The sequence below is a fragment of the Pteronotus mesoamericanus genome, unplaced genomic scaffold (genome assembly GCF_021234165.1).
Source record: "Pteronotus mesoamericanus isolate MK-2021 breed Mesoamerican mustached bat unplaced genomic scaffold, CSHL_Meso_final scaffold_85, whole genome shotgun sequence".
In the NCBI taxonomy this organism is placed as follows: Eukaryota; Metazoa; Chordata; class Mammalia; order Chiroptera; family Mormoopidae; genus Pteronotus; species Pteronotus mesoamericanus.
Window position 1 is genome coordinate 55,017,106 of NW_026555329.1, and position 140,716 is coordinate 55,157,821.

General features: G+C 35.9%; 1 protein-coding gene across 2 annotated transcripts; it reads right to left on the reverse strand.

Moving 5' to 3' along the window:
• Positions 1–4,084: 4,084 nt before the first annotated feature.
• Positions 4,085–81,130, reverse strand: ASZ1 (ankyrin repeat, SAM and basic leucine zipper domain containing 1). Of its 2 annotated transcripts, none has more exons than XM_054564599.1 (13): positions 81,026–81,130; positions 80,525–80,624; positions 75,645–75,767; positions 73,663–73,774; positions 33,020–33,131; positions 32,338–32,472; positions 24,718–24,842; positions 23,865–23,940; positions 22,790–22,846; positions 21,698–21,807; positions 10,994–11,099; positions 7,423–7,536; positions 4,085–4,237 (listed from the first exon to the last, which is right to left on the reverse strand). In XM_054564599.1, exons 1-13 carry the CDS (start codon positions 81,128–81,130, stop codon positions 4,085–4,087), a joined length of 1,428 nt encoding a protein of 475 aa, XP_054420574.1. The 2 variants fall into 2 exon arrangements, with proteins under 2 accessions (XP_054420574.1, XP_054420575.1); XM_054564600.1 differs by having other exon boundaries at positions 7,423–7,496; positions 10,981–11,099.
• Positions 81,131–140,716: the final 59,586 nt, after the last annotated feature.

The window sequence follows — 140,716 nt, forward strand, 5'->3', positions numbered from 1 at the left end:
ATAACAGCACGAAGGAGGTGGGTGGGAGTAGAGTTGTTGTAGAGTATGGACATAACCCCAGGTGGTAATTTGAACCCACAGGAACAAATGAAGAGAATTAGAAATGGTAAGTAAGAATGTAAATATAACACTCTCTAAGTATAAACCTGTTTGTTTTTTGTTTTTTTAATAGACATAACCTCATCTAAATTAAAAATTATAACACTGTATTGTTTGATTTGTAACATAATGTGCATATCACTATGCAAAATATGTAATTTGCATAACAACAGTGCAGAAAGATAGAAGACAGAATAGAGCTATATAGGAGTAAAGTTTCTATATCTCACTGGAATTAAGTTAATATAAATCTAAATTAGATTCTTGTAAGTTGAGATGTATATGCTAAGCCCTAACACAACCACTAAGAAAATAACTCAAAAATTATGAGGAAGAAAATTAAGAGATTTTTCTATACAAGCCTATAGAAAATAGAAGTAAAACGACAGTTATTTCTGTCTAATATACCAATCATAACAATGAATGTGAGTGGATTAAACAATTCCATCAAAAGGCAGAGTCTGTCAAACAGGATAAAAATTAAAAAATAATTCATTTTTAACTTTGTGACATTAGATTAGGTGCTGACTCTGGACAACTACTCTTTTATAAATAAACTTTATTGTACCACAGCTACATCTATTAATTTGTGTATTGTCTATAGGTGCTTTTGTACAACAATGACAGTGTTGGAAGTTGCAACACAGACTATATGCCCTACAAAGCCTACAATATTTACTATCCAGCCCTTCACACACACATAACTTTGCTGACTTAACTGAAACAATCCCACTGTGGACGTTCTTCAAAGGATTCTGTTTCCCAGGGCAATAAAAGGTAAAGTCATCATTTAAGAGTGAGATGAGGAGAAGGTCTTAGAAGTTTGAGGACAAAGAAGCATACATAGTCATCCACTGAAAAGGTTAGTGAATGTGCCAGGGAAATGTAACAGATGCCAGAGAGCACTAAACATACCACTTAAGAATAGTGGCAAGCAGATCTGGATTGCTTTTGACATGCAAATATATTAAGAACTCTTGAGAAAGTGAAGAGAAACCCAGCCACTGTAAAAGACTGTAAGATTTGCCCCTTTCAGTTGTCCCCTTATGGTCAGTAGCATTTAAATACCTGCTATCCTACAATTTCTAGAATTTCCATACATGGTTGGTTCTTGCCAAAACAGCAATTAGAAAGCCCCTCATGTGAGAACCTATCAAAGTCTGATGCTTCTCTCTCTTACTTCACAGTGGCTGTAAGAATTTTTCTCCAGTTCTCTCTTCATTGGGTGTTCATAAATTCAGTCTACTCTCCTGGCCATACCTCATAACTACTACTTTGGGTTGTCTATTAGCCTTATAAATATAATTCCTATTAGCAATTATTCTCTTGACTAAACTCAGAAATTCTCCTGGTGTCTCCTCCTAATGAGAGTACTGTCAAGTCATAAAAAAATTCTTGCAACATTTTCTATAAAAAACAAAATAAAACAGTAGTGGTAAGTGAGCAGGCTTCTCTTTCAAAGATACTTGCATCCCAACAGGTTCTTTTCATGGATTTGAGTTCCCAAGTTGGTTCCAAAGCTCTAAGAACATTTCTGATACCAACCAATTAAAAATTAAATACCAATTAATAAAAATTTTTTTACTACTTTCAAGTGCATAAAATTGGAACATAGTTTACAGTATTTCTTTCTGTGGTTTTAGGGAGGTTTCTTGTGGAACTTGTTTTGAGAAAAGAAGGAAAATATTTTGCCCTGAGCAATCTTGTAAAAGAATGACTGTTCTAGGAGTGATACCCTCCTCATAGTAAACTTCTGTAATCAAGTCAAATAATCAGAGTGGAAAGAGACTTACATGCTAGATGAAATAACCAATATCAAACCATTTGGATAATCTTATTTACTCTATTGGTACTTTACCGATGAAGAAAAAATTTAATCACAATAAATGTTGCCCTACTTATTTTCAATCTGTAACCTGACAAGTATACTGTCTGAAGGGAATAAAAATATACTCAAAATATGCAGATGCAATGGACTTTACAGTATTTCTTTCCCCTAAGTAGCTAATTATATTGGAAGTACGTTAGGGCAGGTCACTTTTTAAGGAATTCTGTGATAAATCCTTTCAGAAAGCAAATACCTTGTTAATTTTCTTTTTAACAGTTTACCCTAGTATTTGAGAGATGCATAGTTTGGTTTGATTAGAGGAAAAAAATAGTGACCCATCCAGCCAATAGAAGAAATATGATCATCCTTAAGATGAACTGAAGTGAAAGACTATTATAACTAGACAATCAGGTAGCATGTCTGTCATTTACCTATAGTTTTTTTTAAAATAAGATTTTATTTATTTATTTTTAGAGAGAGGGGAGGGGAGGGAGAAAGAGAGGGAAAGAAATATCGATGTGAGAGAAACACTGACTGGTTACCTCTCTCATGCCCCCAAATGGGGACCAGGCCTGCAACCTAGGCATGTGCCCTGACTGGGCATCAAACTGGCAACCTTTTGGTTCGTAAGCCGGCATTCAATCCACTGAGTCACACTAGCCAGGGCTTCCTACAGCCTTTTTAAGGAAACTAAAATCAACATTTATTTTTTAAAATTAATTAATTTTTCCAAATACATTTGTCTCTGCCTTCCTCCCACCACTTTCCCCTGCTCCCTCCCCCGCTCCCTCCCTCAATCCTTCCCCACTTTGGTTTTGTCCATGAGTCCTTGCCATATGTTCCTTGACTTGCCCCTTCCCTTCATTTTCCCCTGCCCACCCCTCCCTCCTACCTAAGTACTATGCTAGCAGTGAAATGCGTGTTAAAAGAAGTAACTATTCTATTCATATTCCAGTTTAGTATTAACTCTTGAACCCATTTAAATGAGGGATGTCAGAAAAAGTATGTCTTGCTATGGCACTTAGGTTAAAATGTCAAATACCAATTCTTTACAATGATATATGATTGAGTATATTCTCAGAAACAGAATGATGATTCAAGTCTTGCTGCTTTGTTATAACCAAGAGCAGAAATGGTTACTAATTGTAGTTCCTCATACTGTTTGCTTTTCTTTTCCACAATTTTTTCCCTTTGCTTGATGTTTACCTGTGATTGTAGATCAATTGCATCTTTTCTAAGTATGATATTAAGTCAAACAAGATTTAACTATTATAGCCCCTGCTAAATTGGTCCTGTCCTTTGATTAACATCACTATTAATATCTGAATATTTTGATTTTGAGAAAAAAAGTTGTTTATTACTTAGATTGATATGAGAAATTATATGCCAAATGCCATTCATTTTCATAACATCCTCAAGAATGTCACACACAGCACATGTCATATGTTCCCGTTAAGTACATTACATAAATTTTCTTTTTTTTTACTTTACATTTAAAATGCTTTCTCTATATTTTTAATCTATGATTAAAAAATTTCACATTTTATCTTTATCCTTTAAATTCTATGGAATAGTTTCAAAGTTAGTAATTTCTTAATAATGTTATGCAACTATAAAACTAAGGAAGAAATTCCTTGTTACATAATAATGAGAGGGAAAAATAAGGACTAAAAGAAAGCTATTGATTAATGAACACTACAGGTTTTGAAACATCCACTGTGACAAATGAACACATTTTTCTAAATGTCAAAGAATATCAGATAAAACTTTTATTTTGAATATGATTTAGAGTTATGGAATCAAACTTAAGAATCACTTATAACTTACTGCTTGATCAAAATTAACATAAAATAACACAAAGTATCACAATATAGATCATGTATCATAGAAATGCATGCCTGGAACCTATGACCCTGTGAACCAATGTCACCCCTATAAATTTAATTAAAAATTAACATAAAATATAACAAATTAACATTTTAACTCAAATTGACAAACCAGTTTCTAAAGAAAAACTTCCTACTCTATGCTATCATAACTTTTCCTGTGGAGTATTGGCAAAGCATGTAGTTATACTGGGCCACAAATGGTTAAAAGTAACATTTTTAAGGTAATCTGAATAAAATACACATACATTTCTTAAAACAAATATTAGGATTATTTTCTCTGGAAAGTTAGCTTGCAAATGAAAAGAAGAAATCCAAATCCACACACTGTAATAGCGGTCCTCTTCAAAATTCTACTATTCCATGTAGATACTTCTTCTATTAATGGCATATGAGTTGGATCATTTCCTCTTTCATTTTGCAACTAATATTTTATATGAGAAAAAAAGTTAATGTACAGTGCTCTAAAATAGAAATATATTTGATTAAAAAATAAATATCACAATATATCTATGTTAATGCATGATTTAGACACAGCCAATGCAAGATTCTTATGGAAGATTAAAAGTGACCACATGTGTCTTTAAATAGTCTTTCTTTCACCAGGATCCCATTATAATAAATCATTAGTTTCACATTAAAAATAATTGCTCTAAAGTTACTATATTTTAATATCATATTTTTATATCATGAAATAATGTTAAAGTTTCTATTACTACCTAAGAAATGACAATTGTAATTTTTTCCTTCTGTATTAAGTATCAATTGATTTTTTACAAAAATGTTAACCATTCTAATACCTACAACATGTAAAATTTAACAAAATTTGTAAGGTTTGATGCTAACACTAGAAATTTAATCCTTTATTTAAACATAATTGCAGGAACAAACATCAATAAAAGCCTAAGTGGTTCTTCTAGTACTTTTCTGCAATAAAAGTACATGGCCCAGTCAGTTTCTCAACTTCTAGACACCGACATTTCTTGCTAAAGAAGGTCCCCCAACTCTTGTGTGTGCGTGCCTGTGAGACAGTGTGAAAGAGAAGGGCAGGGGAGGGGGGAGAGAGACAGAGACAGGAGGCAGTTGTTGAGCAAGGGTAAAAGAGGGAGAATGAACAGAAACCAAAAGATCCTTGAAAGATAAAAACAATCAGGCACATTTATAGAGTGATATTTACTAGAAGCATCCTGTGCTGGAGTGGTGACAAATACTTTCATCATTAGCAAGAACAACTACTTCTAAAATCTACAGTGTAAATATTTAATTTAAAAAGCCTGCAAAATTAATTTTAAATTTATAGTAGAAATGGACTTCAGTGCCAATCTCATTAATACTGTATTCTTGGTCTAACTTCCAAATGGCTTCATTCAGCAACAGATTCCTTTTTGACACTGATGCTCCATTTACTGAATCCCGAAACAGTCATTCCTTTTATTAACCAATTACTTAGAATGACCCTTTCTGACAGGAGCCTGTCAGTGTGTTGGTTTGAAAGAGAGTGATGTGGTGCTAAAGTCCAGCCTTGACCTCTCCCACCCTCTCTCTCTGTTACCTCCTTCATATACTTATGACAACTCATATGGTTCTTTTTAAAAATTCCCTTGTTATTATTGGTAAACTTGGAAATATCATAAACAGGCATGATAGCATATTTCCAAATTTGGAAGCCTTCATAGCTTTTAAAATCAAATCTCACTATGGTGATTACTACTTGTGTAAGATTAATCCAGAAAAACCAATGCTCTAGTTTGCTCCAAAATTAATACTTTCCTGCCGAAAGAACTGTATTTGCTATTATTATAAACCAATAAATGTGTTTTCAAGGCTAGTCCTCACATAGAAATGTACAGATTTCAGGTAAAGAAGGTCACAGAAAAATGACTTCCATTTAGCTAAAGAAAGCTAAAATTTCTGTTTATAATACACATTATTAAAATAAATATGGTGCCTGATTTATTTATGTTTGATAGTCAAAATCACCTGTTAAAGCAGTGTTTCTTAAATTCATTCCTTTAAGAAAAATCTGGTCTCATTTCATTTCAATCCTCCAGTACCAGCCCCAACATGTTTTTAGTTCATCTTGAAGGAACCAAATAATTATTAATCTGAGGCAAAGATGTTGGGGAATTCCCCACACTAAACATTAAAGGTTGATGCTTTGCAGGAAGTATTTTTTATAAAAATCTTTCCCAATTTCTCTTGGATTCCCATAAAAATACTACAGTAAGTAAAAACCAATACCATTTTCCTTAAATCCTTCTATGTGATGCAGGGAGTGAAGATGAAGAGTACTCTAATTTTCATGTTTTCAGCAAGTCAGGCTCTCCCTAGCTTGTGTAGCACAATTTGCCTGACATAGAGAAAGCATTCTTACATTTGTCGAAAGGACAAATGTGAGAGATAATACACTTTCTAAGATGCCTCTTTCTCTGGAATGGGGCTATCATCTACAATAATTTTGAATTATATTGCTCATTTGCTCCATTCGAAATAACTTTCTCTATTTTTTTGGGTAAAATTTGCTCCATAATTTTCTACTCACTTTTTAAAAAGACTCCTTTTGATGAGAACATCTGTTAATAGCTAGAATGACAAATTACCTGGAACATGTATAAAATTTATTTTGAGGAAAATTTTTGATGAAAATAATGAAATATTAAATAATTTATGGGTTGATGCTATAAAAATTTAATGCATAATCTAATGTTCACATCACATATTTTAAAAACTACGTATATTAAACTTATTTATAAACAGACTTGGAGGACTCAGAAGTGAGTTCTTTAGTCAGGTGAAAGTGTTCTTGTTTCTTATCTATCTTCAAAAGAGTACCCTATTTCAGGAGCTTAGATTTTGTTAGAGCCTATTTTCTTAAAGAGGGAAAAACCACCTGTCTTTGAAGCCAGATATATACTTGTATGTGCATATGGAAACAAGAATTAAAAAAACCCATACTTTTTTAAAAAAGGTGTATTACAAAAGATATAGAAATTCTAAAAAACAGAATATTTTATCCACAATCCTACCTCATTAACTCAGCTAATAAACTCTAATTTTGGTAATATTTTTATCTGCATATTTACATATAAGTAAAACCTATGAATATAACTGTATCTTTAACAAGCTGATACTTGATTTTCATTATTTTCTCAACTGGCTGCATATCATTATGGCAAAAAAGTGTGCCTAATTTATTTAGTCATTCTGCTAGTATAGCATACTTATGGTACATACACTTTTGAAATCATTTAGCTACTATTGAAAGATACAAATATTTTTATGGTTCTTGGCACATCTTGTCAAATTGTTTCTGAAAGGGGTTGTGACATCTGTCTCAAATGAGAATATCAGTTTGTTAAACTCTAATCAGAAATGGGTAGAGATACATTTATCCCTGCTAATTTAAAATATAAAAGTGATATATCGTTCTTTTTACATGCATTTCTTCAATGACTGACAAAGTTTGTTTCCCATGTATATTTCTTCCATGGGAAACCGTACTCTTTCCAATAGTTTAGTGGGAGCTTAAGCTGCTCTTTTCAGAGTTACCTCACTGTCTAACATACTATGCTGCAAATCATTTCCCCCCTTTTTATGTTAAATACGTACCTTCTGAATTAAGTCTTTTAGCTTGCAGACCTCTTCACTCAAATCTTCAACATTACTAACCAGTTCCTCACAAACTGAAGCAAAATTCCGAGGAGAAGCCCATTCAAGTACGATCTGTTAACATTTTCAAAAGTTGCAACTTAGAGAATGGGAAACAACTTTCAAACTTTAAGTCCACAAAAATTATACATAAATTTAACTCAAAAGCATTTTTTGTTCAGGATAAATCCTGCCACCAAAAAGAAGTCAGTATATTTATATAAATAGTCAAAAGTTTCCTGAATGCACTTAGTAAATATACATAGTATATATAACTTTATGAAGATTGATATTAGTAATAATATTTATAGTGAAAATAAATTCATGAAAGTTTAAGAATGACATGATCCGCATGTCAGTGTTAAATAAAAATCACAGGAAAACAAGTACATTAACATTTTTTTCACTAGAAACACATAACTAAAGCCAAATCACACGAAAAACTCTCCAAAATAAGACTGCATTTATGAGTTACTTATATTTTCTCTATTTAAAATTTCTGGCCTCCTCCCACAACCACATCAAAATTACAACTAACCTACAGAATAACCATCTTTCAGAGCAACCTGAAATCTGGCAGAATGGAAGTCCTACAACTAGGGAATTAAAGAAGCCACATCCAAACTGGCAGGAGAGGTGGAGATGCAGAATGAACTGGTCCCTCAGCTGCAGAGGTCCCTCCTGAGGAGCAAGGCATCCTAGCCCACCAGGCCCCCTACCCAGGGTCTAATGCCAGAAAGAGAAGTAAGTCCCCATAACTTCTGGCTGTAAAAACCGGTAGAGATCGAGGCTTACAGAGATGGGGGGCTTCTGGAGCCCCAGGCAGTTCCTCTTAAAGGGCCTGTTTACAGACTTACTCAGACTCATGTCGTTTGAGCTCCAGTGCAGGGGTACTAGCTTGAAAAGCACCAGAGCTATGTGAGGAGGAAGTGAATTGTCTGGCATAAGGATGAAAACTGTAGGGGCAGCTTTCTCCCAGGCAGAAGTGCTGGTAGATGCCATTGTTCCTTTAATAAGCCTTCCCCCACATGGAGACAAGTAGGTGCCATATCTGAGACTCCATCAACCTGGGTAACACTGTTTGCTCTGCCCTGGTGATTCCCTGAGGCCCTGCCCCACCTAAATTTGGGGCCCACCCAAGCTGTATCCAGGGCTTTTCCACATGAATGGCCTGTCTTGGCTTATGCTTCAGACTTTCCTAAAACCTGTCAAATAACCAGCTTCTGGCCTCAGCATGCCCTGTACCTCTCCCTAAGTGGTCCCAGGCCTAGGAATAGCATTAGCTGGTCTGGTTGACTACCTGGCCTCACCTTGGCACCTCTTAAGTCCTGCACAAGTAGCAGCCATCTGCAGATTGCTTTGTAGCTCATGCCAGGTGGCCTAGACCAGACACAGGCAGAGGCTGACCTTGGCCTGCACCTCCTAGGAGTCCTCAGAGCCAGCTCACTTGGTGGACAGCTTTGGACCACATCAAAGCACTACCACCCTGACACCTCCACAAGCAATACACTCAAGGGGTGTACTCAGTAGGCACCAGAGCCTTGCTGAAGTAAGTCCTGCTCTGTGGGGTGGGCCTCTGTACAGCTGATTCTCCATGGCAGTTGGAGGTTGGTGGTTGCAGCTTGTCCCTGCAGATGATTGGCCTGGGGGTAAATCTCTCCCATTGATGTGCAAACAGCAATCAAGGCTCAGCTAACAAGAGGAAGGTGTACACAGCCCACACAGAGGGTGCAACTTGAGTAACCAGATTGGGTGATGGGGAAGGCTATGCCACCGGCCCCTATAGAACACCTACTACATTGAGCCATGCTACCAAGCCTTGGAGATAGAGCAGCTCTACCTAAGAAACAAACACAGGGAGGCTACAAAATCAAGGAGACAAAGAACCATGTCCCAAATGAAAGAACAGAACAAAACTCCAGAGAAAGAACTAAACAAAATGGAGACAAGCAATCTAATAGATGCAGAGATCAAAACACTGGTTATAAGGGTGTTCAATGAACTTAGCGAAAGCTTCAACAGCATAAAAAAAGGCCAATCAGATACCAAGGATATACTAACTGAAATGAAGAATAATTTACAGGGAGTCAACAGTAGAGTAGTAGATGAAGTTGAGAATCAAATCCGCAATTTGTAATATAAGGAAGCAAGGAACACTCAATCAGAACAGCAAAAGAAAAAGCAATCCAAAAAATGTGGGCTAGTGTAAGGGGCCTTTGGGACAACTGTAAGCACACTAACATTCACATCATGGGGGTGCCAGAACGAGAAGAAAGAGAGGAAGACATTGAAAATCTATTTGAAAAAATAATGACAGAAAACTCTCCTAACTTGGTGAAGAAAATAGGCATTCAAGTCCAGGAATTGCAGACAGTTACAAACAAGATGAACTCAAAGAGGCCCACATCAAGACACACCATAATTAAATTCCAAAAGTTAAAGATAAAGATAGAAGCTGAAAACCAGCAAGACAAAAGCAGCTAGTTACCTACAAGGGAGATCCCATAAGACTTCAGCTGATTTATCAACAGAAACTTTGCAGGCCAGAAGGGACTGGCAAAAAATATTCAAAGTGATAAAAAGCAAAGACCTACAGCCAAGATTAGAGAAACCCAGCAAAGCTACTGTTTAGAACTAAAGGACATATAAAGATCTTCCCAGATAAGAAAGAGCTAAAGGACTTCATCACCACCAAACCATCATTAATGAAATGTTAAAGGGTTTTCTTTAAGAAGAAAGATAAAAAATATGAACAATAAAATGGCAATAAATATATACCTATCAACAACTGAATCTAAAAAAAAAAATGAACATGCAGAACAGAAACAGACTCATAGATAAAGAGAACATTTTGACAATTACCAGATGGAATGGGTGTTGTGGCGATGGTTATATGGTGAAGGGATTAAGACGTACAAATTTGTTGTTACAAACAGTCATGGGGATGTAAAGTGCAGCATAGGGATAATAGTCAACAATATTCTAATAACTATGTATGAAGTCAGGTGGGTGTGAGATTTATATAGGTGATCACTTAGTAAGTTATGCAATGTCTGATCACTGGGGTGTACACCTGCAACTAATAAAATAATGTATGTCAAATGTAATTGAAAAATAAAAAATGATTTGAAAACTAAAATAAAATTTTCTTCATTAAAAAACCTTATATTGATAGGGTTTTTAATAACATACAACCCTCTGGTTTGTTTCAACTTTCACTTGGGTTTCCTGTCACTTTTTATTCTAAACAATTAATTTCCCTTAAGAACAAATGGTAAGTTCAATACATTGATCAATTTAATTTTTCATCTGACTCATTTTCCTCTTCTTGAGGGCTAGAAGACAATTGTTTTCAATTAATTAGTATGTAAAGGAGTAATATTAAATATATTTAGCTATTTAGAGTTTATATGATTTTGTAAAGAAAAATACAATTTTACCAGAACATTACTGTTTACTGAATTATCACTGACTTATCTGGAATGTTCTGCAGGATACATACTTTTCTTCACTTAGAACTTTTGTAGAATACCTTGTGAGAATTTACAGGCAGCTCAGTAATGATATTCTGTACCGCTGTTATTAAATGGCCACATTGTTTGTTCAATTTCAGAAGAAAGTTGAGGAATTCATCACCACTAAATAGAGGAAACAAACAGGAATCACTCATAGGAGCCATTGACTTCATTCTACTTGGCTACTCAATGCCTAGTCATAACATTTATTAGAGTCTCTAAAATGTATTCATAGGATAGCTAATATGTATCAGCAAGTATACAAAGTAAACAAAATCTCTCATCTGAGGATCTCCAAGTTCATAATGTGGGGCAAATACACAACTGTATTGTAACATCATTATTCACAGAGTCATTTGAGGAAGAAATATAAAACTACTGATTCTGAGTATTTTCTTAATTAATTTTTTCCATCACTATTTATGCCCCCAAACCCTCTTCCACCTCCACCCGTCTTCTGGCCCCCCTGCAATGACCACCCTGCCGTCTGTGTTCATGAGTTCTTTCTTTTTCCTTTTTTGCTCAATCCCTGTAAAGGCACAGCACTAGTTATTTTGAATTTATTATTCTTTTAATTACTCCTAACAACTCCTTTAAGATAGATGCTGATAACCTAACTTTACAGTTGAGGCATCAAAAACTCAGAAATAATGGGCTTATTTAGTATAATGGGACTAGGACTTCATAGTGCTTCATAGAGGTAATAACTTAGGAACCGAGTCTGGAGCTTTAGTAAGTTTGCAAGATAGCTAAGGAAAAGGAGGAATTCTGAATGGAAAGAATAACAGGTACAAAAGTATGGAACTAGGAGGTCACTAAGATATAACTGAAGCAAAATTATGGGGAAGTAGTAAGAAAGGATGATTGATATTACCATTAATTTAAGGAACTTTTGTGACATAATATGGAACTGAATTTTATCTTTTTGATAATGTAACATTATTCAAGGAATTTAAACAGAAAGTTGAATATCAGATTTTTTTTTTGTATAAGAAAGCTTGTTTGAGGAGTAGCATGGATTAAAGGAACACAAAAACGAAAGCAGAGAGAATAATTAGGAGACCAATGGAAACATCCATCTAAGACAGTGATCAGCAGTTTTCAATCGGTGTGCTGCAAAAACGTTTAAAACATGTAATACCTGACTATTTAGTCAGGGACTCACCTCTTTTCTCTTAGATTGTCAAATACAAAAATGAGATCAACACAATAATAGCCATCCAGTGCAAATAAATCAAAATTATATTTTTTGTGAGATTGGCAAAACATATATTTTTTGATACGCTGCAGAATTTTAGTAATTAGTTTATGTATGCCATGAGATGAAAATGGTTGAAAATTGCTCATCTAAGATATGATGAAGAAAAACTTAAACTAAGTATATGGTAGTGGTAGTTTGATTAGGGGAAGGTGTAGAATGTTGGTTTAAGAAACATTCTGAAAATAAGCTGAAAAACTTGGTGATGGGTTGCATGTAATGGAAGAGAAAGAGTCTAGGATGATCCTATTGTTTGGTTTCAATGGAAGATGGTACACCAGCAGAGAACAAAAACTTGGTGTGGGTGGCAGGGGAAAAAGTAGGGTAAAGATAAAACATAATGACATAATAATTAAGAACAAAGACTCTAGAGTCAAGAAGACCTAATCTGAATTCAGCTTCCACATTCATGATCTTGGGCAAGCCTAATCTTTAGCCAAATGTTTCCATATCTCTAAAATTGAGATATTAGGGCAGTAAGGAAGACTGAAGGAGATATATATAATGCATGAAAAGCAGCTAGCATTTTGTCTAGTATATAGGTAGCATTCAAATAAACTTAATTACGATGATAATGTCAATGATATGATATATGCAGGTGGAAACAACCAGTAAGCAATAGAAAATGTCAGTCTTGTAGCAGTAATTCCCCTAAAATCCACAAATTCATAAGGCTAGATAGAACTCAGGGAGCTGGTAAACTTAGATGGGAAAAATTACATCTTTATTTTCATTCGTCTCCAATAGAAATTCAGTCTTTCCTTCAATTGTGAACAGAGGCACAAACTGCAGTAGTATAGGAGGCACCTGTAATTTGGTCACCAATAGGAATCAAAACTATGATCATGGGGAGGATATAAAAAAAAAAATACATATTGTGAAGAGGGGTTCACTGACAAGAGTAGAAGAAAAAACTATCAAAAGAGAAGTAGCCCAAGAAGAAGAAAATCAGGAATTAAGGTCTATTATGAATATGAATTTAAGAATGAGGAAAAGGTCAAGCATGTTAAATAATTAAGATAAATCCACTGATTCGGGCAATGAAGAGATAGTGTGACTAGATTTGTTTCAGTGACAGAATCCAATTTACAGTAAAAACTACACAAAAACTTACGCAACCGAATACCAAAGTGTACCATGGGTATGAATAGGTAGTTCAAAGGAAAAGAAAAAGTAAAATTTAAATGTATAATAAATAAGGGATTACAACAAAGTAAGATGTTACCTTCTAGTGGACTGACAAAAATTAAGATTATTAATATCAAGAGTTGACAACTACCTTCCTGCAGAGTCATTTAGCAGTATCTACTACAATAAAAATGCACACAAAAACTATTACTATGGGACCAAAAGGTATTTTTGAGTCCAAACAAAATTCTTATAAAGTAGAAGTTTTAACTAAACACTATACAAAGTTTCATTAATGCTGTTTCAAGGAAAAAAGGTTATAAAAAGCAAGCAAGGTCTGCCTCCAATGAAACTTAACAAACTCTTCTCTAAGACACATTGCTAAAATTTACATAGTATTTTAATTTACAACAAGTCTTTTCTTCTTAACTATTAGATTGAAAAATAGTTTATATAAAGTACTTTAAACTCTATGAGCAAAATAACACACTCAATCAGATGGATTTAATTGATATGTTCAGAGCATTCCATCCGAAACCAGCAGAATATACACTGTTTTCGAGGGCATATGGAAAAATATTTTCTACGACAAGACCACATGTTAGGACACAAAATTAGTCTCAATAAATTTATGAAGACTGATATCATATCAAGCATCATCTCTGACTACAACGGTATGAAACTAGGAATCAATGAGAAGAAAAAAACTGAGTAACACACAAAAACATGGAAGCTAAATAACATGTTACTAAACAATGAATGGGTTAACAATAAGATCAAGGAAGAAATCAGAAGTTACCTTGACACAAACTGAGTCTGATAATGAAAACAACACAACCCCAAATTTATGGGACACAGCAGGAGCATTCCCAAGAAAGAAATTCATATCATTACATCTCAAGAAGAAAGAAAACTCTCAAATAACCAATCTAATCTGACACTCAAAGGAACCAGGAAAAAAACAACAAACAAAGCTCAAAGTGAGAAAAAAAAGGAAATAATAACAATTAGAGCAGACACATACAAAATAGTTAAAAAAATACAGAAGATCAATGAAACCAAGAGCTGTAATTTTTTTGAAAAGATAAACAAGACAGGTAAATCTTCGGACTCATCAAGGAAAAAAGAGAGGGCCAAAATCAATAAAATAAGAAATGAGAGAGAAGTAACAACTGACATCTCAGAAATACAAAGGATTATAAGAAAATGTTACAAACAACTGTAAGCTAACAAATCGGACAGTTTCAAAGAAATAAATAAACTTCCAGTAATATACAGTCTCCCCAAACTGAAAAAAAAGAAACAGAAAATCTGAATAGACTGATTTCAAGAAATTGAAGCAGTAATCTAAAACTTCCAAAAAAACAAAAGCCCTGGGCCCAGATGGCTTCACAGGTAAATTTTACCAAACCTTCAAAGAACAGCTAACACCTATCCCTCTCAAACTATTCCAAAAAATTCAAGAAGAGCTGATTCCCCAACTCATTTTACAAGGTCAGTATTATATTAATTCCAAAACCAGTAAATACTACAACAGAAAAAATTATAGACCAATATCTCTGCTGAACAAAGATACAAAGTTGCAAAAATCCTCACCAAAATATTAGCAAACTGGATCCAGCAATACATTAAAAAGATCACAGGCCATGACTGAGTGGGATTTAGGCTGGTACACATTATCGAAATCAATTTTCGTGATGCACCACATAAACAAAATGAAGAGTAAAAATCATGATCATATCAATAGATACGGAAAAACCATTTAACAAAATCTAGCACTATTCATGGTAAAAAACGTGCAGCAAGGTGGGCACAGATGGAACATACATCAAAATAATAAAGATCATATAAGACAAATCCACAGCTAACATCATATTCAATGGGGGGAAACTAAAGGCATTTCCTATAAGATCAGGAAAAAGAAAGGGATGTTGCACTTTCACTACTCTTATTCAACATAGTACTGGAAGTCGTAGACACAGCAATCAAACTAGAAAAAGAAATAAAAGGCATCCAAATTGGAAAGGAAGAGGTAAAACTGTCATTTGTAGATGACATGATACTGTATATAAAGAATCCTAAAGATTCCATCAAATAACTATACAAATAAATGACAAGTGAATTCAGTAAAGTAGCAGGATACAAAACAAATATTCAATAGTCAGTTGTATTTTTATACACTAATAATAAACTATCAGAAAGGGAAACTGAGAAAACAATCCCATTTACAACTGTATCAAAAAGTTAAATAAACTACCTAGAAGGTGAAAGACTTGTACTCTGAAAATTGTAAGACATTGAAGAAAGAAATTGAAGGAGCTCCAGATAAGTGAAAGCATATACCGTGCTTATGGACAGGAAGAATTAACATTGTTAAAATGTTCATACTACCCAAAGCAATCTATAGATTCAACACAATTCCTATCAAAATACCAATGGAATATTTCATAGAACTAGAACAAATAATCCTGAAGTTTATATGGATAGCTATAGTAAAATTGAAAAAGAAGAGTAAAGTTGCAGAAATCATACTACCTGACATCAAAGTATACTACAAGGTCATAATAATCAAACCATCATGGTACTGGCATAAAAACAGACACAGAGATCAATGGAAAAGAATACAGAGCCCATACCTATACGGTCAATTACTATTTGGCAAAAAAGGCAAGAACATACAATGGGACAAAACAGTCTATTCAATAAGTGATGTTGGAAAATTAGGTAACATGCAAAAAAAATAAAACCAGTTTGATGTAGTCCCAATTATTTATATTTTCTTTTGTTTCCCTTACCTGAAGAGATATATCAGATAAAATATTGCTGTGAGTAATGTCCTAAATTTTACTGCCTATGTTTTCTTCTAGGATTTTTATGGTTTTAGGTCTAACACATAAGTCTTTAATCCATTTCGAATTTATTTTCGTGTGTGGCATAAGAACTAATTTCATTTTTCTGCACGTATCTGTCTAATTTCCCAAACACCATTTTTTTAGCCCATTGAATGTGCTTGTTTCCTCTTCAAATATTGACTATAAAATTATGGGTTTATTTTGGGCTCTCTATTCCGTTCCATTAATTTATGTTTCTGTTTTTATGGAAGTACCATGCTGTTTTGATTACTATGGCCTTACAGTATAGTTTGGTATTAGGTAGGACGAGTCCTCCAACTTTGTTCTTTTTTTCTCAGGATCACTGTTGCCATGCAGGGCCTTTTGTGGTTCCATATAAATTTTTTAATTAGTTATGTGAAATATGTTATTGGTATCTTTATAAGAATTGTGTTGAATCTACAGAATGCTTTGGTAAAGGAAACCATCAACAAAATAAACAGACAACCCACTAAATAGGAAAATATAATGACTGATACATCTGATAAGGGGTTAATACCAAAAATATATAGAGAACTTACAAAACTATATGCCAAAAGAACAAAAAATCCAATTAAAAAATGAGCAAAGGGCCTGAATAGACACTTCTCCAAAGAGGATATGCAAATGGCCAATAGACATATGCAAAGATGCTCAATGTCACTGATCATCAGAGAAACACAAATTAAAACCACAATGAGATTTCACCTCACACCAGTCAGAATGGCTATCATCAATATACCAACAGCCAGTGCTGGTGAGGATGTGGAGAAACCCTTTTACATCACTGGTGGGAGTGCAGTTTGGTGCAGCAACTATGGAAAGCAGTATGGAGGTTCCTCAAAAAAATTAAAAATGGAACTGGTTTATGACCCAGCAATTTCACTTCTGCATGTATTAACTGAAGAAACCCAAAACACTAATTAATGTTCACTGTAGCAATATTTATAACAGCTAAATTATGGAAGCAACACTAGTGCCCATCAATGGATAAAAAAGTTGTAGTATGTATATACAATAGAATAGAATATTACTCTGCCATAAAAAGGAATGAAATCTTAACATTTTTGACAGCATGGATGGACCTAGAGGGCATCATTCTAAGTCAGTCAGAGAAAGACAAATACTACATGATTTTACTTATGTGTGAAATCTAAAGAACAATATAAATCAACAAGAGTAGAACAGAAACAGGCTCATAGGTACAGAGAACAGGTATGTTTGCCAGAGGGCAGGGAGACTGGGAAACTGAGTGAAAAGTTGAAGGGACTGAGAAGTACAGATTGGTAGTTACAAAACAGTCATGGGGACATAAAGTACAGCATAAAAAATATAGTCAATAATATTGTAATAACAATGTATACTGCCAAGTAGGTACTGGAAAAATCACAGGGAACACTTTGTAAAGTACATGACTGTCTAACCATTATGCTGTACACCTGAAACTAATATAAAATAATATTGACTATAAACTTTAATTGAAAAATATAAAAATTAATAAAATTTTTTAACGTGATGAACATACTCTATGTATTCAAGTCACCAACAATCAAAAGCGTCTGATGCCTACTTTATAAAAGCAAATTAATATAATGTAAGCCAATTAAAATTTAAAAATTTAAATAAGATATTGTTCTATTTAGCAAAAGTGGTGTTTATAAAGGCATTTTCAAAACAAATATAATTCTTCTTCATTTTCCTTCTGATCTTTACTCAAAACAGTAGTCATTACCAACTGCTTCCATGTAATGTTTACATAAGGTACACTTAGTGCTCTTTAAATACTCAAATTTTATTTATTATCAATGAAAAGAATGAGTAATTACTCAAAGATAATTCATTAATATCTTGTGTATTTTTAATTTAATGAGCTCAAGGAAATTAAGATCTGTTGAGAACTGTCATTCAAAATATCAACTGAGCCCTGGCTGGGTGGCACAAGGGGTTGGAGCATCGTCCCATACACCAAAAAGGTTGCGGGTTTGGTCCCCTGTCAAGGCACATGCCTAGGTTGGATGTTTGATCCCTGGTCAGAGTGCATACGGGGGGCAATGATCAGTGTTTCTCACATTGACGCTTCTTTCTCTCTCCCTTCCTCTCTCTCTAAAATCAATAAACATATCCTCAGGTGAAGATTTAAAAAAAATAAACTGAGAGCAGTTATATAATTCTAGATCGGCACTTTACACATATATATGGAATAGAAACTTACAAGCTCTTATTCAGAAGAAAGAATGGTAAGAACTCAGTTCAAACAAGCAAATATTATGAACAAAATTATAGTCTTAATATGTGAAAGGAAAATATATACCATTCTTATGATGCATAATGTTCAGAGCCACTGAATATGGATAATATGAATAATTAAGTTTAAAAAAACACAACTTTATAGTGATCCATCATACATTATGTAAATGACTACCCATCCCTACCCCAGAGCTGTATAGGATTCCCCCTATATACACCTATGTGGCAACAGTGGTAATTCAGTATCTATTCAAAGAATTAAAAATACGCAGATATGGCATAGGTATTGTAGACTGTATTACTTGATGAAATTATCATGCTGTTTCTACTTAGCCAAATACTGTAAGGCTTCTCTCTGCCAGAGGATTATATTTCATGCCCCAGTGACATGGCATTGACCATGTGACTTGCTTTGGCAAATAAAATATGACTGAAAGTGACAGTTTTGAACAGAAGCTTTAAGAGCAACTGACTGGTTCTGCTAGCCCTTTCCCCTTTGATACAAGAGCAGCATGTCTTGGGTGGAGCTGTTTCTCTAGCCCGTTCTCAGAATAACAAAGGGGAGGGCCACTGGCAGCTGGCACATGATATAGGTGATTAAGAAATAAAATTTGTTCTACTATTAATTTAAATTTAGGAGCTATTTGATACTGCAGCATAACAGAGTGTAAGCTGACTAAAACAACAGGCCGTATTTTAAAAACGTGAAGTCAAGTATTAGGATAAAATTTATACTTTAAATAAAGGCACTCCAAATAAATGTATTGTGTGCTCATTATAGAATATCTAAAAAAATTAAAATTACCAATACTCTTACCATCCAACCATAATGACTGATACTATATTATTTCAGAGTATTTTCTTATAGTGCACATTTTCTTCCAGTATTTTTCTTATGCATATACGCAACTGGCATTATACCTCACATTCCATTTTATATTGTGCCTTTCATACTCACTGTATTTTCCCATGACATTAAGTCTCACAATAAAATAATTATATTGATGTAATACACTTCAATAATTTCTCTAATGTTAAATATCTAGTTTCTGATTTTAGAATATTTATAAATAATAGATGTGAACAATATACATTTTCCATAAAATTTTGTATCTATACAGACTTTTGGAGGAGAGTTTCCTTAGTGGACATAACTTTGAGATGTCTTTGATACATTCAAGTAGATGTCAGGAAAAGGTCTGGGCAGAAACTGTTGAAAATGTCAAGACATGAATGAAAACAACTACTGATGTCCAAAGTATCTCAGAGTAGTAATAGAATGGTTATTAATACTTGTAAAGGGCATTCTATAAATCTATAAACATACTAAGGCTAAAAGTAGAAAAAAGTAAATGTACTGTGCATGTAGTCCTGTAGAGGAGACTATTTTAGAAAATTTAACACATAGAAGAAAAGTATCTCAAAATAAATCATTAGCTAAATTGTTAAAATCATATTACCCAAAGATTATAATCAATCAGCTCAACTTCTCTTGCTGTTAGTTTTCTTATGACTTAATGACTAATTTCTTCTTTAAAGAATGACTTTGAACAAATGGAAAGTTAAAGCCTTTTCCATAACAGCATGTAAACAAAGTCTGTGATTTAATACAAGGTCAAATTCCTGAAATATATGTCTGCCAGTTTTACTTTTTAAAAAATTTAGTAGTTTTAATAAGTGAAGGACTTCAGGATTCTGCACACTCTTTAAGTGTATTAAATCCACAAAATAAATTCATACAAGGAATTCTGTATGAATTTATACAATTAAGTTATATTAAAAGATTTAGTTTGCAAGTCAGTAAGTAAAACAATATTCCTTCACAGAAGCAATAAAGTAAACAAGAAAATGAACAAAGTAACCAAGGTTCATTGATTTTAAGTCATTGCAACAGAAATCTTCACAGTCAAATATTTAAGAGCTCTAATGTTATTTCAAAACAATTATGAGGCATTATTTTGAAAATAGATCATCTTGCTATAAGCAGATGTATTAAGAAAATGGCAAATAACTGAACTTTATAATAAAGTTTTGTAAAAAGTCTGGATCATCTAATATACTATTTTAAAATAGTGTGGAAATCTATTATTCATGTGTTTAATGTTTACCATAATCGCATCGCTAGTTTTAGGCAGGCTAACTAGTGATGGTACTGCTGCATTTGTAAGTATTACACTTTGTAGGATACAACTTGGATGAACCTCAAGGAAATCAGCCTGACTGAAAAAAGTCAATAAAAAACACATCCTGTATGATTCCATCTACAAAACATTCATAACAACATTATAAAAATGGATAACAAATTATTGGTTGCTAGCAGTTAGGGATGGGGGGCAGGAGAGATGCGGCCATAAAGAGGTAGTAAGAGGAAACATTGTGGTAATTGTGACAGTGTTTACATGAAGCTACGCAGGTAATAAAATTTCATAGAGCTATACACATACACACAAATGCGTACATGTAAAAATCATGAAATATGAATGAACTATGTGGGCTGTACCAATATCAGTTTTCTGGTTCTGATATTTTGATACTGTAATATCTTGTTAAGCAAGATAGTAACACTGGGTGAGACTGGGTGAAGGATGCATGGAACCTCCTGGTGTATCCTCCTGTAATATTTCCTATGACCCTATAATCACGTCAAATAAAACATTAAAAGTCTTTACTGCTCCATTATATATCAATAAAATCAAATATTCTTTTCAAAATAGATTTTAAATTACTATTACTAATAATCAGTACTTGACAAGTTTATAATATTGAAAATGAACTTTGTCTTTTGGTAATGTAATTTCTTACAGAATAAAGCTGAAGATAGAGCTGAGTTACATGAGAAAGACTTTCTTGTTGCCCTCAGTGAAAATATCACTTCGAATTTTCAATTTGACATTTAAAATTATTTAAAGAGAAAAAGAGTTATATTATGAAAAACATGGAATCTCTTATATAGTTAATTTAACAAAATGCAACTGAAAATAAAACATGTTTTTATGTGAGTTAACATGAAGATGCATTGTTTTGCTTCTTGGTAAAATAACTTTTTCAAATTGACTTTATAAAGTATCTCCCATTTTAGAATATGGTATTGCAAAATGAACTGTTTCCCTGGGGAAATGATGGTGTCAAGTAAAGTAACTGAGATATAATCAAAATTAAACTTAAAAAGAACAGCTGGCTTTAAACAGTATTAATGTAAACCAATACATTAATTTTACCTGATTTCCAACTTTGCCACTTCAGGTAATTCTCCAAATTTTATCTCTTCTACATCTAGTTCTTTAAGAGCAGCTAGAATTTTCTGCTGATCTCTAGTGGTAATTCCATTCTAAACAGAAATAATTTCAAGGTGCAATAATATATTCATACTTGAATAATATTCAAATCACTAAAAAAATTTTCTACTTGATTAATTCACATCTTGAAAAAAGGTAAATATTGGAAAAAAAACACTGAAAAATATATGATTTGTTTGTAACTGTGACTGAGAAGTTCACATCATTAAAATATTTAGATATGTAGTAACTTTAAGTAAATTTTTTACAATACGTAAGTCGTGATACATTATAAAAATAAATGACTAGATTATCACCTACAGACTTTCTAAAAAACCACAGTAACCAATTTTTCATTTAAAATATTATTTAAAGTACCAGTGATTAAGGGTGAACTGTCTTCTTTTTCTATGTATCCACACTTAGTATTAACTAAATTTTCTACCCAGGGTTTAGATAATTGGTATGTTTATTTTGATTTTTAGTGGTACTAAAGGTTTTAAGTTTCCAACGTGTTTATGCCAACTTGTCCCAATGTGTTTGGAAAAATCATTACTTTTTAAGTGTTCAATTTATTAAAATATGTCTCCTGTTTCCCATAGTATTTTCAAATTGTTGCTTACTAACAATAAATGATAAAATAACAGGTCTTGATCATTGTGAGAATCCAGCAAAAAGGCAGTATTTGGATGACACATGTTCATACCCACATATTTAAAAAAACCACCTCTTATTTCTAAGTAACCTGTTGTACAAATTTAATTTATATTTAGAAATGAAACATGAGTTTTAGTTGAAATGTCATGGCCAAATCTAAAGAAAAAAACAACTCTTGAGACCTTAAATGTTCCTAAAGAAACTTAACACTGTAAGAGAAGATTTCAGATATGGTTATCTATAATCATATCTAATCAAGAACCTAGCAGAAGATCACTTACAGCCTATAGCCCTAGGATTTTCAAAATAGAAAATAAAGGGCTCCGCAATTTTAAAAATATGAAAGATAATATCTGGAGTTTCTGAAATTAATACTACCTTTGCAAACTCTTCTTTTCTCATGGTCAAAAGATGTCTTAAAGTTATATCCCTTTCCTGTAGAAAAGGAAAAAAAACACCTTTCAATATAAGTAAAAGAGTAGAAGAGGAAGTAGCAATGTATACATAAATTAGTCAGCTACATGCTGTCCTCTTACACAACTTAGAAGGTTCTAGAGAGAACAGGATATGAAGATACAGAATTATACTACTAGGTACAAAGTAATCAATATCATAATATGTATAATTACCTTAAAAAGTATAAACACACCTAATTTTCCAGATTCAGAGAAAATGATTACAATTTATATTCTTCCATAAAAAGAAAAATAGCTCTATAAAATTGAATAGAAATTGTTTTATGAATATTTAAAATTTCTATTTTTATCACATTAAACCATCATTAATATTTAGTTTTACTCAATATATGTCAAGTAAGAAGTTTCCAGATTGTAAAATGAAGTCTAATTCTAAGCTAGAGAAACAAAATGTGCACATTCTTAAGGACAGCCTATCTTAAACAGTAAGAGCTAATTGTCTGATAACTGTCATCTACTCAAATCCCATCATGTATGCCTAAAGTACCAGTAACTGTGCTTGGCATATGAGTTTAATCTTTATGACAACCCTACACTAGGCATCATCATTCTTATGGAAAAAAAGTCAGAGATTTAAGTAACAAATTTTAGTTAACAACCATTAAAGCAAGAATCTGATACCAGATTTGTTTGGTTTAAAATCATGCATTTTCTAGTATTCTATACAGTAAGGTCAGCAATTGTGAAAACAAAGGTGATGGACAAGCAGGAATTCTGTGAAGCCTTAGGTGGTAGGTAAACTCTGCTTAATCCAGCTAAATTCTAATTTATGTAAATTTCTAGAATAATACATTTTCAAAATACTTACAAATACAAATTTTTGAAACATAAGTACAAGTTTACAAAATGCTTATAATTACAAATTATAGAGAAAAGTGCATTTGGGACTCTCTCATAAACATGTCTATGGATATTTAATGTTATGTTAGCAAACAAATATACATACACAATTCACTATAGCTTATACAATATCTTACCTTTAATAAGTCTGTCATATGTTCAAGTCCAAGACCATGTAAAAATACTTCCAGGTCTCCAAATGCTGTATATGAACTATATATATATTTATAGCAATGTCAATTTCAGAAGACTACAAATGCACAAGTATGTATTTATAACACAGAGAGAGAATGAGTAAAAATAAATATATGTAAAATATATCTACATATTTACATACCAGATCTATGTTACATCAGGAATAAGAAAGGTTTCTGGAGTGAAGATGTAAGTAAACGTGTAATAGTAAATGGTGATAGTAAAATGTAGCTCATCTTTCCTAAGAATGAAAATAGCTGCCAATATGTAAATTCTTTGTGAGATGTACATGAAAATCTCTAATTGAAGGAAGTAAGAATTTAGTAATAATTTTAAATGCGGATAAATAGAGAATAATTGTGTGGTCTGTACTGAACAGTGTTCAGAGTTCCATATTTTTAATTTTACAAAAAATTTACAAATTTGTAAATTTACCAAAAATTACATACTTTTAACTTTAGCTTATAAAATTGGAAACCTGCTAAAAATATTAATGTTCACAAAAACTGAACACTAACAAAAATATAATCTTAGAATCTTTTAGAAATAAATTTTATTGTGGATAATTTACTTAAAGTCAAAAATTCTCATTATTTTTAGTACACATATATAAAATTTTTCTAAAATTCTTGAGAACAAAGCACTTACTATACAGACATTTCTAAGTGATATTTAAAACTACGTTAAATTTAAAATATCATATATTTTAAGTGTCATCACATTTACTAGAAGTAATAAAAATATCAATAATTTACACTAATTTATAGGTGTTTTGTTGAGCAAAAAAAATGTTACCTAAATATATGATCTTTTTCTTTATCAGAATCTGTTGCCAGTAGTTTAAAAATAGTCTCTTCTTTAGTTAGCTGCTGAAGCTTTCCTTTCAATGGATTTAAACTCAGAGATAGCAAGCTGAAGATCTGAAAAAGTTGAGCCATTTAAATAGAGTAAACAATGTTATATAATATCACTTACACTTAAAATAAACTAAACGTGATTATTTTTATATCTAGAAGGAAAAAATTTCCAAGGTGAGAGGGACAGAACTTTCACAGCTTATTACTCAAAATGATTTTTAAAAAATCAAGTAAATATTTACTTGATTAAAATACTAATCAGGAAAGAAAAAAGTACATATAATTAATTACAGTAAAAATTAAAGAAGTACAGTAATTGATAATATTTTCTATATGATATAAAACAAAACTAAAAATCCCATTTTGGTAAGTGACTCAGATTAAGTACTAAGGTAGTACTTCAAACACATTGTTAAGAAGGGAGCAAGAAGCATGACTAAATGTATACACATCCCAACCCTACACCTCAAAGATATAAGGAAACATGCCATAGTTTTAAAATCTACCCTTTTAGTAAGTCAAGGTTGTGCTACATAATCAGCCAAAATACAAAATTAAATCTCACTTTAAGAAACAATTTATAACGAAAAATAATCTTTGATCATAAATTTTTTAAAAATGTTTTTTTTTTTTTTGCCACTACCATTTATCTCCCTTACACCTCCCTCCACCCTGCAATCACCACACTGTTGTCCATGTCCATTAGCCCTTTCTCCTTTTTGTTTGATCCCTCCACTCCCTAACCATCCCCCACTGGAGCGGTCAGCCTGCTCTCTATGAGCCTGTCACTATTTTGTTTCTTAGTTCAGTTTGTTCATTGTATTCCACATATAAGTGAAATCATATGGTATTTGTCTTTCTCTGACTGACTCATTTCACTAAGCATAACATTCTCCAGGTACATCTGTGCTGTCTCAAAAGGTAAAATTTTCTTTTTTTTAAGGTCTAGTATTATTACACTGTGTAAATGCCTCATACTTGTATAATCGATTCATCTGCTGATGGACACTGGGGCTGCTTCCATATCTTGCTCATTGTAAATAACACTGCAATGAACATGGGGGTGCTTACATTCTTTCAAATTAGTGTTTTGGGTTCCTTTGGGTATATTTCCAGAAGTGGGACTGCTGGATGAAAAGGTAGTGTCATTTTTAATTTTTTGAGGTATCTCCATACTGCTTTCCACAGTGCCTGCACCAATCTGCAGTCTCACTAGCAGTGCATGATGGTTCCTTTTTTTTCCACATCCACGCCAACAATTGTAGTTTGTTGATTTATTGATGATAGCCATTCTGACCAGTGTGAGGTAGTTCTCATTGTGGTTTTAATCAGCATTTCTCTGATGATTACTGACATTGGGTATCTTTGCATATATGTTTATTGACCATTTGTATGTCCTCTTTGGAGAAGTGTCTGTTCAGGTCCTTTGCTCATTTTTTTAACTGGATTTTTTTTTTTTTTTTTGAGTTGAGCTTTGTAAGTTCTTTATGTGTTTTGGACATTAACCCCTTATCAGATGTATCAGTGAATATGTTCTCCCATTTATGGGTTGTCTGTTTATTTTGTTGATGGTTTCCTTTACTGTGCTAAACCTTTTTAGTTTGATGTTGTCCCATTTGTTCATTTTTTCTTTTGTTTTCCTGGCCTGAGGAAATATATCCAATAAAATATTGTTACAAGCAATGTCTGAGACTTTACTGGCTATTTTTTTCTTCTCATTTTTTTATGGTTTTAAGTCTAACATTTAAGTTTTTAATCCATTTTGAATTTATTCTTCTGTGTGGCCTAGGAAGGTGATATACACTCATTTTTCTGCACATGTCTAATTTTCCCAATGCTTTGTACTGTATGTGCTTGCAACCTCTGACAGTTATTGATTGGCTATAAAGGTATGGGTTTATTTCTGGGTCCTCTATTCTTTTCCATTGACCTATGTATCTGTTTTTATGCCAGTACCATGCTGTTTTAACTACTATAGCCTTATAGTGTAGTTTGATATTAGATAGTGTGATTCCTCCAACTTTGTTCTTCTTTCTCAGGATCACTGTTGCTATGTGGGGCATTTTGTGGTTCCATATAAATTTTTGAGATATTTGTTCTAGTTCTGTGAAATACATCATTGGAATCTTGACAGGAATTACACTGAATCTATAGATTGCTTTGGGTAGTATGGCCATTTTAATGTCAATTTTTCCTATTCATGAACAGGCTATCTTCTTGCATCTTCTTCCACTTGTATCTTCTTCAATTTCTTTCTTCAGTGTCTTATAATTTTCTGAGTACAGGTCTTTTACATGCCTGGTTAGATTTATTCCAATGTGTTTTGTTTTTTTTTTAAAGTATTTTATTTATTTATTTGTAGGGAGAGGGGAAGGGAGGGAAAAAGAGAGAGAAACATCGAAGTGTGGTTGCCTGTAGGGTGACCCCAACTGTGGACATGGCCTGTAACCCAGGCATATGCCCTGACTGGGAATTGACCCAGTGACCCTTTGGTTCACAGGCTGGCACTCAATCCACTTAGCCACACCAGCCAGGGCTATTTTATTCTTTTTGAAGCAATCTGAAAGGGACTGTTTTCTCAATTTCCCATTCTGATTATTATAGTAATATAAAAATGCAATGGATTTCTGAATATTAATTTCATATCCTGCTACTTTTTTTGAATTCATTTATCAGTTCTAGTAGTTTCTTGGTGGAATCATTAGGGTTCCCTATGTACAGTATCACATAATCTCCCAATAAATATGGCCTTACTTCTTCCTTTCCAATTTGGATGCCTTTTATTTCTTCTTTGTCTGACTGGCATGGCTAGGAAGTCCATTACTATGTAGAATAAGAGAGGAGAAAGTGGATATCCCAGGCTTGTTCCTGATCTTTAGGGAAATGCTTGTGTTTTTTGCCTGTTGGGTATGATGCTGGCAGTGGGTTTGTAATACATGGCCTTTTATGTTTAGTTATGTTCCTTTTATTTCCACTTTACTAAGATTTTTTATCATAAATATGTGCTGGATTTTATCAAATGCTTGTTCTGCATCTATTGATGTGATCATATAGTTTTTATCCTTCATTTTGTTTATGTGGTATATCATATATATTGATTTGTGAATGTCATACCAACCCTGCATTCCTGGAATCTCACTTGATTGTGGTGTATGATCTTTTTGATGTATTGCTGTATTCGGATTCCTAATATTTTGTTGAGTTTTTTAGCATTTATGTTCATCAGGGAACTTGGCCTGTAATTTCCTTTTTTGTACTGTCTTTATCTAGTTTTCGAATCAGGATAACGATGGCCTCATAAAATGAGTTTGGGTGTCTTCCCTCATCTTGAATTTTTTTAAATAGTTTGAGAAGGAAAGGTGTTAGTTCTTCTCAGAATATTTGGTAAAATTCACCTGTGAAGCCATCTGGTCCAGGGCTTTTGTTTGTTTGGAGGTTTTTGGCTACTGCTTCAATTTCACTAGGTGTAATCTGTGTATTCAGATTCCCTGATTCTTCCTGATTTAGTTTGGAAGATTGTATGTTTCTATGAATTATCCATTTCATACAGGTTGTCCAAATTGTTGCTCATAATACTCTCAAAATCCTTTGTATTTCTGTAGTGTCAGTTGTCATTTCTCCTCTTTCATTTTTGATTTACTTGGGTCTTCTCTCTTTATTGATGAGTCTGGTTAAATATTTATCAACCTTGTTTATCTTTTCAAAGAACCAGCTTTTGGATTCACTGACCTTTTGTATCGTTTTTAGACTCTATTTCATTTATTTCTGCTCTGATCTTTATTGTTTCTTTCCTTCTACTCACTTTCAGTATTGATTGTTGTTCTTTTTCAAGTTCCTTGAAGTGTAAAGGTAAATTGTTTACTTGGCCTTTTTTTGTTTCTTGAGGTAGGCCTGTAATGTTATGAATTTCCCTCTTAGAATTGCTTTTCTGTGTCCCACAGATTTTTGGATGTTGTGTTATCATTTTCATTTGTTTCAAGGTACCTTATGATTTCTTCCTTGATGTCACTGATGACCTATTCATTGCCATAACATTGTAGTCAGGGAAGATGCTTGATATGCATATCAAGATTTCAATCTACTTAAATTCACTGAGACCTGTTTTGTGTCCTATTATGTGGTCTATACTAGAAAATGTCCCATGTGTAATTGAAAATAATGTATATTCTGCTGTTTTGGAGTAGAATGTTCTGAAGACATCAATTAAATCCATTTGATCTAGTGTGTCATTTAAGGCCACTGACTCCTTGTTGATTTTTTGTCTGGAAGATCTATCCATTGATGTAAATGGGGTATTAAATCCCCTACCATGACTGTATTTCTGTCAATCTCTCCCTTTATGTCCATTAAGATTTGCTTGACATATTTAGGTTCTCCAAATATTTACTAGGATTATATCCTTTTGTTGGATTATTTCCTTTTTAATTATGTACTGTCCTTTGTTTCTTACTATAGCCTTGGTTTTAAAGTCTGATTTTGTCAGTAAGTATGACTACCCCAGCTTTTTCTTCCTCTTCATTTGCATGAAATAGCCTTTTCCCTTTTTTTACTTTTAGTCTGTGTGTATCTCTTGGCCTGAGGTGGGTCTCTTGGGGACAGCACATATATGGGTTTGGTTTTCTTATCTATTCAGCTACCCTGTGTCTTTTGATTGGAGCATTTAAGCCATTTACATTCAAACTGATTATTGATACGTAAGAATTTACTGCCATTTTATTAACTATTTTCCTTTGTTTTTCTTCTTTTTCTAAAAGCAAGCCCTTTAACAGTACTACTTTGGTGATGTAACAAACTCCTTTAGCTTTTTCGTGTCTGACAAGCTCTTTGTTTCTCCTTAAATTTTAAGTAATAGCCATGCTGGGTAAAGTAGCCGCGGTCCTTGCTTTTCATCAATGTGAATGTTTCATGCTAATCCCTTCTGGACTGAAATGTTTCTGTTGAGATATTAGAATAGTCTAATAGAAGTTCCCTTGTAGTTAATTGTGTGTCTCTTGTGGCTTTTAAGATTCTGTCCTTGTCTTTAAGCCTTGCCATTTTGATTATGATGTGTCTTGCGTGGGCCTGTTTCAGTATATCTTGACTGGGGCTTTCTGCATTTCCTGGGCTTGTGTATCTTTTTCCTTCACCAAGTTAGGAAAGTTTTCAGTCATTATACCTTCAAATAGGTTCTCGATCCCTTGCTCACTTCTCTTCTCCTCCTGCTATTCCCATGAAGTGGATGTTGTTACACTCCATGTTGTCTCAAAGCCTTCTTAAACTATCTCTGTTTTTTTTAAATTATTATTTTTTTCTTTTTGCTTCCCTGATTGGGTGTTTTTTCTACTTTGTCTTCTGAATTGCTGATTTGATCTTCTACTTCATCTAAACTATTGTTTATTCCTTCCAGTGCATTATTTTTTTCAGATATTGCATTCTTTATTTTTGACTGGTCCTTTTTTTATGGTTTCTATGTCTTTTTTCATGCTGTTGAGCAAGTATCCTTATAATCATTACTCTAAACTCTGTATCTCATAAATTGCATTACCTCCATTTAATTTAGTTCTTCTGGAGAATTCTCTTTTTCTTTCACTTGGGGTCTGTTTCTTTGTCTTCTTACTTTGGCTTCCATTTGTGTTTGTTTCTAAGAATCAGATCTACAAAGACTCTGGAGTAGCCCTATGTCAGATGCTGTCTTTGATTGGCCCTTGGCAACCTGTTTGGAGCTATCAGTGATTCATAGCTTCTAGCTCCTTCTACTAAGTCTGGGTATGTAGAGAAAGAACCAAGCTGTGCACCAAGGCTGGCTTTTTACTAGCAGAGGCCTGGGGGAAATCTGCTGAAGTCTCAGTGCTCCCAGAGATCCATCTTTGCCTTCACACTTTCTGTTAGGCTTAATCACTAAAATAGCCTCCATCTGTACTCCTCAGCAGCCCAGTTAAGCTCCACAGGGTGTGGCTATTGCTCCCCGCTACCCCCAGCTGATGTTGCATGGAGTGGAGTGCTCTGCCTGAAGAAGGTGGCTTCAGCAGTACAGGGAGAGTCTTAGCACAAGGATCAGGGTGGTTCACCCTTTAGCTCTCTCCCCACAGCCACCAACCTCAGACTCTCCTCAAGTGTCTCTAGTCCACTCTGTCCTTCCTCTGCTAGAGCCCAGGGTAAGTGGCTGAAAGTGAAATCTTGTGCATTGGTCCTTTAAGAGGCTCTCTGTGTCTCTAGCTGCCTCTCCCTTGTGGACAGAAATCCCATTGCTTTTCATAGCTAAATGTTATTCGAGTTCCTTTCCTTGTTCTGGTGCTCTAGTCTGGGGAGACTAGCTTTGGTTTTAGACCCCCACACTTCTCAGGGGGAACCCCCCCAGCTGATGAAATATACCTCTAGAACTTCAGTTGCTGACTGTGGGAGCCCAGCCAGCCCTCTTGTGCCTCTGTACTTTCTACCAGTCTCATTGTGATACTCTGATTTCTTCCATAAATGTTCAGTTGATTATTCAGTATGATTTTTCTGTAACTTAGCTGTAATTCCAGTTTGGTCCTGGGAGGAGGTTAGTGTAGCTTCCACCTACTCTGCTGCCATCTTGGATCTCATAAATTTCTTTAATATATCAAATTCAGTGTTATGTACACTAAATTTAATAATGCAGTAAACTCATGAAAAGTCTAAATTTTCAAAGTTTAGAAAAAAACTTCAAAGTTTCTCTTGAAGTTTCTCAGGGCTTTAATGATCAGCATTTACTCTAGAATGGTTTTGGAAATATATATTTGAGGTAGAAAATGATGGGTATAATTATCATATCATTTAAAAATACAAAAAGTTATTTTACATGCATTAAAAGTGGTGTGGTCTGATTATTACATGATAGAATCTTTGAAATGTCACATGCTTTCATATTGGAAACTCAGTTTTAGAAGTTCTTGAATGATATAAGTTTTACATTTGTACTGTATTTGATCTTTGCTTGGAAATACTACAGACCTTTAGCCATTAAAGTTTTAATATCCAGAACAAAACTTTATTATCAATAAAGTAATTTAATGTATAGCAAATATTTATTATTGACCTTAATATCTGAATGACAATAGATCATATACCCAAGTATGTTATAACTTTAATATACCCCTCTCATCACATGCATAAGAGTAAATGTAGCTTAAAGGATTTAATTTTTAAATTGTCCAATATGTATTAGTTAAAATTTAAAAACAATATTTCAATTACATGTTCAAATTTAAAAAATTGTATTTGCTTTCTCAATACACTAATTAACTTTTTAAAATCCAGACCAGTTTGAAATGTTTAAATAGTCAACTATAATTTTATTTCTAGGGCCAGACTATGACATAGTATCCATTTTTACCGCTTTTAAATTACCACATTATAAATACACTTCATTTCACACAAGATGAATATTTTAGCAAAATAAAGTTTTCCTTACCTGACTAAAGGAAAATTACACATTTAAATACTTAATAATAGTGAGATACACTATTATTATAGTTGTGAATTCTAAAAAATACATATAAAAGTTCAAATGACAACAAAACATGCCACAGAAAACTTAGTTTAATATAAGGAAGAATACCTCTAGATGTTTATTTCTTTTTGCAATCTCACTTGGTGTATTTCCATCTTTGGTTTGCAGCATTTTATCAGCTCCAAGTTCAAGCAACTTCAAAACTACATTTTTATGACCCTGACGTGCTGCCCATGCTAAAGCCTATAAAAGTGGAGGGAAAAGAACATTGTTTAAAAAGAGGGACTGTATATGAGAGAGAGAGAGGGAGAGAGAAAGGACAGTATTTATGGCACAATAAAAAAGTTAACATGATTAATTAATAAAAATAATTTGATCTCATCATTTCACAATTTAATGTAAACATACTTTCAAAGTTGAAATTGCAAAGCAGACTTCCAGTGCTCATTGGTTTTATAAAATCAAATGTTTTACACACTCAAATGATTTCATATAATAAAATGATTTATCTGCCAATTAATGAACACTTTTCCATAAAACAGAACTCTAAGTGCATTCTAGAATTCAGACTTTATTTTGTGTTATAGTTTCTGTATCAATGATGAGGACAAAGAGAGTCAGGTATTTCTTTTTTTGTATTTTAGCTGCTGCTTTTCTTTATCAAAAAGCAATTATATCCCAGCTCTTCTATAACTTTTGTTTCTTAAAAAATCTGTGTGGCCTACTACTAATAACAACAAGATAACAATGCCTTAGAAATAAAAAGGAACATTGTACAATCAATTCTCACAGTATAACCATTCTCATCCTGGGTATTAACTTCTGCTCCATGAGCAACAAGTAGAGCAACAACCTGAGGGTGACCATCTCGTGCAGCATACATGATTGGAGTCATAAGTCTCCTAAAGAGTAGGAAGAAAAGAAACATTTGTGTTAATGCTGCTGTTGACAGTTATTGAAGTTCATGAATTTTACCATACAAAATACCATCAGTATTGTTTTGAAAGCAAAAAAAGAAATGAAAGCTTTTAATAAGTGAGGTGATTTAAAAATCCAGTCTCACAGCAAATAAAATGAACACTTTAAAGTATAGAATGCTTACACAGCACCCTCTAGTGAAGAAATGTGTTTAAGAAATAGAATCACTAAAAAATAAAAAAACCACACTTACACTTTGAAGTTTAATTTACATATTCATGTAGCAAAATATCAGAGTTCTCACACTATGCTTTTTCTTGAAATATAGTGATTAACAATGCATAAAAGGTCCCTGTTCTCTGAGGACTGCTCATACTAAATGCTTATTGTATTTTACTTAGCAGTTTGCTGAAATAAAAATGTAAGTTTAAAACTGCCTTTAATTCTTAATGTATTCTATTACAATTCTACTTTTGTTTACAATGGAAAGAATTTTACTTTAATCAATAATGAGATCAATCTAATAGTTTAGTTAGATTGTCTGAGGCTATTTTCTGAGAAAGCATAGTGGTTTTCCCCTAGCACGTCATTTTCCAAAATTAGAAATTCATCCCTCTACCCCCGGAAGTTAGTCATCTTCTGAATCTACTATAAAGGGCACAAAAAAGATTCTATTAGTTTTACTTAGGCTGAAGTTGTTGTCATGGTCTATTTTAAAGGAAGTCTGGGATTCTGGGCCCAATCTTCTTGAGTCACCTCAAATATCTGACATATTCAAAGAACTTCACAGAACAACAAATTTCAGAATTCTCTATTTTGATTTCATTAATAGGTTCACCTTGGTTACTCACATTACCTACACTGCCTATAAGCAGGATATTTTGCTATCCTGACTCTGATCACTCCACAGCAATGTCTTTCGCACAAAAAAGATTCACACATTTAGCTGTTTCTTTTATTTCACGGTATATTACAATTTCAGTGTTTTATTGGAAATTATATGCCTCCTTTACCTTGAATATCTCCTATAGAGTGGCTGCATTAGATAGACAATCTTTACAAGATGAAGAGTGAATTTCCTGGATAACTTAAGCAAATATATAGAAAATATATGCAGTAGAAAAAAACTGTTTGAGTCAACCAATCATTCAAAATTTTCAAGAGTATAAATCAGATCTCTTAATGCCTCCCCCCCCGGCACTTCCACCACAAGAGCCCAAATCTCCTCCTTCCCATCTTCCCTATTTCACAAAGCTACCATAACCACATTACTTAGGCCTAAGACTAGTAAGTATTATCCATGTCTGTTCCCCATCATTCCATATACAAGTCATCAGCAGGTTCTACTGCTTTACCTTCATATTATATAATGAATCTAACCACTTCTCACTACCTTGTTAGTCATGAGCAGTCAGAGCTATCATCTTTCTTTGACGTTTATTATTGCAAAAGTCTCATAACTGCTCTCCATGCTCCCTATTGGCCATTTTCAGTTTATTCTCTGTGAAAATGCCAAATTATTTTCCTTTTTGGGGAACATGCAAGTACTGTTCCCTCTACCTTTCCCTAAATCTTCATGTTGTACACTTCATCTTATTCAGATTCTTATTAAGAGGAAACGATCAATAAAACTGACAAACCTATAGCCGAATTGATCATGATAGGAAAAGATACAAATTATCAATATCAGAAATAAGAGAGGTGACATTATTATAGACTCTCCAGATTTTAAAAGTTTAAGGGAATATTATGAACAAATTTATGCCAACAAATTAAACAATTTCAATGAAACAGACAAATTCCTGAAGACTCAAACTACTAAAGGACACTCAAAATAATTAGTAATTAAAAACTTCCCACAAAGAAAACAAAATGCCCAGATCACTTCCCTGGTAAATTCACCAAACAGTTAATGAAAAAATTATACTAATTCTATACAAACTCTTCCAGTAAATTGAAAAGGAGAGAATGCACCCCAATTTATTCTTTGAGGTGAGAAGTACTCTAATAACAAAAAGCAGAGGAGAGAGAGAGAGAGAGAGAGAGAGAGAGACATTACAAGGAAAGAAAACCATAGATGAGTAATCTTCACTGAACATAGATTAAAAAATTCTAAACAAATTTTAGCAAAGAGAACCCAAGAATACATAAAATGGATACTATATCATAACCTAGCATCATTATCCTAGGAATACAAGGTTAGTTTGACATATGAACTAAAAAGAAAAACCCACATGGCGATCTCAATAAATGGAGAACAAGTATTTTACAAAATCCAACTCTTATTAGACAGCTGTTAGAATTCTAGGAAGGGTTTCCATGTCTCTTACTTTTTCCTTTGTAACTCCAAAGAGTTACTGTATTTGCAGGCTTGCTCACATCTATCTTTCAGTCCACTAATCAGCTCTTCAGTTGAGTCCCCCTCTGCTATTTTTCATATATACTTAATTTAATATTCAACAACAGTTTATGTTTTTCAGAATTCATTGGTACGTGTTTCATAATTCCTGTTTGTTACTTTGTGGAGGCAAATCCCTCTTTCATTGCTCAGAGGAATGAAAGTCGTGTTTAGATTCTTCTATTTTTTTTTTTTTTTTACCCATTTCTCTAATAAATTACTCTTTTGTTGAACTTGTTGTTCCTCTTTTATAATGTTTAAATTCCCGATATTTTGGTGATTTGTGGTTGTGTACTCATCTTCTTGCCAGTTAAGTCCCTCTAGTCATGGAAGACTCAAGCCAGCAACCCTGGCCGGGTCTATCAGAAGTGCAGGGCTTAGAGATTGCCCAGGGTGCTTCCTATGTTTCTTTCTATAGGAAGTTAACTTCTCTTCCATTCCAGAGATAAATAATTCCCTTTCTGTTTCAACAGAACTTTATTAAAAATTTACGGATGTCAAAAATTTGCAGTGAAAGGTTAAGACTTTAGTATACGTTCAGTTTAACATCTTGAAGTAATAAACCTATTTTTCATAAAATTCCTGGTCTTTGGTCACATTTTTCTCTCAGAATTTTGACAATCATTTCATCAAGTTGAAACAATCCTCTTCATACTTGAATAAGAAGTCTAATTTCTCAAACTAATTTATATTTTTTTAAATGTCTTTTTTTAATGCTGCATCATCCTAGCTGAGAACTTATTCAATTTCTTCTTCTAACTCAGTGTGGTTTTAAACTTTTCTTGTTTTGGGTCCCTCACATTTCTTTTACAGTTACTTTCAGATATTTATGGGTTGTTTTTTTTTTTTGTTTTTTGCTTCCGACACTGGGATCTGTTATCTCATTGTATTATCAAGCCGGTTATTACTTCTAAATTGGAAACAATCTGAATTTTGCAAATTGGTATTTTAAAAAAACTGCCTCACTTTATGATTACTATTTCTAACAATTTCTTAGTTGATTATCTTAGGTTTACCAAACATATATTCATATAATCTTGCCCCCTCTTTCCTAATAAAAAAATGCCTATTAATCAAAGATAACATAGTCCAAAGGTTTAGAACAAGGGTTGGCAAACTTTTTCTCTGAAGTTTTTTTCCTGTAAATATTATAGGCTTTATGGGACATACAGTACTGTGGCATAGTCACTCAACTCTGCTATTATAGCATGAAAATAGCCATAATAATGCATAAACAAATGAATGAACATGACTATTCTAAACAAAGATTTTAGGGTTTGTAAACTCCTACTTTTGAGTATAACTGGTATACATGTAAGTATATGTAAAGTTAGTCTGCGTAAATCAAACCTAGTCTTTAGCAGTTATTGGCTGTACAACCTCAGGCAGGTTTCTAAACTCTTATTTGCCTCAATTTCTAGAAGTTTATATGGTCAAATAACATTTTCTACATTAGTGGCATCTACTTGTGATATTATCATAATTTGTGGTAATGATATAAGAATTTTCAATAATTAGAAAAGTACTAGAGATGCAAGGAAAATAAGACCAGCAACACTGAAAGGAAAAGAGACCAACAGAGACAAGAGGGAAGGAGGGAGAGGGGGTGGGGGAAAAGGAAGGGAAGGGGAAAGTCAAGGAACATATAGCAAGGACTCATGGACAAAACCAAAGGGGAAGAGTTGAGGGAGGGAGGGAGGGGGCAAGGGAAAGTGGTGGGGGATAGGCAGAGACATATGTATTTGAAAACATAAATAAATTAATTAAAGAAATACGCATAAAAAAAGAACAGTACTAGATACAGAGTAAATGCTCTAGCATTATTAGCTACTTGTATTATTACTTATATCTCTCATTTTCTTCTCTTGCATAACTGAATTGCCTTACAGATCCCAAGAGAATGTAAATACAAAAAAAGAGCATTGAACAAGTATCCTGTCTTGTTCTTGAATTAATGCAAATGCTGCTGGCGTTTCTACGTTAAGCATGTAACTTTTTTTCAGATATATGTTTATGAAATTAACTCAAGTTGTAAAAATTGGACTTTAACTTTTATAAAAGTCACCCTTCCAGCACCTATTATAATAATAATCCACTTAAAAAATCTTGACCTATTTATGAAACTTATTTCTCAAAAATTGAATCATTTTTTCACAGTTAATATGCATCCTCTTTCAATCACTGGATATTATTCATATAATTTGCTGATGACATTCATTTTGATAATTTATTTATTATGCTCTGATCATTCATTATGCTCTGGAACTCTTTAAATTATATTAGGGTAATTTATTGCTTGAAAGTTTAAAAGAAGTAAACTGTTAAGCTCTCTGAGCCCAGGACTTTTCTGGAAAGTTAGCTTTCTGGCCATTTTTCTCAAAACAATGAGAGAAGTTGCAAAATAAAAATTAAAAAACAATGAAAACAAAATGAACTAGAAATAAAGTTACACTGACCTCCTCCTAGGACCAATCTGGAATTACAATTAAATTGTGGAGAAATCACCTGGAACAAACAACTGAACAATAGCCAGAAAGAAGACAAAACCATGGACAGACAGAAGAATCAGCTTGAGCACAACCTGACTGGTAGGGAGAGTGGTAGAGACATGAGAGAGCTGTCTGGGTGCTCACAGGCTACAGCTAAAGTGCCAGAGGAGTATGTAAGTGGCAAGTTGGATCTTCCTGAGAAGTGTGGGGTCTAAACCATAAAAGGGGATTCCTTAGCCTATAGCACCAGAGCCCAAAAAGTACACAGATAACAGCCAGCTGTGAAAAGTGGCAGGTTGCTCTCTGCTGAAGACAGACGGCTGGAGATGCAAAGAGCAGTTTAAAGGGCCAATGCCTAAATTTTCATTTGTAAGCAATTACCTGGGCTCTTGCAAAGGCTGGAGAAGAGTGGGCTAGAGACGCCTGAGGAGACACTGGGGATAAAGTCTTTGGGGGAGAGAACTGAGGGAGTAGTCACCAGGATCCCGGTGCTGAGTCATCCTCCATATGGCAGCAGCCATTTTGCTTAGGAAGACCACTCCCCTCTGAGAAGCCTGAGGGGAAACAATAGCCCTGACCCCAGGAGGGACTCTGCTCTGCCCTGTGGTGATTAAGCCTGACTGCTGAATAAAGTGACTAGATTAACAACTGAAGGAGACAGCCACAGACAGTAGTTTCCTGGTAGCCTCAAAGAGGCTGCCTAAGGTCAGACAGGGTCACCATCTGACATCACCAGAGGCAGATCAAGAAACAAAAAACAGTGGTAAATACTAGTTGCTACCAAGAAGAAATCCACAGTGGTCTTCTCCACAATTTGTGATATTTTCTTTCCTGCATAGCTTTTTAACATTCATTTCTTGCCCTTCAAATCTGTGCATATTAAGTCACTAGATTTTATATTATAGTTTATTTCAATTCACATATTTTACTTCTCCCTTCTCTTACTCCATTTTACCTTCTCCTTTCCTCATATTATTTTCATTTTAAATTTGTTTTCTCTCTTGCTACAGCTTGTTTCCATACCACACTCTTACTATTTCTCCCCGGTTCAGCCTCTCAAAATCAATTTTCTGGTCAAGAGTCATCTTACATTCTTTTTCCTGACTTAAAATACTCACATTCTCTTTCCACCTTTACAATCTTTGCACATTGGTTGTGGATAGGGTAGCTGTTCTTGCATTTTTTTCATTGTATCTCTAAATCTTCAGTACTTTTGTATTCCAAATATCAAATTTTACTGTTCCTCTCTCATACTCTTTTTTTCATTTTATATTTTAATTTTTCCCTGTCTTAGCCTGTTTTATTTCTTTTTTTCCTCTTTCATCCAGCTCTTTTTTTTCTATTCATCTCAAATTTTAATTTTCCGCTGTATCAGCCTGGTTTTCACTCTTAGTATTCCCTCTCCCTCTATCATCTAAAAATCACTTCCCTTTCCTCTAGATAGCTCTTAAGCATTTCTTTCTTTCTTTTTTCCCTCTTATTCCCATTTTGCCTATATTAATGTTAGTGCATTTGTTGTAGATAGTGCTATGGTAGATCTTTTTCTCCAGTTGGGTTCCTATTTTTCTTTTTTATTATTCATTTACTTTTTTCCCTTTTCTTTCTTTCTCTCACTTTATTTTATGGCATTTTATTTTAAATTTATGTTTAAATCTAATACTATATGCTTCCCTTCTTTTACTCCATTCTGCCTTCTTCATTCCCTTTTTTTAATTTATGATGTAAATTTTACTTTCTTTATTCATATTGCTCTAATTCCCTACTCTTACTGGTGCTCCACCCTCTACCCATTCAAATAATTTTTTTTCAGATTGCAGGGGGTAGTTTACCTCAGGACATCAAGAGGACTGCACCACTGCGTTCCACAGAAGATCATACCATCAAGACAGGGAGTCAAAGCAGATCAATCAAATATGCAGAAACAAAACAACAGGATTCACCCAAAATGGGGACTCAAAGAAACAACTCCCAATCAAGAGGAAAGGAGGAATCCCCAGAAAGAGTGCTAAATGGAATAGAGGCAAATACTACTATCAGATTCTGAGTTCAAAATAATGGTTATCAGGAAGCTCAATAAGCTCAGTGAGAATTACCGGAAACTACAGGGAAGCTACAAGGAACTTACTATGAACTACATCAGCATGAAATAGGACAGACACTATCAAAAGAGCCAGGAGGAAATGAAGAATACCATTTCTGAATTAAAGAACACAGCAGAAGGAATCCAAATCAGGCTACACGAAGCAGAGGACTGAATCAGTGAGCTGGAGGACAAGATAGAAAAAGATTCTCAGAAAAAGCAAGACAAGGAAAAAGGACTCAAAAAGAATGAAGAGGGGTTAAGGAAACTGCAGGACAACATGTAACGTAATAATATCCGTATAACAGGGATACCAGAAGAAGAAAAGGAGAAAGGGATAGAAAACTTCTTTGAAAAGTATAAATGGAAAACTTTCCTAATCTGATGAGAGAAAAAGTCACATTAAGTCCAAGAAGCATAGAGGGTTCCAATTAAGATGAACTCAGAGAGGCCCACTCCAAGATTACTCTACCCAGCAAAGATTTTATTTAAAATGGAAGGTGAAATAAGGAGTTTCACAGACAAAAGAAAGCTAAAAGAACATACTTTCACCAAGCCAGCACTGCAAGATATGCTGAAGGGACTACTTTAAGAAGCTGAAGAATATGAGTGAGAGAGGAACATGGGCACAAAGGGAAAGTTGGCAGCGAATATTCCCTACTGGAATATTCTTGGAAAATCCAAGAAGAGGGAAGACTCCCAAACTCTTTTCAATAGTAAGAATAAGTACCTATCAATAATAACTGTAAATGTAAATTGATTAAATGCTCCATTGAAAAGACATAGAGTAGCTGAATGGACAAGAAAACATGACCTGCAGATATGCTGCCTACAAGAGACCCATCTCAGAACAAAAGACCTATACAGACCGAAAATGAAGGGTTGGAAAAAAATATTCCAAGCCAAATGACAGGAAAAGAAGGCCGGGGTAGCAATTCTTATATCAGACAAAATAGATTTCAAAACAAAGGCCAAAAAAGAGACACAGAAGGACACTTCCTAATACTCAAGGGATGAATCCATTAAAAAGACATAAACATTGTAAACATATATGCATCCAACACAGGAGCACCCAAATATATAAGGAAAATCTTGGAGGACTTCAAGAAAGATATAGACAGCAACAAACTTATAGTAGGGGATTTTAACACCCCATTGTCAACAATGGATAGATCTTCCAAGCAAAATATTAACAAGGATATTGCAGTATTGAATGATGCACTAGATCAAATGGACTTAACCTATATACACAGAACCTTTCATCCCAAAGAAAGCAAAATACACATTCTTTTCAAATGCACGTGGAACATTTTCAAAGATAGACCACATGACAGGACACAAAACAAGTCTCAGCAAATTCAAGAAAACTGAAATCACATCAAGCATTTTCTCAGACCACATGGGCTTGGAACTAAAAAACCAACATCAAGGAAAAAACTCAAAAACATTCAAATTCATGGAGATTGAATAGCATGCTATTAAACAATGAGTAGGTTAATAGTAAGATCAAAGAAGAAATAAAAAAGTTTCTGGAAACAAATGAACACACAATGGCACAAAATCTATGAGACACAGTGAGGGCAGTCCTGAGAGGGAAGTTCATAGCAATACAGGCCTATCTAAAAGAAATAAAAACATTTCAAATAAACAACTTAACAGTACGGTACACCTACAAGAATGGCAGGAACAACAACAAAGCCCAGAACTGGTATAAGGAAGGAAATAATCGAGATCAGAGCAGAACTGAATGACATAGAGACTAAAAGAACAATTCAAAGGGTCAATAAATACAGGAGCTTGTTCTTTTAAAAGATACAAACAATAAGCCTTTAACCAGACACATCAAGAAAAAATGAGAGAGGACCCAGATAAATAAAATCAGAAATGAAAGAGGAGAAATTAAAACTGATACCACAGAAATTCAATGGATTGTAAGAAATTACTATGAACAAATATATGCCAAGAAATCTGAAAACCTGGGTGAAAAGGACAAATTTCTAGAAACATATAATCCTCCAAAACTGAATCAAGAAGAAGCAGAAAGCATGAGAAGACTGGTGACAGCTGGTGAAAATGAAGCAGTAATCAAAAAAACTTGGCACACAAAAGCCCTGGACCTGATGGTTTCACAGGAGACATTTACGGAAGGCTTAACTAACCCTATCCTTCTCAAACTATTCCAAAAAATCCAAGAAGAGGGAAGACTCCCAAACTCTTTTCATGAGGCCAGCATAATCCTAATCCTGAAACCAGATAAAGACACAACAAAGAAAGAAAACTATAGGCCAATATCCCTGATGAACATAGATACTAAAATCCTCAACAAAATATTGGCAAACTGCATCCAGCAATACCTTAAAAAGATCATACACCATGATCAAGTGGGATTCATCCTAGGAATGTACAGATAGTACAATATTCACAAATCAATAAACATAATGCATCACATAAACAAAGACAAAAATTACATGATAACATCAGTAGATGTGGAACGAGCATTTGATAAAGTACAGCACACATTTATGATAAAAACACTCAGCAAAGTGGGCGTAAATGGAGCATACCTCAACATAATAAAGGCCATATACAAGAAACCTACAGCTAACATCATATTCAATGGCCAAAATAAAAGCTTTCCCACTAAGATCAGGAACAAGACAATGGTGTCCCCTTTCACCACTTTTATTCAACATACTATTGGTAGTTCAAGCCACAGTGATCAGACAAGAAAAAGAAATAAAAGGCATCCAAATTGGAAAGGAGGAAGTAAAACTGTTGTTATTTGCAGGTATACATAGAAAATATAAACCATATAGACTCCATATACATAGAAAACCCATAGACTCCACCAAAAAATCTACTCGACCTGATTTGGCAAAACAGTGGGATACAAAGTCAATATTCAGAAATTGAAGGTATTTTTGTATATCAACAATGAAATATCAAAAACTGAAATTAGGGAAAAAATCCCATTTGCTATAGCAACAAGAAAAATAAAGTACCTAGGAATATACTTAACCAAGGAGGTAAAATATCTATACTCAGAAAACTACACAACACTGAAGAAAGAAATTTAGACACAAATAATTGGAAACATATATCATGTTCATGGATTGGAAGAATTAACATTATCAAAGTGTCCATATTACCCAAAGCAATCTATAGATTCAATGAAATCCCTACTCAAATACCAATGACATATATTTCACAGATATAGAAAAATGTTTCAAAAATTTATATGGAACTATAAACTACATGGAATAGCCTCAGCATTTTCTGAGGAAGAACATAGTATGAGGGACCACAATACATGATATCAAACTATATTACAAGGCCACTGTAATCAAAACAGTCTGGTACTGGCATAAGGACAGATACATAGATTAATGGAAAGAATGGAGAGCCCAGAAATAAACCCATATCTCCATGGTCAATTAATATTTGGCAAAGGCGGTAGCAGCATAAAATGGAGTAAAAATAGTCTCTTCAACAAATGGTGTTGGGAGATGGGGATAGCCACGTGCAAAAAAAATGAAACTAGACCACCAACTTACACCACACACAATAATAAACTCTGGATGGATAAAAGACTTAAACATAAGCTCTGACACCATAAAAGTCGTAGAGGAAAACATAGGGAAGAAAATTTCACGCTGCAGTATTTTCACCAATATGTCCCCTAGAGCAAGGGATATAAAGAATAAACAAATAGGATGGCATCAAATTAAAAAGCTTCTTCAGGCCTAAAGAAAACATCAGCAAAATGAAAAGGGAACTAACTGTTTGGGAAAATATATTTGCCAATGATACAATGGACACAGATTTAATCTCCAAAATATATAAAGAACTCACACGTCTGCACACCAGGAAGACTAACAATCCAATTAAAAAATGGGCAAAGCACCCAAACAGACACTTCTCCAAGGAGGGCATACAGAGACATATGCAAGGATACTCAGCATCACAAGCTATCAGAGAGATGTAAATTAAAACCACAATGAGATACCAATTCACAATAGTCAGAAAGGCCATCATAAACAAATCAAGAAACAACAAATGTTGGTGAGGACGTGGAGAAAAGGGAACCCTAGTCCACTGTTGGTGGGAATGCAGACTGATGCAGTCACTGTGGAAAAGAGTACGGAATTTCCTCAAAAAAACTAAAAATGGAACTGCCTTTTGACCAGCCAATTCCACTACTGGGATCATACCTTAATAATCCTGAAACACCAATTCCAAAGAACCTATGCACCCCAATGTTCATAACAGCATTATTACAATAGCCAAGTCCTGGAAACAGCCCAAGTGCCCATCAGTAAATGAGTGGATCAAAAAACTGTGGTACATTTACACAATGGAATACAATGGAGGAGAAAGAATGAACAAATTCCTACCCTTTGCAACAGCATGGATGGCACTGGAGAGTATTGTGCTAAAGTGAAATAAACCAGGTGTTGAAAGACAAATCCCATATGATGTCACCTATAAGTGGAACCTCATGAACAAAACACATGAGCCAGAGGCATGGAAACAAGGAACTGACTGACCATGACTAGAGGGGCAATGGGAAGGCGATAAGAGTGGAACAATGGGGGAAGGGACTAGTTAAGAAACATGTATGAATGACCCATGGACGTGGACAACAGGGTGGGATTTACTGTGGGAGCAGGGTTGGGCTGGGTGGAGGAGAGCAAAGGGGAAAAATGGGACAACTGTAATAGAACAATAAAACATTTAATAAAAGATTGATTTTGAAAACTATCTTGAGGTACCATGTAACTTATGTTCTTCCAATTCAGGCAAAATTACTTCCTATTTTTGATTTTGACTATGTAGTCCATAGCTTTGATTAGAACAATAGCTTTATAACTGGACCCTACGGCTCCAGTGTATCCTCAACGTGGTGTCAGAATAACCTTTATGAAATAATATGCTCATTCTTCTTAAAATTGTTCAATAGCTTTCAGGATGAAATTCATATTTTTTAGCATGGATTACACATTATTATCTAGCCAATGCTGAATTCTGCTCATTTTCTACTGCAATATCATATCATCTGGTTACATACTTTATGCCCATTTTATTTTGCCTAAGTGAAATGTGCTCTTTCTCTGTGTGAACATGCACCTACACTGAATACTACTTTCTACCATATTTAGTTGGTTAACTTCTATTTATTCTCTAAACCTCAGTTCAAATGATAACACTTTAGGAAGCTTCCTCCATTTGTCATCTTCATCGCAGTTAAATTCTCATAATTTCTATTCCTTGAGACACCCTGTACTACCTCTAACCTTACTATTTTGTAAATGCCTTAAAGATTTGTAATCTCTCCTACTATGTTGTCAAATTCTTTAGGCAGGGTCTTTAATCTTGTATCTTCTAGTTGTTTAGCATATAATGTTTAGCAAAACCCAGTTGATTTAATAGTGATAGTAAGTTGGCCATTTCCTTTATCTACCAAATTTCCTCAAAACTGTTAATGGCCAATAATTGGTTAAAAATAACAAGGTTTATGTATGTTACCATAATTTTAAAAATTATTTTTGAATTGTACAGAGTTGTCTTTCGTTCATCTGGCCTTCTTGTTATTTCATTTTAATAAAATCTCCACTAGATGGCACACATGAAAAAGTAGAAACAAAATTCTCAATGTGACAGGGAAAAAAATGGTTGGTTTGTGTTCATGTCAGATTTTTATTGCATAGTTTAGTATTATCTGTTTTTAGTCTATTTAATCAGCTTTTAGCTGGGAGGTTAAAGAAAATTATGATAAAGATTTTTAGAGTGATAAAATGCTATAAATAGGATATCTCTTTGTAGCGATCAAGGTAGCTTTATTAGATCAACCATTCCACTAATAAAGGTTGTAAAAGCTGATAAAATACAAACTACGCTTGAAGGCACTGTAGAAAATCCAAGGCAGCCAGGACATGAGAAACCAAAATCCTGGGTAGAAAAGAAGCATTTGTTGAACTAAGTTCTACATTTTCTGCTACTTATTCCCTTAAGATATTTGCCAGTTCCTGGGTAGCATAAGCAGAAAGCTATGGCCTGTACCCAAGGGTTGCTTTGGGAGCTGGAGACATAAACATAGGAGTTTAGGGCTACCAACCAAGAACTCAAAGAATTAAATGTAGAAAAAAGAAATAGCAGAAAAGTGGTCCTGCAGAGAAGTGATCTTCTATTGGGCTTTTTTTTTTTTAAACTTCAAGGAATCTGCAGATTGCTTAAATACACAAAATATGTGTGGGGAGAGAGGGAGGAAGACTACAAACTAGTTATTAAGAATCTGAAAAGCTAAGAAGGGCTTTCATCATTTCCATAAAGCTGAGGAGACAAATTTTGGCATTCACGACCCTGAAGAAAGAGTGAAGACAGGGAATACATAAAATGGAGTCACTTTAATCAAGCATAAAATGAACAATTAAATTTAAAAATAAAAGAAAATATAAGACCCTAGGTAGGCTTTCTAGGGAAGGAAACAAACAATAAATAATACCTAATATTTATATTGTATAATGTAGAATGTATTAAAATATGTAATGTCAGGTACCAAAAAGGGGTAGAAATAGAGCAATGCTGTTCAGAAGATGTTTTTAATTTCTAGTAGTCACATTTAAAATGTAAAAAGAAAGTGGTGACCTTGATTGGTGTGGCTCAGTTGGTTGGGTGTCTTCCTGGAAACTGAAAAGTTCTTGGGTTTGATTCCCGGTCAGGGCACATGCCTGGGTTGTGGGTTCGGTCTCCAGTTCGGGCACGTGCAAGAGGCAACCGACTGGCAATTTCAGGGCAAAAACTGCCTAATTTCCATGGCATGGATCTAACACGTGACAAAATGTGTTCCATGGTCAAAAATTGGCAGACCATGATTGAAGCCCACATTGACATCAAGACTGCCGACAGGTATTTGCATCTATTCTTTGTTGGTTTAACTAAAGAAAACACAAGAATCAGATTCAGAAGACCTCATATGCTCAGCATGAACCTGTGCACCAAATCCAGAAGAAGATGGTGGAAATCATAGCCTGAGAGGTGCAAATGACTTGAAAGAAGTGGTCAATAAACTGATTCCAGATAGCATTAGGAAAGACATAGATGAGGTCTGCCTCATAGATGGTGAAGGTAGCAGTTCTGGAAAAGCTACTGGGGATGAGACAGGTGCTAAAGTTGAACGAGCTGATAGATATGAGCCCCTATTCCAAGAATCAGTTTAAAATTCAGACATTTAATTGTGACAAATAAAAAGGTCTATTTGTGATAAAGAAATTAACATTACGAAGGTTGAGGCATGAGGAAAGACTCCATTCTTATTCTAACTGGTCTGGGAAGTAAAAGTGTTTTGAACTTCCCAGTCCTGCATCAATGCCTGGATATACGGCTGGACCTACAGATAACCCTCTAATTGCCCCTTTAAAATCTCACGTACTCAGGTCACCTGACATATACCTCACACCCAATATCTAGAACACTCATTTACCCAAGTGGCTTGGGTAAATTCCCAAGTTTGAGTTGAGACCACTGAAAAGCTATTGAGAAAACAGACTAATCCCAAAACACAGCCTTGAACCATTATAATCTTTAACTGGTGCAAGATCCTAATTGACACTCAGAAGAAAATTAAATATTTTTCTGGAAGCAAACATATCTGTATACATGTTTGTACTTAATATCCAGCATTCCATAAAAATGTACTAGGAATTCTAAAAGACAAAACCAAGTGACCAAAAAAAAAAAAAAAAAAAAAAAGAGAGAGAGGGAGAGAGAGCAGTAAGAGCAGATCTATACATGTTATCAGAACACAATTTAAAATAAGTGTGGAAAAAATTTAATTAGGGACCAGGATTTTTGAGAAAATGGAGGTAATTGGAAACTCTACAACTAAAAAATTACTGAAATTAAGATGTTAATAGCTGGGTTTAATTGCAAATAAGCTATAGCAGAAGAGGATCAACAACCTCGAAGACAGGCCAGGGGAAAATACCCAGGTAAAATATGGAGGGAAAAAGGATGGAAAATAAAGAGTGTGAAAATACCTATGTGAAAGAGGTGTAATGGTCTAAATCCCAGTTGGAGAGAAGAGGGAGAATGAGGCAAAAGCAGTATTTAAAGACATACTAGCCAAAACATTTCCCAGACCGATGAAATAAAGTTCTGTGAACAATAAGCTAAGTAATTTCAAAGAAAATTTTATCTAGGGATATCACAGCAAAGTTACTCAAAACAAGACAAATAGAAAATCTTAAAACCAACCAATGCCCTGGCTGGTGTGGCTTGGTGGATTGAGTGCTGACCTGTGAGCCACAGGATCAGCATTTTGATTCCCAGTTAGGGCATTTGCCTGGGTTGTGGGCTACATTCCCAGTGGGTGGGGGGGTGTGTGAGAGGCAACCACACATTGATGTTTTTCTCCCTTTCTTTCTCCCTCCCTTCCCCTCTCTCTAAAAATAAATAAATAAATAAATAAATAAATACATACATACATACATCTTTAAAAAAACCAACCAACCACAGGGTAAAATACAATACTTTCAAAGGATTAATAATAAGACTTAATGTACTTATTCAATAGACTATTCAATAGAAATAATGTAGGCTAGGAGACAACAAAATGATAGTTTAAAAATCCCAAAAGTAAGCAATTTCTAAGCTAGAAGTTTATGACTGAAATAAAAATGTTTTCAGACAAAAACAGACTTTGTCATCAGCAAAACATTTTCAGAAGACCACCTCTAATTGAAATATGAAAATACAGGATAGACTGAAAAGTACAAGAAAAAGGATGAATGTCAGTAAAACTAAATAAAAATTGATAACATAATTGATATACAACAAAATTATGATAATGTATTGTGAAGTTTAAAATAAACAAATTTTAAAAATATTACAATAGCACAAAGACAGGGGTGGGATTGGCAAATGGAGTTAAAATATTTTAAGATTCCTGCTATTGCCCAGGAATTGATAAAAGTACTAATTTATAATAGACTCTAATAAGTAAAGAATACATGTAAATAATCTCTAGAGTAGCCACTAAAAAAGAGTACTAGAAGAATGAATAATTAGTAAGACAGGAGACTGAGTAAAAACATTAATCTACAAACAATCTTAGAGAAAAGAGCATTAATTAAATTAAGGAGATATTATTAGTATGTACCTTAAGTACAAATAGGCTAAATATTCCAATTAAAACAAACTATTATTAATCTTGATTTTTAAAATGTTGCTCACTCTAAACAAAAGCAAAAAGAAAGATGAAAAGGAGAAGGATGAAGACTGATATATAAAAAACTAAACTAAAAGAAAGCTGATATAGCCATTCTAATATTAGACAGAGTGTAACAGAAACAATGTAGGCTAGGAGACAATAATAAAGAGGTATTTCTAAACCTACAGAGAATCACACTTCATAAGAATAAAAGGTTATTGCATCAGTAACATGGTGGTCTAAAACATATAAGCAAAAATTGACCAAAATACAAATCACAGTAACTAACAGAAAAAGCAAGCAAAAATATTAGTCATTTAGAAGATTTGAAGAACAGAACTAATAAATGTGGCTTAATTAATACACATAGACCATTACACACAGCTATTGCCAAATTACATTCTCTTCTTGTGTGCATGGAACATTTGCAAAAACTGACCATAGGCTGGGCCATAAAGAAAGTCTTGACACATTTCAGATATCTGATATATATAGAACACGCTCTCACACTATAGTGGAATTAAGCTAGAAATTAGTAACAAAAATAAAACTAGAAGAATAAAAAACGGTGATATATTCAAACTTTGGAATATTTCTCAGCAATAAAAAAATAAACTACTGATACAAAAACATGGATATATCTCAAAATACTAGGCTGACTGAATTTATACACTAAGTGTATATAATGCATAATTTACTAAACAAAACAGTAATCCAGGGTAGAAAATAAAAACAGGAGTTGTTGCCTCTAGGGTCTAGGGGACTGTCCTGGAGGGGACCTACAGAAACTTCCTAGGGTAATGGAGAAAGGCATGTCAGCTACATGGATGTATTTATTTGTCATACTTCAAACTGTACAGTTAAGATATGTACATTTCACTTTGTAACTCAGATCTCAATAAAAATGTAGACTAAAAGCATGCCAAATGATACTATATACTGTTTATAGATGGATGGATGATTATATGTATGAATATGTGGGTGGATGATTTTATATATACATAGATATAGAAATGGCTAAATGGTATCATTAAAATAATAAATGTTTAAAGAAAAATAGAACATATACTTATTAGTTTCATATATCAATCAGAAATGTCCATATTCAGAAATTGTGACTGTTATAACACAATACAAAAAATATCAATTTAAGTAAATGTAACATTTGGTAAACACTTACTATGAAATGGCAGCACATTAAGTAACTTCACATTCATTTTCTTGTTTTAATTTTCATAGCCACCCTGTTGGCTAGCCAGGTATCACAACTATCAACTACTGAAAGAAAACTAAGCCTCAAAAATTGTATTAGTTTGGATAAGTTGTAGAAAGAGTATTTGGACTGAGATCTTCAGGCTCTAAGTCATGCTTTATACTTATGTGGTATAAATGGATTAACATATTAATTCACAAATTCTATGTTTCAGTTAAGTTATGCAATTAAAATAGACAAATGATCATTCTACTTCAAATCTATTAGATTCAGTGAGAACATGATAAATTTCCCATGGAGGAACTATGAAAGAATAAAAAAATATGTATGGTACCATGGTAGTCAAATAGTTCTTAGTGAAATCAAGACTTTCATACATGAGGTGTATAGCAATGTACTAAACCAGCTAATCACCCACTCCAAACACTTACAAACAAATATCACTCTTATGAGAAAGCTTAACAGACTATTAATTTGGTCCTGGAATAAATAATTTAAATGCATAGTGATGGGAGGGGAGGATATTCCAAATTAAAGAAAAACAAACAAGTAAAGGCAGAAATGACCACGTATCTAAGGAAAGATGTAAAATTGTATAAATTAAATAAATATTAAAAATTGGGGAGTATAATAAGTAAATAAGGTGGGATCAAATTATGGAGAGGTCTGGACTTCACGTAAAAGACGGAAGTATGTTCTACCAGTAGTAGCATATAGGACTGACTAAAATACAGTAGTGCAGTCAAAAATATCAATTAGGAGGCAATGAAAGTAGCCCCTAAAATGGGATTATAAATATCAAAACTGCAATGAATTTAAGAGACATTACAAAGGAAGAACCAAATAGGGTTAAGTTATATATAAAAGTGAATGAAAAAGCTATGTGCAAAAAAATGAAACTCGACCACCAACTTCCATATACACAAAAAGAAACTCAATATGGATAAAAGAATTAAATATAAGTCATGACACCATAAAAGTCCTAGAGGAGAACACAGGCAAGAAAATTTCAGATATCCCATGCAGCGATATTTTCACCAATATAGCACAAAGGACATAAAGGAAAGAATAAACAAATGGGACTTCACCGAATTAAAAAGCTTCTGCACAGCTAAAGAAAACATCAGCAAAATGGAAAGGGAACCAATTATATGGCAAAATATATTTGCCAGTGATACTTCAGACAAGGGTTCATCTCCAAAATATATAAAGAACCCAACTCCACACCAGGAAGACAAACAATCCAATTAAAAAAATGGACAAAGCACCTGAACAGACACTTCTCCAAGGAGGACATACAGAGGCCCAGAGGCATATGAAAGGATGCTCAGTATCACTAGCCATCAGACGGATGCAAATCAAATCCACAATGAGATACCAATTCACACTGGATCGAGTAGCTATCATAAACACATCATCAAACAACAAGAGCTAGTGAGGCTGTAGAGAAAAGGGAACCCTAATGCACTGTTGGGAATGAAGACTTGTACAGCCACTGTGGAAAACAGTTTGGAATTTCCTCAAAAAACTAAAGGTGGAACTGCCTTTTGACCTGCCAATTCCACTGCTGGGATTATAGCCTAAGAATCCCAAAACACCAATTCAAAAGAACCTATGCACCCCAATGTTCATAGCAGCACAATTTACAATAGCCAAGTGCTGGAAACAGCCTAAGTGCCCATCAGTAAATGAGTGGATCAAAAAACTAGGGTACATTTACACAATGGAATACTATGCAGCAGAAAGAAAGAAGGAACTCCTACTTTTTGCAACGGCATGGATGGAACTGGAGAGCATTATGCTAAGTGAAATAAGCCAGGCAATGAAAGACAAATACCATATGATCTCACCGGTAAGTAGACCTGAACAACAAAACAAACAAGCAAGCAAAATATAACTAGAGACATGGAAATAAAGAACAAACTGACAGTAACTAGAGGGGAAGGAAGAAGGGAATAACAGGGCAAAGAAGGAGAAGGGTCATCAAGGAACATGTATAAAGGACTCACAGTCAAAGACAATGGGAGGGTAGGAGGTGGGGGTGAGTAGGGCAAGGGAGAAAAATGGGAACAAGTTGTAATTGAACAACAATAAAAAAAAGTGAATGAAAAAGTTTGTGATAAGTAACAATAATTCTTGGTACAAATTCATGTTCAAAATTCAAAATGAGTTATTGCCTCAAGCATACAGTAAAGAGAAAATACAATTATTGTGGCCATGGAGAAAACATATTAAGATGGTAAAAAAATCAGGGCTGTCCCCCATTAATGCTGATTCCCTGTCTGCGAACACAGTAAGATTATACTTCCTCATTCCCTTGAAGTCAGAAATACTCATGTGACCACAATTAATTCAAAAAAATTGCATGGGTCTCTTCAAGGTAGAAATTTTAGTTGCCAGCACACAACTTATCACTGGTAAGATTTGTGTTATTTCTTACCACAAATAAGAAAAAGTCATGTCAGAATCTAAAAGGCAGTTTTGTTTCTTTTTTTAAATTTTAACTATTTGCTTCTGTGCCTGTTTCAAGGGCTTCCTGTATCTCCACCCTGTGCTTTCAAAATGACCAAGTAGATTTCCAAGTACATGAATAGTAATATTAATGTATGCCCTATTCACACAAGGTAAGACTAAGATACTAGTAATTGACTGCATACAGGTAAAACTACTAAAAAAGATAAGATTAGTTCCTACAGGAACATAAAGAAAAGACAGGTAAGTAAAACAATGAGCATAGGATATATAGAGGCAATTTATTAAAAAAAAACAAAAAACAAGGCCGTGGCCAGTGTGGCTCAGTTGGTTGGAGCGTTGGACCATAACGGAGAGGCTGCAGGTTCAATTCCTGGTCAGGGCACATACCTAGGTTGCACTTTAATTCCTGATTCAGGTCCAGGTGGCTATGATCCCTGGTTTGGACATGTACTGGAGGCAACTAATTAATGGTTCTTTCTCATTAATGTTTCTCTTCCTTCCTCTCTAAAAGAAGTGAAAAAAATGTCCCTGGGTGAGGATTAAAAAAAAAGAAAACAAAACTATTTCTGAAAATATTCTTGCAACTACAGCAAAGATGTGTCACATAACTAAAAGCAAGTTAATATTGTAATTAAAGATTACACCTCAATCTACCAAACTGCTTTGGTGACATTTACAACTAAATTTATATTTTGAGAAAGCAACATTTTCTCCATAATATCTTCTATTTATTAAATGAGGCAATAACATTCAATAAGTTAACAATCACACAATGATTACATCAAAACCTTGGGTATTAGTTAATGTGTGCTGTCTTATCAACACTAATAAAACAACGATTGAAATTAAAGTGCCATACTATTTTATAAACATTTATCTAATGACTGAGCAATCAGAATAAAAGACGCTCTTCTGCCAGAAAAATTGCCTTCTACATGTAATGAAAAAATTTCTTAATTTAAGAAAATGTTTTTGCAAGTTTCAATTAAATTGATTGTAGGCCATCTTGGTCTCAGGGCTAAATGTTAAGCTGAATTAAAGTGATTAATATTTTTCTGTTCACATACTTCCCTGTGCAATCTGTGGACTTTTCGAATCAAAATATTCAACTACCTACAATAATCTAGGGAAAGAGAGGGAAAAAAACACAAAGATATAAGGCAATTTAACACAAACATGTTTTGCAACAATTGGAAAAGACATAACATAATCCCAAATCTAGACAAAAATGGAAAATATAAATGTATTCAATGGCAGATCCTGCTTAGAATAAACCTCTGTCATATTCAAAGCCTTAAATACTCGAGTGACAATCTTCTGTTCTGTACAAATAACATAGTGCCTACCTCCAGTTGTAAATAATATACTAGATAGCACATTTAAGAGCAATTAACACAGTAACCAGCATACAGGAAACATTCAATAAATGTTTCCTTTCAAAACAAAATTAAAAACCTCACCCTAGAAACAAATTCTAAGGCCCAGCTAAATAAACAAGTATTAATTTCCCATATTTGTTAGACATACTACAATGTGCCTAATATTGTCAGTAGCAGGATCCAAGAAAAACATAAGGTATGACTTGTGTTAATTTTGAAATGGCTTTCAAGTTGTCATGTTTTGACCATTAGTCCCACAGGAAGAAAAATAAAAAGAATTTTTAAAAGAAAAAAAAAATAAAAGAACAAGATAGGTCTTTATATACTAATATAGAAAGCGAATCATTAAATATTCAATCAATGCTATTTTTCACAAGATTAGAAAAATCTACATGGAATACAAAAAGATGATATATAAGTAAAAAACAATTTAAAAATTTAGACGATGCTAAGGATATACAGAAGTAGTCATGACCAGACTAATAGAAGGAGCCGAGATGCAGGAAGGGCTAGTCCCATATATGCATGGTGCTTAAAAATCCAGAAAGATATCTCAGCTGCAGACATCCCCCCCTTAAAGGAGCAAGGGTTTCCAGCCCCACACAGGGCCCCCCAGCCCAGATAAGTTACCATACTTCTGCTGTGAAAAACAGCAGAAACTGGCACTAGGTGAGGCGGTGGCTTTCTGAAGTTCCAGGTGTTCCTCCTAAAGGGTCCACACACTTAATTCACTGACAAGACTCACTCATACTGAGCTCCTGCACTGGGGCAGCAGCTCAAGGCACCAGAGACATACATGGAGGAACTGAACTGTCTGCCTTCAGGGTGAGGGCCATGTGGGCAGTTTTCTCCCAGACAGAGGTACTGGCAAAAACCATTGTTCCTTTGCTGAACCCTCCCCCAACCCAGCCTGCACAGGGAGCGGGCATCTTATCTTTTCCATCCTCCATCAACCTAGCTACATATCTAAGTCTCCATCAACCTGGCCAACACCATTTGCACCATCATGACGATTCACAGAGAACTTTCAGACCCACCCAAGGAACCTGCACTGGCTTTTCTATACAAACGACTTGTCTTGGTTCATGCACTGGTCTTTCCTAAAATACCTCAAAAGTTTACAACCCCCAAATAGCAGCATCTGGTCTCAAAGTGCCCTATACCTCTTAATAAACATCCCTAAGCCCAGAACTAGAGGCAGCCAGCCTAACTTCACAGCCGAGCCCTCTCCCAGTTGCCTCCGAGCCCAGCATAAGAGGGAACCATTTTCAGATCACTTTGTATCTCATATCAAGTGGCTCTGGGTGGGCACAGGCAGCAGCTTACCTTGGCCTACCCCAGGACTCTTCATAAAAGAGGCCACAGAGCCAGCACACCAGGTGCCCAGCTTCAGACCACACCAGAGCATTACCTAAACACCTCAATAAACCATACATACAAAGGGCAGACTTGGCAAACATAGGAACCCTGCTAAAGCAAATCTTGCTCTGTAGGGGTACGTCCTTGTACAACAGCTCCTCCACTGTAGTAACTGTCAACCCTCACAACCAATCATCCTGAGGTTCAATTCCTCCCATTGATGTGCCAACCTGAGTCAAGGAGGGCACACACAACCAACAAAAGAGAAACATCTGGAACACCCAGATCAGGTGACCAGGGAGACTGTGTCATTGGGCCCCATAAGATACCTACTACATAAGGCCGCTCTGCCAAGACTGGGAGATGTAGACGCTGTACCTAATACATAGAAACAAAACACAGGAAGGCAGCCAGAAAGTGAAGACAAAAAAACATGTCCCAAATGAAATAACAGAAAAAAACTCCAGAAAAAGAACTAAACAAAACTGAGGCAAGCAATCTACCAGATGCAGAGTTCAAAACACTGTTCATAAGGATGCTCAGTGAACTTAAAGAAAGAGCAGATGAATTTAGAACTTCAACAAAGAGATAGGAAACATAAAAAAAAATAGAAAATGTAAAAAAAGAACCAATCAGAAATTAATCAATAGTAGAAGCAATTAGATGGAATCAATAGTAGATTAGATGAAGCAGAGGACTGAATTAGAAATTTGGAAGTCAAGGTAGTAGAAAACACCCACTTGGAACAGCAAAAAAAAAAAAAAAAAAGGAATTAAACAAATAAGAGTAGTTTGAGGGACCTCTGGAACAACATTAAGCATAATAACATTCATATCACAGGGGATCAGAAGGAGGAGAGCACAAGGGATTGAAAACGTATTTGAAAAAATAATGATGGAAAATGTCCCTAAACTGGTGAAGAAAATACGACATATAAGTCCAGGAAGAGCAGAGGCCCAAACAAGATGAACCTAAAGAGGTCCACACCAAGGCACATAAGTTAAATGCCAAAGGTTAAAGGCAAAGAGAGAATCTTAAAACCAGCAAGACAAGAGCAGTTAGTTATCTATAAGAGAGCTCCCATGAGAGTGTCAGATGACTTCTCAACAGAAATTTTGCTGGCCAGAAAGGATTGGCATGAAATATTCAAAGTGATGAAAAGCAAGACTTACAACCAGATTATACTAACCAGCAACGCTATCATTTATAATCAAATGATAGTACTTCCCAGAGAAGAAAAAGCTAAAGAAGCCCATCACCACTAAATCAGTATTATAACAAATATTAAAGGAACTTCATTAAGAAGGAAAAATATCAAAAATATGAATAATAAAATGTCAATAACTACATTTCTATCAACAATTATTTTCAATGTAAATGGATTAAATACTCCAATCAAAAGACACTGGGTAGCTGAATGGCTCACAAAATAAGACCATCACATATGCTGCCTACAAGAGACTAATTTCAGATCAAAAGACACACAAAGACTGAAAATTAAAAGGGTGGAAAAAATATTTCATGAAATGAAAACAAACAAAAAATAGGAGTTGTAATACTTATACCAGACAAAACAAACTCTAAAACAAAGGCCATAACAAGAAACAAAGAAGGACTGAACAATTCCACTCCAGGTATTTATATGAAGAAATCCCAGAACTAATTTAAAAACAGATATACACCCCTATTTTCATTGCAGCGTTATTTTTGATAGCCAAGATTCGGAGGCAACCTATGTGTCCCTCAACAGGTGCATTAATAAAGAGAAAGTGGTACATATATACAATGGAATATTACTCAGCCATAAAAAAGTGTGAAATATTGTCTTCTGTAACAACATGAATGTACTTTGGGGGTATTATTATTATGTTAAGTGAAATAAGTCAGAGAAAGACAAATAGCACAGAATTTCACTTACATGTGAAATCTAAACAACAAAATAAAATATCCTGGATGAATATAGTAATAACCCTTAAGAAATTATTAGCAAACTGAATCAGCAATGTATTTAAAAAGATGATACAACATGATTAAGTGGTTTTGTTCCTGAGATGCAAGGTTGGTACAATATCTGCAAATCAATTATTGTGACACACCACACAAATAAAAAGAAGGCTAAAAAATCATATGATCATATCAATAGATGTATTGTAGAAAACACATCTGACAAAAATCCAGCACAGTGGGAATAGAAGAGATATACATCAACATAATAAAGGCTATATGTGACAACCCCACAGCTGATATCATACTCAATGCAAGAAAACTAAAAGGATTTACCTTAAGATCAGGGACAAAAAAGGGATGTCCACTTTCATCTCTCTTATTCAACATAGTACTGAAAATTCTAGCCACAGCAATCAAACAAAATGCGTCCAAATTGGAAAGAAGTAAAACTGACATTATTTGCAGATGACATGACACCGTACACAGAAAACCCTAAAGATTCCAACAAAAACTACTAGCATTGATAACTAATTCAGTAAAGTAGTAGGACAAAAAATAAATATTCAGAAATCAGTTGCATTTTCATATACTGATGATGAAATATCAGAAAGAGAAACTAAGAATTAAACAATCACATTTACAACTGCATCAAAATAATATCTAGGAATAAATTTAACCAACGAGGTAAAAGACCTGTACTGAAAAATTATAAGACACTGAAGACAGAAACTGAAGAAGATACAAATAAATGAAAGGATATACCATGCTATAGATAGGAAGAATTAACATAATTAAAATGTCCATACTCCTAAAAGCAATCTCTAGATTCAATGCAATTCCTATCAAAATACCAATGGCACTTCTCACAGAACTAGAACAAATATTCCAAAAATCCACAGAAGAACCACAAAAGACCCCAAATAGCCACAGCAATCTTGAAAAAGGAGAACCATGTTGGAGACATCATGCTGACATCAGCTGGTGGTGCCATAAAAAAGACACAGAGATAAATGGAATAGAATAGAGAACCCAGAAATAAATCCACACCTATACAGTCAATTAATATTTGACAAAGGAAGCAAGAACATACAATGAGCTAAATACAGTCTATTCAATAATGGTGTTGGGAAAATTGGGCAGATGCATGGAAAACATAAAACTAAACCACTTTCTTAAACCATATACAAGGATAAAGTAAAAATGGATTAAAGACTTAAATGTAAGATTTGAAACTATTAACTCCTAGAAGAAAACATAGGCAGTAAAATCTGGAACATTTCTCTCAGTAATTTTTTTCTGATATATTTCCTTGGGAAAGGGAAACAAAAGGAAAAATTAACAAGTGGGACTATATCAAACAAAAATTTTTACACAGAAAAGAATATTATCAACAAAAGAAAATCTACTGAAAGGAAGAAGATATTTGCCAATGATACATCTGATAGGGATTAATATCCAAAATTTATAAAGAACTCATACAACACCAAAAAAATTAAACACCCCAATTAAAAAATGGGCAAAGGACCTGAATAGACATTTCTCCAAAGAGGACATACAGATGGCCAACAGACATATGAAAAGATGTTCAATGTCATTAACAATCAGAGAAATGCAAATTGAAACCACAATGAGATACCACCTCACACCTGTCAAAATGACTATCATCAATAAATCAACAAACAGGCGTTGGCGAGGATGTGGAGAAAAGGGAACTCTCATTCACTGTTGGTGGGAATGCAAATTGGTGCAGTCACTGTGGAAGGCAGTACAGAGTTACCTCAATAAATTAAAGATGGAACTGCCTCATGACCCAGCAAATTCACTTCTGGGAATATATCTGAAGAAATCAAAAACAGTAATTCGAAAGAATGTATGTTCCCCTATTGTAACGGGGGGACATACTCCCCCAGAAATGGGGTGAGGTTTGAGTTGCACATGGGTGACTGGGGACCTTGCCACCTTGTTAACCAGCTTGAAGAGGGGAATGGCAAACATGACCAACAATGGCTTTCACTGGTTAAAAAGCTAGACACTCCTACTGGCTTTCAGTGTGCATGGGGTTCTGGGAGAGAACCTTCAAAACAGAGAGCACTGGAAAGTAAAAAGTCAGTTGTTTCCCCTTCCACAGATGGGGGGCTTGTCAAAGGTCACCAGCTGGCCTGCCAGTGGTGGCCAGTGCCGACCTGTGAGTGGAGGCCTAGCGGCACAGACTCCAAAAGCTGCCTGGAAATGGAGAGCGACTGCAGACCAGCTCGGCCACCTCCAATCATGATACTTTTGTGTAGGAAAAGAGACTCCTGGTTCAACCTTGAACTGAGCTGACAGAGGGTGACAGGGTGATTATTCTTGGGTGTCTTAGAGGGAACAGGCTTTAAGGCAGACGTTTACCGCTATTTCCAAAGATCTTGGTGATAACAGTCAGCATTGTGAAGATATTTTTGTTCCTGTGTTATTTTCAGTTCTTGAATATATGTAGTAGTTGTAATGACAAATATTTATATGGCTATCTTTGATGTCATACTCTGACTTTTCCTTTCCCCTTTCTTTTTCTGCCCAGATATTTTAGGCAGAAACTAGCCACTAATGAAAAGATTCATTTTTTTTTTCACCAAACTCCATCTTTGGAGATTTGCCTGGTATGTGGTGAGTAGTAGATCACCCCCTGCTGGCTGGGTTTGGTAACACTATGTTCATTGCAGCATTATTTACTAAAGTCAAGATATGGATGAGTAGTTAAAAAAGCAGTGGTACATATATACAACAAAGTTTTACTTGACCATAAAAAAGGATGAAATATTAAAATGAAACAATATGGATGGACCTTGAATGTATTATGCTAAATAATTCAGTCAGAGAAAGAAAACTACTATATGATTTCACTTATACATGGAATCTAATAAGTGAACAAACAAAACTATTGTCCAGAATGTGGCACAGTAAAACCAAGAGATGTAAGAGAAGAAATAAAATGAAGATACAGTGAGATGGTCTAACAGACATATAATCAGAGACCCAGAAAAAGAGGAAAGAACAGGACAGAGTTAACATTTGAAGAGATAATGAATGAGACTTCTCCAGAACTGAGGCACTAATCCAAAATTTAGAAGATGCTTGTCATAATGATCCTCGACATGACACAGAGATGCTGTAATGACACCACATTAAATTGATGTTTTTTCACTAGCCATTTTCAAGATGAAACAGAAGTAATGTTGGAAAAAAACTGTATTTTGCAAAAGACCTTGACACATAAGAATCTAATGGTATTAGCAGATTGAAAAGTCTACTTATGTACTTGGGGACAATATAAATCTTCAAAGTGAACCAGAGTTGCTCTTTTAAATAATTTTTAATAAATTTGAATATTATAAATGTTCACTAAAGTAATGAGCTATAATGGCTAAAGAAGTCAATGAAAGCTGCAAATTATGAGTGCTTAGTGATGTTAACGTTCAACACATATGTCTTGCTGAAGAAAAACAAATAACAAATACCAAATGTGATTCCCAAAAAACAATTCAGTAGGTTAAACAAAGAAGTAGATATTTACAGCTATATGTAAAATTGACACAAGGCTCTTGTCTCTATTTAGCTTAACTGGGAACTTAAGCCAGAAAAGTAGGCATAGCTCAAGCCTCAAGACTGCAAGCCTCAGATGACTGGGTCAAAAATTTACATTTAAAAAATACAGTAAATCATACTCTTACTAATGGTTAAAATGGCAAATTTAATGTTATATGTATTTTACCACAGTAAACAAATTGAAAAAAGAAAGGAAGGAAAGAGAGTTAGGAGAGGGAGGGAAAAGGATAGGCAGAACTTAAGTTTTACGGAAACTTTGGGGAAAATGACACAAGGAACCTGGGAGAGGATGCAAGAAAGGAGTGATGCAAAAACCACTGGGGAAGCCAAGCCAAAGGACTGGATGGCTATAGGAGCGTGGTCCTAATAATTGGAGCTGCTAGGGACAGAAAAACATGCACTATGTTGTCAGCACTCACGCTCCCTTAGCATAGAGCCTTAACAGGCTTTCAATTCTGCCTATTGAAGTATTCTAACAATTTTTTAGCCTTTCATATATTGTTCTGTTTTTTCTTTTAATTCCCAAGCCAATCAATCCCCGTCAGTCAGCTCTTTTTGTGAGGTCATCAAGACTTCCTCACACCTCTTAAATTTATTATGTAATACACATATAGTTGAATAGAACTCAGCAACAGAAGTAACAAACTACTGATACAAACAACATGGATGAATCTTAAAAATATTACCCTGAGTGAAAGAAATTAGGTAATACAAAAATACTGTATAAGTCTATTTAGACAACATTTTATAATATCAAAAACTAATTTATAGCAGTAGAAAGAAGGTCCAGAGCACTGGGAAGGGGAATTAGGGAACTTTCTGGGATGATAGAAATATTCTGATTTGAGTGTGAGTTACATAAATGTATGCATTTGTCAAAAGCAATCTGACTATAAACTGAATACCTGAATATTCCACTGTATGTCAATTATACACAATAAAAAATTTTAAGCTATTATAGAATCTTCTCACTACTATTCATCAAGACCTCTAAGTATAGGGAATTCAGAAGTGTCCTATGAAGTTTCCTTCCCTCTTCACTTTTGCTGCCAACAGAACCAAAGAGTACATTTGACTAACTGATTTGTTTCCATTATAAGATCTAGAATAATCTGCCTGCTTCTTTTACAGGTAAAACCCTCCTTTTCCTTTTCCATTTTATATATAAACTAAGAACCTGTCTTTTGAATTACGTCTATAAAAATTAGAAGAGTATACTGAATCTGAGACTTCAGTCTCTAGCTTAGAGGTTGATCTCTAAGACTTTTCTATAACTTTCACTTCATGAAACAAGACTACTGATACAATTTTAGTTATAAGAAAGTTATAGGTCAACTTCCTTGCAACTGGCAAGTACATGACCATTTAGCTTTCACAAATTCTAGCCATTTATAGGTTTTATGGCCAACTTTTCCCTTGTGCTATTTTTCTTGAGAGGTAATTTTTCTAAGCAGAAGAACTATTCAACAAAAAAGGCTATGATAACAAGTTGAAAATAAATTCCTCTAAATATGTTTCTCTCCTTTACATCGGAATAGTAGTTCCCTTGTCTATCTCTGTGTCCTTGGCTTCTTCTGTTGTGGCACTTTGCATAATAAATTAAGACCTAAAATCTTCTAACAGGTTTTGATTTTGATCACCTGTAAAATTCCCCCAATCTCATTGCATTTTCCTTGTGTCCTGAGATTTTTTGTTTTACACTGCCAGCATGGAATCCCCCGATGCCCACTAATGCCACCCGATTTATAAAATATGCAACCTAAAAAGCACTATTTGTCATAACCTATTCTCTTTTCAGCTCTATCAAGATCCTCATTTTCTACAAGAAAACAAAATTCAATCATTTTATTGCTTTATGCTTTGACCATAAACATAAAAGCAGTTGAATAGTTTTTCAGGTATTTCTCACATGTGTTAATTAGACGGAGATTGCTCTTGAACCATGTTACAGAATTCTCTATTTATTTGAGTTGAATACATCTATATCTTATCTAATCTAAATCTTATTCTCTTTCAAATTCAACAGTTTTCTCGGTTTTCAGTTTTGAAATTGTGTAGTTGCCTTATAGTTTTAGCTTAAGATGTTAATCTTGTTATTTTAATTTAAATGAAATGTTTGTTCCAGATATACTCTATGCATCTAAAAGATACCTTCTAGTTATTAAAGCAGAATAATCTAGAACCTATGACACTGGCTTGCTTGACTTCTCCAGTGGGTTCACAAGAAAGTAAGTAACTGGGAGGGTAAAGACTTTGCTATCTGTAATAGCTTGTAGAAGTAGTGAAAATAAAAATTTTTTGAAGAGCACCAGAATAAAGCAATTTTTCATTGAATCCAGAGAGGTAAATCTTATCATAAGCCACTTTTAAACATACAAAATTTATAGTAACCATTAAAGTTTACTTCAGCTAGGAGCCCTGGAGTTCAAAATTCTAAGGTACAATAAAATCTGAACTAGGGATTATATGACATAGGGCATGAAAAAAGTTCCTGTGAATTGATTTGCTAAAAATTTGCAGACAGTTCCTTTCTTAAAATAAATCTTTATTTGTTAAACACTGATTATCCACTCTATAAGCCTTGGCTTTCCTCACACTCAATCTCTCAATCTTGGCACTAGTGATGTTTTGGGATGTGTAATACTTTGTTTTGAGGTGCTATTCTACGTATTTGTAGGATGTTTAGCAGCATCCCCAGCCTCTAGCCATTAGATGCCAGTAGCTTCTCCCAGGTGTGACAATCAAAAATATCTCTAGACACAGCCCAGTGTCCACGGGGAGATAAAATAGACCCAGCTTCAGAACAAGTTCACTAAATCAAAATCCGTGCATCTCAGAAAAGACCTGGGAATTATCTAAAGCTGTACGGTACCTTCCAAAACTGCTGTCCAAGTACTGTAGAACTAAAACTTAGAAAAAAAATACTTCTAGGTATGATGGACATTTTAATGATGTTAATTCTTCCTATTCATGAACACGGTATGTGCTTCCACTTATTTTTATCTTCTATTTCTTTCTTCAGTGTCTTAAAATTCTCTGAGTACAGGTCTTTTACATCCTTGGTTAGGTTTGTTCCTAGATATTTAATTCTTTTTGTAGCAATTGTGAGTGGGGTTGTTTCCTTAATTTCCCTGTTAGTTTGTTATTGGTATATAAAAAAATAACTGATTTCTGGATATTAATTTTGTATCTTCCTATTTTGCTGAATTCATTTATCAGTTCTAGTAGTTTCTTGCTTGAATTTTTGGGGTTCTCTATGTATAGTACCATGTCATATGCAAATAATGACAGTTTTTCTTCTTTCTTTCCAAAATGGATGTCTTTTATTTCTTGTCTGATTCCGGTGGCTAGAACTTCCAGCTTATGTTGAATAAGAGAGGTGAAAAGTGGACATCCCTGTCTTGTTCCCAATCTTAAGGGGAATGCTTATAGTTTTTGCCAATAGAGTATGATGCTGGCAGTGGGTTTGTCACATATGGCTTTTATTGTGATTAGATGTTCCCTCCAATCCCACTTTGCTGAGAGTTTTTATTATAAATGGTTGTTAGCTTTTATCAAATGTTTTTTTCTGCATCTACTGCTATGATCACATGATTCAATGCAATTCCAATCAAGATCCCAATGAGTTATTTCACATAACTAGAACAAATATTTCAAAAATTTGTATGTAGCCACAAAAGGCCCTGCATAGCAACAGCAATCCTAAGAACAACAATGCTGGAGGAATCATGCTGTCTAATATCAAGCTCCACTATAATGCCATAATAATAAAAACAGCATAGTACTGGCATAAAAAGACACATAGATCAATGGAACAGAATAAAGAGCCTAGAAATAAATCCAGACCTTTACAGTCAATTAATATTTGACAGAGGAAGCAAATGCATACAATAGGCTGAAGACAGTTTATTCAATAAATAGAGTTGGGAAAATTGGACAGATACACGTAGAAAAATGAAACTAGATCACTTTCTTATACAATACACAAGAATAAATTCAAACTAGATTAAAGACTTAAATGTTAGAAAAAAAACTATAAAAATGATAGTAGAAAACAGGCAGCAAAATCCTGGGCATCGTTTGTAGACATATTTTTTGGATATAACTCCCCAGACAAGGGAAACAAAAGAAAAAAATAAAGAAATGGGACTATAGCAGACCAAAAAGCTTTTGCACAGCAAAGGAAACCATCAACAAAATAAAAAAACAACCCACAGAATGGGAGAAACATATTCGCTGATACATCTGATAAGGGGTTAATACCAAAAATTTAAAAAGAACTTACAGCTCTGGCTGGTGTGGTTCAGTGGACTGAGTTCTGGCCTGTGAACCAAAGGGTCACTAGTTCAATTGCCAGTCAGGGCACATATCTGAGTTGTGGGCCAGGCCCCCACTCGGGGGCGAGATGCAACCACACATTGATGTTTCTCTCCTTCTCTTTCTTCCTCCCTTCCCCTCGCTCTAAAAATAAATAAAATCTTTAAAAAAAAAGAGAACTTACAAAACTCAACACCAAAAAAACCCAATTAAAAAATGGGCAAAATGCCAAAGAAAGAAAAGGAAGGGAAAAAAATGGATAAAATACCTGAATAGACACTTCTCCAAAGACGATATACAGATGACCAACAGACATATGAAAAGATGCTCAATGTCACTAATTACCAGAGAAATGCAAATTAAAACCACAGCAACATCTCATACTGGTCAGAATGGCTATTGTCAATAAATCAACTAACAAGTGCTGGTGAGGATGTAGAGAAAAGGGAACCCTTTTGCACTGGTGGTTGGAATGCAAATGGGTGCATCCATCTATGGACAACAGTATGGAGGTACCTCAAAAAATTAAAAATGGATCTGCCTTTTGACCCAGTGATCCTACTTCTGGAATATATCTGAAGGAACTCAAAACACTAATTCAAAAGAACTTAAGCACCCCTATGTTCATTGCAGTGTTATTTACAATGGCCAAGATATGGAAACAGTTCAAATTTCCATCAGCAGATGAGTATATAAAACAAACACGGGACATTAACAAATTGAAATACTATTCAGCCATAAAGAAGAAGAAAATTTGAGGACTTCAAGATGATAGAGGAGTGAGTGGAAGTTACACTGACCTCCGCCCAGGACCAATCTGGAATTACAACTAAATTGTGGAGAAATCATCTAGAAAACAAATGAACAATAGTGAGAGAGGAACCTTAAAACCTTGGACAGAGAGAGGAATCTGCTTTAGCACAACCTAACTGGTAAGGAGTGCAGTAGAGATGTGAAAAGGTGGACTGCGCGCCCATGGGTGGCAGCACTAGATGGATATTAAAACAGCCAGGTGGATCCCCCTGAGAAGAGCAGGGTCTAAACCGTAAGTGGGGACAATCAAAAAACACAGGATAGCTGGAGACAACCTATAGCATCAGAGTCCACAAAGCACACAGATAACAGCCAACTATGAAAAGCAGCAGGGTGCTCTTTGCCAGAGACAGATGGCTAGAGATGCAAAGAGCCGTTTAAAGGGCCAATGCAAAAATTTGTAGCAGCAGCCACTTACCCTGGGCTCTGGCACAGGTGAGGGCAGAGTGGGCTGCAGCCGCCTGAGGAGAGACTATGGAGGGAGGCTTTGAGAAAGAACTGAGAAAGTAGATGGCGGGGTCCCGGTGCTGACTCACCCCCCCCATTCCACAGCTGCAATCTTGCTCAGGCAGACCACTCCCTCGAGCAGCAGCAGCATGAAAAAACGCAACAGCCACGCGCCCAGTAGTCTTGGCCCTGGCCTGGTGTTGCACACACCTGGGTGCTGAGCACAGAGCGGCAGTCACAGATAGTAGATCCATGCCTAAAGGGGATGCAGAGTGCTCTAGAGACATTTGAGGAAAGTCTGGCAATGGAGGCACTGGGGAGAGAACTGAGGTAGCAACCAGGTGGATCCCAGTGTTGACTCCTCCCCTAGATGGCAGCAGCCAACTTCTCAGGCAGATTACTCCCCTGGGTGGCAGCAGCATGAAAGGATAAAATAGCCCTGCACACAGGAGGAGCTCTGCCTGGCCCTGACTGCTGAGGGCGGAGTGACTAGATTAACAACTGGAGGAGGCAGATGCAGACAGTAGATTGCTGGAACTCTCTTAAGAACTGCCTGAGGTCAGACGAGGTCAACAGCTGACATCATCAGAGGCAGATTCTAAAAGAAAAAGAAAAGCAGTCTCATACCATAGAAGTTCACAAGACAAAGTCAGGAAGTCAACACAGATCAAATAAAGATGCAGAAGCAAAAAAGAAGAATCTTACAAATAGTGAGAGAAAAAGACACATTCCCTAGTCAAAGGAAAAGGAGGAATCCCCACACAGAGAACTAAATGAAATAGAGGCAAGTAAACCATCAGGTACTGAGTTCAAAACAGTAATTCTAAGGAAGCTCAGTGAGCTCAGTGAGTTCAAAGAGAACTACCAAACACTGCAGGGAAACTGTGAGGAAATTATTGCAAACTATATCAGCAGGAAAAAAGACATAGAAACTATCAATAAGAGACAAGAGGAAATGCAAAATACATTTCTGAATTGAAGAACACAATAGAAGGAATCAAAAGCAGGCTAGATGAAGAAGAGGATCGAATCAGTGAGCTGGATGACAACGTAGAAAAAAGCTCCCAGAAAGAGCAAGAAAATGAAAAAGACTCAGAAAGAATGAAGAGGCATTGAGGGAAATTCAGGACAACCTGAAATGTAATAATATCCATATAATATATATACGGATACCAGAAAGAGCAAAAGAACAAGGGACAGGGAACCTGTTTGAAAGAGTAATGATGGAAAACTTTCCTCACTGGAGGAGAGAAAAAGTCATGCAAGTCCAGGAAGCACAGAGGTTCCCATTCAAGATGAATCCAATGAGGCCCACTCTGAGACACATCATAATTAAAGTGGCAAATGTCAAAGACAAAGAGAGAATCCTAAAGGCAGCAAGGGAGAAACAAATAGTAAACACACAAGGGAACCTGGACACAGTTGGCAGCTGACTTCTCAACATAAACACTACAAGCCAGAAAGGAATGGCAGGAAACATTCCAAGTAATGAAAAGCAAGGGCCTGTAGCCAAGACTGCTCTACACAGCAAAGCTCTCAATTAAAATGGAAAGCAAGGAAAGTAGTTTCCTACACAAAAGAAAGCTAAAAGAATACATCTCCACCAAACCAGCACTGCAAGATATGAAAAAGGGAATGCTTTAAGAAAATGAAGAAAAACAGTGAGAAAGAGGAACACAGGTACAACAGGAAAAAATGAATAAGTACCTATCAATAGTAACTTTAAATGTAAATGGACTAAATGCCCCAATCAAAAGACACAGGATAGCTGAATGGGTAAGAAAACATGAGCCACACATATGCTGCTTACAAGAGACCCACCTCAGAACAAAGGACCTACACTTTTTTCAGACAAAATAAGTTTCAAAACAAAGGCCATAAAAAGAGACACAGAAAGACACTTCATAATACTAGAAGGAAGAATCTATCAAGAAGATATAAACATTGTAATCTTATATGCACCCAATATAGGAGCACCCAAATATATAAGGAAAATCTTGAAGGACTTCAAGATACAGACAGCAACACACTGACAGTAGGGGATTTTAACACCCCACTGTCAAAAATAGATCTTCCAAACAAAAGATCGACAAGGATATTGTGGAACTGAACAACACATTAGATCAAATGGACTTAACTGATATACATATAGAATCTTTCATCTCAAACAAGCAAAATATACATTCTTTTCAAATGCACCCGGAACATTTTCAAAGATAGACCACATGATAGGACACAAAAACAAGCCTCAACAAATTCAAGAAAATCGAAATCATAACAAGCATTTTTTTCAGACTACAAAGGCTTGAAACTAGAAACCAACCTCAAGGAAAAAAACTCAAAAACATTCCAACTCATGGGGACTGAATAGCATGCTATTAAACAATGAATGGGTCAATAATAAGATCAAAGAAGAAATCAAAAAGTTTCTGGAAACAAATGAAAATGAACATACAACAGTCTAAAACCTATGGGACACAGCGAAGGCAGTCCTGAGAGGGCAGTTCATAGCAGTATAGGCCTACCTAAAAAAGATAGAAACATTTCAAATAAATGACCTAACCCTCCAGCTTCAAGAATGGGAGAAACAAAAACAAACAAAGCCCAGAGCAAGTAGAAGAAAGGAAATAATCAAGATCAGAGCAGAACTGAACAGAGAAACTAAGAGCACAATTCGAAGGATGAACCAATCCAGGAGTTGGTTCTTTGAAAAGACAAAGAAAATTGACATGCCTTTAAACAGACTCACCAAGAAAAAAATGGAGAGTACCCAAATAAATAATATCAGAAATGAAGGAGGAGAAATAACAACTGATACCACAGAAATACAAAGGATTGTAAGAAATTACTATGAAAAATAATATGTCAAGAAATTTGAAAACCTGGGTGAAATGGACAAATTTCTAGAAAAATATAACCTTCCAACACTAAATAGAAGAAGAAGCAGAAAGCTTGAACAGACCGATAACAGGTGGTGAAATTGAAGCAGTAATCAAAAAACTCCCAGCACACAAAAGTCCTTGACCGGATGGTTTCACAGGAGAATTTTACAAAACATATAAGGAAGAGCTAATCCCTGTTTTTCTCAGACTATTCCAAAAAATCCAAGAGGAGGGAAGACTCCCAAACTCTTTTGATGAGGCCAGCATCATCCTAATCCCAAAACCAAATAAAGACACAAAAAAGAAAGAAAACTTCTGGCCAATATTGTTGATAAACATAGATGCTAAAATCCTCAACAAAATATTGGCAAACCGCATCCAGCAATGCATTAAAAAGATCATCCACCATGATCAAGTGGGATTCATCCCAGGGATGCAAGGATGGTTCAATATTTGCAAATGAATAAATGTAATACATCACATAAACAAAAGGAAAGACAAAAACCACATGATCATATCAATACATAAGGGAAAGGCATTTATAAAGTACAGCACCCACTTATGATAAAAACACACTGCAAAGTGGGAATTAAGCAGGACTACCTCAACATAATAAAGGCATATATGAAAAATATATAGCAAACCTCATACTCAATGGGCAAAAACTAAAAGCTTTCCCTCTAAGACTGGTAACAAAACAAGGATGTCCACTTTCAGCACTTCTATTCAACATAGTATTGGAAGTCCTAGCCACAGTGATCAGACAAGAAAAAGAAATAAAAGGCATCCAAATTGGAAAGGAGGAAGTAAAACTATCATTGTTTGCAGGTGACATGATAGTGTACAAAGAAAACCCCATAGACTCCACCAAAAATCTACTTGACCTAATAAGTGAATTTTGCAAAACAGCAGTATACAAAGTCAATATTCAGAAATTGAAGGCATTTTTTTATATAAAAAATGAAATAGCAGAAGCAGAAATCAAGGAAAAAATCCTCTTTGCTATAGCAACATGAAAAATAATGTACCTTGGACTAAACTTAACCAAGGAGGTAAAAGACCTGTATGCAGAAAACTATTCAACACTGAAGAAAGGAATTAAGGAAGATACAAATAAACGGAAGCATATACTATGTTCAGGAATTGGAAGAATTATCATCAAAATGTCCATAGTACCCAAAGCAATTTATAGATTCAATGCAATCCCTATTAAAATACCAATGACATATTTCACAGACATTTCAAAAATTTGTATGGAACCATAAACGACCCTGATTAGCTGCAGCAATTTTGAGAAAGAAGAACAAAGTAGTAGGGATCACAATACCTGACATCAAACTATATTACAAGGCCACTGTAATCAAAACAGTCTGGTTCTGGCATAAGAACAGACACATAGATCAATAGAACAGAACAGAGAGTCCAGAAATAAACCCATGTCTCTATGGTCAATTAATATTCGACGAAGGGTACAGAAACTTAAAATGAAGTAAAAATAGCCTCTTCAACAAATGGTGCTGGTAGAGCTGGACAGCTACATGCAAAAAGTTGAAATTCGACCACCAACTTACACCATACACAAAAATAAACTCAAGATCGCTAAAAGACTTAAATTTAAATCATGATGCCATAATAATCCTAGAGAACATAGGCAGGAAACTCTCAGATATTCCACACAGCAATATTTTAACCAATATGTCCCCTAGATCAAGGGACATAAAGGAAAAAATAAACATCATGGGACTTTGATGAAGATGGGACTTCATCAAAATAAGAAGCTTCTGCACGGCTAAAGAAGACATCAGCAACATGAAAAGGGAACCAACAGTATGGGAAAATATATTTGCTAATGATACCTCAGGCAGGTGTTTGATCTCCAAAATATATAAAGAACTCACATGAATCCACTTCAGGAAAACAGACAATCCAATTAAAAAATGGTCAATGGAGACTGAACAGACACTTCTACAAGGAGGACATACACAGGGCCCAGAGACATATGAAAGGTTGCTCCTCATCACTAGCCATCAGAGAAATGCAAATGAAAACCACAATGATATACCACTTCACACTAGTCAGAATGGCCATCATAAACAAATAAACAACGGATGCTGGCAAGGTTGTGGAGAAAAGGGAACCCCAGTACATTGGTGGCAGGAATGCGGACTGGTGCAGCCACTGTGGAAAACTTTGGAATTTCCTCAAAAAGCTAAAATGGAACCAAACTGCCTTTTGACCCATCGATTCCACTGCTGGGATTATACCCTAAGAATCCCAAAATGCCAATTCAAAAGAACCTATGCACCCCAATGTTCATAACAGCACAATTTACAATATCCAAGTGCTGGGAGCAACCTAAGTGCCCATCAGTAAATTATTGGATCAAAAAACTATGGTACATTTTCACAGTGGAATACTACACAGCAGAAAGAAAGAGCTACTACCCTTCATGAACAGCCTGGATGGGACTGGAGAGCATATGCTAAGTGAAATAAGCCAGGCGGCAGTGAAAGACAAATACCATATGATCTCACCTATAAGTGGAACCTAATCAGCAAAGCAAGCAGGCAAGGAAAATATGACCAGCAACATTGAAAGAAAGAAGAAACTGACAGGGATGAGAGGGAGGGAAAAAGGGAGGGAGGGGGTTAGAGGGAAGGGGAAGGGGAAAGGTCAGAGCAAGGAACAGGTATGAAGGACACATGGACAAAGCCAAGGTAGGGAAGGATTGAGGTGGGGAGGTGGGGGTGGGTGGGGAGGGGGGAAGTGGTGGCAGGTAAATGGAGACAAATGCATTTGAAAAATTACAAAAAAAGAAAAGAAATAAATTAACTTACAAAAAAGAGAGAAGAAAATTTTATTCTTTGCAATAGTATGGGTGGACCTGGAGAACATTATGCTAAGTGAAGTACACCAGTCAGAGAAAGACAAATACTGTATGATTTCACTCATATGTGGAATCTAATGAACAAACTGAACTAACAAGGAAAATGGGGACAAACTGATAGATGGAAAGCAGAATGACAGCTAAGTGGGGGTAGTAGTGGGTTTAGGGATTGGGGGAAAAAGAAAAACAACTCATGGACATGGACAACAGTGTGATGATTGCTAGGGGGAGGGACGTATAAGGGAACTAAATGCTAATGGAAAAAATACACTAGACATTAAATTTTAAATAAAGAAAAATAGTTCTAGTCAAGCATATTTATTTGTATATTTTAGGCACTAGATCATTATTTGAATTAATAAATTATGAATAATTATTCTACTTATGCTAGCCATATTTCTGTTGGATGGGCTATTTCCCTCTCTTCATTTTGATTATTAAATAGAAAAAGACTTAACAGGAAAATGGAGACAGAGAAGAAGGAAGTCAATGATAGAAATTTTAAGTAACCTGAGTCACTTTTAAAAAATGACTGACATTTCAAAAGACGCAAGGTATATTTACTATTTGTTTTCTATGCATCTAGGCACTATTACATATATGATATAATTAATTGGAAAAGTTGTAGGAAAATGAAAATATTATGATTTATCATTTTGGATATACACTTAAGCATTTGTATAAAATTGTTAAGTGAGCTTATGTGTTAGAACACTAAGAGGCTTACTACTATGGCTCAATCATATTCTTTTGAGTATATGATTCACAGAAAATGATACAGTTTACTGTCTTCCTTTCATTTCAAATTCTTAGGTCATTGTTCAAAAAATTAAAAAACTAAAAGATGACCTCATAATACACCCTTTCTCTGATAACCTTTTACAATTGGAATCATGACCTTTAGACCTATTTCCATTCATGAACTATATGACCAAGTAAATACACATTTATAATTTTTAAAAAATCATGCTACCAAATTTTTAAATGCTGATAATCAAATAAAATATACATCATTTTGAACAGATAGTAAGGCTCTTACCTACAAGCAACATTTGGATCAGCATTTCTTGAAAGTAGTAGCTCTACACACTTCAAGATCTGTTCCTCTGAGCCACGAGCTGAACATGCGGTTATCAAAATAGTTTGCTTATCTATAGTCAATAAAAAAAATGAGAAAACCCCTCCATCAATAAGTGTATCTAACTGACTTCTTTTATCATTCAAAAGGTAATAAAAATTAATGTACTTTTAAAATTCTACAACCTATTCCCAAATCTCTTTATCTTAGTAGGTAACCTTATGTCTTCCCTTATCAAAAAATGAGATTAGGGATTAATTGCCTTAATCGCCAAATTATATCTATAATTCACTTCTTAATTTCCCTTCCCTATTCCCATTTCAAGAGAATAGTAAAGTAGTTAAGAGCATGAATTCTGTGTAAAATACCGCCCAGAGTTGAACACTTTTTGATTGATTAAAATTTGTCTTGTTGCACACCCATGTTGAAAAACAATGATTTCTACTCTCTGATTTCACTCCTTTACTTCCCATTCATTTGAAAACTCACTGAAATCTGCCTTATGCCCAAATCATCCTACTGAAAGTGATTTTCTCAATCTTCTTCTACTTGATCTCTCTGAGCGCACCCTATTTACTGAAATGCTTTTTCCCTTGGTTCCTACAACATCAGCAGAGATCAGGGTAGATTTAAAAAACAAAAACAAAAACTTCTTCAGTAAAAATTGGGAAATTCAAAACAGGTTGTGGCAGCCTTGGTTTACATTAGTGGTTCAGTACTGGCCAAGTATAAAGATACAGACCCTAGTCCCAGTTCTGCCACTAATGAACTGTGACTACAGTGATACCTTAGTATCTCAGTAGACCTAATCTGTAGATAGAAACTAATAACTGCCCTTGTTATTTGATGAGGCTGTTGTTGAATACATAAGAGAGTTTATATAAACATTCTATGAAAAACATAAAATTCTTCTAACTGTAAGGTATTGATCTGATTACAAGAAGCAGAGAAAGAAAATGATTATATTTTGAGCAGAATATTTTATATTTGAGACTCAAAAATCTCGTTCCTAAATTTAGTTTTCATGGGGTAATATTTTAAAATGACAAAATAGAAAGAAAAACTAATCACAGCAGCTGATTAAACATAAAACTGTTAAGATGGGAATTTATATAAAATATATTGAGAAAACAAAATATAAATGGTTTTACAAATATCTAATGTAGGCACAACCTTAATGTGAAAATTAATTTGAAAATAAAACCTATACCTGAATTATGAAATGAATTTAATTCCTCATTTCAAACATGTTAAAAACAAAAAAAAATCAGTTTTTCAACATAATAATTAAACTGGACTTGCACATATTCTCTTATTTTTCAAAAGCACTCAAAGAAGTACTCAGTAGAAATTATTTAATAACAAGGAAAGAAAATATGGATTTAATAAACTATCTTTGAAACAAGTTTAGAATAATTTAGAGTTAAGTTTTAAATTCCAAGGGCTGATTTTCGAGTAATTTTCCACAAAATTATCGCTTTTTATTTTCTTTCAATGCATTTTCCCTTTGTAAATGTAACCGAAACCCTTTAGCATAGAAGCTACAGATCTATAACAACATAATCAGTTTTAAAAATAATATAAATGGAATCCACTTCTTTGGAAAGAGAGTTTTTCAAAATTTCTATGGTTTCTAATTTGATTTTGTATGTTATTCACTTAATATAACTATAAAAATAGGTTTTAACACTAATTTTTTTCACTTTGCATAATAGCTTCTTGGGAATCAAGAAAATGACAGTAAACATAATCAGTTACATTATGTCAAACACCTTACCCTTATTATTTTTTTTCATGGGCAAAGGTTTATTTTAAAGTGAATATATGAAAAGAGAGCATGAAAAGTGTGTATCACTACCCCTTAACAGAATATAATTATAGTTCTAAACAGAGAAATAAACAAAGCAAATTTTCACATATGTTAAACATTCAAAACATCTTACCCTTATCAAAGTTTGCATTAGCACCTCTGTCCAAAAGGATCCGAACCAGCTCTACATTGGAAATGCTAGCAGCATACATAAGTGGAGTCCATCCATATCGAAAGCTGGAATCTATGCTAAGGCCTGCCAAAAATAAAAACAAGCTTTTAAAAGCCTCCACCATACCACACACACACAAACACTGTCACCTTAATGTGCTTAAAAGTACCGGGCATGTGACATGACCATGTGTACTTTATAATAGGAAGGAATTTCGTGGTAATAATGTCTTCAAAAAAATGGAAAATGGTTATATCTAGACTTTAATAATTTAGTTAACTTCATTTTCACTTGTAGGTGCTATGTTCCAAGAAACCTCATCTGACAAATGTTTTATTATGTATTATATAAAGGTGCTATACACACATTATAACAAGTTTTACATGCTACCAATATCCCTCTAGGGGAGTTGGAAAAGATTTCACACAGGCAAATTGTCTTTTTAATTGGAATATTATACACTTCTGCCCTCTCCAGTGTGGCTCAGTTGGTTGGCCATCATACGGCAAAGCAAAAGTTGCCAGTTCGATCCCGCTCAGGGCACATGCCTAGGCTGCAGGTCCAGTCCCCACTATGGACACATACTAGAGGCAATTGGTCAATGTTTCTCTCTCACATTGATAGTTCTCTCCCTCTCTTTCTCCCTCCTCTCTAAAAAAATAAAAAAATTAAAAAAAAAGAATATTATACATTTCTAAGGTGGTACGTGCTATGTATATTCTTAAAATCTCCTTAATTTCATTTCTAACATAAAATTTATCCATGGGTGCCTGTCCTAATGTGAGACTGAAAAGAGAGGTTAGGGTTAGATTATGAAAGCCCTGTTAAGAATGTAACTGTATATGTGATCCAGGAATGGACATCATTATATTTGTATTATAAAGACAACAAAGTTACCATTCTTGAGAGTGAACAGGAGGCAGGGAGACCAGTTATGAGACTAGAACCCTATGTAAAGGTCACAGCAAGGACAGTGGGAAGAAAGAGGATGGAATACAAAAGAACATTTCAAAGGTGGAATCATCAGAATTTAAAATTACTTTGAAGAGAAGTGATAGAAAAGAACAAGTCAAAATGACCATCATGTTCGGCCTTAGACAAATGAATGACAAGCAGTGTGTTATAATAAGAAAAGCCCTAGATGAGATATCAGGACAGAGGAAAAGGGTGAAAATTTAAAGCCACTATCAGGAATGGAACAGGAAGGATGATATAAAAACTAGAAAGAACAAGAGCCAGCTGAGGTGGCTGACCTTAACATCCTCAAGCTGTTGTTAGTGAAATCCCTTGGAGTCATCTGATTTTATCCCAGAGCACTGGCTGATTAGATCATATTAAAAAAGAAAAAAATGGTTGAACTGATCTAAGTTTAGATCTAGGACTGGGGAAGAGCATAGAAGATGTGATATAAGAACAAAATACAAAGAAGCAGTGGACACAATCTATTAAAATTATGTAAAGCCTTTTCTACAAAGAGATCAAGATTTAGGGAGCAATCTCTCTCTTCAATCTAAGAAATATTCGCTAATGTGAAGAAAAGAATAAAAATAGAATGTTTTTCTGTTTCAAAGAAGGAATGCCTGTATGTGAAAACCACTGACTATAAGCCTGCTTTAAACACCTTTTAATTTAGTTTTATAGCTATAAAGTGTTCCATCCACACAGAGGAAGAAAACATCCACACGAAGTTGTTGAAATCTATTCCTGACTGTTTAGCTTTAATTGACATAAGGTGATGATAATTACTGAGAGAAAACAACATAAAACCTTCCTTAGTATGTACATACACTGTTGGCACAACCTGTGTTCCCTAACAAATTTTTCTCTTTAAATGGCGGAAAGCATAAGAATATCAGAGAAAAAAAAAATCTCATTATTGTTTTCTTACTGACATTACTGCTCAAACCATAAAAAGATAAAAAGGAAAATGTGAAGAAAAAGATAAGCAAATGCAGCATGTTAGTATAAAAATTCTTAATCATCACCACCTCTAATATCCAAAAAGTATCTATTATGCTCTTAATCATCAACCAAGGTGATATTTATTGATTCTGGAGAGAGATGAAGGATGGGGGAGAGAAAGACATTGATGTGAGAGAAACATCAATTGGCTCCTGTCTGCCCCCAGCCAGGGACTGAACCTGCAACTTAGACATGTGCCCTGACCAGAGATCAACTGCAACCTTTTGGTGCACAGGACAACACTCCAACCAACTGAGCCACCAGGCCAGGGGGCACAGTATTAAAACATGAAGTTAAGAGGATTGACACAATATACATATTGGGTTGGCCAAAAAGTCTTTTTAGATTTTTCTGTAAAATAAAAAGCACATTTTTCATTTTCATCAATAACTTTATTGATTTGGATATTTTGAGTATGCTGGCTATCTCCTGAGTAGTATAATGTTGATTATTCTCAATTAATTTGATTGCTATCAACTTCAACTGGTCTTCCCAACCATTGAGCATCATCCAGTAAGAAATCTCCAGCATGCAACTTCACAAATCACTTTTGACAGGCTTGATAAGTCACAGCACCTTCTCCATACACTGCACAAACTTTTTTTTTTGCATTTAGTTGCATTTTTACCTTTCTTGATATAATAAAGCATAGCATGCTGAAAATATTGTGTATTTTTCCATCTTCAGCATTAAAATGGCTACACAATAATTCACCAATTTTAATTTTTTTTAATGCATGCTGATATGACAGCTGTCACAATATAATCTAATAAAATTGTTTAGAATGAAGTTAAAAACAACTCAGTGCTACTAGAGTAGTCTTACAGAAAAAAAACCAAACAGACTTTTTGGCTAGCCCAATATATTTTTAAATTTTTTAAATTATATCTGTACTGATTTGAGAGACAGAGAGGAAGGGGGAGTGAGAGAAAAGGAGAGAAATGACATGAGAGAGAACCATCAATTGGTTGCCTCCCATACATGTTCCAACCAGGGATCAAACCCGCAACCTAGAATGTGTTCCCTGACCGGCAATTTTTGGTGTACACGACAATGTTCCAACCAACTGAGTCAAACCAGCCAGGGCAACACAATAAATTTATGTAACTCAAAAACAACATTCAAAATAATACTATATTGTTTTGGGATATATACATATAAAGTAAAAATCTAACAATACACAAAGGAAAGATAAATAACAACTATAGGCAAGTGGTTATCACCAGAAGGAAGGAGAGAGATCTCTGTACCTTTCTGAATGTCTGAAATACTTAATAACTTAAAGAGAAATGAAAATAGTACATAGCAGAATAACAAAAACTGAGACACATTTGAACTTTTAAAAGTGGAGTGGCTGACTCAAAGGAAGATTTCACTTCTTTATTAAACTTTTTAACTGGTGCAGAAATATATATCAAAGACAAGAATGACTTTGAAAGGTAACATTAAAAATACTTTAAAAAGTGTTAAGTAACAACATCTGGAAGAAAACCAGGAAACACTAAAACAGGAATGGCTTGTGAAAGTGAGACTTCAGAGGTAACGGGGGCGAAAGGTATCTTTCTATTTATAATTATATATTATTACTGGCTGTTTTAAATTAACTTTTAAAAATTTTGTAATTAAACAATTATAGAAGTTTGACTAAATTATTACTTTACTAGTAGGCTCTTTTCAAGTCCTCACCCTTCAGGAGCCTCCATTACTTCATTGCACCTACCCCACTATTTCTAAGGCAAACTCTATTTTATAAACAAATTTCTGCCTATTCCATCACATCCGACACTATGCACACTCCTGTATGTGTTTATATTAAGTATTAGGCCTCTATTATTCAAATTTTATCCAATTTCATCCTTCAATTACAAACTCAATTTCCATTGTCTGCAGTCACACAGATTCTTCTTTTGTTATAAAAGCTAACATTTACATAATACTTACATGTTTTAAGAACTTTATTAATATATTTTCTCATTTTAATCCTACCCAAAAAAATACCTTTGATATAATGCATGCCATTTAAAAAGAGGGGAAATTGAAACTTATGAAGGTTTAGTAATTGGTCAAAATTAGTGTCATCCACGGTAGGACTAGTACTGAAACCCAGAACTATACTATTTCCAAAATGATTTACCTTCTGCTAAACCATGAAGCATCTCTTCATGGTTTATCATAGCATAAAAGACAAACATTTTTCTATATACAATATCACTTAACTACTTTGTGTGTGAATGTTTTGTATCTACAAATAGATGGCAAATGACTGTTATTCATTTGGATAATGTTGATCATTATTATCAACAACTCACATTGCTATGTCAAGGTAATTTTTAAAACTAGTACATTTAACTTGATCCACAGAAAAAATGTTGCGGGACCCAGGCCAGAATTAAGATGCTTCACATGAAGAAATTTATGCTCTGCAAGTTTAAATGACTTTTCCAGGGAACCACACTGACTAGCCAATGGAACAGATACCCAGATACTCTGACTCCTATCTCAGGCCTCATTTTACACACACACCCACACCCAGCACAGGGAAAGAACATAACTGAAATGTGCATAACTAGAATAAATATTTGAGAAACATATATCAAGAAAATGCTGAGCGAAGTGAGGAAGAATTATCATAGTGGGGTAGAATTAGTCAGAATAAGCCTCTTGAAGATGTGGAAGAACTATGGAACGTAACAGGGTGGCAATCTAAATCAGAGGAAGAAAAGGCAAAGAGAACTCCGCGTCAAGAAAGATATGTAGGACACTACCTATATTAACACTCACTGCGATTCCATTAGAAAGGTAACTCACACCTTTTAAAATCAGAAACAGTTGTGAGCATAGACAATTCGGTTGGGTTGAAACTATCCCTTATTTCTCACCAGAATTTAGGAGCTCTTGGACCAACGAAGTATCTCCAGTGGTCAATGCTTTCTTAAATGTTTCATTCTTTTCTTCTGTGGGTAACAGTCCTTTTAATTTCTAAAAAAACAAAGTTTTAAAAAATCGTTTCACATATTTTCATTTCCACAGCAGTAAACGATTTTTTGTTTGTTTTTGACGGAGATAGGGTAGGCAACATACAAGTTTGTAAGGAATTCAAGTCAAAAATGATCTTTAAACGGAAACTGGTAAGGACGGGTCCGAACCAAGTAAAGTAAAGAGCTACTACACTGACAACTTAAAGAAATGCAATTGATGGAGAGAACAGTAAGGAAAGACGAAAACTTTGCGGGTTTGTTTGAAATTCCAAAAGCCTGTATTTCCACTGGAAAAACAAGTTAGGGAAACGGGTGAGGAAGTAACAAGTTTCACGAAGCCAGGCCTTTGAGAGTCAGGAGAGAGAGATTTAGATGCGGTGAAGAAAAAGCCTCCTCTACTACCTGAGATTCCCGATCAAGATACCCAATTTCCCAGCCATCATCGTCGCTCTCGCTACTCTCGCCTCCACCGGCCACTGCCAGGCCTCGTAGCCTGCCTGCTGCCATGCCCGCCGGCGCCTTCCTACCCACGGGGCTCTACGCGACCACCCCTCCCCCTGCGCCTGTGCCTGCGCCTGCACCTGCGCATTGGGGTTGCACGGAGGTTGGCGCGGGAAGACGCTACTTGCAAGCCGGAGCCTTGGGTCGGGCTGCGCAGGCGCGTGGCGTGGCGCCGCGACCCTTAGCCTTCCCCGCCGTCCCATTCCTGTGGGAGGTGGAAATCCACTCGTCTGGCGGCGCTGGTAGGGTTGATAGACTATTTGTTTCATGAATTTCTTGCTCTTTAAGGATTGCCCCACTTGAACCAGGAGTGAAATTGAGATTTTATGCCAAGTAAGACAGGCTTTCCTCCAACTGGCCTACCCCCATCCCTGGCCAAATCCACTGTCATTCGTACACTGTGATGTGAGAGGGACTGCTGTTGGCAAGAAGACATCCCTAAGGAGCACACCCATACTTTCAAGATGCCATCGGACAAATTGGAGGGAACTCACGAAGGAGCCAGAATTCTTCCTTTAAATTTTATGTCATCTCAGATCTCTTAGATTCAGAAATTCCAGAGCATCTAACCACTCCCAACTAGATTGGGTAGACTCACTAAAGGAAATATTCAGTCGAGAAAAGGAAGGGGAGAGAGTGGATCAAAAGAACTGGAAAGAAGAAATGATTTAAATTTTCAAAGAACAAGTAAGTAATACAAACAACTCCGGGTGAAAGCAGCCCAAATTCATTTTTCTGCATCTGACAGCTATGTGAAATGTTGGTGACTCAGTGATTATCTTTGCCGCCACAGAAAAGTAGATTCATCAGGGAACAGCAAATATTTATGTGTCTCAAGTTGATTTAAGAGGAATGTAAGCATGCTCCATTCTTTGAAAGTTTTGCACTATTTTTTTTCTTAAGGAATCTCTGATGTAAGAGTTTGAAGTTATATAACAAGAAATTTTCAGAGATGACTGTTTTTAGGTAGTTTGCTTATGTTGGGGTCATGAGTGTCTTTCTAAATGCATTTATTCAATAAATGTTATGGATCACCCCCCTGATTGGTGTGGCTCAGTGGATTGGGTGTTGTCCCACAAACCGAAAAGTCGCTGGTTCTATTCCCAGTCAGGGCACATGCCTATGTTGCGGGCCAGGTCCACTGGTTGGGGGCATGTGAGAGGCAACCCATGGATGTTTCTCTGGCACATCGATGTTTCTCTCTCCTTTTTCCTCTTCCTCTCTCTCTCTAAAAATAAATAAAAATTTAAAATGTTATGAATCATTGAACACAGTCAGGCACAACTAGGTTTGGGGAAATAATGTCGAAGACAAATCAAGCTTTCTCATGGAGCTCAACATTTTAATGACGAAAGACAATAAGCAAGTAGACAAACAAGATTACTGCAGATCATAGGTAACCCAAAGGAAATAAACAAGTGCTGAGTTTCTTTTATCCCCCCGACCCTCACTCATCTGAGGATATGTTCATTGATTTTGGGGTGTGGGGAGAGAGAGAGAAACATTAATGTGAGAGAACACCGATCAGTTGCCTTTAGTATACTCCCCAACTGGGAACTGAATCAGGAATCTAAGCATGTGCCCTGACCTGGAATTGAACCCACAGCCTCTTGATCTATGGGACAGTGTTCCAACCAGCTGAGCCACACTGGCCAGGGCTAACCTTTTGCATTTTAATTATAATGAGCCTTAGTGTGAGCCTCTTTGGGTTCATCTTGTTTAAGACTCTCTATGCTTCCTGGGCTTATAAATCGTTTCCCTCAACAGGTTAGTGACATTTTCAGTCATTATTTTTTTCAAATAGATTTTCAATTCCTTGCTCTCTCCTCCTAGCACCCCCATGATGCAAATGTTGATATGATTGAAATTTTCCCAGAGGCTCCTTAAACTATCCTCATTTTTGGGGGTACTTTTTGCTCCTTCGTCCCTCCATCCCTCTATTTCCTTCCTTCCTTTCCCCCTTCCTTTCTTCCTTTTATTACTTTTCTCTACTTTCCTTTTTTCCTTTCTTTCTTTCATCTTAAGAAGTACAGAGTTATTATTTTACAGCTCTAGACACCAGATAGCCTAAAATCAAGGTGTCAGCAGGGTCAATTACTTATGGAGGGCCTGAGAGAGAATCTGTTTTATTTTTTTTTAAGTATATTTTATTGATTATGCTATTGCAATGATCCCAATTCTCCCCCCTTGTCCCCTCTGCCACTACCCTCCTTCCCTCTAGCAATCCACTCCCTTAGTTTACGTCCATGGGTCATGTGTGTAAGCTCCTTGGCTACTCCATTTCCTATACAGTTCTTAACATCTCCTTATCTATTTTGTTCGTACCAATTATGCTTCCTTTTAAATTATTATTTTTTTTTACTGTTGTTCAAGTTCAGTTGTCTCCATTTTCCCACCACCGCTTTCCCCTGCCCCACCCACCCCCACTTCCCACCCTCAATCCTACCTTCCTTTGGCTTTGTCCATGTGTCCTTTATACATGTTCCTTGATGACCGATCCTTCCCCTTCTTTGCCCCGTTATTCCCCTCCCCCCTCCCCTCTGGTCATTGTCAGTTTGTTCTTTATTTCAATGTCTCTGGTTATGGTTTGCTCATTTGTTTGTTTTGTTAATTAGGTTCCACATATAGGTGAGATCATAATGGTATTTCTCTCTTACTGCCTGGCTTATTTCACTTAGCATAATGCTCTCCAGTTCCATCCATGCTGTTGTGAAGGGTAGGAGTTCCTTCTTTCTTTTTGCTGCATGGTATTCCATTGTGTAAACGTACCACAGTTTTTTGATCCACTCATTTACTGATGGGCACTTAGGTTGCTTCTAGCACTTGGCTATTATAAATTGTGCTGCTATGAACATTGGGGTGCATAGGTTCTTTTGAATTGGTGTTTCAGGATTCTTAGGGTATAATCCCAGAAGTGGAACTGCTGGGTCAAAAAGCAGTTCCATTTTTAGTTTTCTCAGGAAATTCTATACTTTTTCCACAGTAGCTGCCCCAGACTGCATTCTCACCAACAGTGCACTAGGGTTCCCTTTTCTTTACACCCTCACCGGTACTTATTGTTTGTTGATCTGCTTATGATAGCCATTCTGACTGGTGTGAAGTGGTATCTCACTGTGGCTTTAATTTGCATTTCTCTGATGGCTGGTGATGATGAGCATTCTTTCATATGTCTCTGGACCCCCTGTATGTCCTCCTTGGAGAAGTGTCTGTTCAGTGTCCATTGACCATTTTTTAATTGGATTGTTTGTCTTCCTGGAGTTGAGTAACGTGAATTCTTTACATATTTTAGAGATCAAACCTTTGTCTGAGGTATCATTGGCAAATGCTCCTTAATCCCTGCACTATTTTCCCCATTCACCTCCTCCCCTGTCCCAAATGATAACCCTCCAAACGATCTCCATACATATCCATACATATGATTCCGTTTCTGTTCTGGTTGTTTGCTTAGCTTTTTTTTTTTTTTTTTTTAAATAGATTCAGTTGTTGATAGTGGTAAATTTGTTGCCTTTTTAATGTTCATGGTTTTGGTCTTCTTTTTCTTAAATAAGTCCTATTAACATTTCAAGCAGTAATAGCTTGGTGACATGAACTCTTTTAGCTTTACCTTCTCTGGGAAGCACTTTATCTGCCCTTCCATTGTAAATGATAGCTTTGCTGGATAGAGTAATTTAGGTTGCAGGCCCTTGCCTTTCATCACTTTGAATACTTCTTGCCAATCCCTTCTAACTTGCAAAATTTCTTTTGAGAAATCAGCTGACTGTCTTAGGGGAACTCCTTTGTAGATAACTCTCTGCTTTTTTCTTGCTGCTTTTCAGATTCTCTGTTTATCTTTAAACTTTGGCACTTTAATTATGATATGTCTTCATGTGGTCCTCTTTTGGTCCATTTTGTTTGGGATTCTCTGTGTCTCCTGGACTTATATGTCTATTTCCTTCACCAGATTAGGAAAGTTTTCTTTCATTATTTTTTCAAATAAGTTTTCAATTTTTTTCTCTCCCTCTTCTTCTGGCACCCCTATGATTCAGATGTTGTTATGTTTAAAATTGTTCTAGAGGTTCCTAAGTCTCTACTCATTATTTTTTTGAATTCTTGTTTCTTTCTATTCTGGTTGAATATTTATTTCTTCCTTTTGTTCCACATTTTTTATTTGAATCCTGGCTTCCTTCCCTTCACTGTCGGTTCCCTATAGATTTTTCTTTATTGTACTTAGACTAAACTTCTTTTCTTCCTTTATGTTTTTTCCATACTCATTGAGTTCTCTGAACATCCTGATCCCCAGTGTTTTGAACTCTGCACCTGATAGGTTGGCTACTTCTGTTTTATTTAGTTTTTTTCTCGGGTTTTGTTCTGTTCTTTCATTTAGGCCAAATTTCTTTGTCTTCTCAATTTGGGAGCCTCCCTGTGTTTGTTTCTGTGTATTAGGTAGAGCTGTTTCGACTCCCTGTCTTAGTGTACCTGTTAAGTTGTGTAGGGCAAAGCCTTAGGTATTCACCAGGGTGGGGTGACCCGCTTTACCACTGTGTAGCTCTGTGTGTGTGGGGAGGGTTTGCGGAGGGGACAGTGTAGCTATCTGGCTCCTGGAGATTTGCCTGGCACTCGCCCTATTTCTAGTCATTTTCACACACTTCCCATATGCAACTGGTGCCCCTCCAGCTGCTGCCCTGTTGGTGAAACCCAGAGTGGGTGGGTTTGCGTACATTCTAAGTCCATGCAAGCCCTTTAAACAATGAAAGTCTGGCAGGTTCTTCCATTGCCCATCCCCGCCCCCCAGTTTTTACAGCCAGAGGCAATTGAGATTTATCTTTCTGGTACTGGCACCCTGGGCTGTGCAGCCTGGCCTGGGGCTGACATTGCTTGCTCCCAAGGTATCCCTCCTGATTTTTAGCCACACATGTGAATGTGGGACTGTCCGTTTTGCCACTGCTGCCACTGCTGCCACTGCTGCCTTTCCACACCACACTGCATCTCTACCTGTCTCTTGTGACTCTCCTACCCATTTGGATGAATGTGGCTTCTTTAAATCCTTGGTTGTTGGATTTCCATACAGCTCGATTTTCTGATCATTTTGGATGTTATTTGTTTTGAGATCTGGTAATTCCTTCTGTGGTTGTGTGAGGAGGTGAAGTGTATCTGCCTATGCCTCCATCTTGGCTGGAAGTCTCTTTTTCTCTTCTCAACTTATAAATCACAGGTTTGATCCTCTGCTTCATATATTCTACTGTTGATTCCTTGTAATGTATTCTTCATTTATTTTACTGTATTCTTTATTACTGCTTCTTTTTTATGTTTTCTATCTCCATTTTTATATTTCCTATCTCTTTGTTGAAGTTATTACTAAGTTCATGTATTCTTCTAATCCACTGAGCATTCTTATAACTATTGTTTTGAACTCTTCATCTGGTAGATTGCTTTGTCTTCATTATGTTTAGGGGTTTTTTTTTGTTTGTTTTTGTTTATGTTTTTTGAAGTTTGTTCTATGCTATCATTTGGGATATGTTTCTTTGTCTCATTTTGGCAGCCTCCTGTGCATGTTTCTATGTATTGGGTAGAGCTGCTTTGTCTCCTCATCTTGATATAGTGGCCTTATGTAGTAGGTGTCCTGTGGCACACCCAGCCTCCCCAGTCACCCAAAATGGGTGCTTCAGTTACACACCCTATGTAGGCTGTGTGCACCTTCCTGTGGTAGTTGAGCTTTGATTGCTGTTAGAATGTCAGTGGAAGGTATTTACCCTCAGGTCAGTTGAATTTGAGAACTAGCCAAGACTGCAGCAGGAGAGCTGGTGTGCAAGGATCAGTCCCACAGAACAGGTCTCACTACAGAGAGGCTGTGGTGCCCAATAAGTTTACCCCTTGAGTGTGTCATTCACAGAGGTGGATTGCTGGTGCTCTGGTGTGATCTGAAACTGTCTACCAATGTGCTGGCTCTGGGTCCTTCCAGTAGATGTAGACCAAGGTCAGCCACCATCTATGCCCTGTTCAGCATGAGCTACAGAGCAATCAGCAAGTGGATGCTACTTGTGCTTTGCTTGGAGGTAGTGGGGAGGGGCCAAGCTGTGAACCAAGATCAGCTACCCTGGTCCTGGGCCTGCGACCACTTAGCAAGAGGTATGACATGCTGAGGCCAGGTGCTACTTGTTTAGGGTTTGTGAACCTTCAGAAAATTTTAGAAAGGTTTGCAACATGAACCAATACAGGCTGTTTGTATGGACTATCCACTGGAAGTAGCTGGGGTGGACCCAAATATTGGTTGGAGCAGGGAGTCAGGGTATTACTAAGGTAGGACAAACAGTGTTAGCCAGGTTGTTGGAGACTCGGATATGGCTCTTACTCTCTGGGGTGAGGGCTCAACAAAGGAACAATGGCCTCTGCCAGCACTACTGTCTGGGAAAAAACTGCCCCTCCAACCATTGCCCCAAACCCTCTTGAGATGCTACTCCCCCACACACTGGAGCTCAGAACGAGTGAATCTGAGTAAATCTGGGTATGGGCATTTAAAAGGAACACCTGGGACTCTAGAAGCCCTCAATCTCACTATCCACAATTCCCACTGGCTTTCAGAGCCAGAAGATATAGGCACTTTTCTTTTTGGCACTGGAACCCTGGTCTTGGGGACCTGGTGTAGGGCTAGGACCCCTTGCTCCTCAGCTCCTCATGGGGGACCTTTAACACTGATATCCCTCCCAATTTTTACAACTGCACATGGGTGTGGGACCAGCACATTTTGCTTCTGTGCCCCTCCTAGCAGTGTTGATGTGTCTTCTTCTGTATCTCCTTAGTTATAGGACTTCTGTTCATCTGTATTTCAGGCACTTCTGAATGATGATTGTTCTGGGATTCAGTTGTTATTTTAATGTGGTTGTGGGAGTACTGCATTTACCTACTCTGTCAACTTGACTGGAACCTTGCAATGTTTTTAAACTGAAAGATATGTTCAGCTGTGTGTGTGTGTCTATTTAAAGACACTCAAACTTTTTTTAAGAGAAGATGGGTTTTTTTTTTGAACATCTAGATAAATAGTGGTGCCATTTACTAAGATGGGGGAGACTAGATGATAAACTTGAAGATAAAATAAGCATCTCATAGTTAGCATATTCAAAACAAAATATTCAGGTATAGCTGTCAGGTGGTTAGTTAGTTATTCAAGTATGGATCATAGGAGAAAGGCTGGTCTTTGATATGTAAATATGGGAGTTATCCATATGTAATTGATTTTTAAGACTTTGAGATTTACTCAGCAAGATATTTTTGTAAATACAGATGCTATAGACTGAATGTTTGTGTACACACACACACACACACACACACACACACACACAATATTTCATCTCTTAAAACCTAATCCCCAAAATGATGGTATTTGGAAGTGGAACCTTTGAAAGCCCTCATGAATGGGATTAGTGCTGCCATGAAAGAGACTCCAGAGAGCTCAGGGTGTTAGGAATGTATCATTAGAGAATGGCTATTGTTTTAGGAAACCAGCAAAGGAAAGGAAGCAACAAAAGGTCCTGAGAAATAGAGATTAAAGAAGCAGGAGACCTGGAATAGATCAATGTCTCAAAAATCTTGCACTGAATTGTAACCTAAGATAATAATACTAGCAATAATAATGATAGTAAACTCATTTTATAGTACTTCCTACATTCCAGACACTGTTCTAAGGGCTTAACCTATTTTAAGTCATTTAATACTCACACAATGTTGAGGTAAATACTATCTCAGTTTTACAGAGGCAAAATGGAAACATAGAAAAGTAAAGTCACCTGCCCAAGGTCACCTACCTGACAGGGCTGGAATTCAAAGGCAGGAAACAGCACTGTAGTCCATGCATAGTCATTATTATGTAACACTTACATAGCACTTCCCTAATCTCCTTACATCCATTAATTCACAAAATCTTCACTGTAACTTTTTGAGGTAATTGTTAAAATTATTATCTCCATTTTACAGATGAGGAAGCTGAAATACAGAAAGGTTATATAAAACACCTAGGATAATACAATTGCTAAGTGGAATGGTCACAACTCACTACAGGATTTCTGGCTCTGAAGTGGGTCTCAGGTTTAACTCAGAAAGTGCAATGCCCACAAAAGCACAGTCTCTTTTTGAACGATAATTGTTTTTCCTATGAACTTCACTCACAGTATAGCGCTGTTTCTGAAGCACTTCTTTACAAAGCAGGTATCACCTTCTAACCAGTAAACCAGACTTAAACCTTGATTCATTTACAGGTTAATCACAAGCTTCATTCCTGGCCAGATAAGAAATTGGTAATTTGGGTTTGTCTGAAGAGATTTGGGAATTCCCCATTGGTGATTTCCTGGAGTAGGAGGTAAGAAAGTCATCTACTCACTTTGTTAATGACTATAGTGTTCTGCTTGGTTCACTGATGACAGGAGACTGGTAAAACAAAGAGGGCAAGAAACCAGGTGGACATGGGAAATACATATTACTTAAATTTAGGCAGCCCCTATTTCCTAGATTTTTTTTTTAACTTTTAAGTTTGACAGACATTCATTATGACTACCTAATACAGTTCATTTTACCATTACACATGATAATGCTGTATCTTTGGGGAACTTGTTTTAAGTTTAATGTTATCACATTTTTATAATTCTTGTTTATTTTCTATCATAAGTGTGGTAGTACTTTCAATAATTTGAAAAAATTCTGTTGAGATTCTTAATTCTGTCTGGGATTCAGTTGGGTTAACTGCCTCTTTTAAAGATAATTTTGGAGGCATAAAAATGGTAAACAGATTTCTTCAATAATTAAAATTCATGAGCACAAAACAATCAATGGGAGAGTCAAGCAATTTTTTTTATTATCTAGCATTAATTGATTCCACAAATGCGGTACTGTGCTCCAGCTATACTTTCTAGGCATGGAGGATGAAGTTGTAAAGAAGACATATAAGATTCTTGATCTTAGAATGTTTATTGTCTAGCCAGAGAAACAAGCAAATAAATATATAATTAATATCAGGTAAAGATGAGTTCTATAAGGAGAAATTAACCAGGTGAAGGGAATAGAGAGTAATGGGAGGAAAATGGGAATTTGAAATAGGAATTTCAGAGAAAGGTTCTCTCAAGTGTCATTCTTAGTGTCATAGAATGTTAAAAAGATTTGATTCCCCATTTTGAAAGGTCATTCTGGCTACAAAGAGAAAAGATTTTAGGAGAACAAGAGTAGAATTAGGAATACCAGCCAAGAATCCTAACATTATAACAATCTGAATCCTCAGCCCTGCCTGACATTAGAATCCTCTGGATATGATTCTTGCTAGCTCCAACCTAAATCAATTATATCAAAACTTCAAGGACTAGAGTCTAGGAGCTCATATTTCTTATGGCTTCTCTGGTGATTTTAGTATGTATCCAGGGTTGGAAAAGGTTATGGAAGAAAGATGTTGGGGCTATGTCTAGGCAGTTATCTATTGGGTTGGCCAAAAAATTTACTTGTTTTTTTCCATATGATGGCTCTAATAGGGCTTAGTTGTCTTTAACCTGATCCAAAACAATTTTGTTAGGTTGCATTGTGACAGCTGTCATATCAGCATACATTTAAAGAAAAACATCAAAATTCGTGAATTTTTGTGTAGCCATTTTAATATTGAAGATGGAAGAAAATACGCATTTTTTGGCATATTATGTTTTATTATTTCAAGAAAGGTAATAACATAACTGAAACACAAAAAAGATTTGTGCATTTTATGGAGAAGGTGCTGTGACTGACTGAACATGTCAAAAGTGGTTTGTGAAGTTCTGTGATAGAGATTTCTTGCTCGATGATACTTCATGATCGGGTAGACAAGTTAAAGTTGCTAACGATCAAATTGAGACATTAATTGAGAACAATCGGTGTTATACCATATGGGAGATAACTGACATACTCAAAACATCCAGATGGATAAAGTTATTGCTGAAAATCAAAAACATGTCTCTTATTTTACAGAAAAAAATTACATAAACCTTTTGGCCAACCCAACATATCAGGTAGGTAAATAAAGGACCAGAATGTTGAGGTTAAGCTACTAAACAAAAATATATTATTATCTAGGCTTATAATCTTCTTCAAGGAATATGGTTGGATCAGAGAACAAAAAATCCTGAAGAGGAAAAATAATCATCAGGAAATGATGCAAATGGGTAATAGTTAAAAAGCATTAACCAATAAAATACCAGGAAGTAATGGTTAATGAAATGTTTGTTTGTGTCATATTTATTTCTTCAGATACTCTAATATATAGCCCAGGCTTGAAAATCATTGTAGAAGAAGGATCTGGGAAGCCAGGCCTAGAGCAATTATCTTTGGAGGTGGCTAGGTACCAGATTCAGGAAAGAGGAACTCAGAGATAACACCCAAATTTTAGGGTTCAAATACTAGGTGAATGGTGGTTGATTTACCCTAGTAGGGGAAAATGGGTAGAAGAGCAGAGGTGTCTGTGTGTGGAGGTATTGAAAGCAAGAGTATTGGCTTACACTTCATGTAAAGAGTGTTAATAAAGTCTGAAATGGGATGTTAAATAATTAGATATAGGTTCACAATTGAATGGTTAATTTCCTAGAATAATTTTCTTTGATTTCATATCTTTTTCTTGTTTACATTAACTAGTAAATTTACTCAGTTATTTACTTCAGTTGCAAAGGCAGCTTTTCTAGAATTTCTTACCACCCATTAATTTTATTTTTTTCTTCCTAGGTTTTTAATGTATACCCATAAAGCTACGGCTCTGCCGAAAGGCATGGTAGAAGAGAGCGCCTTAAAAGTATGTTAATCCTTACTTCCAGCAAAATGTAGTTGCAGGCTCCTGGAAAACTGTAGAAGCTCATAAATGTCCGAACATTTTTGTGTTAAAAATATTGCAAAAAAAAAAATGCAAGTAAAAAATGGATTAAAAGGTAGCTAATGGTGAAATTCCAGAGTATCATTTCCAAAACTTACTTAACTAAAGAGTACTTTTAAATAAGTAACCTATTGATGAACACCGAGAAGAGCTCAACAGATGTAAGGGGCTCCTGACTTAAAGTAGATATCAAAAAATGGGCTTTTAGATACATTAATTGCTACAAGAAATTACCAGATTAATCACTTGTTTAAAATAAAATTTATTTTAAATATTACAACTATGTTAAAATTATAAGACAAGATACATAAACCAGAAAATTACATATCACAGATTTAGTAAATACCAAGTTTATGACATACAACATGTGATTAATTGAAAAATAACAGAGATAGCATTTATTGAGCATTCACCATGGCTAGTAACTATTCCAAACATTTTATGCATTAACTCCGTATAGGAATACTTTTAGATGTAAGTAACAATATTCAATATCAGGCACTTAAAAACACATGGTTCATTTTTTTAAAATGTTAAAAGTACTGTAGCAACTGGCATTAGTTCAGTTGCACAGGGGTTTCTAGCAGTATGTATCCTATGCTCTTGGCCTTATCCTCATAGTTGTAAGATGTCTCTCCCAGGTCCAAGCAGCATGTTTGTACTGAAGGCAAGGAAAAAGAAGTAAAGGATGGTTTCAGCGGTATCTTTCTCCTCTTATCAAAAAAGTTAAAGCTTTCCTAAATGTTCCAACAGGTTTCTGCTTTTGTCTCCTCCACTTACTGTCACCTAGCATCCCAAGTTGCAAAGGAGATTGGAGTATCAAGTACTATATTTTCTCAGGTTTCATAGTGGAGCAGGAAAAGGAAAAAGTAGGCTGACAATGGATGTTTTGTTAGTCAGCCAACAGTGACTACCACAAATCCATGTTATCCTTATCAAAACCATACCAAATTGGTATAGTTTATCACCATTTTACAATGAGGAACTAAGACAGAGAGAAGTTATGGCACTTTTCCAGGGTAAAACAACTGAAAGATGACAGAATCAGGAGTCAGCATAGGTGGTCTGTCTTCAGAGTCAACCTTCTCAACCACTTCACTACAGTATGAAAATGAAACCTTACACTTAACATTGTGCCTTCTTCTGTGAATGATCTTTCACGTAACTTCCTAACATTCTCATGGGTGGCATATTATGTCTTATAATAGACAAAGTACTACCTAAAAATCAAATAAATGCTCTGCTCTTATATTTTATTACTTAGCCAATAATAATAAAAATAGTTAACTCAAACTTGTAAAACCACTCAAACAATTCTAAGTATTTTCATACCTGTCATTTCTTCATAAATCCTGTGAGAAATAGAGGTATTATGTTTTGTATTTGATAACTGGGAAACAAAACAAGCCTAAAGATATACAAGAACATTGAAATCATATCAAGCATCTTCTCGGATCATAATGGCTTGAAACTAGAAACCAACCTCAAGGAAAAAACTCAAAAAACATTCAAATTCATGGAGACTGAATAACATAACATTCAATAATGAATGGGCTAACAATGAGATCAAGGAAGAAATCAAAAAGTTTCTGGAAACAGATAAAAATGAAAACACAACAGCTCCAAACCTATGGGACACAATGAAGGCAGTCCTGAGAGGGAAGTTCATAGCAATACAGGCCTACCAAAAAAGATAGAAAAATTTTTTAATAAAGAACCTAACCCAATATTGATAGGAACTAGAGGAATAACAACAAACAAACCCCAGAGCAAGTAGAAGGAAGGAAATACTCAGGATTAGAGCAAAATTAAACGACATAGAGACTAAAAGAACAATTCAAAGGATCAATACATTGAAGAGCTCATTCTTTGAAAAGGTAAACCACATCATCAGGCCTTTAACCAGACTCATCAAGAAAAAAGAGAGAGGACCCAAATAAATAAAATCAGAAATGAAAGGAGAAATTACAAGTGATACCACAGAACTACAAAAGATTGCAAGAAATTACCACAAACAACTATATGTTAAGAAATTGGGCAACCTGGGCAAAATGGACAAATTTTTAGAAATATACAGTCTTCCAAAACTGAATCAAGAAACTGAAAGCCTAAGTAGACTGATAACAACTAGTGAAATCAAAGCAGTAATCAAAAAACTCCTGGCACAATAAAGCCCTGGACTGAATGGCTTCACAGCTGAATATTACCAAACATTTAAAGAAGAACTAATTTTTATACTTCTCAAATTATTCCAAAAAATTCACAAGAGGTAAGGCTCCCAGACATGCTTGATGATGCCTGTATTACCCTAGTTTCAGAACCAGGTAAAGATACAACAAAGAAAGCAAGCTACAGGCCAATATTGCTGATGAACATAGATGCTAAAATCCTCAACTAAATATTGGCAGACTGGATCCAATAATGCAGTAAAAAGATCATCCACCATAATCAAGTGGGATTCATCCCAGGGATGCAAGAATGGTACAATATTCACAAACCAATAAACATAATACACCACATAAATGAAAACCACATGATCATATCAATAGATGCTGAAAAAACATTTGATAAAGTACAGCACCCATTTATGATAAAAATCATAGCAAAGTGGGAGTAGACAGCATAACTCAACCTAATAAAGGTCATATACAAGAAACCCACAGCCAACATCATACTCAATGGGCAAAAACTAAAAACTTCTCTTGTAAGATCAGGAACAAGACAAGAGCATCCTCTTTCACCACTTTTATTTAACATAATATTGGAAGTTCTAGCCATAGCAATCAGACAAGAAAAAGAAATAAAAGGCATCCAAACTTGAAAAGAGGAAGTAAAACTGTCATTATTTGCAGACAACATGATAATGTACATAGAAAACCCTATAGGCTTCACCAAAAAGCTACTCAACCTAATAAGTGAATTTGGTAAAACACTGGGGTACAAAGTCATTATTCAGAAATCGAAGGCATTTTTGTACACTAACAATGAAATATCAGAAGCGGAAACTAGGAAAAAAATCCTATTTACTATAGCAACAAGAAAAATAAAGTACCTAGGAATAACTTAACCAAGGAAGTAAAAGACGTACTTAAAAAACTACAGAACACTGAATAAAGAAATTGAAGAAGATACAAATAAATGGAAGCATATAGCATGTTCATGGATGAAAGCATTAACATCATTAAAATGTCCATAGTACCCAAAGCAATCTATAGATTCAACGCTATCCCTATTAAAATACCAATGACATACTTTACAGTTTTAGAACAAATATTTTAAAAATTTATATGGAACCAAAAATGACCCTGAATAGCCTCAGCAATCTTTAGAAAGAAGAACAAAGTAGGAGGGATCACAGTACCTGACATCAAACTATATTACGAGACCACTGTAGTCAAAACAGTCTGGTACTGGCATAAGAACAGACCCATGGGTCAATGGAATGGAATAGAGAGCCCAGAATTAAACCCATGTCTTTATAGTCAATTAATATTTGACAAAGTGGGCAGGAGCATAAAATGGGTCAATACATTGAGGAGCTGGTTCTTTGAAAAGGTAAACCACGTCATCAAGCCTTTAACCAGACTCATCAAGGAAAAAGAGAGAGGACCCAAATAAATAAAAGTAAATAAAAATAGTCTCTTTAACAAATGGTGTTAGGAGAACTGGAATGATACATGTAAAAAAAAAAATGAAATTAGACCACCAACTTACACCACACACAAGAATAAACTCAAAATGGATAAAAGACTTAAACATAAGCCATGACACCATAAAAGTCCTAGAGGAAAACATAGGCAGTAAAATTTCAGATATTCCATGCAGCAATATTTTCACTGATATATCCTCTAAAGCAAGGGAAATAAAGACTAAACAAATGGGACTACATTAAATTGAAAAGCTTCTGCACTGCTAAAGAAACTATCATCAAAATGAAGGGAACCAACCATATGGGAGAACATATTTGCCAATGATAGCTCAGACAGGGATTTCATCTCCAAAATATATAAGGAACTCATGCAACTCAACACCAGGAAGACAAACAATCAAATTAAAAAATGGGCAATGGACCTGAAAAGATCCTTCTCCAAGGAGGACATACAGAGGGCCCAGAGGCATATGAAAGAATGCTCAAGATCACTAGCCATCAGAGAGATGCAAATTAAAACCACAATGAGATACCACCTCACACCAGTTAGAATGGTCATCATTCACCAAACAACAAGTACTGGCAAGGATGTGGAGAAAAGGGAACCCTAGTCCACTGTTGGTGGAAATGAAGACTGGTACAGTCACTGTGGAAAACAGTATGGAATTTCCTCAAAAGACAAAAACTGGAACTGCCTTTTAACCCAGCAGTTCTACTTCTGGGATTGTACCTGAAGAATCCTGAAACACCAACCAATTCAAAAGAACCTATACACCCCTATGTTTATAGCACCATTATTTACAGTAGCCAAGTACTGGAAACAGCCTAAGTGCCCATCGGCAAATGAGTGGATCAAAAAACTGTAGTACATTTACACTATGGAATACTATGCAGCAGAAAGAAAAAGGAACTCCTACCTTTCATGACAACATGGATGGAACTGGAGAATATTACGCTATGTGAAATAAGCCAGGCGATGAAAGTCAAATACTGTATGGTCTCATCTATAAGAGGAACCTAATGAAGGAAACAAAAAAGCAAAATGGAATCAGAGACATGGAAAGAAGGAATAGACTGACAGGGACCACAGTGGAGGAGGTATGGGGATATGAGGGGAAAATAGGGGAAGTGTCTAATCAAGAACAACTATAAATAACCCATGGGCATGGACAGCAAGGTGGGGAATGACTGTGGGAGGTGGGGGCAGGAGAAAATAATTGGGGAAAATTGGAAGAACTGTAATAAAACAACAATAAATAAACTTTGTGCACTTTGTTATTGCTTGAAAGAAATTAAAAGCTTATGGATATCATTTATGTCAAGTATTGGGTTGGCCAAAAAGTCCGTATGTTTTTTTCCATAAAATAAAGGACTTTTTATATTTTCACCAATAACTTCATTGATTTGGATATTTTGAGTATGTTGACACTCTCCTGCATAGTACAGTGTTGGTTGTTCTCAATTTATGTCTTGATTTGATCGCTGTCAACTTCGACTGGTCTACCCGACCATGGAGCATTGTCCAGCAAGAAATCTCTAGTACAAAACTTCACAAACCCCTTTTGAGACATTCGATCAGTCACAGCACCTTCTCCCTACACTCCACAAATCTTTTTTTGTGTTTTAGTTGCATTTTTACCTTTTTTGAAATAATAAAGCATAATATGCCAAAAATGTTGCATATTTTCTTCCATCTTCAAAATAAACAAAATTAACAAAACTGTTTCGAATGAAGTGAAAGGCAACTAAGTGCTACTGGAGCCATCTTACGGAAAAACCAAACTAATATTTTGGCCAATCCAATATTGTTTTTCTATTGGAATTAACCTTTTATTTTGTTTCTTATAATCAAATTAGTTTTCTACTCTAATAAATTTTTCCTAGCCTAGTAAGCAACAGCGATTTTTAAATTTCTACAATGTTTTGTAAATAAACAAAATTGAGATGATTATTTCCCTTTACTGCACTTCTTGTTTGCATACTGCCATGTCAATGAGCTTTCCTTTTTCAGTGTTGTAAGGATATGTAAGATGTATTTAACTATAGAAAATGAATTTATGCAGTCATTGCTGCCATATAATGTTCATAAAACAGTGATTATGAACTTGTAGAATATGATCTATTATATATACTGTTATTTAAAACATTTACATTTATTAATATGTAATAGTGTTTAAAGCTAACTATAATCTGTATGTGTTTGGCTTAAAGCTATATGTGGAATTGTGACATATATTTGGAAATAGACCAGTGGTATAGATGGAATTATTTTGGCCCCCAAGAAAAATTTCAGAAATGTATCTCTTATAGTTTGTTATTTGGAGAATAAACAGATCTTCAAACATGGGCTATCTGAATGGTATTTCTTATATTTTGAGAAAGAGAAGCAGCTGACCTGGCTTTATGGCCATTGCTTTTCTAGTGTTCTTATAGTATCCAAATTGACCACACTTATGTGAGTAGTTAATATGCAATGAGCTAAAGAATAGATTTTTCTGAAGCTTCATAGGTTTAGACAGTGTTATGGGCAGGCAAATTGAAAGCAACAACAAAACAAGGAAAGCATATTAAAGATGGATAATTTAAGGTACCATTGAACACCTACATCATGTAGGATCTTTCATGCTATCTTATTGAAGCTGGAAATAACCCTGAGAATTATGTGTCAACCCAGTTTTGCTTAAGAAAACTGGGGCTTGGAAAGTTTAATTACCTTGACCTGAATCACTAAATCTAAGCTTAGATTCAAACCCAGTTTTCTTTTGTTACAGCTGTCCAAATATTGTCTTGACACCAAGAAAGTCTTTGAGAAACACAAAGAAGGACTATTTTCTATTATGTTGTAAATATATTTATTATATTTTAAAATATCACTTGTTGGAATATAGTCATTTCATCAAATTCTCCATTTTTGGAAAGCAAAGGTAAACAATTATTTGCTGGTTGAGATACACAAAAAAGCCCTGTTTAACTCATTAACTTTTTAAAAAAATTTCTTTTATTTTGTTTTTTTTAAGTAATTAATTTATTTTTCAAATACATTTGTCTCTGCCCACCCCCCACCACTTTCCCGTGCCCCCTCCGTCCCTCCCTCCCTCCCTCAACTCTTCCCCTTTGGTTTTGTCCATGAGTCCTTGCTATGTGTTCCTTGACTTTCCCCTTCCCTTTCTTTTCCCCCGCCCCTCCCTCCCTCCTTCCCTCTTGTCTCTGTTGGTTTCTTTTCCTTTCAGTGTTGCTGGTCTTATTTTCCTTGCATCTTTGTATTGTTGGTTAGGTTCCACTTACAGGTGAGATCATATGGTATTTGTCTTTCGCCCCCTGGCTTATTTCGCTTAGCATAATGCTCTCCAGTTCCATCCATGCTGTCGCAAAGTTTAGTACTTCTTTTTTTCTTTCTGCTGCATAGTATTCCATTGTGTAAATGTACCATGGTTCTTTGATCCAATCATCTACTGATGGGCATTTAGGTTGCTTCCAACACTTGGCTATTGTAAATTGTGCTGCTATGAACATTGGGGTGTATAGGTACTTTTGAATTGGCGTTTTGGTATTCTTGGGGTATAATCCCAGCAGTGGAATCGATGGGTCAAAAGGCAGTTCCATTTTCAGCTTTTTGAGGAAATTCCACACTGCTTTCCACAATGGCTGCACCAGTCTGAATTCCCGCCAACAATGTACTAGTGTTCCGTTTTCTCCATAGCCTCACCAGCACCTGTTGTTTGTTGATCTGTTCATGATGGCCATTCTGACCGGTGTGAGGTGGTACCTCATGGTAGGTTTGATCTGCATTTCTCTGATGGCTAGTGATGCTGAGCATCCTTTAAAATGTCTCTGGGCCCTCTGTATCTCCTCCTTGGAAAAGTGTCTGCCCAGGTTCTTTGCCCATTTTTTGATTGGATAGTTTGTCTTCTTGGAGTGGAGGTGAGTGAGTTCTTTATGTATCTTGGAGGTCAAACCTCTATCTGATGTATCATTAGCGAATATATTTTCCCATAGAGTTGGCTCCTTTTTCATTTTGTGGATGTTTTCTTTAGCCATGCAGAAGCTTCTAATTTTGATGAGGTCCCACTTGCTTTATGTCCCTTGCTATAGGAGACATATCAGTGAAAAAATTGCTGCGTGGGACATCTGAGAGTTTCCTGCCAATGTTCTCCTCTAGGACTTTGATGGTGTTGCAACTTATATTTAAGTCTTTTATCCATCTTGAGTTTATTTTTGTGTATGGTGTCAGCTGATGATCCAATTTCAATTTTTTGCATGTAGCCGTCCGGCTCTCCCAACACCATTTGTTGAAGAGGCTGTTATTGCTCCATTTTATGCTTCTGCCCCCTTTGTCAAATATCAGTTGCCCATAGAGACATGGGCTTATTTCTGGGCTTTCTATTCTGTTCCACTGGTCTATGGGTCTGTTCTTGTGCCAGTAACAGATTGTTTTGAGTATAGTGGCTTTGTAGTATAGTTTGATGTCCGGTATTGTGATCCCTCCTACTTTGTGTTTCTTTCTCAAAATTGCTGCAGCTATTAGGGGTCATGTATGGTTCCATATATATTTTTGAAATGTCTGTTCTATTTCTGTGAAATATGTCATTAATATCTTAATAGGGATTGCGTTGAATCTATAAATTGCTTTGGGTAGTACGGACATTTTGATGATATTAATTCTTCCAATCCATGAGCATGGTATATGCTTCCATTTATTTGTGTCTTCCTTAATTTCTTTCTTCAATGTTGTATAGTTTTCTGCGTATAGGTCTTTTACCTCTTTGGTTAAATTTATTCCTAGGGTATAGGAATAAATTCTTTCACTTATTTTTCTAGTTCCTATATTGAGTGGTATTTTTTTTCTGATTTCTTCTCTATTTCATTGCTGGTGTACAAAAATGCCTTTGATTTCTGAATATTGACTTTGTATCCTGCTGTTTTGCCAAATTCACTTATTAGGTTGAGGAGTTTTTTGGTTGAGTCTATAGGGTTTTCTATGTACACTATCATGTCATCTGCAAACAGTGATAGTTTTACTTCTTCCTTTCCTATTTGGATGCCTTTTATTTCTTTTTCTTGTCTGTCCGCTGTGGCTAGGACTTCCAATATGATGTTGAAAAGAAGCGGTGAAAGCGAACATCCTTGTCATGTTCCCGATTTCAGCGGGAAAGCTTTTAGTTTTTGCCCATTGGGTATGATGTTGGCTGTAGGTTTTTCATATATGGCCTTTATTTTGTTGAGGAATGCCCTTTTTATTCCCATTTTGCTGAGTGTTTTGATCATAAATGGGTGCTGTACCTTATCAAATGCTTTTTCTGCATCTATCGAGATGATCATGTGGTTTTTGTCTTTTCTTTTATTTATGTGATGTGTTACGTTTATTGGCTTGTGTATATTGAACCATCCCTGCATGCCTGGGATGAATCCCACTTGATCATGGTGGATAATCTTTTTAATGTATTGCTGGATGCAGTTTGCCAATATTTTGTTGAGGATTTTAGCATCTATGTTCATCAGTGATATTGGCCTGTAGTTTTCTTTCTTTGCAGGGTTTTTATCTGGTTTTGGATTAGGGTGATGCGGGCCTCATAAAAAGAGTCTGGGAATCTTCGCTCCTCTTGGATTTTTTGGACTAGTCTGAGAAGGACAGAGGTTAGCTCTTCCTTAAATGTTTTGTAAAATTCTCCTGTGAAACCATCTAGCCCTGGGCTTTTGTGTGCTGGGCGTTTCTTGATTACTGCTTCAATTTCCCCAGCTGTTATCGGTCTGTTCAAGCTTTCTGTTTCTTCTTCCTTCAGTGTTGGAAGATTATACCTTTCTAAAAATTTGTCCATTTCATCAAGATTTTCAAATTTCTTGGCATATAATTGTTCATAGTAGTTTCTTACAATCCTTTGTATTTCTGTGTTATCAGTTGTTATTTCTCCTCTTTCATTTCTGATATAATTAATTTGGGTCCTCTCCCTTTTTTTCTTGATGAGCCTGCTTAAAGGCTTGTTGATTTTATTGATCTTTTCATAGAACCAACTCCTGGATTGGTTGATCCTTTGAATTGTTCTTTTCGTCTCTATGTCATTCAGTTCTGCTCTAATCTTGATTATTTCCTTCCATCTACTTGCTCTGGGAGTTATTTGTTGTTTCTCCAGTTCTTGAAGTTGTAGTGTTAGTTCTTTTATTTGAAATGTTTCTGTCCTTTTTAGGTAAGCCTGTATTGCTATGAACTTCCCTCTCAGGACTGCCTTTGCTGTATCCCATAGGTTTTGGACTGTTGTCTGTTCATTTTCATTTTTTTCCAGAAATTTTTTTATTTCTTCTTTGATCTTATTATTGACCCATTCATTGTTTAATAGCATGCTATCCAGTCCCCATGAGTTGGAATGTTTTTTAGTTTTTTTCCTTGAGTTTGGTTTCTAGTTTCAAGCCCTGGTAGTCTGAAAAAATGCTTGTTATGATTTCAATTTTCTTGAATTTGTTGAGGCTTGTTTTTGTGTCCTATAATGTGGTCTATCTTTGAAAATATTCTGGGTGCATTTGAAAAGAATGTATTTTCCTTGTTTGATGAAAGGTTCTATATATGTCAGTTAAGTCTCTTTGATTCAGTGTGTCATTCAGCTGCACAATATCTTTATTAATGTTTTGTTTGGAAGATGTGTCCATTTTTGACAGTGGGGTGTTGAAATCCCCTACTATCAGTGTGTTGCTGTCTATATCTTTTTTGAAGTCGTCCAACAATTTCCTTATATATTTCGGGGCTCCTATATTGGGAGCATATAAGTTTACAATGTTGATGTCTTCTTGATAGATTCTTCCTTTAAGTATTATAAAGTGCCCCTCTGGGTCTCTCTTTATGGCCTTTGTTTTGAAATCTACTTTGTCTGATACAAGTATGGCAACCCTGGCCTTTTTCTCCTGTCCATTTGCTTGGAATATTTTTTTCCATCCCTTCCTTTCAATCTGTGTAGGTCTCTTGCTCTGAGGTGGGTCTCTTGTAGGCAGCATATGTGTGGGTCATGTTTTCTTATCCATTCAGCTACCCTGTGTCTTTTGATTGGGGCATTTAGTCCATTCACATTGAGAGATACTACTGATAGAAACTTACTCATCTTTTCTCTTTGTACCTGTGTTCCTCTCTCTCTCATTCTTTTCCTTCATCTGCTTAAACCAGTCCCCTTAGCATATCTTGGAGTGCTGGTTTGGTAGAGATGTATTCTTTTAGTCTTCTCTTGTCTGGGAAACTCCGTATTTCCCCTTCTATTTTAATGGAGAGCCTAACTGGGTACAGCAGCCTTGGCTGTAGGCCCTTGCTTTTCATAACTTTGAATATTTGTTGCCATTCCCTTCTGGCTTGTAGTGTTTCTGTTGAGAAGTCAGCTCCTAGGCGTTTCGGGGCCCACTTGTATGTTACTTTCTCCTTCTCTCTTGCTTCCTTGAGGATTCTCTCTTTGTCTTTGATATTTGCCATTTTAATGATGATGTGTCTTGGAGTGGACCTCTTTGAGTCCCTCGTGAGTGGGGTCCTCTGTGCCTCCTGGATCCATGAGAGCCTTTCTCTCCTCAAATTAGGGAAATTTTCCATCATTACTTTTTCGAGGAGGTTCTCTATCCCTTGCTCCTCTTCTTCTCCTTCTGGTATCCCTATTATACGGATATTATTGCGTTTCAGGTTGTCCTGCATTTCTCTAAATGCCTCTTCATTCTTTTTGAGCTGTTTTTCCATTTCTTGTTCTTTCTGGGAGCTTTTTTCTACCTTGTCCTCCAGCTCACTGATTCGATCCTCGGCTTCATCCTGCCTGCTTTGGATTCCTTCTACTGTGTTCTTCAATTCAGAAATGGTATTCTTCATATCTTCTTGTGTCCTGTTGATAGTTTCTATGTGCTTTTCCAGGCTGATATAGTTTGCTCTAAGATCCTGATAGTTTCTCTGCAGTTTCTCATAGTTCTCTTTGAGCTGGCTGAGCTCATTGAGCTTCCTTAGAGCCATTGTTTTGAATTCAGTATCTGATAGTTCCCTTGCCACTATTTCATTTAGCTCTCTGTGTGGGGAGTCCCCTTTTCCACTCATTTTGGGGGAACTTCTTTTTCTTCCCATTTTTGTGAGAGTCTGTTAAGTTATTTATTTATTTATTTATTTATTTATTTATTTATTTTTGCTTCTGCTTCAATTGGGCTGTCTAGATTTCCTGACGTTGTGTATTAAACTCTATGGTAGTTGGCAGGTCTTTTTATTTATTTATTTATTTATTTATTTATTTATTTATTTATTTTTCCTTTACTTTTCTTTCTGGGCCTGCCTCTGGTGATGTCAGTTGTTGACCCTATATGACTTTGGGTCACTTGTTTGAGCCTTCCAGGAGTCTACTGTCTGTGTCTGACTCCTGCTTTGGGTAGCTCTGTGACCCCTTCGGCCAGGGATCCACTATTTCTGCGGGATACTCTGCACTCGCGGTCCGCGCGGGTCAATTTATGCCTGCCCTCGCCAATCTGCCCACTCCCTTGCAGGCCCCATCGGTGCCAACCTGTGGGAGCCCTCGCCAGCCTGCGCTGGTCCACACACACACTAGCCAACCCTCGCAGGCCACTTGGCACAAGTGTGCGCGCCTGCACTGGGTGGTTTTGGGCTCTCTATTGTGTGCTTTTCGGCTTTTGGCTCTTTGTGGGTGTGTCCTTTTCCCGCACAACGGAGACTATGGAAAGGAGAAGGAGTCGGGACTCCCCGGTTCCTCCTCCCGTTCTTTCCCCAACACCTCTTTTTCCAGTCTCTCCTCAGGGGTCTCTGGGCAGTTCTGTGACCCCTTCAGCCAAGGATCCACCGCCTGCACAGACTGCGTTTCAATCATGGGCAGTCTGGTTCGTGAGCTCACTGCTTCTGCCTCTTTAGGGGCGTGCCTTGCCTGCCAAAAATGGAGCCTACGGAATGGGGAGGGAGTCGGGACTTCTAACTCATCAATGTTTTAATGAAAGTAGCTTCAAAAGTCGTACTGCAGGTTTCACTGAGTAGTATGGTGGATAATGCAACAAAAGAATGTGTTGGGCCAGGGGGGCAGTGGCAGGAGAGTGGGGAGGTCAAAGGTTATGGAGAAATTTGTTCTAGTTGTAGATATTTCCTAAGAGTGGCACAAACTTGAGTAAAAGCACCAGGGGATGGGAGGGAAGATAGTGAATTTAATCCAGTTTAATCCAAAACACAACAAAAGGCAAGTGCAGGCAAAAGGCAATACTTAAGGGCAGAACAACAGAATGGTGGTGGCTTCTTCTTACATAGCAGGTGTGCCTCCACAAAGGAGAGGGGCAGCAACAGCCCTGCAAAGTCCCCCTCCACTTTTAATTCCCTACTCTTCACAGGTCACTTCTTCTTGTTACCCAACTGATCTCATTTCATACCACTCTCCCCTTGCTTATTTCTCTCCTTGCTTTTCCTTAAACACACTAGATTTTCTAATTTACATCCTGTGCTGTATCTGTTCCTTCTGTCTGAAATACTCTCCCTAAGATATCTGCTAATTATTTCACTTCTTTCATGTTTTTGATTAAATTTTAATCTCTTCCTAAGGGCTACCATAATGATCCTGTATTTTTATTTTTAAAAAGATTTTATTTATTTATTTTTAGAGAGAAGGGAAGGGAGGAAGGAAGAGAGGGAGAGAAACATCAGTGTAAGAGAGAAATATCATTCGGTTTCCTCTCATATGCACACCAACCAGGGAGAGACCCTGCAACTATAGGAAGTGCCCTGACTGAGAATCAAACCAGTGACCCTTCACTTTGTGGGATGATGCCCAAGAAGCTGAGCCACTCCAGTGAGGGCCACCCTATATTTTTAAAATTTAGATATAATTAACATATAACATTGCATTAGCTTTATACCTATAGCAATTATTTGATATATACATATATATATATAAAGAAATGTTACCAGAGTAAGTTTAGTTAACATCCGTCACCACACATAGTTGCAGTTTTTTTCTTGTGATAAGAATTTTTATGGTCTACTGCCTTAGAAACTTTCAAATATACAATATGGTGGTGTTAACTATAGTCATTATGCCACCCTATTTAATGCCACCCTGCTCTTTTCACCCCTCGATATGCCTTATCCTACTCTATGTTTTCTTTATTCCACAGCAGTTAACACCTTCTAATAAACTGCAGTATATTATTTGCTTTTTACTGTATTTATCTCCTACTGGAGTATAAGTTCCTGCAGCAGGGATCTGCTTCATTCCGTGATATATCTTATCACCTTAGAATAATGCTCCAAGCAAGCTGACTGAAGTTGATACCGATCACAAACATCACTCTTGAACCTATACTCATAAGCTAGTGAAACTTGCCCAACATCAATAAAAATGACAGAGCAGTAGTCCCTAGGGGCCTATTGCTATTCTTTAGCTAACTCTTTTTCCCTCTTCCCCCTTTGTGGAACCCCCGTCTTCTATTGGGCATGCCCCCTACCCAGCCCCCAAGTGTCTTATTTTTCCTCACAAATAAGTATGGTCAGATATGACATGGGTTCAGCCATTTTCTCTTTTCTTCCCATTGTAATTCCCTTCTGCTGGCTGTTGCAACTTCTGCTGGTTATTCTATATTTTCTGGGCAAAGTAGCTGCTCCCATGAGAATCACAGCATTAACCCCACCACTTTAACTTTTTCACTGAGTGCTACCACTGAGTTGTTGGATACTTGGTGATTACCCAGACATTCATAAAAACAGGCAAGAATACATTTATTGGAGTCCTGGCTGTGGTGGCTCAGTGGATTGAGCACTGGATGGTGAAGCAAATGGTTGCCAGTTCAGGCCAGGCCTCTGGTGAGTGGTACAAGAGAGACAACCACACATGTTTCTGTCTCTCTTTTTCCCCCTCCCTTTTTCTCTCTTTAAAAATAAATAAATAAAATCTTCTAAAAACAGAAGAAGAAAAAGAATAACTTTATTGTATAATTCTCTGCCGAAAGGGGGCCCCCAAAATATTTTCTAACTTGTAGAGTTTTGCCAAGCACCATGTCCTATTGAAACAAACCATATGGGGAGACCCCCCAAAAACCAGAATTATCTTCTGGAGGGTGGGCCCCTCATAGTACAGGCTTCCCCAGCTTGGTGAGTATTAGAGGAACCCATGCATATCAGTGCACCACCTGGCATTGTTAGAGGGTGCGTTTGGCTTCTGTGAATTTATTTTGAAGACTCTTTCATCGTGTTCACCCAGTCCATGGTGGGTGATTTACAAATGCACCTGCCTTCACCATGCTGAGTGTTCACAGTTTTTGACCAAAAATGGCATGAACCCGTGCCCCACCCTCCCTATTCACCTGATCTCACCTTGAGTGACATTTGTTTTGTTTCCTCAGATGAAAAAAGTCCTCAAAGAGAAACGTTGTGCCAATAGGGCAGAGATAAAACAGAAAACAACAGAAGCACTAAAAGGCATAAAAATCGATTTTGAAACCTGTTTTGAGAAGTGGAAAAAGCATCTCTGATAGGTGTATTGTATGAAATTGAGAGTTCTTTGAAGGTGACTGAGGTTTAAAGATGTAAGAATAAATACACAATTTTTTATAAACAAATTCTGGGTTTTATTGGGTCCCCCCTTGTATTACTATTTCAATCACTTCTTTCTTCTAACTATTTAGCATTTTTAAAAGCATTTATTTATTGAGCACTTTGATCAGCAGTAGCCCAATTAGTGTATAGCATTTGTTAAATTCTGAAAACAATTGAGAGATAAGTGTTACTTTCCCCAATTTTATAGATAAGGAGCCCTAGGGTCCTATAGCTAGTAGTTATGTGGTGGGATTCAAAGCCTAATCAATTGGACACTGTTATAGAAATTGATGTTGCAGTTCAATACATTTCCCCCTGCTGGCCATCCCATCCTCCAGCTGATACGACTGTGGGCTACCTTAGTGAATTACACTGTCCTGAAAGACTATGATTCCTCCTGCCCTTCCAGCAGATCTTGTCAAAGATTGTGTTATAGGGTTTAGAAAAGGCTGAACACTTGATTCAAGGTGAAGTTAATTCTGTGGTGCAATTTGTGCTCCAGAGCTTTGCTGTGGGAGCAAACTGAAAATAGTCTCCACCTAAACCACATTCTTGCTCCCCTGACCTATCCTATTTCCTTCCTTTTGTAAGAGCACCCTGAAAAAACTGTATCAGGCTCTCCTAGGGAACCTAACTTAAAACAATCCCCTGGTCCCCAGCACAATACACTGACTATTTTTTTTTTATTAGACCAAGAGAGTTTACTGAGTTCTCCCTTTCCTTAGTATAAATTCTCACTCAGAAGGTTTCACAATTGCTCATGTAAATTGATAAGACAGTAGACTGATTCCTCACAATAGATGTGTTTTGTGATCAGGCCCAGTTGCTCTTATACTTTGTTCTTTACGCTCAGAGTATCGTAAAGCTGAACATAAATAAGTTTTTGTAATTAGCCATGTGAACTGCTAACCCAAAGATGCCCAGTGAAAATTGAACAATGTATGCTTCTGGGTAGAATTAGGATTACTATTTTGCATTTCTTTCTGTTAATGAAAGCTACATTACTAAAAACAAAATTAGAATAGTTTGTGGTAACATAAAATTATCCTGGAGAGCATATATTTTCTCCATTCCAGAGGCTGTGTTTTATCTCTAGCTTTTCAGGTACCTGTTAAGTCCCAGAAGTAATATAATATATAATTTTTGTGAAGCAAATTGCATGTACATATAAGATTTTAAAATGTATATGTAGTAATAAGGATCAATGTTCTGACTAGGAATTGGAAAAAGAAGAGTAAGCAACAAAGTAATTTGGCTAGGTGGTCCTCGTGAAGGACTTCATTTTCCCACGCACACATTAATAAAATATCATTGGCTAACTAAAATGTATATCTTATCATTACAAATAACTTTTGTGTAATCAATCCACACAAAGCATTCCAGGGGAGGTCCTTTTTGATTACAGGTTGTTGCTTTTACTTCAAGGTCAGGGAGGCTGGTAGAATTTGTAATGAATGGTATGATTGTGGAAACCTTAAGCAAACATAATCTATTTGGGGATGAACAGTATGATTTACGTAATGGGAATACATGGCACTCCATCAAATTGAGTTCAATGAAATGATAAATAAGTAGCTCAAAAAAGGAACAAGTATGTGTAACTTATTAACATTAGAAAAAAATACCTTTGACAAAGTTTTCCTTCTCCCAGCTGTGCCCAACCATCCTCCACACATATACTAACACACACACACACACACACACACACACACACACACACACACGCTCACACTCACACACACAGAGAAACTATTTCTTAAGACACACTATAGAGTTGGAGAAAAAGCTTTGTTTTACTTAGGAACTAACCTGTTTAGTCACTTATTTAAAAAGTTTGGTTGGCTCTCTCAGAAGTGCTGATATTAATTTAAAATATTTATAAATTAGTCACATTAAATTTTTGAATTCACGATCACATAACAAATGCTTTATCAATATATGCAAAATCTAGAACACAGGTTTTTCATTCTAGATATTCCTTAAAGAACTGCAAAATCCAAATGTTCACTGAGAATAGAATGGATAAATTTATCAAGAATATGCATTTTGTAGGATACTATATAGCAATGGAAGTGAATGGACTGCTTTTACATACAACAATATGGATAAATCTCAGGAAAAAAAATTTAAGTGAAAGAAGCCAGGTTTTAAAGAGAACATGTTGTAGAATCCCACTTATGTGAAATTCAAAAACAGGCAAAACAAATCTATGGTGGTAGAAGTCAGAGCAGTTTTTCTCTGTGGAGAAGGTAAGATTAAGTCAGAAAAGGGAGGCTTCTGTTTTGCTCATTATTTCTTGATCTGGTGATAATTACTCTGTAAATTCCCTTTATAAAAATTCTTCAAGCTGTAGACAAATTGTGTACTTTTCTGGATAGGTACCGAATTTCAAAAGAGTTAACTTTAAAATGAAGAAAATTGCCATAAATGCATTTAAAATTCTAGTCACGTAAAGTCCATGCTGTTATATTGTGATTAATAAGTCTGAATTTTCATATAAGCACAATAAAATACTGAAACTTTTGTTGTACACAACAAATTAAATTTTGTATTGAAAAAGCTAGAAAATATTGAGAGACATTCCTGAATCCTCTTCCCCAGAAAAAGAATTCTAGCTCTTCCTCTTTTGAGAGCAAGAGCTGGACAATAAGCGAGCCAATCACAAACCCAAATTTGCATTATTCTGGAGTTTTATAATATATGTGAAGAAGTCCATGTCAATCTGGTGCACAGTAAACACTCAGTTAAGATATTGTAAACTTTTTTTGGCACTTGCATCACAGTGCAGACTTATTATTGAATTTGCTAATAAATAACCATTCAAGGCCATTTGACAAAAGGTACCTCTATGACCTCATGCTTGTGCAACTTTCAGACCAATGTAGAAATTCCTGTTTTATTTTACCCTGATGCAATTGTTGAGCATCCCTTCTGTTGAGATCTTTGTGGATTGGCATTGACTAGTCTTCATTCTCAGCATTGGTGGGAATGTTCCTCAGAGAGGATTAGAGATGAAGCCCTGCAGACCATCCTCATTAACCTCTACTCTGACTCACAGTGATCCAGTAATCAGGACCTTTTGGGTATGCTCATCAGTCAGTTATGAATATTGCTAATGAAACTTTCACTCAGCCCATGTTTAATTTGTCAGTAAGTATAGAAATTACACAAAGTACATTTCATTTTCATATTTTTAGATATTTGTATTCTTATTTAACATGGTTATTTACCTGAGGTATGTTAAAATGAACTATTTCCAAGTTCCAAATATTATTTTTTTACTCCAGTCTTAACTTACATATAAGTGGAGGATAATATGATGGCAAACTAAAATGAACACACTGGATTTCAGAAAAATACGTTACACATATGATCTTGAATTCACACTATTATGAAAGCCAGGACAACAGTGTTCATTATGATGCTATATAATGGAAATGAATCACCACTCTCTGGGAAATTCTTTGAAGCAAAAATGAAACTTTTTAATTACACACTGCCCACAAAAAGACATAAATAGAACAAAGCAAAAATATGATGGCAAATTAATGTGGCCTTATGAAAAATTTATAACACTATACATGTCTTCTTTAAAAATGTGTTTTCTCACTATGTTGTATATGAAGCTTCCTTCTCACTTTTTTCTGCCAACAGAGGACAGGTGAAAAGAGAGAAGTATCTCTTCCTAGTCTTGAGTCAAACTTTTTAAAGACTTCTCTGAAATGTTTATAAAGCAGTTTATTTTGTTTTCTCCTTAATTATTATATCTTGAAAATAATTTATCTAAGTATAAATTTCAATTTTTATGGATACATTTGGGTTAATTAATAATTTCAAATGAAATTGGTACTTTGAATTTTTAATTAAGTTTATAAATCTGATATATTGAAAAATATGAATATTATTTAGATTTTGAGGTCATATATCTAAAATGTCCCCTCTTATTTTGGACAATGCTGATTAGTTAGATTCCTGCTGTGTAGGTTTTCTAATTCAATTATGAATTATGAATTATGTTCATGCATATGTTTTTCATACATATCTTAATACAGCCATTTGGTCATTACTTCAACATGCAGAGTTGTTAAACATAATTTGCAGTTTTATTAATCAAGTAAGTGGTCTTTTAAAACATACCTTATTTTGCCATTTTTATTGCAAGCCCCACATTTTTGACCCAAATTTTCAGGAAAGAAAATCTTTTATTTTAATTATTTAATTCAATTTTTTACTTATATATAAAATGTATTTTCATATTTCAGGGTATTATTTTGCATACAGATACCATTATTGCTTTCTAGAGTTACAATTTTAATACATAAGCATAAGTAAAAGAATTAAAACCATTTATATAGACACAAATTAACACTATCCATGTATGATGTGCATCCTTATTTTTCCCTAAAAATTTGGGCAAAAATGTGCATATTATACACAGCGAAATATGGGTAATTGAAAGAAACCCAAATGCAGTGCAATGGGATTTTTTTTTCTTTTTTGCAATAGTGTACCCCACAGGAATGTTTAAATGCAGTTTTGGTAGGCATATTAAGGTATTTTCTCTTGCAACTTTAAATTTGTTTAATCAATCATGAAACATCATTTCAAAACACTAGATAGTATGATAAATTATGTAATTCAACAGGTCATGACAGCCTGCATGTCACCTTTGTTAAGTGAAAAGTCAAGTGGCAACTTGGCTTTTTGCCTTCTCCACTTGAATAATGCCATTGTCCTGTAAGTACAGGAAAAGGGAGAAACTGAATTGGTTCTGTTACTGGGAAGATAACTCTCCATACTGCTTATTCCCAGTGCTGGGAACTCCTCCTTTGCTCTTCTTACTATGAACCTCATCTGAAGAATCCTCTTTTTAAAACTATCAAGCAAAGTTATATATAGTACTAAGAACATTACTGGTACATAGTGAGTGCTTTGTAAGTGTTAGCTATTATTACAAAATCATATATTTAAGTTTAATCCATTTATTGAACTAGGCTGGGGAATCACGTACAGTTGGAAAAAAACTGATTCTTCAATAAAAGGAAAAACTAGAAAAATAATCTCATTCTCAGAACTGGTAATGCTATTCTTCATTTATTTAAGAGGGAGAAAACCCTTTGACTTGATTGACTCTTAACATTAACTTTATAGAGCAAATTGGAACACTAATATTTGTCACTTATATGTCTTAGACTAAATGCTTCTTTCTGATATTGTGCATTGGTATTGAATTTCCTGGCTATATGTATGTGATAGGATAAGATCTATTTCTTTTAAAGGAACCAAGTTGGATAAGGAAGAACAGTTTTACATTTGATGAGTAATTGAGTTTTTCAAACACTGAACAAAAGAGAACTTCTGATCTCTTCTCTAAAGGAAAGTAGGCATATAGCTTGGGAAACAGATGAAAAGAGAATATAAAGAAAGGGGCCTCAGGGCTGAGGAAAAAGGAAATTCTTTTGGTAAGGCAAAGAGTGATGAAACCTTCAGCCTTAAGATTTCTGTCTTCCTCACTTATTTCCCGTACCATCTCTTCCTGTACCTCTCCATCACTGTGCACATTTATTCCAGTTTTATCTCCCTAAAATTCAATGTGATAATGCTACTTCTTTGTTCAAAAACCCATACTCATTTCCTTTTGCCAACAATAGTAGAAGAGGGATTCCTACTTTGCCATTTGTGACTCTGAGCTACATGGTCCCAATCTGATTTTGCATGTTTATTTCCTCCACTACTTTTCACAGGGCAATCAAATGGTGCTCTTCTTAAATAAGCCCCTCTATGCTCATGTCTTTCCAATTCATCATTGACTGTCAATAGGTCCTTGTCTTTCAAGATCCATCTTAAATGACACCTTCTCTTGAAAATTTTCTAATTCTCTTTTTAAATTTTATTTATTTATTTATTTATTTATTTATTTATAGAGGAAGTAGAAGGAAGGGAGAAAGAGAGGGAGAGAAACATCGATTGATTGCCTTCCATACACAACCCAATTGGGGACCAAACCTACAACCTAGGCATGTGCCCTGACTGGGAATAAAACTGGCAACATTTCACTTCAAGGAACAATGCCAACCAATTGAACCACACTGGTCAGGATGGTATTCTCATTCTTAATTGGATGTGATCTTTGGTGCCATTGAATCTCATGGGTCTTTGCATTTCTAGAATGGTCCTCATTCTATCATCTGTAATAGATAATTCTGGGGTTTTTTTCTTTCTTTTTTTTTCTTTTTGCTGACAGTATGCTCATTGAGAGCAGGGACTGAGTTTGTTGTTCCCCGGAGAGTAGAATGGTGCCTTGCTAAACAGAACTTGTCACATATTCAGAAGATCATGTTCATTTTTGAGTTCCTTAGCATATTAAAACTGAAGAAAGGCCAGGATAACAAAATTGTGCTATATTTAAAATGTTACATTAGGCAAATGTGTGTGATTAAAACACAAACATGCACAAAATAATTGCCAAAGTAATTGTGCTGTGAGATAATCATAGGATTTCTAAAACATTTAACTCATGTACACTTCAGTTGATGCAGTCTTTTTCTTTTTTTTTTCCCAACAGCACTTGACCCAGTTAGTTCACTTTATTCAGTTTGTGAGAAGGAGGAATAAAGACAATTTTAATATTTCTTGTTTGAACAGTTGGGTAGAATGTGGATCACCTTTTTTTAAAATTTAATTTAAATAATTTTTTTACTGGTCAAACACATTTGTCTCCATTTTCCTGGCACCACTTTCCCCTGCCCCCCTTCCCCCTCAATCCTTTCCTACTTTGACTTTGTCCATGGGTCCTTTATACATGTTCCTTGACTTGACCCTTCCCTTCTCTTTCCCCACAACCCCCTGCCCTCCTTCCCTCTTGATTCTGTTGGTTTCTTTTTTCATTCAATGTCGTTGGTTATATTTTCCTGCTTGTTTGTTTTGTTGATTAGGTTGCACCTATAGGTGAGATTGTATGGTATTTGTCTTTTGCCCTCTGGCTTATTTCACTTAGCATAATGCTCTCCAGTTCCATCCATGCTGTCACGAAGGGTAGTAGCTCTTTCTTTCTGCTGCATAGTATTCCATTGTGTAAATGTACCATAGTTTTTTCATTCACTCATTTACTGATGGGCACTTAGGTTGTTTCCAGCACTTGGCTAGCGTAAATTGTGCTGCTATGAACATTGGGGTGCATAGGTTCTTTTGAATTGGTGTTTTGGGTCAGTCGATACAGTCTTGTAAGTGTATCTCTGGGCCTGTGCATCATATGACACCTGGGTCAAAGGGCCCTCCAACTTTCTGTGTGAAGGGCATGTGGTGGACACCTGATGAATATTCACTGAAGTGAATTAAATTTAACTATATTTGAAAAGGTGCTGTATATAAATATAATTCATTAATTCCTTTTTTATTTGGTCAGAATATTATTGAAATATAAGGTTGAAAGTTATTATTAACTTCTAATGTAATGCCTATAACTTAAATTTTGTTTTACACTTGTCAAGTCAAAGTCCTAGACACTGGGGTGAGAAAAAGTACTCATTCTTACTGACTGACTGACTACTGTCACATGCACTCTGAGACACATAAAGAGGAGAGTCTCTGTGACTTCTGATTTAGAAACAATGATGAGCACTTGATGAGAATTAGCAAGATTTATTTCTTGAAACTATGCTAGAAACAAAAAAATAATATTCCAAAACTATTTGGAATTCATTGCCATATGAGTTAAAGTTGATAACAATTCTAAATCATTCTCTGCTATTAGACACTACAACTTATATTTGCTCAGTTAGAGATATTACCACTTTGAGATGAACTGTTTATCTATGTGTTCTCTTTCTAATATAGCGCAGAAAAATCAGGCACATTTAGAAGCATGAACTCAGAATTACCATTGCTTATTTTTTTTAATGTGTGTATTTGGGTATTCTTTTCTGATAAAATCTCATTCTCTTAGACTAATTAGTAGAATGATGTGTTTTAAGTCTTACTTTGCTAAATTAATATGAATGCAACATTTTCTAAAGAAGTATTTTATATTGAAAAGGAATAGAAGAAATGAAGAGAACCCAGTTACTTGTGATAATTCAGTAATAAGAAATAAAATTTGGTTATTGAAGCATTAGGTATCAGCATTTTCTTCTAATCCTAGACACTTGATGGATTTGACACACTCCCATAAATATCAATAATTCAGGTGACAGGGGTGGAGATGGATTGGGAACACAGAGTGGTGAAATTAGAAGTAATTAACTTATACTAAATGCAGGTGATTCTGAAATGTCTTCTATAAAGATAATTTCTAAAAGGTTGTTGATTTGATTCTTGGCTTCATCTCTTTCACTATTGGTTCCCTGTAGATTTTTTTTTTAATTTCACTTAATGTAACTTTTATTCCTGTCTGGATCTTTTTTATGCTGTTGAAGTACCCAATAACTTCTTTGAACATCCTGATAACCAGTGTTTTGAACTCTGCATATGACAGGTTGCTTATCTCCATTTCATTTAGTTCTTTTTCTGAAGTTTTGTTCTGTTCTTTTATTTGGGCCATATTTCGTCACCTCATTTTGGCAGCCTCCCTGTATTTGTTACTGTGTGTTACGTAGAGCTGTTTTGATTCTGTCTTAGTAGTGTGGCCTATTGTATAAAAGCACACCTGTAAGTTCTAGGAGAGGGTGTCTTAGGTAATCTCCAGGACAGGGCAACCTGTGTCACTGCTCTGTGGCTCTGTATGGGGGAGGGCTTGGAGAATGGACAATGTCGCTGCCTAGCCTTTGGAGTTTTGCCCAAGAGAAAGCTATCTCCCAGCACTTACCCTGTTTCCAGACACTTTACTTTTTCCCCATATGCCACTGGTGCTCTTCCAGCTGTTGCCCTGGTGCTGACCCCTAGAAGGAGTGGGTCCATTGTGGGCCCTTTAAGAGGAGTCTCCTGTGAGGCCTACAGTTTCTTCTGCAGCCCCCAACCCCTGCTGGTTTTCACAGAAGGAAGTTATGGAGACTTGACTTCCTGCTGCTGGAACCCTGGGCTGAGTGGTCTGCTCTGGGGCTGGGATCCCTCCCGATTTTTATCCACCACACATAGGTGTGGGACTATCCATTCCCCATCTCTGCACCTCTCCACACCTCCCTACCCTTCTGCCCCTTTCAGTGTGTCTCTGTGTCTCTTCCCTTCCTACCTATCTGGATGAATGTGGCTTCTTTAAATCCTTGGTTGTCAGACTTCCACAGAGCTTGATTTTCTGACATTTCTAGGTGATGTTTGTTTTGTAGTCTAGTTGTAATTTTTTTCTATAGTTTTTCGAGGAGGCAAGGCATGTTTACTTATTCCTCCATCTTGGCCATAAGTCTCACATGAAAACATTTAAATAAATCCCAATATAACTTAAATTTTGGAAAACTAAGAATTAATATGTAAATGTTATCAGTAAGATTTATGGAAAAAATGAAGATAGTTTTATAAAACTTAAGGACAAATGTTGAAGGATAATTTGCACATAGAAAAATATGGAAAAACATAGTTCTCATAAAAACCTAATGACTGATATTTTCCAGTTGAGTGAGCATAGGTATGGCCAACAGGCATCTGCAAATACACACTTGTGTAGAAATGAGGATACCCTGTCCCACAGAGTACCCCCAGTCACCACAGATGAGGAAATAAGTAGTTCCAGACACTCTTGGTCTGCCAGGAAAAGGGGGTGGTGATTCTCTCTTGTGGAGAATGCCCCAAGCTGTTCTCTTGAAGCGGTCTTTATTGAGAACGGATATGCATATGCGCAGGGGTATACAGCATACATGCAAAGCTTATCAGTCAATGCCTAAAGGCTATGTTTTCAGAAAATAGATAGAGATCATAGATAACAATTAAAGGAACACAGAGATTTGCCTCAGGTCAGGGTCTGGTAGACAGGGTGGTGCCCATTGGATCCTGAAACCTGGGAAACTAATCTCATCCTATGCTTGGACCCCAAACATCAGTACTCATTAACTTGAGGGTATTCTTAGCAAAGTAAGTTTCATAGGATTTAATGTATTCTTTTTCCAGGCCCTATTGATCCTGGGGAACTGCCTGATCCAGTTTAGGGCTGTACCTGCCTTTAGTATTGTTGCACTGACCCAGTCAGGTGGGTGGAGCATAGCAGCTAAGACATAAGGAGACTTCTTTCAGATAGAATGAGGACTCTGGCCATGACAAAGCTGAGGGGTGAGGGTCTTTTGCCCCTTCTCCTTGTCCCCCAAGTCCTTCCCTGATGGACCCTATGCAACTGTGCCTGTCTTAGGTTGCCCCTGCCAATGAAGGGTCTTACCTGTCATTGACTAACCAGCCATCCTTCAGGGCCAAGCAGGGTGATGTGAGGGAGGCAGGGGCTGTGCCCCTACCAGGTGGACAGGTTTTGTCTTCTCAGTGGCTTATTTTCCCAAGGCCTCCTTGCTTAGCTCCAGCCTTGGCGCCCTCTTGCTTGTTGGCAAAGGTACAGTCCTTGAAACCAGGCAGGGCAGTTCCCAACATAGAAATATCTGTTAATTATGTAGTTGTAAAACATGCAATGTAGTTCCAAATGTTTCAAAGGTCTCAAGAATTTAAAATTTGTCTTATTTTTTTTAAATGTAATTTTAAATACATTTTAAGTAACATCTGTACAGTGTTACTAAACAAAATCCAGTATGTGCCTTTATTTACAGATAACTGTATGGGATTCCATGTTCAGTGCAAGAAAAATATTAGTCTTCAGACTCATAACTTAACCTTACCATTTTGTCAGTGGACATTGGTTTGAACTCTGGCCTGAATTTTTGGATAGGAGGTGTCCCAACAACTGGGCTTCTTCTAATATTAAAAGGATACAAAGAAGGTACTTCTCCTTCTCTCTTTTCTTACCCTTTGCTCTGTAGCATGGACCTCTTGTGACTCAAGGGAACAACTACAGATTCTCCTTTGCTAAGTGCCAAAAATCTGTGTTATGTATAGAAGCTATTGATAGTTTAATTTTTCAGTTCAAATTATTTCACTTGTATACACAATAAAAACTTAATTTTTTCTCAGTTTAAGATCTCTTGTTAAAAATATAAAGAAAATTAATTATACAATTTTCTATTCTCAATGATTTTAGTTCACTGAATGACATTTTATCCCACACCAGTGTAGTGAAAGAGAATAGTTTTGGAATCAGTTAGGTCTAATCCAGGATCATCTGTACCAGATGTAAGGCTATATATAAATATGTTAAATATTCTTTTGAATCCTATTTTCCTCAAGAGTAAAATGGCATAATAATTATAAGGGCATTGAGAGGATTAAATGTTGGAAAGCATATAAAAGGCTTAATACATTAGAGACTCAATACTAATTAATTTCCTGCATTTAATTTATCTTGGATACTAGTGGGTTTAACTCAGATTGAAAAGCAAAACGGGAACAATCAAGTGAGAAAAAATGCATGTTTTATGCTTCAATGTCTTAGATTATTAGTTGTTACACAATATTTTATTTTTGAAACATGTTTAATTATGTATTTTCCAAAAAGGATGGCTGACAAAATCAACTATTTCCAAAATCTTTTTTTTTTTAGTGAAATGTGAGAGCTCTTTTTTAGTTCATAGTAATCTTATATAAAATTTAAAGCTGAAAGTCAGTGATACTAAGTATATAAGAATGAGAGAGCAGTGTGAGTAGAAATGGAAAGGGAATCACACAGATAGAATATAATTATTTATGTAAAATATTTTCCTGGAGAAAATAGTAATAGAATCTTAAAGTTAAATCTGTTTCAATGTAATATTTTTCCAGAATCCATTTTTTTTACCTAATACAATGGGAGTAAAAATTTGTCACCAATCTGCCGCCAAATTCATTTTTATTTTTAAATCATACAACTCTCATAGTGAGTAATTAATATCACCTTGAAACTTTGGCATGGTTAATGAATTCTTCATATTAATAGCAGCTATAGATTATTGAGTAGCTGCAGCCCAGTTTGATGGTGATGAGTTGCAAGGGAACAAGAAGACTTTATTTTTCTTGTAAGCTTTCTGGGGATCAAGATATTTAGTAATCTTGTTTTGTTTTGATTTCTTTAAAGGAATATTCATTGACTATAGTTGTATACATGACATTTTCCTCTAGGGGTACAAATTTTTTAAGATCATAAGAGGAACCTAATTTGCCAGTTTTCCAGGCTTATGCAGTTCATGCCCTAACCCCTGGATCCCATGGTCACCCTTACCAGAGAAATCATTAATTGAGAAAAATAATAACTAAGAGTAATAATTCTGAAAATTCTAAACATGACATAAAGGGATCTGACTGGGCATAAGATATTATTCAATATTAAAGATAATTGAAGCTTCAAATTGTTAGTAAGTTGTTGTTGCATGGAAAATGTGCCAAAGATCAGTAAAAATTTTTATTTTAAAATAGTTTAAGATTTACAGAAAAAATTTTAAGATACTACAGCGATTCTTTACGTCTCATATTCAGTTGCCCCTATTATTAACATTAGTATGAAATATTTTTCACAATTAATGAATCAATATTGATACAGTATTGTTAACCTACGTCTATATTCAAGTTTCCACAGTTTTTACCTAATAATTTTTTTTTCTGTTCCAAGATTTCATCAAAGATAGCATACTATGTTTAGTCCTATTTGCTCAGGCTCTTCTTGGCTGTGATTGATTTTAAGAATTTCCTTATTTTTAATGACCTCAACATTTTTTAAAAAATTGATTTTAGAGAGAGAAAGAGAAAGAAAGGGAGAGAGAGGGAAATATCAATCTGTTGTTCCACTTATTTATGCATTCATAGGCTGCTTCCTGTATGTGCCATGACCAGGGATTGAACCTGCGGCCTTGGTGTATCTGAAAGACACTCTAGCCAGGGTCTGACCTTGACAGTTTTGATGAGTACTGTTCAGATTTTTGTAGAATACTTGTTAACTGGGATTTGTCTGATTTTGGATGGAGGGTGGGGGGTTAGATTAGGATTATGGGTTTTAGGAAAGAATCTCAGATATCAAGTGCCATTTTCATCACATAAATTCAAAGGTATGTACTAACAAATGACCTATTACTGTTGACTTTTTACCTCGATTATCTGGCTGAGATAATGTGTGTCATGTTCCCCTATGAAGGTATTCTTTTCTACCTTCTATATTTTACTCTTCAGAAGTCATTGTGCACAGCCCACATTTAAGGAGTGAAGAGTTGAGCTAGACCTCTTTGAGAATGAAGTATTTAAAGAAGTTATTTGAAATTCTGTACTGGAAACTTGTCTTTTCTCCTATTAATTTATTCAATCATTTATGTCAGTATGGGCTCATAAATATTTATTTTATACTTGGGTTTTATTTTATGCTGAAATTGTTCCAACTTTGGCCATTGGGGGGCTCTTTCACCTAACTCTTGTGTTCCTTTGAAATACCCCATCATTGTGGTATGTATGTATGAATGTATGTATTTTAACACTTCCTTACTTTGTAGCACTACAAGATACTCCAGGCTCATCTTACATATTTTGTATATTTGCTGCCCTAGTCCTAAAAAGAACCCTGGTTCCTTGTATAGGAAAATGGTGTTAGAAACCAAGATCTGGGTATGAGGCTATGTTGGTTGCTATTGAGGTGCCATTGCTTTTAAACCCTCTTAGCTGACAGAACAAGAAAATATATACATGTATAATAAAATGTTTATGCATGTATATAAGTACTTCTATACGAAACCGTCTCTATCTTTATTAAGCTAAACTTGAGTTCATAAGGTGTCTCTCATTCTAATCCATGACCACATGGATCATTCTAACCTCTTCCCCTTGCTTATCTGTAACTTCCCAATCCTACAGTGAGAAACCTGACTTCCATTCTTCACAATCTAAAATTTTTCATTTTCATTTATACATGTATAGTGGTTTCAGAATTGTTAATCTATATCAAATGGGGTACAACTTTATCAACTAAAGGAGTGCTTATATCTTTAGTTTTACAACCTCTACTCCATTCCCAAAGTTACTTAGTCCAGAACCTTCCCTCCACCCTCACCCACTCCTTTCAATGAGATTGATACATTATAATACAGTGACAGTCACTTGTCATATTCTGTATTTCCTCTTAAGTTCCCTCCCCCATCCCTGGTCTTTTTTGAGAAATTCACACATATTAAGGATCATTCTTCATGTTGTCATTTTCTGTGGGTTTTGACAAATGCATAGTGTCATCTTTCATACTGAGTAGTTTCACTGACCTAAAAATATTCCTTGTGCTTCACCTATTTAACCATATTCCTCACTCCAAATTCCTGGCAACCACTGATCTTTTACCATCTCTGTATAGTTGTATATAGTTGAAATCATACAGTATGTATATTTTCCACACTGGCATCTTTTACAAACAATATGCATTTAAGATTTATCCATGTCTTTTTATAGCTTGATAGTTTACTTTTTATTGCTGAGTAGTATTTCATCATAGAGATATACCACAGTTTGCATACGCATTCACTGATCGAAATGTATTTTATTTATTTACAGGTTTTGGAAATTATGAATAAAACTGCTATAAATATTTGCATGCAGATTTTTGTGTAGATATGTTTTAAAGTCAGCTGGGTAAATATCTAGAAGTGTGATTGTTAGATTGTATAGTAAGATTATATTATGCTTTGAAAGAAACCTCCACTGTATTTGCAAGTTGCTTGTACCATTTTGCATTTCTAAGCAGCAAGCCTCACCCATGAATGATATTGTCGGAGTTTTAGAATTTAGTCATTCTACAGTGTGAGCAGTGAGTGGTATCTCACTGTTGTTTTCATTTGCAATTCCCTAATGACAAATAATGATGAGCATCTTTTCATATGCTTAATTTGCCATCTGCATATATTCTGTGGTGCAGCATTTGTTCATATGTTTGACTTTTTAAAAAACATTGGGTTGTTTGTTTTCGTATTATTGTTTTATTTCCCCTTTTGAAGAACATAAGCAAAATAAAACTGGTTGAGATGTGCATTTAAAAAATAATAAAGGATTATCCCATACATATTTCATTCTTTATTGTAAAAAACCTCATAGAAGAACCAGTTCAGCATTCAGTGAACCACTAACTAAGGTTGTGAAATTTGAAGCATGAGTGTGTGTACATCCCCCTAAAACACACACACACACCATTTATTGAGCATTTATCCAATGGCAGATAATTTGTTAATTTTTTCACTTTTATTAATTCATTTAATTCACTTATTACAACAACTTTATGTAATAGAAAATTCTTGTCTCCTCCATTTTACAAATGAGGAAATCTCAGCTCCCAGTAGAAGAGCTCTAACTCCCTATACCATGCTGTCTGATAACAATAAATTTTAAAATGAGATGATTTAAGGCCTGTTTTCTTATACTGCCAAATGAAATATATTTTTATTGTAAATGAACATAGAAATAGATTCCAAAAAGTAGCCCATTTTTCTTGAATTATTCAAATCATTTATTGTAAGCCTCAAATTTGTATGGGTTTGTTCAGGTGATGGAATAGTGGTCTACATTTTTTCCCCAGATATTTAAATCTAAATTTATTTTGCACCATTTTTTAAAAACTTCACTTTTTAAAAAGAAAGCAAGATATAATGTAAGAATCAAATAGGCTCCTTTTTTCCCCTACTCTGTTTTAGAACACAAAAATAATTTTCAGGAGTCATTTCCTTTATTTTTTGATGGTTACTAACACAAAGAACTCCTAAAGACAATCAGAATCATGCCCAGATTGAGACTTAAAAAACATAGCAGTACAATTGCAGCTGGTGGCTAGCTCTGAACTTGGCAGGTGAGCTTGAAGCGTGGGACTGGGTGTTCCACCCTGCCTGGCTCTTCTCCAGGGAGCTGTCAGTTGCTGAGTTCCCAACAGTGCCAAGCACTAGGCAGGTGCAGAAAAGCTCAAGGTTTCTGTTGAGGGAATGCAGGTCATCTGACAGAAACTAGACCAGTACCCAGAGTACCCAGTGGGCCCTGACATGCATGGGGAATAGAGCTCCTGCTTTGCTTTGGGAGAGGACATTGACTAGGGTGGAGAGTTTGAGAGCCTGCTGCTGCTTGTCACATGACTAAGCTGGCCTCTGAGATGAGTGGGGAGTTGTCAGGGTCCTCTGGACAAATGGAAGACAGAGATACTTGCATTTTGGAGGTGTTTAGTGTTTTTTTTTATTTTAAGAAAAAATTGCCAAAAAATAATTCCAAAAAATTGTGTTTTATTTTACATTTTAAAAAATAATGCTTTTAACACACCAAAAATATTTCATATTACACTGTATTTCACAGTGTAACTGTGGCACTTATGTAAGATATATAGGTTTATAAGACATTAACTTCTAAAAAACTTGTGGTAGAGGATCTGGTTATGGATCAAACATTTAAACTTACCTGATGGAAGTATTTTTCTTCTCCCAAAGGGATATAGTTGTGACAATTTATAATGATCTCCTGAAAAGATTTTGTTTTCATTCCTACAGTCAGGAATGCAAGCCTGAGGTGGGGCAAAAGAAAAGGAAGTGAAGGATACCAAGGTAGTGACTGTAGATGTTGCAGGGCCAAGAAGAATCCAGAATAAATGAAAGAGACATTGATGCTGCTATTTCCTTTGGGCTTCGCTTTGACAGTTTTAATAACAATTTAGATCTAAGAAGCCCCTCGAAAGTTGTAGCAGATCTTTGCCTTGTTTACTTCTTCCCTTTCTTGGAATACTATCAGCTTTCCAAAAACATTTGTGGGAGATCTAAGATTGCTGAAGAGTAGTTGGAAGCTCCATCCACTTGCTCCTAGACCCAGGCTGGTCTTGCAGCTAACCCACAAAACAATCAGTATGAAAATCTGGTGGACAGTGAGTGAGAGCATGTGTGAGTGAGTGTGTAGGCAGATGAAAGTGCAGGGAGTATGTGTGAATGGGCAAGAGCCCCTGCCTATTCTGTCCCTCTGCAGAGCACTTCAGAACTGGTGGCCTGGGCTCTCATAGCAAAGCAACTGCCACCCCCACTGCCCAACCCAGCATATCTGGCTGTGCAAATTCAGGGTGGCTACAGATCAGCTCACGAATCGTGAGTTCTGGGGGCAGAGAGAGATAGCTGGGGAGGTGCTGGCTGCAGATACAGAATGGTGGGCATAGGCCTGCCCAAGGCTGAGAATCACAGGAGGGAACAGAGAGAGCACCCGACCACTAGCCCATGTCTTAGTATCACTGTAGGACTCTCCCCAGTGCATTCAGGGAGAGATCTAGAGAGAAACTATCTAAAACTGCTGGAGGCTCTGACAGGGTGTGGCCAGCCCTGACCAAGAGAGAGAGACTTGATTTTTTGTGGAGGGAGTGTGTGGAGAAGGCCCCTCAGGGCTCAGTGCTATAGCATGGGGGCCACACAGACTCTTTTAAAAAAGGAGCTGAGGTAAGACTTGAGACTTGGCAGGGACCCAATGTTTGCAGGCACATATGCGTGTATTCACAGGCTCTCCCAACAAAGAACTCAGAGGGATAGAGTCATGATGAAGGGACTGTGTGACCCAGCCCAGCATAGCTGGTGAGCAGGGGACTGTATAGAGTGGAGAGTTGGGACCTGAGTCTCCTGCAAAAGAGGGGCAGGCTGGGAACTGGACAGCCAATAGCTGAACACCTAAGATTTGTTGCAGCCAATCAGGTCCCCTCACAGACGGGTGAGCCCAACCCCCATCTGAAGGATTACAGGCTCCAAAGATCAGTGAGGCCAAGAATCAAGATGGTGGAGGAGTGAGTGGAAGTCAAAATGACCTCCTGGAATCCCAGGACCAACCTGGAATTACATCAAAGCTGTGGAGAAATCACTTGAAACAAACAACGGGACAGTAACAAGAGAGGAGACATAACCTCGGAGACAGAAGAATCAGCTTTAGCACAATCTAACTGGTAAGGAGTGCTTTAGAGACTCAAGAAGGCAGGCAGGGTACCCAGAGGCGGCAGCACCAGAAGGATATTGAAAGGACCAGTTGGATCTCCCTGAGAAGAGTGGGGTCTAAACCAAAAGTGGGGATCTCCAGCCTACAGCACTAGAGCCCAAAAGGTACACAGAAAACAGCCAGCTGCGAAAAGCGGCAGGTTAGCTCTCTGCCAGAGACAGGTGGCTAGAGATGCAAAGAGCTGTTTAAAGGGCCAAAGTATAAATTTTTATTTGCAGCCACTTACCTTGGTCTCTGGCAAGGGCGGGCGCAGAGTGGGCTGGAGATGCCTGGGGAGAGAGCTGGGAGAGTGGCAGGTGGAATCCCAGTGCTGACTCATCCCTCATGCAGCAGTAGTCATCTTGCTCAGTCAGAGTGCACTGTCCATGAGCGGCAGCAGCATCAGAGGACCCAATAGCCCCGCCCCCAACGTGGGATTCTGCCCTGCCCTGTGCTGCCTAAGCTGCTGGCTGAGTGTAGAATGGCAGCCACAGATAGCAGATTCCTGGTTAAAGAGGGTACAGAGTGGCCTGGAGACACCTGAGGAGAGACTGGGGATGGAGGCTTTGGGGAGAGAATGGAGAGAGTAGCTGGCGGGATCCCAGTGCTGACTCCTCCCCCCACAGCAGCAGCCATCTTGCTCAGGCAGACACCACTCCTCTGAGCAGCAGCAGCTTTGGAGGACCCAGTAACCCCATGCCCAGGAGGGACTCAGACACACCCTGGGTTCTCTAAGCTGGCCTGCTGAGTACAGAGTGACTAGATTAACAGCTCAAGGAGAAAGCCACAGACAGCAGATTCTTGGAAGTCTCAAACAGACTGCCTGAAGTCAGACAGGGACAACATCTGACATCATCAGGGGCAGATCCAGAGAGAAAAAACAGTGGTCTCCTACCATAGAAGTTCACACCACAAAGTCAGGAAATCAAGACAGGTCAACTTAAGAAGCAGAAGCAAAAGAGAAGAGTCTCACAAATAATAGGAAGACAAAGAAATATGCCCAACTCGAAGGGAAAGGAGGAATCACCAGAAAGAAAAATAAAGGAAATAGAGGCAAGTAAACTATCACATATTGAGTTCAAAACAATGGTTCTAAGGAAGCTCAATGAGCTCAGTGAACTCAGAGAGAATTGCCAAAAACTACAGGGAAACAATGAGGAACTTACTGCAAACTATATCAGCATGAAAAAGGACATAGAAACTGTCAATAAGAGACAGAAGAAATGAAGAATACAATTTCTGAATTGAAGAACACAGTAGAAGGAATCAAAAGCAGCCTAGATGAAGCTGAGGACTGAATCAGTGAGCTGGAGGACAAGGTAGAAAAAAGCTCCCAGAAAGAGCAAGAAAATGAACAAAGACTCACAAAGAATGGACAGGCATTGAGGAAAATGCAGGACAACCTGAAACATAATAGTATCTGTATAATAGGGTTACCAGAAGGAGAAGAGGATGAGGAAGTGAGAGAGAACCTGTTTGAAAAAGTAATGATGGAAAACTTCCCTCATTGGAGGAGAGAAGAAGTCACTCAAGTCCAGGAAACACAGAGGGTCCCATTCAAGAGGAACCCAATGAGGCCCCACTCCAAGACACATTATCATTAAAATGGCAAATATCAGAGACAAACAGAATCCTAAAGCAAGCAAGAGAGGAAGAGGTAGTAACATATAAGGAAGCCACGATAAGGCTAACATCTGACTTCTCAACAGAAACACTGCAGGCCAGAAGGGAATGGCAAGAAATATTCCAAGTAGTGAAAAAGCCAAGGCCTGCAACCAAGACTGCTCAACCCAGCAAGGCTCTCAATTAAATGGAAGGAGAAATAAGGATTTTCCCAGACAAAAGAAGGCTAAAAGAATAGACCTCCACCAAACCAGCACTGCAAAATATGCTAAAGGGACTGCCTTAAGATGAAGAAAAAGAGCCTATGAATACCCAGTTGCCAATCCTTGATATTACAAATATTTTTAATATTTATTAATCTGATTGTAACAACGATGTGTTATTTTAATGTTCCTTTATTATTTGTTTAAATTAAACTTGTTTCTGCATATTTCTTGCCTAGTTGGAGGGAAGGTGGGAGGGGGCAAGGGAAAGAGGTGGGGGGAAGGCAGAGACAAATGTATTTAAAAAGTAAATAAATTAATTTAAAAAAAAAAGCTTTTAATGACTTTTTGGTATTTTTTATCCATTTATTGATTAAAGTGTTGTAGAATTTTTTTCCCTAAAAAAACAACTATTAACCTTTTTTTAGATATGTGGGCAATACTTTCCCATTCTATTACTTGTCCTTTAACTTTTTTATATGTATATTGTTAGATAGTCTTAAATGTTTAATATAGTCATAATGTGAATATTTTACTTTAGGGCTTCTGGGTTTGAACATTTTACTTCAGGGTAAGAAAAATATTAGTTTGTATTTTCTCTTAAAACTCCTTAGATTCTACATATTCATTTTTAACTCAACTGAATATTTCCTATATAACATGTGAACTAGGGCTGTATATTTGTTTTATTTCAAGCAATAGTGGTCCATGCACCTTATTTGTTCAATAAGCCTCATTTTACCCATTGATTTGAAATATCAATTTAATCATATATTACATTGTTAGCCAGATATATACGTTTGTTTGTAGAATGCTCATTATATTTCATTGATCTACTTGATTATTCCTGTGCTGGTGTCATGTTGGTTTAATTGCTGAGACTATATAATGGTTTTAATTTTTTAATATTTTATAATTGGCTTTGACATTTAAAAGAATAAATAAAATCAACCTGCATTGAAAGAAAGAAAGAAATACTACCTTTTGTGACATCATGGATGGAACTGGAGGATATTATGCTAAGTGAAATAAGCCAGTTGATGAAAGACAAATACCATATGATTTCACCTATAAGTGGAATCTATTCAACAAAATAAACTAATAAAAAAAATAAACCTCAGGCATGGAAACATGGAGCAGACTGAAAGTGACCAGAGGGGATGGGGAAAAAGGATAATGGTGGAAAGAAGGGGAAGAGACTAGACAAAGAACATGTATGAATGACCCATGAACATAGACAACAGAGGGGGAATTGACTGTGGGAGCAGAGGGTGGGTGTGGGATGGGTGGAGAGGGGCAAATGGGGAAAAATTGAGACAACTGTAATAGAGTAAACATGATTTAAAAATTAAAAAAAGAAATATCAAAAAACACTAAAAGATATTTTTCAAATGTAAAAAAACAAATTCCCTCCTCCAAAAAAATACAAAATAAAAGAACAATGAAAGATCTGTGAGGCCAAAATCAGGAGACCCCTGCTGGGTACATTTCCACAGGGTAAAGAAGAAAAAGTGCTGAAAAGACCTTTTCTACCAGACACTATGGACTACACTGTTCTTCAGGCCCAGATTCACTGAAACCAGCAAAGCAGAGAGTTTAGAGGCAGGTGCTATAAGGCGCATTCAGTGCTCCGACCAGCCTTAGCATCTAAATAGAGTCTGCACCAAACAGGAAAGAGCTGCCCCCTTTAACAGATTGGCCCCTCACAGGAAACAGACAGCTAATTCATCAAAACTATACATTATTGGAAAGAATCTGGACAGATCAAGACATGTGGCAAGGGCAGGGGAAACACTCCCACCATCTTCCCTGAAGACTGAACTGTGCCTCCTGGGAGAGTCCCAGGTTCCCACCCTCCCAATCAGACCAGAGGCTCCCTCTGGAGGCAGGTGGAGAAGGTGCTGTCAGTCTTCTCGGGTCATTAAATGAACCACTCCTGCACCCTCAGTTGATGGAAAGCTAGCAAAGCAGAACAGTAGGGACCAGTCAAATCTGAAGGAGAGAGCCATAGACTGTGGATCACTTGTAATCTCGAACAGGCTGTCTAGGGCCAGTCTAGGACACCATCAGACATTACCAGCAGTGGATCCAGAAAGAGAAAATAATGGTAAATACTGGATTCTTCTGAGAAGAATTCCATAGCAGCCTTTCTCACAATTTGCGTTATTTTCTCTCCTGCATAACCTTTAAACATTCATTTCTTTTCTTTCAAGTTTGTGCCTATTATTTCATTAGATTTTATATTTTAGTATATTTAAAATTTCATATTTTGCTCCTCCCTTATCTTAACTACATTTTACCTTCTTCCTCTTATTTGTTTTAGATATTATTTTTTGACTTGCTACAACCTGTTTATATTCCACACTCTTACTATTTCTCCCACCTCCAGCCTCTCAAAACCATTTTTATTTTCATTAGTCATCTCACATACTTGTTCCCATTCTTAAAATACCCTTATTCGCTGTCTATGTCAGTCTTTGTTCATGAGTTGTTGAGGTGGTAGTTGTTGTTGCATTTCTTCAATTTTATTTCCAAATCTTCACTATTTTTGTATTTTAAATCTCAAATTTCACTATTCTCTTCTCCTACTCTAATTTGCCCTCTTTCTACCCTTTCTTTTTTTAAGTTTTAATTTTTCCTTGTGTTAGCCTGATTTCATTCCTCACTCTTAGTATTTCTTCTACCTCTAGCTTCTCAAAATCACATTTCTCTCTTCTAGACACCTCTCAAGCTTTTTTTCCCATTCTTTTTTATTTTTTATTCTGATTCCACCTATATTAACCTTTGCTCAGTTGTTGATATTGTTGTGGTGGATCTTTTTCTCCAATTTGGTTCCTATTTTTTTCCACTATATTTTTTAAATTTTTGTTTAAACCTCATACTACACACTTCCCTTTTCTTACTTCATTTCACCTTCCTCTCTCCCTTTTTTAATGTATGATGCAAATTTTCTTTTCTTTCTTTCTTCACCTTGTTTCTTTTCCCTACTCATTGTTTCTCCTCCCTCTACTCTCAAAATCATTTTCTTTCAGTTAGTCATTTTTCATTTCCCATATTCAGCTTTTTCTTTCTTCTAATAGTTTTAATATCTTTACACCTTTATTAACATTTGCTTATTTGGTATTGAGAGTGCATTTGTAGGTGGGGGTTATATTTGGGTCTGGGTTGGTTTCATGGGTTGTTTGTTTTTGTACTGACACCATCTGTACAACAGCATACAAGATGTGACGGGCAGTGTGACTCTCAGACAGCTGGAGGGAAGAACCCATCCAAAAATGGCCCAACAACAACTAAAACCCCAAAACAGTAAGAGAGCCCACGTAAACATCATAAAGGGCATATTAAGAGCATGCAGCTCAAGAGATCAAGGAGACTGCACCACTGAGTCCCACACACCCACTACCACAGAAGGTTATACAATAAAAATGGAATGAAAGCAGATCAATCTAATACAAAGAAATAAACAAGAAGAATCACATAAAAGTGGGAGAAAAAGACACAACACTTAATCAAAAGGAAAGGAGGAATCACCAGAAAGTGTGCTAAATGGAACTGAGGAAAACGAACTATCAGACACTGATTTCAAAACAATGGTTGTATGGATGCTCAAGAAGCTCAGTGAAAACTACAAGGAACTCTATGGATGCTACAAGGAACTTAGTAGAAACTATACCAGCATGGAAAAGGACATAGAAACTATCAATAAGAGCCAGAAGGAAATGAAGAATACGATATCTGAAATTAAGACATTAGAAAGAATTAAAAGCAGGTTAGATGAAGCAGAAGATCGAATCAGCGAGCCAGAGGACAAGGTAGAGAAAAACTCCCAGGCAGAGCAACAAAATGGAAGAAGAATAATAAAGATTAAAGACAGTTTAAGGGAGCTGCAGGACAACATGAGATGTAAATAATATCCATATCATATGGATAGCAGAAGGAGAAGAAGAGGAGGAAGGGATAGAAAACCTTTGTGAAAAGTAATGACAGAAAACTTCCTTAACTTGATGAGAGAAAAAAGTCATGCAAATCCTGTAAGCACAGAGGTTTCCCAATCAAGATGAACACAAAGAAGCCTACTCCAAGAAACATAATAATTAAAATGGCAAAATTTAAAGACAAGGAGAGAATCTTAAAAGCAGCAAAGGAGAAACAGCTAGTAACATACAAGGGAGCTCTGATAAGATCATCAGCTGATTTTGCAACAGAAACACAACAAGCTAGATGAGAATGGCAAAAAGTATTCCAAATAATGAAAAGCAAAGCCTAAAACCAAGACTAGTTTACCCAGCAAGGCTCTCGTTTAAAATGGAGGGTGAAATAAGAAGTTTCCCATGCAAAAAAAAAAAGAGGCTAAAGAACACTTCTTCACCAAATCAGCACCATAAGAGATGCTAAAGGACTGCTTTAAGAAGATGAAGAAAAACAGAGAGGGGAACACAAGAACAAAAGGAAAAGATGACAATGAATAAGTACCTATCAATAATAACCTTAAATATAAATGGATTAAGTTCTCCAATCTAAAGACACGGTAGCTAAATGGATAAGAAAACATAACCCGCATATATGCTATCTACAAAAGACTCACCTCAGAACAAAAGATCTACACAGACTTAAGGTGAAGGGATGGAAAATAATATTCCAAAAATAGTACATAAAAAAGAGTTGAGGCAGCAATACTTATATCAGAAAAAAATGTATTTCAAAACAAAAGCCATAAAAAGAGACAAAGGACACTAATAATACTCAAGGGAAGAATCCATCAGAAGACATATACATTGTAAACATATATGCACCCTACGGAGGAGCATCTAAATATATAAGGAATATCTTGGAGGACTTCAAGAAAGATATTGACAGCAACACACTGACAGTAGGTGATTTTAACCCCCCATTATCAACAAGGATATTGTGGCATTGAGCAACCCTCTAGATATATGGATGTAATTGATATATACAGAACCTTTCACCCCAAAGAAGCAAAATATATATTCTTTTCAATGTACACAGAACATTTTCAAAGACAGACTGCTTTATAGGATACAAAAATAGCCAAAAAAAATTCAAGAAAGTTGAAATCATATCAAGCATCTTCTTGGAGCACAATAGCCAGGAATGAGAAACCAACCTCAAAGAAAACAATTCAAAAATATTCAAATACATGGAGACTGAATAACATGCTATTAAATAAAGAATTGGTTAACAATGAGATCAAGGAAGAAATAAAAAGTTTCTGGAAACAAATGAAAATGAACACACAATAACCCAAAACCTATGAAACATAGTGAAAGCCATCCTGAGAGGGAAGTTCATAACAATACAGGCCTACTTAAAAAAGACAACAAAAAAATCTCAAATAAACAACCTATCCCAACATCTACAAGAACTAGAGGAACAACAACAAACAAAGTCCAGAGCAAGTAGAAGGAAGGAAATGCTCAAGACCAGAGCAGAATTAAATGACATAGAAACTAAAAGAATAATTCAAAAGATTAATAAATCCAGGAGCTGGTTCTTTGAAAAGGTAAACCAAATCGACAAGCCTTTAACTAGACTCATCAAGAAAAAAGAGTGAGACCCCAAATAAATAAAATCAGAAACAAAAGAGGAGGAATTATAACCAATATCACAGAAATAAAAAGGATTGTATGAAATTACTATGAACAACTACATGCCAAGAAATGGGACAACCTGTGTGAAATGGACAAATTTCTAGAAACCTACAATCTTCCAAAACTGAATCAAGAAGAAGCAGAAAGCCTGAACAGACCAAAAATAACAACTAGTGAAATTGAAGCAATAATCAAAAACCTCTTGGCACACAAAGGCCTGCCTTTGAGCAGATGGTTTCATAAGTGAATATCACCAAACATTTAAAGGAGAACTTACTCCGATCCTTCTCTAACTATTCTAAAAAATGGAAGAAGAGGGAAGACTCCCAAACTCTTTATATGAGGCCAGTATTATCCTAATTCCAAAACCAGGTAGAGTAACAACAAAGAAAGAAAACTGCAGGCCAGTATCTCTGATGAACAGAGATGCTAAAATCCTCAACAAAATATTGGCACATTGGATCTAGCAATACATTAAAAAGACCATACACAATGATCAAGTGGGATTAATCCCAGGGATGCAAGGGTGGTACAACATTCACAAATCAATAAACGTAATACACCACATAAGCAAAATGAAAGACAGAAATGACATGATTATATTAATAGATGCTGAAAAAACATTTGAGAAAGTATAGAATCCATTCATGATAAAAACACTCAGGAAAGTGAGAATAGAGGAAGTATACCTCAACATAATGAAGACCATGTATGAGAAACATACAGCCAACATCATACTCAATGGGGAAAAACTAAAAGCTTTGCCCTTAAGATGAGGAGCAAGACAAGTGTGTCCCCTTTCACCACTTTTATTCAACACAGTATTGGAAGTTATAGCCACAGAAACCAGACAAGAAAAAGAAATAAAAGGCATCCAAATGAGAAAGGAGGAAGAAAAGATGTCATTATTTGCAAATGACTTGACAGCGTTCATAGAAAACCATACAGTCTCCACCATAAAACTACTCAACCTAATAAGTGAATTAGGCAAAATAGCAGGATACAAAGTCAATATTCAGAAATAAAAGGAATTTTGTACACCAACAATGAAATATCAAAAACAGAAACTAGGGAATAAATCCCATTTACTATAGCAACAAGAAAAATAAAGTATCTAGGAATAAACTTAATCAAAGAGGAAAAAGACCTGTACTCAGAAAACTATACAATATTGAAGAAAGAAATTAGGGGAGAATCAGGATGGCGGAGGAGTGAGTGGAAGTCACACTGACCTACTCCCAGGACCAACCTGGAATTACAACTAAATTGTGGAGAAATCACCTGGAACAAGCAACTGAACATTAGCGAGAGAGGAGCCTTGTAACCTCGGAGACAGAAGAATCGGCTTTAGTGCAGTCTAACTGGTAAGGAGTGTTATACAGACCTGAGAGGGTGGGCGGGGTGCCCACAGGCGGCAGCACCAAAGGTTATTGAATCAACCAGTTGGATCCCCCTGAGAAGAGCATGGTCTAAACCAAAAGTGGGGATCTCTAACCCTTAGCACCAGAGCCCAGAAATTACACAGAAAACAGCCAGTTGCGAAAAGCAGCAGGGCTGCTCTCTGCCAGAGACAGGTGGCTGGAGACGCAAAGACCCTTCTATAGGGCCAATGCAAAATTTTTATTTGCAGCCACTTACCCTGGTCTCTGGCAAAGGTGGGGGCAGAGTGGGCTAGAGACGCATGACGAGACTGGGGAAGGAGGCTTTGGGGAGAGAACTGAGAGAGTACCCAGTGGGATCTCAGCGCCAACTCATCCCCCATGTGGCAGCAATCATTTTGCTCAGGAAGACACCACTCCCCCTGAGCAGCACCGGCATCAAAGGACCCCATAGCCCCGCCCCCAGGTGGGATTTCACCCCACCCTGTGCTGTCTAAGCTGCCTGCTGAGTGCAGAGTGGGAGCCACAGACAGTAGATCCCTGGCTAAAGGGGATGCAGAGAGGTCTAGTGACACTTGAGGAGAGACTAGGGACGGAAGCTTTGGGGAGAGAACTGAGAGAGTAGCTAGTGGGATCCCAGTGCAGACTCCTCCCCCATATGGCAGAAATGTGAAAAGATCCAATAACCCCGCCCCCAGGAGGGATTCTGCCCCGTCCTGAGCTGTCTAAGGCAGCCTGCTGAGTACAGAGTGACTAGATTAACAGCTCAAGGAGAAAGCCACAGACAGCAGATTCTTGGAAGTCTCAAACAGACTGCCTAAGGTCAGACAGGGTCAACATCTGACATCATCAGAGGCAGATCCAGAGAGAAAAAACAGTGGTCTCCTACCATAGAAGTTCACACCACAAAGTCAGGAAATCAAGACAGGTCAACTTAAGAAGCAGAAGCAAAAGAGAAGAGTCTCACAAATAATAGGAAGACAAAGAAATATGCCCAACTCGAAGGGAAAGGAGGAATCACCAGAAAGAAAAATAAAGGAAATAGAGGCAAGTAAACTATCACATATTGAGTTCAAAACAATGGTTCTAAGGAAGCTCAATGAGCTCAGTGAACTCAGAGAGAATTGCCAAAAACTACAGGGAAACAATGAGGAACTTACTGCAAACTATATCAGCATGAAAAAGGACATAGAAACTGTCAATAAGAGACAGAAGAAATGAAGAATACAATTTCTGAATTGAAGAACACAGTAGAAGGAATCAAAAGCAGCCTAGATGAAGCTGAGGACTGAATCAGTGAGCTGGAGGACAAGGTAGAAAAAAGCTCCCAGAAAGAGCAAGAAAATGAACAAAGACTCACAAAGAATGGACAGGCATTGAGGAAAATGCAGGACAACCTGAAACATAATAGTATCTGTATAATAGGGTTACCAGAAGGAGAAGAGGATGAGGAAGTGAGAGAGAACCTGTTTGAAAAAGTAATGATGGAAAACTTCCCTCATTGGAGGAGAGAAGAAGTCACTCAAGTCCAGGAAACACAGAGGGTCCCATTCAAGAGGAACCCAATGAGGCCCCACTCCAAGACACATTATCATTAAAATGGCAAATATCAGAGACAAACAGAATCCTAAAGCAAGCAAGAGAGGAAGAGGTAGTAACATATAAGGAAGCCACGATAAGGCTAACATCTGACTTCTCAACAGAAACACTGCAGGCCAGAAGGGAATGGCAAGAAATATTCCAAGTAGTGAAAAAGCCAAGGCCTGCAACCAAGACTGCTCAACCCAGCAAGGCTCTCAATTAAATGGAAGGAGAAATAAGGATTTTCCCAGACAAAAGAAGGCTAAAAGAATAGACCTCCACCAAACCAGCACTGCAAAATATGCTAAAGGGACTGCTTTAAGATGCAGAAGAAGTTTCTATGAATACCCGGTTCCTTTCAGAGTTGCCAATACTTGATATTACCAATATTTTTAATACTCATTAATCTGATAGTGACAATGATGTTATTTTAATTGTTACTCTACTATTTGTTGAAACTAAACTGGTTTAAACTGGTTAAATTTCTTGCCTATTTCTATTATTTTTTTTTTATAAAAAACTTTAAATGACTTTTTGGTATTCTTTACCCATTTATTGGTTAAAGGTTTGTAGAACTTTTTTCCCTAAAAAAAATACAAACAAGAAACAAAAAACCTATTAACCATGTTTTAGATGTGTTGCAAATACTTTTCTATTCTATTCCTTGTCTTTTAACTTTTTCATATGTATATTACTATATAGTTAAATGTTTAATATAGTCATATTGTCAATATATAATTTATAGCTTCTGGGTTGAATATTTTACTTCAGGTCATGAAAAATATTAGTTCTATTTTCTTCTAACACTCCTTAGATTCTACATATTGATTTTTAACTTACCTAAATATTTCTTGTATAATGTGTGAAATAGGGCTCTATATTTTTTTTATTTCAAGTAATAGCGGTCTATGCACCTTATTTGTGGAATAAGCCTTATTGTACCCATTGATTTGAAGTACCAACTTAATCATACATATATTAATCAGATGTATATGTTTGTGTCTAAAATGTTCATTATATTTCAGTGATTGACTTGATTATTTCTGTGCTGGTGTCATGTTGGTTTAATTGCTGAGACTTTATAATGGTTTTAAATTGTTTTTTAATTTTTTAATTAATTAATTTATTTTTTCATATACATTTGTCTCTGCCTACCCCCCACCACTTTCCCTTGCCACCTCCCTCCCTCCATCCCTCCATCCCTCAACTCTTCCCCTTTGGTCTTGTCCATGAGTCCTTGCTGTATGTTCCTTGACTTTCCCCTTCCCTTCCTTTTCCCCCGCCCACCCTTCCTCCTTCCCTCTTGTCTATGTTGGTTTCTTTTCCTTTCAGTGTTGCTGGTCTTATTTTCCTTGCATCTCTGTATTGTTGGTTAGGTGGATGGCTACATGCAAAAAATTGAAATTAGATCATCAACTGACACCATACACAAAAGTAAACTCAAGATGGATAAAAGACTTAAATATAAGTTGCAACACCATAAAGGTCCTAGAGGAGAACATTGGCAGGAAACTCTCAGATATCCCACTTAGCAATTTTTTCACTGATATGTCTCCTAAAGCAAGGGACATAAAGGAAAAAATAAACAAGTGGGACATCATCAAAATAAGAAGCTTCTGCACGGCTAAAGAAAACATCAGCAAAATGAAAACGGAGTCAACTGTATGGGAAAATATATTTGCTAATGATACATCAGATAGAGGTTTGACCTCCAAGATACATAAAGAACTCACTCGACTCCAATCCAAGGAGACAAACGATCCAATCACAAAATGGGCAAAGGATCTGGTTTTAAATTTTTTAAAATATTTTATAATTAACTTTGACATTTAAAAAATAAATAAAATCAATCTACATTTAAGAAAGAAAGAAGAGGAAAAGAAATTAAGGAAGACACAAATAAATGGAAGCATATGCCAAGTTCATGGATTGGAAGAATTAACATCATTAAAATGTTCATAGTATCAACGGCAATCTATGTAGTCAATGCAATTCCTATTAAAATACAAATGTCATATTTCACAGATCTTTAACAAATATTTCAGAAATATATATGGAACCAAAAACAACTGCGAATAGCCTCAGCAATCTTGAGGAAAAATAACAAAGTAGGAGGGATCACAATACCTGATATCAATCTATACTATAAGCCCACTGTAATAAAAATAGTCTGGCACTGGTATAAAAACATACACATAGATCAATGCAACAGAATAGAGAGCGCAGAAATAAACCCATGTCCCTATGGTTAACAGAGGGAAGAAGTGCATAAAATGGAGTAAAAATAGCCTCTTCAACAAATGGTGTTGGGATATCGGGACAGGTATAAGTAAAGAAATGAAACTATACCACCAACTTACACCATACACCAGAATAAACTCCAGATGGAAAAAGACTTAAATATAAGTTGTGAAAACATAAAAGTCCTAGAGGAAAACATTGGTAGTAAAATTTCAGCTATCCCATGCAGCAATATTTTTGCCAATTTAGCTTCTAGGGCAAAGGAAATGAAGGAAAGACTAAACAAATGGAAACTACATTAAATTAAAAAGCATCTGCATGGCTAAAGAAAAAAATCATCAAATGAAAAGGGATCCAACCATATGACAAAATAGATTTGCCAATGATATCTCAGACAAGGATTTGATCTCCAAAATATATAAAATACTCATATGACTAAACACCAGGAAGACAAACAATCCAATTAAAAAATGGGCAAAGGACCTGAACAGACACTTCTCCAAGGAGGACATACAGAGGGCCCAGAGACATATGAAAGGATGCTCAGCATTACCAGCCATCAGAGAGATGCAAATTAAAAACACAAGAGATACCACTTCACACCAGACAGAGTTGCTATCATAAACAAATCAACAAACAAGTGCTAGCAAGGTTGTGAAGAAATGGTAACACTAGTGTATTGTTGGTGGAAATGCAGACTGGTGCAGTGGAAAAAAGTGTGGAATTTCCTCAAAAAACGAAAAATGGAACTGCCTTTTGACCCAGCAATTCCATTCCTGGGACTATACCCTAAGAATTCTGAAACACTGATTCAAAAGAACTTATGCACCTCTATATTCATAGCAGCGTTATTTATAATACTCAAGTGCTAGAAACAGCTTAAGTGCTCATCAATAGACGAGTGGATCAAAAAGCTGTGGTACATTTACACAATGGAATGGAGCAGAAAGAAGGAAAAAATTCCTACCTTTTACAAGAACATGGATGGAACTAGAGAATATTATGCTAAATGAAATAAGCCAGGCTGTGAATGATAAATCCATATGATTTCAGCTATAAGAGGAACCTAATGAAGAAAATAAACACGCAAAATTGAACCAGAGGCTAGGAAACATGGAGCAGACTGAGAATGAGAAGAGGGGAGGAGGGAGGAGATAAGGGTTGAAAGAAAGTGAAACAAGTAGTCAAGGAACATATATGAATGACCAATGGGCAGGGACAACAGGATGGAGATTGAATATGGAAGCAGGGGGTAGGCTGAGCAGAGAAGAGAAAAAGGAATAATTGGGACAACTGTAATAGAACAACAATAAATTATTTAATTAAAAGCATTTGTTGGATGGAGGCAAGTCACTTTACTTCACAGGGTGAATTTTTTTGTTTTGTTTTGAAAAAAATATTTACAAAGTTTAAAAGTTTATGACATGATTATGACATAATCCTTCCAGGTTTGTTGTTGTTGTTGTTGTTTTGCAAACATGTATGTTTGCCATCTGTATGTCTCCTTTCACCTACTTCTTGGGATACAAATAATGTCACAACTCTATTTAACTTTTAAATGTTGAAGTTAGTAAGAAGTCCAGGGATTTTTCTTAAGTTCTTTCTCCACCTTCAAGCTATCCAAGAATCCCAGGGTTTTCATCATCCAAAGGGGTCTTTGATATACCAGAGAAATAGAGAATAAGAGGATTTGTCTATCCCCTTGTCACATTTTCTGCTGCGGGAGTCTCTGTAACCACAACATTGTCACTGGTGAAAATAGGTCTGCCCACAGAGTCTGTTGCATCTCGGTCCACTGCTACATTTATTGTCCTGTTGGGACAGATCCTTGCATGGGTAACAGCAGTTCCCAGAGGAAGATGAAACTCATACCCCCCAATCTTACTCTCAGACAGTAGTACATTATAGTTGGACTTCCAGAGTTTCTACAGTAGTTTCCAAAGTCTTCCCAGCATCTCATTACGGGGTTGGTAAAGTCAAGCTTCCAGTTTTAGCTGTAAAGTGGCCAATCTCCCAACAAGCAGTAGGTTTTGGCATTATACCTTTCATCTCATGGTGTGTCACATTCTCCTTGGGGACAATCTGTGTCCATATTTGAGCATTTAAGTTAGTGTCATCTCAATTCATCAGAGAGATTCTATGTTGAACCTTAAAAAAAAAGTAGAGAAAACGTCTAGTTCTCTCCTTCTCTTCCCGTGGATGACTACCTACTCTACATTCCTGTAATGAAGAGTCCATTCAATGGATTCTGAAGAAATAAATTTAAAAAAGGAAAAAAATATCTCTTTTGTGGTGTTTGTTTTCACTTAAACAGAGAAGCAAATGCACAAATTGTAAAAAGTTAGTGAAACAAAACAGTTCTATGTCATCCAGTAACACAAAGAGCACTGTGATTAAGTATTCAGCTTTGGATCCAAACCACTGGGTTCATTCAAATTCCAGTTCTACTTCTTGTATTTTGGCATTATATTTAACCTTCTGCACCTCAGTTTCCTAATTTGTAAAATAGAATAACAAGGATAATAAAATATACCAACTTTATAAGGTTTTCCCACAGCATGTAATGTAAGTTGTGCAGTAAGCACATATGCCATATTGTATAAGACAATATGCTAAGACAAGATCATGCTAAACTTACTATTATTAAAAATTACATTTTTTAGGTAGAACTTTGTAATGCTCAAATTTGTTTAGATGAAAACTATTATGTACTTGTCAATTGATTTTCATTTCTTCTTTTTTATTTAATGTATTGGGGTGACACTGGTTAACTAATTTACACAGGATTCAGATGCACAATTCTACAACACATCATCTGAGCACTGTATTGTGTGTTCATCACTCCAAGAAAAGTCTCTTTCCATTATCATTTATCACCCCTTCACCCTCCTCCACCCCACCCAACCCTCCTCCCACTAGCAATCACCACGCACTTGTCAGTGTCCATGAGTTTTTCTCTTTTTATATTTTGCTTTATCCCCACACCCTCCCCCAACACAGCAGCCCCCTGACAGCTGTGAG

Excerpts from the sequence above, each read along its gene's own strand:
- ASZ1 (XM_054564599.1), bottom strand. The coding sequence starts at position 81,130 with ATGGCAGCAGGCAGGCTACGAGGCCTGGCAGTGGCCGGTGGAGGCGAG. Across the intron at positions 32,473-33,019 it reads AGGATGAGAATGGTTATACT|GCTTTAGCATGGGCAGCACG; the intron begins GTGAGAATTGAT and ends CCACTTTTATAG. Across the intron at positions 4,238-7,422 it reads TAAAAGACTTAATTCAGAAG|TTGCAAAATGAAAGAGGAAA; the intron begins GTACGTATTTAA and ends ATAAAATATTAG.